The 140,021-nt window shown below is 39.5% G+C and overlaps 1 protein-coding gene across 2 annotated transcripts; it reads left to right on the top strand.

Moving 5' to 3' along the window:
• The first annotated feature begins 69,491 nt into the window (after positions 1-69,491).
• Positions 69,492-137,540, top strand: Gpr156 (G protein-coupled receptor 156). Of its 2 annotated transcripts, none has more exons than XM_026396219.2 (9): positions 69,492-69,587; positions 69,764-69,900; positions 116,220-116,349; positions 116,608-116,718; positions 121,468-121,581; positions 122,431-122,526; positions 125,702-125,938; positions 131,890-132,048; positions 136,209-137,540. In XM_026396219.2, exons 1-9 carry the CDS (start codon positions 69,492-69,494, stop codon positions 137,538-137,540), a joined length of 2,412 nt encoding a protein of 803 aa, XP_026252004.2. The 2 variants fall into 2 exon arrangements, with proteins under 2 accessions (XP_026252004.2, XP_026251993.2); XM_026396208.2 differs by having other exon boundaries at positions 121,468-121,593.
• Positions 137,541-140,021: the final 2,481 nt, after the last annotated feature.

The following is a 140,021-nucleotide window of genomic DNA, read 5'->3' as shown; positions in this document are numbered from 1 at the left end:
TTAGGGTATAGGAAGGCTTCTTGGCAAAAAACGATCCAGAAATTGGAGAGATGAGAATAAACACAGAATGAACTCTGATCTCTTAGCTTTCCTGAGCATAAAGCTATTATCTAACCCACCCAGTTCTTAGAACTAATATTAGAAGGAAATTTTATTCTTTAATGACTTAATATAACTTTCTAGATACCAAATAGAAATCAACACTTTTCAGAAAGTGTGTTTGACTTGGATGTATCCATCCATCCTACCACTTGCTTCTAGTTTCATGAGCAATACATCAGCATTTCCCGGATCAGAGCTAGAAGACTTAGAAGTCTGAAATTAGTTGAGAGATGTGGCCAAGTCTCAATCCAAGCTTCTGGACTTCTACTTCAATACTTTGCACTATAGAATGCTGCTGCTTTTATTTAATATGCCCTGACTGGAAATCAGAAACAGTATTAGTATTGCACTATAACTGGTCTGCCAGCATTGAAATGATGTTGTCAGCAGTGTATCTCCTCGGTGTAATCAGTTTTAGATCTGATGGGGGGCTTCAGATAAGAGTAAACGTCTGGGTAGTTATCTACATTTATGAAGCATATTTAATAATTTACATTATTTAATCCTGTGACACTGAGGTAGGAACAGATTTGGTGAAATTTGTTGGTGTGCTTAATCAAAGACTTCTCTCTTTTTCCCCTCACTCCCTGAATCTGAAATCAGATAAGAAATTAACATTGAGGTAGGGATCAAGGTATCCACTTATCAAATCAGAATTGAGCTCATATTCTTCCTCTTAAACTGAATGTAACCAAACTCACATGTTTCTGCACAGACTGAGCTAACCCATAGATCATATTCCCAAGGCTGATTGGAACATACCACTTTAGATAGGCCAATCCAAAGGAAAACAGGTCACTACTTAAACCCCTTAGTGCTGCACAGTGGAGAAACCTTGGACCAGTTCACACTTTTGGCTACCTAGACAGGTGGATTGATCTTTTCTCCCACAGGGAAGAAAACGATTTCCTCTGGACAGTTCTCAAACTTGATGCAATCAACTTGCTTAGAATTAACCAAGGAACTTTCAAAATATGCAGGTTCATGGGTCCTATCCCTGGACAAATTTAAACCTCATCTCTAACGGTGAATTCTTGGCATCCCTAGTTGAAGGCACTCTCCTGGGTGACTTAGTTGCCCAGAGAGAGTGATAATCAGTGCTTTAGTGAAATGCCCCTTAAAGAAACTTGAAGTTGGTGGACTAAGATACTTCTTATATATTCAGAAATGATGGAAGTGACTTGCTAAAATTTTCTTAGATTAATACTGACAGCTGGGGCTAGGGTCCATTCATCTATCTTTTTTTTTTTTTTTTTTTTAATTTAATGCCTACTTTAGACCAGGCACTTATTACTAATCCAATATCCTGGGATTCCCTGTTAGTCACTTTTTTCTGAACAAAGTGTTTTGAAAGTGTAAGGTAGTACATTTCAAGTGGGTTGGCCATATTGAAGCCACAGCAACTAAGGCAAAGTGAAAAAACAAAAGTAGCAAACAGATCAGTCTGGCCAGAAACATTCATGAAAAGACATCTTGGTCAAGTATTTCAGGATACAGCCACAAGCCAGGAAACTTGCCATGGATGAGGAAAATCTTGTCAAGTCATGCACTAGTTATTTTGACTGCAGGTGAACACAGGCTAACATAAGCAAAAGTGACGAACACTGACATTCCCAGGGGAAAAAAATAGATATCTGCTTTGAGGATGACAATTCCCATGAAAAGAGACAGTAAGAAAACTTCAACTGCAAATTTTTTAAAGTACTATGCCTAATTTCTACCTTAGTTTTTTTTTTTGTTGTTGTTGTTGTTCTGTTTTGTTTTAGATCTAGCTATGTGTGTTAGTCAGCTTTCCATTGCTGTGAACAAATACCTGAGAAGAACAAAATAGGGGAGGAAGAGTTTAGTATGGACTCTTAGTTTCAGAGGTTTAGTCCATAAACTACTAATTCCATTGTTCTGGGCCCAAGGTGAGGCAAAACATCATGGGGGAAGGGCATAGTTGGGGAGCCCCACTCTGTTCATGGAAGCCAGGAAGTGGGGTAGGGAGGAGCTGCAGGACAGATAAACTCTTCCAGGGCAAACCCCAGTGACCTACCTGTTTCAGCCATACTCTTGTCTCTCTACAGTTAACACTTAATTATTTCATCAAACTAGGATTTGTCCTGATTAGGTTACAACTACCAACCTAATCATTTCACTTTTGAAGATTCCTGCATTAACACAGGAGCTTTTGGGGATACCTCATATATAAACCATAGCATTCTTCCTTTGGCCCCCAAAAGCTCATGTCCATCTCACAATGAAAACTGCATTTAGTTCATTTCCAAGGGTCCCCATGGTATTAACAGTTTCAGCATTGCCCCAAAGTCCAAGTTCAAAGTCTCCTTTGAGACTCAAGGCAAACTCTGATTTGTGAACCCATATACAAATCAAAAGCAAGTTACATGTATCCAATATACAATAGCACAGAATATAGAGAGTCCCATTCCAAAAGGAAGGAATAGGAACATAAAAAGGAGGGAATGGACCAAAACTCAGCTGGGCAAACAGGTCTGTAACTCCGTGTTCAGTATCTGGGGCACAATGCAGCAAAATGTTCTTTTCAAGGGCCTTGGGGAGCCCCACCACTTTGGCCTTGTTGGTTGCAGTGCACACCTTGACAGTCCATGTTACTGGCATCTCTTAATTCCTGAGGTCTCCATTCCAGCTTTAGCTTCACCTTCATAGCTTCAAGCATTGCACTCTCAGGGGCACCCTGAAGGAATTCCAACCCTGCTACCCTTTATTTAGCCCCCAGGCCTTCCTTTGGAATCTCAGTGGAAGCCTCCATGACCCTGTAACTCCAACATCCTGCATTCCTGCAGAATCAACACCATGTGGATGATGACTGTGTGTGTGTACACACACACACACACACACACACACACACACACAAACACACATACATACACATGTATACACACACACACACACACACACACATATATGGTTGTATGCAGTCCCACCAACATTGTATGTACCTTATCCCCTCATCCTCACCAGCATTTATTATTTGTATTCTTGATGATTGCAATTCTAAGTTGAATCAGGTGAAATCTACATGTAGTTTTGATTTGCATTTCCCTGATTTTTAAAAATGTTGCATATTTTTTTCACACATTTGTTGGTCATTTTTATTTCTTCTTTGGAAAAATGTGGGAAGCCATTTTAACACGTGATTGGGTGACTCCCGTTAAGGGTCTGAGGCACTTTGGCTCTGTTGAAGTTTTCCCGGCCCTTTCCTGATGAGAGAGCCCATCTGTGTGGGGGTGTGCCTGACCACTGACCCGGGGACCCAATCACTGACCCTGACCTTGGAGTGCAGCCCCCCCCAACCTTCATTGGATGGAATACTCCCCTGAATCTCTTGTTCCCCAATAAAAGGCTAGTCCCAGGCGTGTTCACTCTCTCTCTCCTGCTAGCCCTGAGTAATCCTTGCTGCCCTGCTGGGCGGTTAGAAGAGCGAACCAGAGAGGGGAGCCGTCTCGGACCTAGCAATAGAAATAAAGTAACTGAGTCTGTGTATTTTATTTCGATCTCTTCTAACTAACTTTATGCCTAGAACCTCATTAATGAAACCATTGAGCAGGCCGCGTGGTAGAATTGGTGCCCAAGAGGGGGGCATTTTAGATTAGTTAGATTGAGTGGGAGTGCGCTATAAAGATAAGGAAAAGAATAAAGATAAAGGAAGAGGTGACATTTGAGTCACAAAAGTACCTGGAGTTATTAAAGGAAAGAGACGTTAAATTAATTAAAATGGGAAATTCAACTTCTACGGATAAGGAAATGTACCTGACTATTTTAGACAGTATAATTAATCAGAATGGAAAACAGATAAAGAAAACTCAGTTATTACAATTTTTAAAGATTGTAGGTGAATATTGTCCTTGGTTTTGTGACCAAGAGTCTCCAAATTTACTTACTTGGGAGAAATTAGGAAGAAAGTTACAGAGAGTTTGTCTTTCTAATAAACTACCTGGAGGCATAGAAAATATACAGAAAACATGGACGGCTCTAGAAGTTTGTCTTTTTAAATATATGGGCCAGAGTGCGTGGCCCCCTGAGGACCTTTTAAAAGGCATTCAAGGAGCTGTTAAGTCTATTCAAATGGAGAATCAGCCTGAGGCTAAGTTAATTCCCTTTCCCTTAAGCCGTTTAAAAACAAAGGCACTAAGGGCCAAGCCAAAGGTTAGAAATGTGAACTTAAACTCGCAGCCCCATGCGGAGGATTCAGATGGTGAGGATCAGCCCGCCTTCTCGCCGCCATCATTTCCTCCTAGCGGGAGCCAAACAACAATATGGGGAATTCCAAGGGAGGTCGCAGAATGTGACGTCACTGGCGCCGACCAGGACAGTCCTCGATTTTTACCGGGACAGGGACAGAGATCACAGACAGTTTTCTTAGGACCTTCAAAGACAGTTGAGTTAGATCCTGAAACGGGGCCAGAACAAATCCCTACTGGGATTTTCGGGCCGCTTCCTGATAATACTGTAGGTTTAATTTTGGGACGTAATAATTTATTTATTTTTTATTTTTTATTTTTTTTGAATTTTTTAATATTTATTTTTTAGTTCTCGGTGGACACAACATCTTTGTTGGTATGTGGTGCTGAGGATCGAACCCGGGCCGCACGCATGCCAGGCGAGCGCGCTACCACTTGAGCCACATGGGACGTAATAATTTAAAGGGAGCCATCGAGGTGATACCTGGTGTGATAGATTCAGAATTTAAAGGACAGTTATATGTTACTGTAAAATCAAATTATGCCCTAAGGCTCACCCCAAAGGATACTTTTGCCCAATTAATATTATTGCCTTGTGTCTCAGAAAGGCACCTGCCGGTAGATTCAGTTTCTAAACAGCTGGACAGAGTATACTGGTCACAGTTAGTACGGCAAGAACGCCCTTTATTAAAACTTAGAATTAATAATAAAATTTTTCTAGGTATAATAGACACAGGAGCTGATATCTCTGTATTGTCTAGTAGGTTTTGGCCTAGGAACTGGCCTTTGCATGTAGCACCAGCTAACCTAGAGGGAATAGGACAGGTTTCACAGCCTGCTCAAAGTGCCAACTATCTCCGTTGGGAAGATTCCGATGGGAACAGTGGAGTATTTAAGCCTTATGTGTTAGAGTCTTTACCAGCTAACCTATGGGGAAGAGATATTTTAGCCAAAATGGGATTGTTATTAGTTCCAAATTCTATAAGGTCAATTGAGGAAGTTAACCAGAGGTATTTTCCTGGAGATGATAAGGAGACCTTTCAGGAAGAGTATCTGTTTACAAGCCAGTCTCCACGACAAAGATTAGTAAATGCTCCAAGCCAAAATTTTTACTAGGGGCCCTGAGTACTTCCCCGATCCTTAAGACAGCTGAAAGAATAAAATGGCTCACAAAGGAGCCTATATGGATTTCTCAGTGGCCGATCTCAGGGGAAAAGCTTAAAATAATTCATAGATTAGTTGAGGAACAACTTCAGGCTGGTCATATTGAACCAACGCTTAGTCCTTGGAACACACCTATTTTTGTTATTAAGAAAAAGTCAGAAAATTGGAGATTACTACAGGATTTAAGGGCGAAAAATCATGCAATTCAGCCTATGGGATCATTACAGCCAGGACTTCCCTCCCCCACAGCCATTCCTTTAGATTATAGCTTGATGGTAATAGATTTAAAAGACTGCTTTTTCTCTATAAGGTTACATCCTGAAGATTGTGAAAGATTTGCTTTCACTGTCCCAGCCATTAATTTTAAGGAACCTGTTAAAAGATATTGCTGGAAGGTACTCCCTCAGGGAATGCGTAATAGTCCTACACTGTGCCAAAAATACGTTGACCAGGCCATAGATCCCATAAGAAATAGTTTTCCTGATGCATATATTATTCATTTTATGGATGATATATTATTGGCTCATGCTAATCCAGAGGTACTTTCAGAAATTTTTACTCAGTTAGAGACTTCACTTACAGCAATGGGTTTATGTATAGCTCCTCAAAAAATTCAAAAGGTGTCTCCTTTTCAATATCTAGGTCAGATAATTCAAGGATGTACAATCCGTCCTCAAAATCTTCAGATAAGAGTTAAAGAGTTACGTACCCTTAATGATTTTCAAGGTTTTTAAGAGAGATTAATTGGCGGAAGCCATCCTTAAAACTAACTACTTTTAAATTAAGTCCTTTATTTCAGACATTACAAGGGAATCCTTCTCCAACCTCTCCACGTCAGCTAACCTTGGAACAGCTTTTAGGAGAGTGGAAAATGCAATTAAAAATGCACAGCTTACTAGAATAGATCCTAAAAAAAATAATAATACATTTATTAATATTTCCAACTGAGCATACCCCAACAGGAGCCATATGGCAAAGATTAGGAGTTATTGAGTGGATTTATTTATCCCACTCCCCTCAAAAAACATTAATTCCTTTTTATGATTCTATTGCTCAATTAGTAATTAAAGGTAGAACTAGGATTTTACAATTAATTGGATCTGAGCCTGATATCATAATTATTCCATTTTCTGTCCAACAGACTAATTGGCTTTTTCAAACTTCTAGCTCATGGCAGATAGCTTTTGCTGATTTTCCTGGACAGATAGATAGCCATTATCCTCGTGGTAAGATTGTACAATTTGCATCATTAACATCACTTATCTTTCCAAAAATTGTATGAGCTCATTCCATAGAGAAAGCTTTATTGGTGTTCACAGATGGTTCCAACTCAGGTAATGCAGGCTTTTTCAGTTGTGTTCACACAGAGGTGTTACAAACTTCTTATACTTCTGCCCAAAGAGCAGAGCTTCAAGCTCTGATCTGTGCCTTAGATTACTTTTCAAATGAGCCTATTAATATTTATTCTGACAGCTTATATGCAGTCGGAGTTACCAAAAATATTGAAACCTCAATGATTGGGTTTACTTCATCACAGGAGTTATTTGAATTATTTCATAATTTTCAAAAGACAGTGCTAATGCGAAAGTACCCATGTTTCATAGGACACATACGTGCCCATACTAATCTTCCTGGACCTCTAGTTTCAGGTAATGACAAAATTGATAAGTTAGTAGCTCTTTGTCAACAGATGTCTTTGTATGACTGTGTACTAGCTTCCCATTCCTTGCATCATCAAAATGCTTCTAGCTTACGTAAAAAATTTAGTATTACCAGAGATCAAGTGCTGAGGGCCATTGCCAAGTAGGTATGACGCATCGATATTTCCTTGCCAGCGTACCCCATGAAATGGATTTCGCTGTTGACATTGCATGTAAGATGACCCTGCTCAAGGTAATTGAGGGTGGATCCAGGTTTGAGGAAGTATCCTGCAGGTTTGAGGAAGTATCCCGGTCCTTGGGTTTAGGGTGTTCCCGGTTTAAGGCATTTCCCGGTTTAAGACAATACGGGTTTTAGGGAAGTTGGAGGTTGAAGATTATTGCTGCAGGGATTAGGGTGTTCCTGCTGCTTGTTCCCGTTGAGTTCTCGTGAGATTAAAATGGGATTTGGAAAAAGCCTCGTGGAGTAGGTGATTTTGGGGCGGCGGCATATTGGAGATTTCACCAGAACGTGTTTGTTGGAGGCCGGTGTGAGTTCGGGAATAAAGAATTGCTGTTTGAATCTACAAAGTGTGAGTGCCTCCTGATTCATTGCCAGCCGAGACACTGGCAAACAAGCTCGTCAAATTGTAAGCCAATGCCCTAAGTGTGTTATTCACACTCCGTCTCTGCCATCAGGGGTAAATCCCCGTGGATTAAAACCAAATCAGATATGGCAAATGGATGTAACTCATATTCCTCAATTTGGTAAACAATGTTATGTGCATGTCATAGTGGACACTTATTCTAGATTTATTTTTGCCACAGCATGTACTAAAGAAAATACTCAACATGTAATTTCTCATTGCTTAGCAGCTTTTTCCTTTTTAGGGTGCCCTATGCAGATTAAAACAGATAATGCTCCAGCTTACGTAAGCTCTTCTTTTCAACAATTCTGCCAAGAGTTTAAAATTAATCATAAAACAGGAATTCCTTATAACCCCCAAGGTCAAGCCATTGTGGAATGAGCTCATTTATCTATTAAGCTTCAATTACAAAAATTAAAAGGGGGGAATAGGATTGTGACTCCCCAAAATAGCCTTAATCATGCCTTGTTTGTTTTAAATTTTTTAAACTGTGATGCAGAAGGTCACACTGCTGCTGAGAGACAAATGTCTCCCTCAGTAACAGGCCCTTTAGGCAGAGTTCTGTGGAAAGATTTACAGACTGGTCAGTGGAAGGGTCCAGACCTGGTGATAACATGGGGCCGAGGTCATGCTTGTGTCTTCCCAGAAGGTGCCTTCCGTCCTATTTTGGTGCCTGAACGTGCTATCAGACTTGGAGGAGATAGAACCCAGATTCAAGCGACTGAGGATCAACCCGGAGGAGCCACTACCCAGAAGGAGGAGATTTCGGAAAAAGATGAAGAAAGACCAGATTGAACCAGCCGAAAAGCTGATTTCATGGAAAGACATGAAGAAGTTAACAACCCAGGCTTCCCAAATCCTTCAACGCCTAGGAAAGAACAGGACCCCAGTCTTGATGGTAGCGACAGTAATTGCCCTACTGGGCTGTCAGGTAAAAGGGAATCAAGTAGACACTTATTGGACATATTTCCCAGATCCACCCCTGGTACACCCAGCTGTGTGGACTGGAGAATCTATTCCAGTATTTACTAATGACTCATTCATGATGGGAGGATTTACAGATACTCATATTACTCCCAATCATGTGACTAGATTTAATTATTCTGGCAACAGTGCATAATTACCTTTGTGTTGGTCACATGATAAACATGCTGGCTGTCTGAAAGTATCATTCGAAGAAAAGACAGCGATTGGTAAACCTAGACTGACAAATAATTCTAATTATGGGGACTTAAAACCTAATACTAGATCAGTAATTAAGATGGGACTTTCCCATAACAAGCCAGTCATTTCTGCAAAACCTCCACAGATACCCCACTGTCCAAATAGTTCTATAATTGAGATCGGCACCTTTCCTAAATGGATGGATTGTGTAAATGCCTTTCCTGTACAACATAAGGTGTCTAAAGATAGTGGGTATATTTTAGACTGGTCTCCAAAGATTGATAAAAGACAATTACGAAGAAATTCTGCTATGACACCTGCAGGATTTGTTAGTAATATTTTGACTTATAGTGAAGGAGGTGTTCAAAAGGATATTTGGCGTTTAATCGCTGCCTCAGAATATTTACATTTTACAGATAAACCTTTACCAAAATTTGTAGGCAAGAACTGTAAAGAGGGATCTTGCTATGGCTTAAGAGCTTGTGTCCAATCTCCTTATGTTTTAATTATTGGAAATGTAAAAGTTAAATGGATAGATGATAGATATATTGTTACTTGTAATAAGTGCAACCTAACCAATTGTATTACTAGGTATAGTGGAGGAAAAGGAGTGCTGATACTTCATCAGCCCTCTTTGTTTTATTACCTGCTAATATTTCAGAGCCATGGTATGCTGATGCTGGTTTACAAGTCTTGCAGCAAATTCATGCCCAGCTAACAAGACCTAAACGTGCTATTGGAGTCATAATTGTTGGTGTATTAGCACTGGTCTCATTTATTGCCTCAACTGTCTCTGCGTCTCTGACGTTGTCTCAAAATATTCAGCATGCAAAATTTCTTAATAATTTAGCTCAAAATACTTCTAAGGCTCTGCGTAATCAAGTAAATATTGATGAAAGGATTGAAACTAAACTAAACGCCTTAGAGGCGACTGTTATAGACATAGGTAATAAACTTTCAGCCTTAAAATTTAAAGAAAGGCTTAAATGCCTTGCTAATTATAATTATGTATGTGTTACAGCTGCCAAGTACAATGCCTCTCTCTGGGATTGGGAGAAGGTTAAAAACCATTTATTAGGTATTTGGCAAAATAGTAATAATAGCTTGGATATTCTGGAACTTCATCACCATATCCAAGACATTCAAAATAATAGAGCTGATTTTTCAAATCCTTCTTCTTTGGCTAACCAAATATTGAAGGAGTTAAATGGATTCAACCCTGGAAATATTCTTAAACACTCCGCTTGGTACATTATTGGATTATTCTCCTTGCTGTTAATTCTCTTTTGTATTGTAACTATAGGATGGTGAGTCTTCCGATCAAGAATCCAGAAACTCCAGAGATTGAACCGCTGCCTCATTGTTAAGAAAACAAAGGGGCGATATGTGGGAAGCCATTCTAACACGTGATTGGGTGACTCCCGTTAAGGGTCTGAGGCACTTTGGCTCTGTCGAAGTTTTCCCCGCCCTTTCCTGATGAGAGAGCCCATCCGTGTGGGGGTGTGCCTGACCACTGACCCCAGGGACCCAATCACTGACCCTGACCTTGGAGTGCAGCCCCCCCCCAACCTTCATTGGATGGAATTCTCCCCTGAATCTCTTGTTCCCCAATAAAAGGCTAGTCCCAGGCGTGTTCACTCTCTCTCTCCTGCTAGCCCTGAGTAATCCTTGCTGCCCTGCTGGGCGGTTAGAGGAGCGAACCAGAGAGGGGAGCCGTCTTGGACCTAGCAATAGAAATAAGGTAACTGAGTCTGTGTATTTTATTTCGATCTCTTCTAACTAACTTTATGCCTAGAACCTCATTAATGAAACCATTGCGCAGGCTGAGTGGTAGAGAAAAATGTGTGTTTAGTTCTTTTGGCCCATTTATTGATTGGGCTATTTGGTTTTGGTGTTAATATTTTTCAGTAATTTATTTTTATTTTTTGGTACTAGGGATTGAACTCAGGGGCACTCAACCACTGAGTCACATCTCCAGTCCTATTTTATATTTTACTTAGAGACAGGGTCTCATGAGTTGCTTAGTACCTCACTATTGCTGAGGCTGGCTTTGAACTCATGATCTTCCTGCCTCAGTCTCCCAAGCTGCTGGGATTATAGGCAGACATGCACCACCACACCCAGCATCACCTTTTTGTTATGATTTGGATATGAAGTGTTCCCACAAAGCTCCTGCATTAATGAAAATATATTCAGAGGTGAAATAATTTCTGTAACAGAATTGGTCTCTCCTCATGTGAATGAGTAACTGGGTGGTAACTGTAGGCAGGTGAGGTATGGCTAGAGAAGGTGGGTCACTGGAGCATGCCTTGGAAGAGTTTTTCTGCCTTGCAGTTCCTTTTCTCTTTCCCTCCTTCTCCCTTCCATCTCTCTGCTTCCTAGCTGCTGTGAGTTGAGTGGTTTTCCTCCACTGTGCCCTTCGGCTCTGATGTTCTCCCTCACCTTGGGACCAAAGCAGTGGAGTTAGCTCTGAAACTCTGAAAGCTTGAGCCTCCCAATAAAATTTTCCTCCTCTAAGTTGTTCTTGTCAAGTATTTTGTTCATAGCAATAAAAAGCTGACTAGAATATTTCTAGATATTCATATGTTCTAGATATTCATTCCCTATCAGAGGAGTAGCTGGCAAAGATTTTCTCCCCTTCTGTAGGTTCTCCCTTCACACCCTTAATTATTTCCTTCTAGCAGTTGTAAAGTATCTGGTCTAATTCCTAGGTCTTTGATCCACTTTGAGTTGGCTTTTGTGCAGGGTAAGAGATAGGGATCTAGTTTAATTATTCTACATAAGTATATCCAGTTTTTCTAGCACCATTTGTTTAAATAAGCCTTTCTTTGGCACTTTTGTTGAGTATCAGATGATTGTACCTATGTGGGTTTGCCTCTGTTTTCTATTCTATTCAGTTGGTCTTCACATCTATTTTGGTGCCAGTACCGTGCTGCTTCTGGTACCATAGCTCTGTAGTATTATTTGAGATCAGGTATTGTGATGCCTCCAGCATCATTCTTCTTGATCAGTATGGCTTTGTCTATTCTAGGTCTTTCATTTTTTCAAAAGGAATTTTAGAACTGTTTTTACTTGTTCTGTGGAGAATGCATTGAATTTTTGTAGTGTTTTTGGTGGTATGGCCATTTTGATCATATTAATTCTGCATATCCATGAACATGGGAGTTTTTTCCCATCTTCTGAGGTTTTCATATTCTTTCTTCAGTATTCTATAGTTTTCCTTTCACCTTGGCTATATTTATTCCCATTTTTGTTGTTGCCATTGTGGTTTTTGGAGGCTATTGTGAATGGAGTTGTTTTCCTGATTTCTTTCTCAGCACATATAGGAAAGCTGTTGATTTTTGCATATTGATCTTGTATCCTGATACTTTGCTGAATTTGTTTATCAGCTCTAGAAGTTCTTTTTTTTTTTAAAGAGAGAGTGAGAGAGGAGTGAGAGAGAGAGAGAGAGAGAGAGAAAATTTTTAATATTTATTTTTCAGTTCTCGGCTGACACAACATCTTTGTTGGTATGTGGTGCTGAAGATCGAACCCGGGTCGCACGCATACCAGGCGAGCACGCTACCGCTTGAGCCACATCCCCAGCCCTCTAGAAGTTCTTTAGTGGAGCTGTTTTATGGTTTTTCTTTGTTGTTGTTGTTGTTTCCTTTGGTGTGTGTGTGTGTATGTTTTTTTTTCCTGTCTCCTATGTATAGAATCATGTCATCAGCAAACAAATAATTTGACTTCTCCTTTTCCTGTTTATACCTATTTAATTTCCTTCTGTTATCTGATTGTTCTGGCTAGAGTTTTAAGAACAATATTGAGTAGTAATGGTGAGAGTGAATATCCTTGTCTTGTTCCTGATTTTAGAGAAAATGCTTTCGGGTTTTCTCCATTCAGTATGATGTTGGCTTTTGGTTTGCTATATAATTCCTTTATAATGTTGAGATAAGTTCCTTCTATCCCTGGTTTCTTCAGTGTTTTTAGCACAAATTGGTGCTAGATTGTATCAAAGGCTTTTTTTGCATCTGTTGAGATCATAATGTGATTTTTGTTCTTAAATCTATGTGACGTATTACATTTGTTGACTTGTGTATGTCAAACCAAACTTGCATCCCTGGAATGAAACCTGCTTGATCAGGTATACAATCTTTTTAATGTGCTACTGAATATGAATTGCTAATATTAAGAATTTTTGTGTCTGTGTTCATCAGGGATGTTGGATCTGTAGTTTTCCATTCTTGATATCTTAGTCTGGATGAGGTCTCATAGAATGAATTTAGCAGTATTCCCTTTCTATTTCATTGACTACTTTAAGGAAGATTGGCATTACTTGTTCTTTAACAGTGTGCTATAACTCGAAGAGACCATCTGGTCCTAAAATTTTCTTTGTTGGAAGGTTTTTAATTGCTGCTTCAATCACATTGCTTGACACCGGTCTATTTAGGTTTTCTATATCCTTTTGGATCAATTTGGGTAGATCAGTGTGTCTAAAAATTTGTCAATATCTTGTAGATTTTCCAGTTTATTGGTGTACACATTTTCAAAATAATTCCTGTTAATCTTCTATATCTCAGAAATGTCTGTGGTGATATTTCTTTTTTCAGCTCTAATTTGTTTATTTGGATCTTCTCTTTCTTTTGAGAAAGGGTTTATCAATCCTGTTTATCTTTTTAAAGAATCAGATCTTTGTTGCATTGATCCATTTTGGTGCTTTATAATTTCATTAATTTTGCCTCTGACCTGAATTATTTCCTGTCGTCTGGTTTTAGAATGAGTTTGTTCTTGCTTTTCTAGGGTTTTGAGGTATAACAATGTATCATTTATTTTGTATCTATTTTTTTAAATATAGGCATTCAATGCTATAAACTTTTCTCTTTGTTTCCTGCCTTCATGGGGTTCCAGAGGTCTTAATATGTTCTATCTCTGTTCTCATTTGCTTTTAAGCATTTTATTTACTTTTCCCCTGATTTGTTCTATGACCCTTTCCATGCTCAAACATCTATTATTCAATCTTCATGTGTTAAAATGGCTTTTTAAAAATCTTGTTATTGGGCTGAGGATGTGGCTCAAGTGGTAGCGTGCTCGCCTGGCATGCGTGTGGCCTGGATTTGATCCTCAGCACCACATACATATAAAGATGTGTCCGCCAAAAACTAAAATAAATAAATAAATAAATAAATAAATAAATAATATTTAAAAATTTTTCTCTCTCTCTCTCTAAAAAAAATCTTGTTATTGATTTCTAATTTCATTCCATTATGATCTAATAGGAAGCAAACGATTATGTTGTCTTGTTTTGACTTCTAAAATATGGTCTATTTTAGAAAAGTTTTCATGTGTAGCTGAGAAGGAAGTGAATTTGGTTGTTGAAATGTTCTATAGATATCTTCAGGTCCATTTGATTAATAGTTCTTTTTAGTTCTTAAGGGTCTTTACTTATGTCTAGATGACCTATCTATTGGTGAGAAAGATGTGTTGAAATCACATGGTACTATTGTATTGGGGCCTATTAGAGTCTTTTTATTGAGGAAGGTTTGTTTATGTACATAGGTGCACCAACATTTGGGGAATAAATATTTATAGTCATTATATCTTATTGTTGGATGATTACCTTAACCAGTATGAAGTGACATTCCTTGTCTCTTCTAGTTAATCTTGTCTTGAAGTCTACTTTGTCAGACATGAGAATAGCTACTCTCCAATTGCATAGTATATCTTTTTCGACTTCAACCCGTGTATGCTTTTGCCTATAAGGTGAGTCTCTTGAAAACAACAGGATTGGGTCTTTTTAAATCCACTCTGCAAATCTATGTCTTCTTATTGAAGAGTTGAGATCATTTATATTCAGTATTATTATGGAGAGTTTATCTTTGTTTCCTGCCATTTTGATTTATTTCTAATGTTTACTTAGACTTGATTTCCTCTTTTCTTCTAGTAAGATTCATACATTTCCTGGTTCTGATGTTTGTTTTTCATTTCTTCTGCATGTAATATGCCTTATATTCTGTAGTGCTGGCTTAGTGGTTATAAATTCTTCTATCATGGAAGATGATTTTCTGCTTATCATGGAAGGTCAACTCATGTTCAGTTTGAAAGGATAGCTTTGTTGGATATAGCAATATTGTTTGGCATCTGTTATCTTTCAGGTCTTGATAAATATTATTCCAAGTCCTCCTAGCCTTTAGAGTCTGGGATGAGAGATCAGAGAAATTCTAATTGCTTACCTGTAAATGTGACCTGCTGTTTTTCTCTTACAGCTTTTAAAATTCTATCCTCATTCTGTATCTTAGAGATTTTAGTTATGATGTATTTTGGTAAGGATTTTTTTTATTTTTCCTATTTGGAGGTCTAAATGCAAATTTATTTATATTTCTGTCTTGTTCCTAAGGTATTCTCCTACCTTATTTCATCAAAAAGTTTGAGCATTCCTTTAAGCATTTCAATGCCTTCTTTTATGCCTATGATTCTTATATTTGGTCTCTTACTGTTATCCGAAATTCTTGTATATTCTGGTCATGGTCTCTTATCATCTTTCCTTTAAAGTTAACTTTCTTTTAAAGATTATATACTTTGTCTTTTAAACAAAACATCTCTTCTATGTGTTCTAATCTATTAATGATACTTTCAACTGAATTTTTAATTTAGTTTATTGTGTCTTTCATTTGTAGTGTTTCTATTTGGTTCTTTTTCAGAATCTCTCTTTATTGAAATGTTTTTTCATTTCCTATATCTTTTCTCTTAATTCTTTCCTTAGGTCTTCTTTTAGTTTTATTAAAATTTAAACAAACTAAAATTGAAAATCTTTCTCTTTTCTGCTCCACAGAAAACCTAGCTAAATGCTGATAACAATATCCATGCTACCTCCTGAATGCTGTGCTGTCTTGAAATTTCTTCCTCCAGATAAATTAGTATATCACTTTTAAATTCAGCTTCACACAAAGTCTCAGGGCATGGGCAAATGTAGACAAGTTTTTTGTTGTTGTTGTTGTTTTGTTTTGTTTTGTTTTGTTTTTTGCAATGTGTAACACATGTGTTCTCTGTTCAATCCCCAATAGAGTCCTCATTTCCCTCTGAAACATCATGAGTCTTTACTCTCCACATTCCTGTGGGCATTCTGATTCTCTGAGCTCCCACCAGAATTACATATTAAACTCTGCTTACAACATTCTAAGTCTTCACCTTGAATCTTCAAACTTTTACAAAACTCCTCTTGGAATCTAGTTCCAAAGGCTTCTGAAGCACATGGTCAGATTAGTCACAGCAACAAACCTACTCTCAGTACCAATTTCTGTGTTAGTTAGCTTTTCATCACTGTGACCAAATTATCTAACAGGAACAACTTAGAGAAGGAAAATTTTATTTGGCTATGTTTTCAGAGGTTTAGTTCACTGTTGGAAGACTCCATTATTCAAGGGCTATGATGGGGAAAGAACATGATAGAGGTGTGCCACCCTGTTCATGAAGGCCAGGAAATAGAGACAGAGAAGAGGGGGCCCCAGGATAGTTAAACCCTTCCAGAGAATTCCCCCAGTGACCTACCTCCTCCAGCCTCACCCCACCTGCCTGCAGTTACCACCATTTTAGTCCACTCAAGCTAGGATGGACTGATTAGGTTATAGCTCTCACAATCTAATCATTTTTATTCTGAATATTCCTTCATTAGCACAGGAATTTTTGGAAGACATCTCATATCCAATCCATAACACTATGAGACTATAATTCTTTTTCTATTGAAAACTGAATAATAATGCAATCTTGAGATCTTTATAAATATGTGAAAGGTTAAGTGGAAAAGAAAATTTGTTCTGCCATCAAGGGGACTCTATGGAAAATAAAATATTCTTAAAATGTGATTATGGACATATTTTCCCTTCAAATAAAGACTGAGTTTAAACTGTTGCTTTGGAAGTTTTAAACTAAATAAAGGTATGTGAAATAAGTTTAACTTTTAGGAACTTAAACTTATTTTACAGTTGGATAGCTTTTGCAATGTTAGGATTTGTTGTTAATTTTAACCTCTTTGCAACCTTGAAAAATGATCTCCAAAGTTCTTTCAAATTTTACTAGTCTACAATTGTCTATGCTCAGTATCTCCTTTCTATTTTTGTAACTCTCAAATATCTGTAAACTCTTGTATCACTCATCACACCCTTTTTAGTCATCTCTTTTTAGGTCTTTTAATCTTTCCTGCTAAACCAATACACACACAGCCGGGGCAGTTAGTGGGATAATGAGAACTTTCCCCCTGATCTGCAATTAAAATTCTACCCTTTATATCACTTCCAAGGGGTTGGTATAATGGATGACAGATGTCAATGAGCAGCTTTGAAACAAATAATCTTAGTTTTTCATTTCTGCTGAGGGCAGCGTCTCATAAAAGAAAGGCATGTGAGTAGTTGACCAATGGATAAGAATGAATCAGATGATTACTAGATGCCTATGGCTTAAAGATGTGGCATAATTATAATTACATTTTTGACCCTGGGATGTTATAGTAATTTCTCTAGTTTCAAGTAATCACAAAATCAAAGGTTTAGCTGTGAAATTTTGGGAAGACATCATCACACCACTTCATGAAACCCACCCATCAGAGTTTGCATCTGTATTTAAATACTCCAGAGAAGATTTTATTTCTCTTGCAAATCTGAAGTTGTCACTGGAGGAAGCATTCCCCAGTGTTCTTGTCATTTATGCCAGCCAGATAAGATGGGCTGGCAACTTTTAAATTATTTATGCCAGCAGTGAGGCACAAAGGAACTAATAAGAGAAAGTATATTGTCCTGTGAGTATGTATGTAAATGTCCATTTGCACACATGTATATATATATATTTTTTTTTTTAAGAGAGAGTGAGAGAGGAGAGAGAGAGAGAGAGAGAGAGAGAGAGAGAGAGAATTTTTTTTTTAATATTTATTTTTTAGTTCTCGGCGGACACAACATCTTTGTTGGTATGTGGTGCTGAGGATCGAACCCGGGCCGCACGCATGCCAGGCGAGCGCGCTACCGCTGAGCCACATCTCCAGCCCCAACACACATGTATATTTGTGCCACCTATTATATTGTTTTTCTACCTTTGTCTGGCTCCAGAATGTTTATTCTCCCTTCCTTTCCTTATTTCTTCCCAATCCAAAACTCTTCCCCATCTACAAAATTAATGCGCCCAGGAGTCACACTTCCCATCTTGTGTTTGTGCAACACCTATGAGGGAGGGAAAACAGAATCATAGCTCTATGCCATTGAGTCACATATCCAATAATACAAGGATTGGACATCAAACTGTGAAAAATTGAAAAAAGAGAGTTCTTGACTGAAGCTTTAAACCTTGACACTAAGAAGCAGCCAGACTATTGTAGACAAAGAACTTCACATATTCAGGAGGAAGGAAGAAGGATAAACTACTTTTCAGGCACTGTTGGCTAAATTCTTTCTAATTGCCTCAGTGAGGAAGATTGCTGATTAATACCTGAGCCACAGTGAGGTTTTTGTATGCATCTGACATGTCAATTGCCATATAAATGTATACATTAATTATAAATGTATTCCAAAGAGAAGATTCAACTCTCTTACTCATCTTCTCAAATATAGGAACTCTCAATATAATATCTTCAAGGTTATATTAAAGAGAGGAATTGATTAGGGCAAATCAATACTTACATTCAAATAAACAAAAACCCTTATGTGGTCTCACATATGCTTGTAAATAAATATACACATATGCACAACTAAGACTGAAGTTCAGTCATTGGACACAGAAAGCAGAATGCACTTTCATCTGACCACATGACTCATAAAAGAGTAAATGGTGACACTGGGCCCTCTGTGTTGTAGGATTGCTTTAAAAGCCATCTCAGAACAAAAGCCATGTCGTTGATCTGACATAAGCAGATGTCTCTTACATCAAGGTTTGAAGGTATCTGTCATTAATGAGCTTATCACCCTGATAAGAGTGATTTTCCTGTATGTACCCTTTAGTTCCAGGTAGCCAAGCATCTAAAAGCATTTCCCTCCCTCCTTCTCCCTCTCCCCCTCTCTTTCTCTCCCTCCCTCCCTCCCCCTCTCTCTCCCTCTCTCCGGAGACAGGATTAGGCAATCATTCATGTACCAACAGATCCAGAAGTACAGGCCTCATAAGTAACACCCTCATAAAATTGAGCTGGGAAGAAGGTGAGAAGGTCATGCTAGATGAAGATGCTGATTTCAGGAAATCCCTTGATACTGAAACCCATCCTCAAAAGACAGCAACATCTCTAGATAGGGCAGAGGGGTGGGAAGGGAAGGGAGGGCACAGGGGGTTAGCAATGATGGTGGAATGTGATAGACATTATTACCCAAGTACATGTATGAAGACATAAATTGGTTTGAACATACTTTGTATACAACCAGAGATATGAAAAATTGTGCTCTATATGTGTAATAAGAATTGTAATGCATTCCGCCGTCATGTATTTTAAAACTAATCAATTATTAAAAAATAAATAAAACACACAAAAAAAGATCAAATCCACTGATTTGGGTCTCAACAGTGATTATCCTCTTCTTTCATTCATATACAAAATTAAGTGGCAAAATCTTTTCCTTTCCTTTTCTCTTTCTCTCCCTTAAGAAATATTGTTATTTCCTTTGTCAGCTTGGTAGATTTTTAGCACTGTTATCTTGCTTGCCTTCTTTTCTTTCTCATTCTATTCTCCCACCTCTTCCACTTCTTCTCTTCCTTCTTCGTTATGATAAAGATGTATGGGTCACAGAATTGGATATGGAGGGCACAGAGGTAGTCCTGTCTTCCAATGGTTAGCAAGTAGTTGAGAACTTAAATACCAAGATGACAATTTGAGTAAAATTGGTTTCCCTACAAATAGTGACTCCAATCTGTAGTCAAATGGTACCTCAGGCCTATGGATGTGTGGAAGCAAATGAGTCTGTGGGCTCTCTATGAGTCACAGAGGAGAGAAAGGATGACAGGGTATCCCCTGCACCCTCCCCCCACCACACCCCTACAAAGCAAGAACAAGCCACTAAACCCAGGAAAAACTGGGCTCTCAGAGATCTTGTGAATCCTAAGGGTAAAAGTCAATTTCAGTCCCCACATGAATATGTGGCTTCTCTGTGGGTCACAAAAGGACAAGAAGGAACTGAATGGGGCAAGGTGTCCTCCCTTCCTCTGAAGCTGAGAAATTAAAAAGACCAGTGAGCAGGTGGCTTCCTCGCTGCTTCAGAAGACTTGTGGGCAGCTTGTCTCCACACAATGGACTGAGGAGCCGAGATTATGCTGCCCACCTCCACATGCATGAGTGCTGGGATCCACAACCAGCCCCCAGCCCTACCAAGCCGACAAAGGAAATAACAATATTTCTTAAGGGAGAGCAAGAGAAAAGGAAAGGAAAAGATTTTGCCACTTAATTTTGTATATGAATGAAAGGAGAGGATAATCACTGTTGAAACCCAAATCAGTAGGCTAAAAGATCAAATGGAGAAAATATTTCAAAGCACAAAAGCAAAGATAATAAGAGAAAAGACAGGAGACTCAAGGGTAGATGCAATAGGCTTAGCATACTATATATAAGACATTTGGGTGGAGAGAAAGCATATATGAAGGAAAGGCAAAAATTAAACATGTAAAAGGAGAAATTTTCTTGTACGAAGAAATACATGAGTCTACACTGAAAAGGGCTTGCCAAGTTGTGAGGCCAGATCAATGAACACTCAGACCCCTAGCAATATCCTGATAAGATTCTGAAACTCTAAGGGAAAAAGCACGAGTAAATACAAAAGCCCTTTGCAAAAGAGTATGAGATCTGGCAGGATGAAGGAAAAAAAAATAAGAAAAAATAGATAAAAATGAAGAATTCTTTAGAAGACTACAACAGAGGAGTGATTAAAAGTATAAGAGAAACCTGTCAACAAACTGGAATCCTAAAGAAAAATGGTAATTTCCTAGTAAAAATACAAACTAATTAAAATGGACCCTGGAGTAAAGAAAATAAAAATAAATCTATTGCCATAGAAAAAATGTGGAATGGTTCTTTAAAATCTTGCATTGGAAAAGATCCCAGAACTACATGGGTTCACAGATGAATGTTAGGTGACCTTTAATAAACTCTTGATGTTATTTCAAATGGTCAAGGACAAGAAAAAAAGTGGGACTCTCTGTAATCTCCCCTTTGTGATTTAACATGAAAACTTTATTTTATTTTTTAAAATGTACTATTACTAAAGTAACTTTCTAGCAGTTACATTTTTTTTTTTTTTTTTTTTTTTGGTACGGGGTATTGAACCAAGGGCGCTTGACCACTAAGCCATATCCTTGACCCTTTTTATATGTTATTTACAGACAGGGTCTTGCCAAGTTGCTTAGGGCCTTGCTGAATTGCTGAGGCTGGCTTGGATCTCACAATCCTCTTGCCTCAGCCTCCCAAACTGCTGGGATTACAGGTGTGTGCCACTGTACCCAGCTAGCAGTTAGATTTTATTTTTATTCTAAATTTATTGAAGGCACTGTTTTGGGCCTATTTTTAAAAATTTGTTCCAATCATCTATCATTCTCATGCATTCCTTTTTTAAAATAATGAAAGAAAATATCTTTATACTCAGAGACAAGCTCTCCTGAATCACTTTTCGGGTCAAAGCCGGTAATGTCAGTGTTTTTCCATACAATATTGCTCTCTGTACCATCAAAAGTACTGGTAATATGACCATTTCTAAAAGAAAGTTTCATTATTGTCTCTGAGATTTTTTTTTTCCAAAACTGCTGATATCACCCTGGCAAGTTTTGATACCGTACTTTCTTGCTGTTGCCAGCAGGTGTCAACGGACAGTTTCAGATGGGTTCACATAGGTATAGGCACTGACGAGTGTGCTGTGACCTCAGCCAGGCCAGCAGCAACTGTCAGCTACACCCTGTGTTTAGAGATGTTGAAACATGAAAAAATATGTGTCATGGAGTTGGTGAAATATTGTAGTACAAAATCTTACTTAGGTTAATCTCACAAATGCAATACAGGCGTGAATATTCTAGATACCATATCACCAATCAAAATTGTACAATGTTTAAAAAATACTGACCCATAACCAGACCCTCACTTCTGAAGAACAGGCAGGCCACTAACATAGAGGAAAAAAATGCATGAAGATAGTTAAGCTATGAGTGCTTAACATCTGTTTTTAAAAGAAAAATAGTGTTTTTTCCAAGGGCCTGGATACCTCAATTGTAATCCTGGTTTAGTCACTTAGCATTCATGTGATGTGGATCAATCCAAGTAATTCCCTGGTTCTAGTATCTCCAAGTAAAAGAAGGACATACTCCAGGTCATTTTCAGCGCTTGTATTCTAGAAGTTCATGAGTCTGGGACAGTTTCTCAACCACCAATAATCCAGCCCAGGTTTTACCTAGGATCTTGTACAAATCAAATCCTTGGTTACTCAGGAAGAAAACTGGTCACACTGCCCAATAAATCTTCCTGCTCTTTAATTTCAAAAACAGTGCAGAGTCTAATCCCAACTCAGATGGAAATAAATAATTGTCAGCTTTCCCTTCCCAACTTATTCCAGACAAATATGCATGTCCTGGCTCCTTTCTGGATCCCCCATAAAAGCCTAGGTAGTCCTCCTCTGCAGGAGCCTTTGGTGAGAGTCACAGGACAACGTGATGAACATGTTTTTACTGCCATTGAGGAGCTGAGCCACTCACTCTTCCTGCAAGTCCTTCTCCTTTTGACATTTCTTCTATTTAAAATACATGTACAGGGCCTGGGGCTGTAGCTCAGTGATAGAGCATTTGCCTAGCATGTGTGAGGCATTGGATTGGATCCTCAGCACCACATAAAAATAAATAAATAAAATAAAGGTCCATCTACAACTAAAAAAAAAATCTTTTTAATATTTATTTTTTAGTTTTAGGTGGACACAATGTCTTTTTTTATATTTATGTGGTGCTAAGGATCGAACCCAGTGCCTCATGCATGCCAGACCAGTGCTGTATGTCTGAGCCACAATCCCAGCCCTTAAAAAAAATCTTTAAAAAAATAAAATATGTGTGCATATATTTATTTACTTTCTTATTATGGGTAGGTACACATAACACTTACCATTTTAATCATTTTTAAACAGAGGATTCAGTAACATTAATTGATATATGCAACCTATTTACTTTCTTTTTATTTTTATAAAAACCCCACTTTCCGGTGTTGGAGTTATAGCTCAGCAGTAGAGGGCTCACCTACCACATGCGAAACCCTGAGTTGGATCCTCAGCACCACATAAAAATAAGTAAATAAAATAAAGGCATTGTGTCCAACTACACCTAAAAAAATAAATATTAAAAAAAACACCTTCCCTTAGTAACAAATTTAAACAGCACCTAAGGTGTAAGTGCAAAGTGAAAGTCTTACTGTCATGCTTTCTAATGAAAACTACTCTCAAGTTTCTTAGGGATCCTTCCAGCAATGTTCTAAATTTATATATTAATATATATGTGTACTCTTTAATATTTATGTTGTATGAGCAGTTTCTATTTTTAAAGATTTGTGTGCATTGTGTTACCCCGTACCTTTTTTCATTTAATAAAAAATCTTGGAGCTGTCAACACACACAGTTTTACCTCATTATCTTTATTGTTTTTAAATATGTGATTATGAAACAATTGATTTAACCACTATCCTCGTGATGTAATTACATTGTTTCCAGTTTTTTTTTTTTTATTTCTTACTGTTTTTACTTAGGCTTTTGTTATTACAAATCCCATTCTTTTCCATCTAATGTGTCACACATTAGCTACTCTACCTGTAGTCTCAATTCCTAACTGCGGAACTGCAGAATTAAAGGGTATGTGCACATAACTGGTTTATTTTAAAGACTCTCTTCTTGGTGGAGCATGAATGTGATGTGGTTTTGCTTTTGTAATCATTGCTTTCAACTATGTTATAGTGAACACCCTTCAGGCTCTTAAGGGAATCTTGAGCAAATTCCATAACTTTCGAGTGCATTAAAAACTTCAAAGCAGCCTTAAAGCTATTCCCTTCCCTTAGAGATGACAAAAACAGGGAATGGAGGTGGAGGGAAAGCAAACACCTCTTGAACTTAAATACCTTTTGTTGGCTATGCTGCTTCTCAGGCCAACGCAAAGAGGTGATGAAGTGATTTGTGTGGCAGGCACCAAGATTTTGAATTCTTTGGAAGGGTCTGGTTAGGGATACTCTGTATTGCATAGTCACCTGATCTGGCTCCAGCTCAGTCCCTTTTACCCTATCTTTTCCCCCACTGGATCACTGGGGGCCACTTGACAACTATTGCTGCACACATGGGTGACCTTCTTGAATAGAGAGTGCAAGTAAATCCAGCCCAGAGGCCACCTGCAGAATCCTCTCCACTCTTTCAACAGTCGACTGTCCTCAACTTGACTAATGTTTTCCCTTTTCCCAACTCTTTTTCCCATTTTAGGTGGCACAGGGGAAGATAGGCCTGTCTATGCCTGACCAGACCTCTGTTAGGAAATGACACATCTATCTCCCTTTCTGGTTGGCACCCCTGCTCTTTATTAATGGTTCTCTGTTCACTTAGATTCAAGGAGGGTAAATCATTCTTCCTTGTCTCTCCCTAAAAATTAAGAAAAAGTCTTTTACCATGGTAACTAGTCTCTTCTTGTAAGACCCCCACTGGTCAATCCTCCCATTCCTCCCATTCTTTCTTTTCTTTTCTTTTTTTTTTTTTTTTTTGGTACTAGGGATTTAACCCAGGAGTGTTTTACCACCGAGTTACATCCCCAGCCCTATTTATTTATTTATTTATTTTAATTTTGAGATAGCATCTCACTGAGTTGCTTAGAGCCTTACTAAATTGCTGAGGCTAGCCTCAAACTTGTGATCCTCCTGTCTCAGCCTCCTGGGCTGCTGGGATTACAGGCATGCAGTCTTCTTAAATGGACTCATCATGTTGATGGGTGATGTCAGTGACAGTAGTGCCAATTTGCTTCCTTCTAGAGACCCTTGGGAGTTGTTCAACCCCATCTCTAGATCAATTCAAGCTCTCCTTAAAATGTATACCCTCAGTTTTTAAAAAATCTATTGTTCTGTGGCATCAGATTTGGATTTAAAATGCAAATGAGGAACAGAAGAAACTCCTCTTAATTTCTTTTTACATGCATTTATCGATTTACAAATTGCTCTCCAAAGAGTTGTACCAATGTACATTACCATCAGCACATTTGGGAATGCCTGTTTGCCCAAACCCTTTCTAACATTCTCCTCCACATTTCTGAAGACTAAATTTTCTGGAAGAACCAAACTTCTCAGTTTTCTTAGTCTTCTAGAAGAAGAAGAAACTAGACTAGGAACACAAAGTATTAATTCCCCAGCTATCATATGAGTATTTCCCTTGTAGATGTTGGACTATGTGTGGGTATGCTTGACCCCTTATAATTATTTACAGAGTAGTATCTTGCCTCTGCCAGTCAAGAATAGCTACTACAAAGGCAATAGATGTATTGTGAATGCTAGATCCATAGTGGTTTAAGGGAAACCAGCACTCCTTGAAACCAACGGTGAATTACCTAGAGAGAAAACTCAGGGAGGGCGAGTAATAAAAATTTGTCTGGTTTTTGTGCCTGTTTCCTGGGAGATAACCTCCAAGTCCAGAGTGATAGGAGTGTCTTTGTTATTCATGGTGGATTCCCAACTTCCATCTGATGGTTTACACTAATAAGGTGAGTTATAGGGGGACCCTAGATAGGTGTGCTAATGAAATGATAAGCCATGCCAGAAAGATTACTATATGCTTAGGGGTTGAGGTTTAAAACAATGTGATGTCAGCCCCATTTTCAGAACAGGGAAGGAGGTTAGACTGAGTTCAACCACATGGACAATGATTCAATCATGCCTATGGATATAGCCCAAATAAGAACTCTGGACTCCACACTTGGGTGTGATTCCATGGTTGGATTGGCAATACTCTACATATTGTCACACATCAATGTGCTGGGTAGATAATGCATCTTTCAGGATAATAGGAGATTTACATTTGGGATCCTCTCTAACCTTGCTCTGTGCGTCTCCCTTTTGCTGGTTCTGATTTGTATTCTTTTGCCATAATAAAACTGTAAATCTAGTGTTTTCCTTTGAGTTCTATGAGTTGTTCTAGTAAACAGTTGAACTAGAGAGGACAGTGGGGACCCCTAAGTTTATAGCCACCTGGTCAGAGTAAGTGTGGTCTGAGAACCACTTGAACTTGGTATATCAGTGAGGACAGTCTTACAGAGGTCTGTGCCCTTAACCTGTGAAGTTTTGGCCAAACTCTAGGTAGTTGGTGTCAGAACTTGTTATAGAGAGTTAGACTTTCTAGGCTGAAGTTATAACTGTGAAGTGCAGCTGTCCCTACCCTCATGGAGAGTCTACTTCCATAACACAAAGAGTTAAGAAAATTAATTTCCAGCTAGGCTTATTATTGAAGAGTTGAATAACCTTGTGGCTTAACAAATATTCTTATCCACCTGGAATATCCTTACCTGTCTCTATTCTAAAACTTGGGTCCAACAGACTACTTCTACAGCCTAAGAGAAGATACAAGTAGATTCATCAGGGGCTAAAATATATTCAAATTTGTGTCCTTCTCTGTGAACCTATAGCAATGCTTCCCTATGATAGATATTCAAAATAATAAATACTATAATACTAATTCAATAGAACTCAGGAAGGTCCACATATCGTAGCCATTCAGCTTAAAAATTATCTATCTTTTGGTTTGAAAAAGAATATAGAACAAGCGAAAGCAATGAAGAACCAAAAGGAGATATAATAAAAAGTTATGAAATCGGGAAGATGTGGATGAGGTAACCAGAGAGCACTTACTCTCCATTAAATTTTAAAGTATTTAAATCTTACAGCAGGAAAATTTAACATAAGCAATATATACAATGAGAAAAACCATTTCTCAATGAAAGAGTGCAAGCTGAAAATATAAAAAAGCTTTAGAAATGTTTGAGTCAGCTTTTGCATCTCTGTCACCAAAATATCAAAGAAGAACAATTTAGAGAAAGAAAAGTTTATTTGGGCTCACAGTTTCAGAGGTCTCAGTCCACAGATTGACTCCTTTGCTCTGGGCTCAAGGTGAAGAAGTCCATAATAGAGAAGGGACCCAGGAAAGGAAGCTGCTCAGCTCATGGTGGGTCAGGAAGCCGGAAGTGGGGGTGGGGAGGAAAGAAGATGCACTCTTCCAGGGCAGGCCCCCAGTGACCAATCTCCCCCAGCCATGCCCTACTGCCTGCAGTTATCTCCCAGTAAGTCCATTCAAACTAGAATAGACTGATTAGGTTACAGCTCTAATATCATTTTACCTCTGTATTCCTGCATTAACAGGAGCTTTGGGGGGCTACCTCATAGCCAAATGATGACAAGAGGAAACTCAAGAGAGACACACCAAAATAAAATTATTTCTTAAGGAAAAATAAAATTCAGGTAATTTATGATAACTTTAGAAAGCCACGGAGCAGAGCCAAGCGTTCATCTACTATGTGCTTAGGATTCTCTCCAGAAGTAGAGCCCCTCACCGAGATGAATGACGCCTCAGTCTCAACTCCTAAAAAGAGTGGACTTAATTTCATCAGACCTGGATCTGCCTGCTTAAAGTTCTATGACGCTCATTCAGTTGCTCAATCGTGCTTCAACTCTTTGATCTGCCCTGAAATGTCAGTTTACACACCCCAAAGGAAATCATTTGAGTCCCTGAGGTCCTGAACCTGACAAACTTTGATTTCTACTGGCACCTTTGCTTACTTTGGTAGGACAGGATACCTACAAGTCTTGACAATCTATAATTATTGATTGAAGAGCTCCAGGCCAAAATCTTAAGTGTGATCCTCTAGCCCGACCATAGGCAATTACAAGGCTTTTCCTGGCAGGCCTCATGGAGGGGATGCTAACTTGGCTACACCACATTTATGCACTACCAGTGCGCTGCAGCTTTCTGGAAGTTGTTTCAGTCAAGGACCTTCTTCTCCCTACCCTAACCAGCCATATTCACATAGTCACATTCCTAGCACAGGTGCCTCCACTCAGAGGTCTCTGTATTGGCTGGTGCATTTCTAAGACTCTTCCTCTAAGGCATCCTTACTGTAAGTGCTGAAACACTTTATGTACTTTTGTTCTAGGCATCTTGCCGGTAACAGATTCCCTCTACTTGCACTACACTCACCTAAAAATTTTTCAAAATACATGCATTAACAACATAAATGGCTAGCAATAAGGACTATGCAACTAAAATTTGGTGCATGTCTGAGATAAAATATTCTGCAGATATTAAAAATGATAATGGACATAAATGAAAAAATGTTTATTATAAGTGGTTCAAAGTAGCATGTACTCTATATTTGCACACATGCAAAAAAAATGCAAACAGAATAGTTACCAGTGCTTACCTCTATAATATTACCAAGGATTACCTCTGGATGCTAAGGTTATGCACCTTTCATTTTCTTACCTATCTGTATTTCCTAATTTAGGATGACTATATATTATTTCTATAAGGAGAAAAACCATAGCCATTCATATTTTTAATATGCATCCTATTTGAGCAAGCAATTACATATATAGGAATCTTCTTAAAGATATACTTTTGAGCATGCAGGCAAAGATTTATCTATAGTAATGTTTATTACAAAGCTGTTTATAATAGTGAAATTTTATACATAATTTGTAGTGTTAAGAGATTGGGAAAATAAATTTTGATGTATACATAGATTATAATAATAAGCAGTTAAACTAAATATTTAGTGATCTGGAAAACATTTTGTAATATAGTAATAGGTTAAGAAAAATCAAGTTACACAACATACTCTTTGACCTGCAATTCCACTTCTAGGAAATGCTAGCACAAAGAAACAAGTGTAAACATTGATTGTGCCCATTTTAGTGAAAAATTAGGAACTACCCAAATTTTATCAATGGAGAAGGCTAAAACAAATAGTGGCACATTTTTTTAATGGGCTACTAACAACTGTTAAAAAGAATGAAATGGTTTGGCATGGTGATGCAAGACTATAATCCCAGCTCTCAGGACACTGAGGCAGGAGGACTGCAAATTTGAGGGTTGGCAATTCATTGAGACCCCGTCTCAAAATAAAAATAAAAGGGCTAGGGATGTGGCATGTGCTAGGTTCAGATTCAATCCCCAGTACCTCAAGGAGAAAAAAAAAGAGAGAGGTAGAATGAAACGAATTTGTGTGAGCAAACATATAAAAGGTCATAATGTTCTTTTCTTCTTTTCTTACTTGGTTAATCCAGTGCTGGGGATTGAACCCAGGACTTCCAGAATGCTAGGTAAGTGCTTTACCGCCCCCCATGCCATGTTATATAATATTGAATGTGTGTGTGTGTGTGTGTGTGTGTGTGTGTGTGTGTGTAATATGTGGGGTTTTGTTTTGTTTTTGTGGGTGGACTGCGGATTGAGTGCAGGGATGCTTTACCACTAAGCTACATCCCAGTCTTTTTTATTGTGAGACAGGGTTTCACTAAATTGCTTAGGGCTTCACTAAATTGCTAAGATTGGCTTTGAACTTGCCATCCTCTTGCCTCAGACTCCTGAGTTACTGGGATTAGGGGTATGTGCCACTTCCCTCAGCTCATAATATATTTTTAAGTAAACGTATACTGTGTGAAAGAATTATGAAGCACATTTTAAATCTAAATCTTACATTGCTATAGCTTTTCAGTTGCTTTACCACAAATGTGTATAAGTTTTGTAATCAGAAAAAAAATCATAAATGTTATATAATATGACATTTGTACATATATTGTGCCTGTATGTGCCTGTGTATATACTATGCATAGCAAATACTCTCAAATCAAAATGTTGGGATTGGTTATTCCTGGGTGATGGAATTAGAACTGATTCTTTAAAATTTTTAGATCATTTATTTATTTATTTGGTACTGGGGATTGAACCCATGGTTTTACCACTAAGCTATATACCAACGTTCTCCTTTGTGTTTTCATGACTGACTACTCTAGGCACCTCAGAGTAGTGGAATCATACAGTATTTATCTTTTTTGAGCCTACTGCCTCAGTCTCCTAAATTACTAGGATTAGAGGCATGTGCCACCACGCCCTACTTGATTTTTTCTTATTATTTGCTATTCTATATTTGTTGAGATTTTCATAGTAAGTAAATTATTTCTAAAATAAAAATTTAAACAGCTTTCTATTGTAAATTTGTCACTTTGTTTTCATTCCTAATGATCTCAAATGCCCTCCCTGGATAGACCTTGTCCACAGGTCCTGGGAAAGGCAGAAAGAAGCAACTGACTTAAAAGTTAAAAAAGAGAGACAGAGAGACACAGTGACAAAAGACCACATATTTTGTGATTTCATTCATATGGAAGCCCTAAATAGGGAAATCTATAGAGACAGAATGTAGATTGATGACTATTTAGTTCTAGGGCCAGCTGGGGCTGGGGCTGGGAAAGAGACTAGAAGACGATAGCTAAAGGGTATGAGATTTGCTCTTCTCCTCACTTATTTTCTTTTATGTTTTATGGCATTTTATGTTGGAGAGTAAATGCTATAAAGGTGTAACAGAATTTTAGGTTTCAGGAAAGCTCCACACATTCAGAAATCTGCTGCTTTATGATTCTCATTTTCTGGATGAGGAAACAGAAAGAAATCAAAGAGAACAAGTAGACAGCCTGTTGGTCACATGACTTGCAAGTAGAGGCAAGAAAACTGTCTGCCTCTGCTCTCCACACCCATTTTGCACTGCTCCTGGGACCTTTGATGATGCTGGAGACAGTCACAGTCTTTCTTCTCAACAGCCTATGATGGCTTTTAAAAAAATTATGATAAATATATAAATAATAAAACTAGTCATTTCAAGTGTATACTTCAGTGCCATGAAGTACACAAGTGCCATACACTTGTTTATCCATTATGACCATCTTCCAGCAGAATGTTTTCATCTCCCCTCACTGAAGCTCTGTGCCCATTTTCTTCTCCTTCTAGCCTCTGGTAACCAACATTCTCCTTTTTGTGTTCATGACTTGACTACTCTAGGAACCTCACAAAAGTGAATTAATATAGTATTTAATTTTTTGTGACTGGCTTATTTTACCTAGCATACTGTCTTCAAAGTTTGCCCAAGGTGTAATATATGTTAGAATGTTCCTTCTTTTAAAGGCTGAATAATATTTCTTTGTACACATATATCTCCTTTCATTTATCTGTTTATCCATTAATGGACAGCTGGGTTACTTCCAATTTTCACTGTTGTAAATAATGGTACTGTGAATACCAGCATGCAGCCTCTCATCAATTCTCTGCTTTCAAATTGACACTGATAGACTGATATGGCAACACTATGTTCTTTTTGGAGGAACCATACTATTTTCCACAGAGGACTATCATTTTTACATTGTCACCAACTTAGGCTTCTTTTTGAGGAAATAAAATAGTATTCTGAGATTGACTATGGTGATGATTACTCATGTCCATGAACATAATAAAAATCATAGAATTGTAAACCTTAAGGAGGTAAATTGTATGCTATATGAATGAATAAATACAGCTATTCTTTTTAAAAAAACAAAAAGATACATGCTCAAGAGCACTAAGGCTGAATCCTTCTTTGATTTCCATCCCTAAAGAGGGCTTCCTAGCCTCAAAGAACTGTCAGTTTGCATCAGCTGTGTTGGATTCTGGATGTCTAGTTTTGGGAATTCTGGTGCTCTTGTTAAAACTCTCCCTCTGGCTGCATGGGGCCACAGTGCTTAAAGTACTTGGTGACGAAAGTGGGTTGGATAATGTTCATTTTATTAATTTAATTATTCTTAATATAGTGTTTACTTCTGTTTCCCACAGGTGTTCTCCTCTGTATCTTGTTCCTGCCTGCCCCATGGTGCTCAAAGTCTGACAGGTGAGGCCTGGGAGACAGGGCCCTGCTAAGACTCATAATGGCAACCCTTTCTTATGGCTTCCCATGCATGCAAGCAAGCACCTACAAAAAATGTCTCTTCCTTTTTTAAAAGGCTTTCTAGGGGTTGAAAAGTTAACCTAAGAGTCATTTAGGTGCATTACTGTAACATGAAAAAACAACCTAACAATAATCTGCTAATTACTGTGACTCAGTTCCTTTCACACAAGACTGGCACTCACACATGTAAGGACCAGAATCTTCCCACTCACTTTATAGGAAATTATTTAACTTGTGCTTGAAACAGTTCTCACCGATTATGTTATTGGAATCCTAGAGGGTATCTCCCTTCTTTTTTAAAGGTGATATTGTTGATGCTTTTGTTTTGGGACATAGATTTCTCATATAGACAACATCTCTTATTTTTTAGGTATGTTACTAGAGTTCATATGCATATTCACTTCATCTTTCTGAGCTTCTTCTTCATTTTTAAAATGAGGTTGAACTAGAATATCTCTAGGATCTTCGTCAGTTTTAATATTCTGTGACTGAATATTGGGTAAATTGTAGAGGAAGTCCTTTATTTTGGAGACGCTTTTCCTTCTCTAAACTGTTTAGCCTCTGTTGGAACAACTCCTTTTTTTCTACTCAGAGTCACTGACACTTAGCCATTAGGCTTGACTGCCTCTACTTAAGACAGCAGGCAAGAAATTTCACACTGGTTCCAAGGTACCTGTCCAGTTATCTCCTCTTACTTCCCTACAAAGTCCCTTCAGTTCCATTAAAATAGGTTCTTACTTTGGGCATTCCTACCTCTGTGCCCTTGCTCTTGTTCTTTCATGGGGTCAATTTCAAAGTAAAAATTCTGGAAACTTGCTTTCAATTTCAAGTGGAACAAAATGGAAAGGAAATCAGGATAAGAATCCAAGAGGGTGGATGATGAGAAGGGATATCATGGGTGACAATAAGCGAGACCTGTAAGACTGACCCTGGTCAGGGTATAACTGCTAATGGTCTAATCTTGTCTATTGATTCAGTGTTCTGGGCCTCAGGTAATAGCATGTAAGAAGTCTAAATTAAAAAAAAAATGCTCTGTCTATACCAAAACATCTCTTCTGCCAGTCTGACACCGAAGTGCCTTTCCTTCTGATCTACCTTGAATTCTCCCAGTCCACTTAAATAAAGCCTCTAATGGCACAAAAACTCAGGCAAGAATTTTATCTTTGGTAAATTTCTGTTAAAATGTGGACAGGTGTATTCTCCAGTTTTCTTACAGCTCCCATTTTAGATCTCACAATTCATAATTCTGCTGTCTGTGTGAGTAATTCCAGGTTATGAAACACTTTATAAGTTAGCATCAAGCAATGGTCCAAAGAGTGTGTTAAGACCTAAATTTAAAAACTCTCCCAACCTCTGTGAATAAAGATCTAAATTAAATTCAACATTCATTATTGGAAAAAAATTTTAATGCAAACAAATTATTCAATAAAAAGCAATAACAATCATTCTAAGCATGGAAACTATTACACTATTTCCATTAAAATCAGGCATGAGGGCTGGAGTAATGGCTCAGTGGTGGAACACTCACCTAGCATATGCAAGGCCCTGTGTTCGATCCTCAGCACTACATAAAAATAAATAAAATAAAGGTATTAAAAAAATCAGGCATGAAGCAAAGAAGTCCTTACAATTTTGTTGTTCACTATGGCTTTATATATTCTTGCAATACAATGAGAAAAATATTTTAATTATTTTAGGTACCAGGAATATATTAACATTTATTTTCTGTAGATATGTCATTTATCTAGAATTTTCAAAATATTTCTTTAAAAATTATACAGTTAACAACAAATTGCAGAAGGTGACTATATATAAAATAAACTTTAAAATCTGATTGCAAATATGTATGTGTATATGTATATATGTATCCTCAAAAAGAGGGACAGAACCCATAAAATATTTAGTAACAATTTAACTAGAGAGGTAGAAGCACTTCCAAAAGAGCAGAATAAGAATCAACAAAAACTACATCTTCATAAATAAAATAAGCATACTGACAAAAAAAGTCAAAATTAACTTTTTTTGTCATGTAGAAATTAATCAAAGACCTGTGACAATCTTAAGGAGTTCTTCTTCAAATATAATACCTAAATCTTGATCAGAAGAGCAGACTCCATGTCAAAGTTAAGTTATAACTAGTACTATTCCCATTTCCCTCTCCCTAGTTCTCTAGGACCCTTAAAAACCAAGCCTTGGGGCTGGAGTTGTGGCACAATGTAGAGCACTTGCTTAGCGTGTGTGAGGCACTGAGCACTGGGTTCAATCCTTAGCATCACATAAAAACAAATAAAGAAAATGAAGGTACTGTGTCCATCTACAACTAAAAAGAGAAAAAGACAAAACAACAACAACAACAACAAAACAAACTCAAGTCTCAAAATCATGATAGCTGCAGATAAGCAGCCTTGCAGCCACTAGAGAGAGCATAATGGATTTGGAGCTCCTCTAAAAGCAACATCCACAGAGAACTGTCACCATTTGACCTGTTTGGCAGCTTCCTGGAAAAGCTCCATTCATAGGGCTTGTCTTTATCTGGCATGATTCAGTGGTTGTCTACTGAGAAAAGTTCTATCCCTGGGTAATTGTCAAAAATCATCTGTGACAATTGTTTAACATCACAGCTCCCTGAGGCAACATACCAGTTGGGACAAATAAAGTGCTGGCCAAAAACTTTAAAAGAAAAATCTAGAGGATGAGATGTCGTTAGGAGAATATGAAAAGCTATGTCATGTTCCTGGGAATGCAGAAGGGCAAGTGCAAGTGCAAGACTGTGTTCATAAGCAGAAAAGACCCAAGGAGGGCCTGATTCTCACAATAGCTGATGTGGAAGCTTTGAATAGCAGGAGGCAAAGACTAATAAGACAAAGTTGTAAATTGCTGGAGCACCAAATGTGTGCCCCACTGAGTGCCTGCGTGTGTGTGTGTGTGTGTGTGTGTGTGTGTGTGTGTGTATGTGTGTGTGTGTACGCGCATGCTGCACTGGTGCAGGGGCGCACACATACACACATCTTTAGTAAAGGGTGGAGACGTTATTGGCTAAATCATTAGCTAACTACTAAGCTAATGAAGCAGAAGCTTTAGTGGCTATAGGGGACAAAGACATCACAAAATTAGTTCAAGGTCACTAAACAAACTTACAAACAACAACAGGAATTACAACAAAATAACAAAAAAGAAATAATAGCAAACACTGGGGCTGGTGGAGAGGAATCGAATTTTCACAGTTGACACATTACATAATTTAAAATGTCCTATTTTTCAACAAAGCATGGTGAAACACACAAAGAAACAGAAAAATATGTCCCATATATGGCGTAAAGAGGGGAGAAGGAGTCAAAAAGAAACCATTTCTCAAGGAAGTCAGATTTTTTATTTATTAGGCAAAGCTTTTTTTTTTTTTTAAGAGAGAGAGACACAGAGAGAATTTTAACATTTATTTTTTTTTTAGTTGTTTCGGCAGACACAACATCTTTGTTTGTATGTGGTGCTGAGGATCGAACCCCGGCCGCACACATGCCAGGCGAGCAAGCTACCGCTTGAGCCACATCCCCAGCCCTAGGCAAAGCTTTTAAGTCAGCTATTAAAAACTATGTTCAAAGAACTAAAGGAAACTATGTGTAAAAATTTAAAAAAATAATGAGAATAGTATCTCACAAAATAAAAAAAAATTAATAGTTTTAAATCATTTTTTTAAAGGACCAAACAGAAATTCTGGAATTGAAAACTACAGTAACTGAAATGACAAATTCATCAGAGGGGCTTAACATCAGATTTAAAAGATTGAAGAAATAATCAGCAAAATTTGAAGGTAAGTCAACTGAGATAATTCAGTCTTAAAAAAAACAGAAAGAAATAATACAGAAAGATGAAAACTCAAAGGCTTGTATGACACCATTATAATAGAGATCTAATAATAGAAACAGGAGAGGGAGGTGGGGAGGAAGGGAGGAAAGGATGAAACAATATTTCAAGAAATAATAGCTTATCAAATTTTGTTTTTAAAAAATCCAAGAAACTCAATAAACTCTAAGTATAATAAATACAAAAAGAGCCAAACTTTAGTCTGTTCGTGCTGCTATAACAAATACCAGAGACTAGATAATTTACAAGTAATAGAAATTTATTGCTCACAGTTCTGGAGGCTGGAAGTCCAAGGTTCAGTGTCTGCTAAGAACCCAGTCTTCTCTGTTGCTGCCTCCTCCAGGGGCAATGAACACTGTATGCTTACATGGTAGAAAGAGAAAGGGCAAGAAGGCTTTTCATTCAACCTTGAGTTCTTTTATAAGGAGGTTAATCTCATTCTTGATGGCGGAGCCTGCTTGGTTTAATCACTTCCCAAAGGCCACATCTTTTAATATTGTTGCATTGATATCAAAAGTTTGGTCCTTGTCTTCATGCTGATCTAACAATGGGAATGAGGTTCTGAGAAAAAGGAAAAATGTTTTATTGATTTGCTAGAAAATGAGATAACACAATGAACTCAGGTCTCATAGGCTACAACTCTACCTTCCAGAATTGAAAAAAGGAATATAAGTGCTATTCTCCAGGTGTGCTGATCAGAAGACATACTTCAAATCCAGATGGTAGCCCTGTGGTTAAGGGGGTATATTTATTATGGTATTCCACAGGTATAGATGTAGATACAAGAAAGAAATTGACATGAAAATATTAAGGAAAACCACATAATTAGTTGGGAGTAAAGGGCAGAGCACTGAGTGATAAAGTCATAGAAGAAAGGACTAGAACAGAAGGCACCTAAAAGAAAACAGCATGAGGATGGATTTGTGGCCCAGTGATAGAACTCTTGCCTGGCATGTGTGAGGCCCTGGGTTCAATCCTCAACACTGCATATAAATAAATACATAAATACATAAAAATAAAAATTAAAAAAGATCCATTGACAACTAAATAATAAAAAAAGAAAACAGCATGTGTGAAATAATTCCATATATGCATGCATGTGTACATAATGAAATGCATGAAATGCCATCATCAAAACATTAACAGTCGCCCTTTCAATATAGGGAGGTTTATTCCCTTTCTTATTATTTTATGTATTTTTGTGATAAGCACTCAGTTTATGTACAAAGAATGGTTATTTATCTATAAAATCTGTGTGGCCTAATTGCCTTGGGCGATGAAGATGAGTCAGAAACATAAACTGCTTGCGGGCCCTTCGAGTTATTTGGAAGACAGGAAGATATAGCAGCCTGTAACATACAGCTGCATGTAGCAGGGGCTATAAAAGGTACAGAATGCTAGGAAAGAGACAATAATTGATTTCACAGACTGGACAAATCTGAAAGAACACTATTAAAGGAGAAGGCATGTATTTGAACCTTGAAGGCTGGGATGAGATATGGGTATGAGAAATCCAGGATAAGGTAACAGAATGAGCAAAATAAAGAGATATTAAAAGCCCAGGTAATACTCAAATAATGACAATTGGCTCAGTTTGGAATAACCAGACCAAAGATATCTATCGAGTAGACAAAAGATCACAAAGATGGGCTGGTTCCCAACTGTGAAAGTTTAGACTTGTTATGGTTTAGATGTGTTGTCCCCCAAAAGCTCACATGTGAGACAATGCAAGAAAGTTCAGAGAAGAAATGTTTGGGTTTTGAGAGCTTTCACTCAATCAGTGATTTAATCCCCTGATAGGGGTTAACTGAGTGGTAGGGTGTGGCCAGAGGAGGTGGGAATTGTGGTGTGGCTTTGGTCTATATATTTGTATCCGTCCAGTGGAGTCTTTCTCTGCTTCTTGATCACCATGATATGAGGGGCTTCCCTCTGCCACACACCCCACTATGATGTTCACCATGATGTTCATGATGTTATATTCTCCAGCTCCATCTATTTACCTCTTTTAAGGATGAGTAATGTTCCATTGTGTATATATACCAATGTTTCCTATCCATTCATCTATTGAAGGGCATCTAGGTTGGTTCCACAGTTTAGCTATTGTGAATTGTGCTACTATAAACATTGATATGACTGTGTCCCTGTAGGATGCTGCTTTTAAGTCCTTTGGGTATAAAGGAGGAGTGGGATAGCTGGGTCAAGTGGTGGTTCCATTCCCAGTTTTCCAAGGAATCACCATACTGCTTTCCATAATGACTGCACCAATTTGCAGTCCTACCAGCAATGTATGAGTGTGCATTTTTCCCCACATCCTCGCCAACATTTATTGTTTGTATTTTTGATAGCTGCCGTTCTGACTGGAATGAGATAAAATTTTAGAGTAGTTTTGATTTGCATTTCTCTAACTGCTAGAGATGTTGGACATTTTTCATACATTTGTTGATTGATTGTATTTCCTCTTCTGAGAAGTGTCTGTTTAGTTCCTTGACCCATTTATTGGTTGGGTTATTTGGTTTTTGGTGTTAAGGTTTTTGAGTGCTTTATAATCCTAGAGATTAGTGCTCTATCTGATGTGCTGTGGTAAAGATTTGCTCCCATTCTGTAGCCTCTCTGTTCACCTCACTGATTGTTTCTTTGCTGAGAAGAAGCTTTTTAGTTTGAATCCATCCAATTTATTGATTCTTGTTTTAATTCTTGTGATATAGGAGTCTTATTAAGGAAGTTGGGGCCTAATCTGACATGATGGAGATTTGGGTTTACTTTTTCTTCCATTAGGCGCAAGATCTCTGGTTTAATTCCTAGATCCTTGATCAACTTTGAGTTGAGTTTTGTGCATGGTGAGAGAGAGGTTTAATTTCATTTTGTTATATGTGGATTTCCAGTTTTGCAAGCACCATTTGTTGAAGAGGCTATCTTTTCTCCAATGTACATTTTTGGCGCCTTTGTCTAATATAAGATAACTGTAGTTATGTGGGTTAGTCTCTGTGTCCTCTATTCTGTACCATTAGTCTACAGGTCTATTTTGGTGTCAATACCATGCTGTTTTTGTTACTGTTGCTCTGTAATATAATATAAGTCTGGAATATAATGCCACAAGCTTCACTCTTCTTACTAAGGATTGCTTTGGCTATTCTGGGCCTCTTATTTTTCCAGATGAATTTCATGATTGCTTTTTCTATTTCTATGAGGAATGTCATTGGAATTTTGATTGAGATTGCATTGAATCTGTATAATGCTTTTGGTAGTATGGTCCTTTTTATAATATTAATATTGCCTATCCAAGAACAAGGTAGATCTTTCCATATTCTGAGGTCTTCTTTAAGTAGTTTTCATTGTAGAGGTCTTTCATCTCTTTCATTTATTCCCAAGTGTGTGTGTGTGTGTGTGTGTGTGTGTGTGTTTGAGGCTATTGTAAATGGGGTGTTTTTTCTAGTTTCTCATTCCAGACACATTTTTGAGGTATATATAGGTGGAAGATGAAAATATTCAGTGCCTGACAACAGAGCTGTTGGGGAATACTGCAATCTGGAATGAGAAGATTCTAATATCTTACAGAACACAGAGGGTGCAATGAGAGTACCAGGCTAAGAGCCTGGAGGAATTCTGAGATAAATCAAAGCTCTACAGACATCAGAAAAGCAAATTCTTAATCTTGAACCACAGAACCAAAGCTCTGGTTCTGAACTCTGAAGTGACCCCTGGCTGAGAAAGAAGAACCCAGAAGCCTTCTCAATTGGACCAACCCCCAAGGCGGAGGCTTCTAGAGACCTTAAGTGAAAGGATCTGGCCCGGTACAATGTGAGATCTGGAAACCACCCAAGGTAAAATCTCAGACATAATTCATGTACCTGGGAAACCATCCCCCATTTCCTGCCCTTTCCCTTCTGTGCTGGGGATTGAACCCAGGGGTGCTCTACATTGAACTACATCCCCTGCCTTTTTTATTTTGAGACAAGGTATTGCACAATTGCAGCAATTGGCCGGGAAATTGTGATCCTACTGCTTCAGTCTCCCAAGTAGCTGGGATTACAGGCCTTTGCCAGATCTAGCTTGGGAACCAGTGTTGTTGCTTTGTTTGTTTGCAGTGCTGAACCTGGGGCCTTGGGGGTGCGAGGCAAACTCTCTCCCTCTAAGTTACATCTCCTGCCTAAAAAACGGTATTGTTTTACTCACTGTCATGATGAAAACCTTGGCCATCCTTTCTTCTTCATGTTTTCCTCCTCAGTATAGCCTTTTCTGTAAAAAGAAGCCTTTGAGTAACAGTGTGTACAAACATCTAAGAATGTCGCTATAGTGTGGTGGAAGTCTGGAGGCCTTAACTCCCCCTGCCCAGGCTGTGGTCCCCTCAGGTTAGTCATTAAAATGCAGTATTTCTCAACTAGCACACATAACCTAAGATTTTTAAATAAAATAAACGAGAATATAGAAACAAAATGGATCCCCAGGACCCTTTTCAGCTGTCTCACGCTACGACTTCTCCTTAAGGGTGTCCTAACTGAACACAGTCACACACACATTTTTAAGGGGTGGACAGTGACTTGCGTGTGAATCTTATTTGTGGCCTCCTTTCTACACAACTGGAAAAAGTAAAGGTCTTGCCTTTCTGATTCTAAAATAAACACAAACTCAATGTAAAGAATCCAGAACCCTCAGAACATGTATGTCATACGCACGTGCCCATACACACACACACACACTCAGACACACAATATATATACTTACATATACTTTTATGTGTGTATATAATTTATATATATATACATATATACTTGTGTGTATATTTATTTAATTCATGTATTTTCATTCACATATATACATTTATGTATAGATTTATATTTAATTCATATACATATTTGTGTGCGCGCACGTGTATACACATATACACACAAAACCAAAAAATGGGTAACTCCAGAAATAAAAATGAATATTGGGGTGGGATCCCTCTAGCCTCATTACTGGGGCACCTGTGGGACCGGAGCTTAAGGCACCGCGGCCCAGGGCCAGCTCCTAGGCAGCGGCTGGCGCAAAGCCTGGGCATGGGGTGCGGAAGGGAAGACGCCCACCGAGAGGTGCTTGGTGCAAGGGGGCCGAAGGCGGGGCTGCCCCGGGGGACTCAGGGCAGTCGGAATAGCTGCGCTGGGTCCCGTCGGCAGAGCCCAGCGCCGAGTTGGGACGCCGGGCGCGGGGCGGCGCCAGGGAGCACGGGCGGGGCGGCCCAGCCAGGACCCGGCCAGGGGCGCCCCCGCAGGGCAGCGCGCGCCGAGCACCCCGCAGAGGCGGGCGTCGCGGTCCCGCCACCTCCACGCCGTCTCCCGGTGGGGCGATGGGCGCGTGTTCCTGTCCGCCCTGTCCCTCCGGGTCCCTCCGAGCGCTGCGAACACACGAGAGACCGGAGGACCTCGGGCGGCCCGCGGACAACCGCGCTGGGCGCTTCTCGGCGGTCCGGGACCCGGTGAGGTGAGCTCGGAGCCCTTGAGGATCCCATTTTCGGGATTTGGTAGGACCTCTCTGTGGACACTATACTTCCACAAAACGTCGTATAGTTACAAAATAAAAAGTGGGAAGTGGGGAGGGGTTTTGTCTCCTCTCTAGATTCAGGGCAATTTCTTTTGAAACAGTTAAGAAACTTTCTTAGAAATTTGATGGGAGCGCGGGGTCGCTCCTCCGGGATGCGAGGGGACATCGGGAGGAGAGGGGAAGAGCGCTGGAATTTGGTGTGAAGAGGGTTTGGGCTGGTCTGATGTGTTGAATGGACGACTGACTGTTGAAAACGAGAGATCCCAAACCACTTTCCCACCGCCCCAAGATTTCCCAGCGCCTCCTCGCAGAACGTATCCCCAAATCTATCTCGTAGAGGTGCGTTCACTCCCAGAGGACAGGATGGGACGCATCTGAGTTCCCCCACGTAGACTGTGAAGTCTGAAAAGAGAAATTTTTATTGCGCTATGGGCAGTCATACTGCCTTGCTTCTGGGCACAGAGGAGATGTCTGAACACAGCAGCATCCTTGTACTCGGATAAGCGGCCTTTCCAAGTTAGCTCAATCATAAACCGCAGGTTTCTTGTTAGAAGTCTCTCGGTATACAGGTGCTGCTGCAGAACAGGATCCTTAAGGTTGTCTTTAAAATCGAGTTATGTTCTTAATATTTCAAAATAGAAATCTGGGGAGGGAAGTCATGGTGTGGTTACTCTTACCCTTTTGTTGGTTTTCTAGGTACAAGCATGCATGAGTAATAGGCAAATTATGTTCTACCCTATAATAAAATGTCTTTCCTAGTGTAGACTTTAAACAAGGATATATTGGATAACAATACAGTTTTGCATCCCTAGGTGAAAGGGAAAGATTTTTAAATAGAGGTTAAAAACTGGAAAAAAAAAATTGATGTAGTAGGCAGCAAGGCCTGCAAAGAAAAATTCATTTTTCTCTACTAACAGTGGCTAAGTTCTGTACAGGGAGTCTCCCAGCAGTCTGGACAGCAGTCGCTTGTAAAAAACACTAGATTCTTTCATCCTAGGTAGAGTAAATGGGTGTGCAGATAAGTGACTAAGAAAGCTCTTGTCTACAGTTAAGGCAATTTGCTTCTGAAGAATAAAGTACTTGGATAAACTTTGCTTGAGTTAGGGATCTCTCAGGAGAGAGTGGAGGTGGCTCCCTGGTCCCCATATTTTGCCAGCTTAATTGCACTTCAGGGCCGCCACAGTCTCTGGGGTCTGCCCTTTGTTTCCCTCTTCTCTTACCTCCAGCTTTTAGCTCCTCTCTGTTTCCCAAGTCTAGAGTTGGCCCCATCAGAGGTAGAATAATGGCAGGCTGGAGACAGAGGACCTTAAAGCTAGAGAAGGCAAAAAGGAGACCCCTGGGGAGGGTGGGATTAAGCAACTTCCAGCCTAGAAGGTTCTCCAGAGAGGGAAAGAGTAATGATTGAAGGAAAGAGCATTTGGAAAAGAGGCACGTAACAGTTTGTTTCCTGTTGAGGATTCCAATATTTACCTTTTTTATTTTTATTTTTTTCCTGTTTGGCCATAAGGGCATTTCAGATGGGATTGGAAGAAGATGAAGTCTTCTCTGAGAACAACCTCCTCTATCCACAAATTTTATCCCATCCTTTCTAGGTTTTTAGTCGTTTAGGGCCCTGGAGAGGGAAAGAGGGTCCAGACTCTGTTATGCCATAGAAATGATGAAGCATGGACTTATTTAGGCAGAAAAGTTTGATTTGAGAGTTCAAATTGATGACCTACATTCAGTAAAAATTCAGAGCCTGTATTTTACAGAAAGAGTTGAGAACCAAAATATTCATGTTTTAGTTGCTGATGGATTTGCTTGATAAAGGATGCAAAGCCCTAAGTCTCCTTTTTCCTCCAATGTTTTATAATGACAGTTTTTAGATATACAGAAAAGTTACCTGCCTCTCTTTTTATAAATTTATAATTATCTTTAAACATAAACTTGTTTATAAAACTCAGAGTTAAAACTCCAAAAATAGGTGATATGGCCTTGGACAGAGTTTGAATCAGAAGGTGATTAAGAAATAGATGTATGAAGGATGTTAGCATTTTGAGAAAAAAAAAATAGATCTTATTCTTCTGACTTTTCTACAAAAATTCTGGGCAAATCTCTTAAGTGCTTTTTTTTTTTTTCCTCCTTAAAATATCAGTTGAAGCCAGACACTGTGGCTTCAACTGATATTTTATATTACACCTGTAATTTCACCTAATCGGGAGGTTGAGGCAGGAGGATGAATGAAGCAGGAGAATGGTGTGTTCAAGGACAGCCTGGGTAATTTAGTGAGACCATGTCTCAAAATAAGAAGGGCAGGGGCTGAAGAGGTAGCTCAGTCAGTGGTAGACCACTCAGGGTTCAATCCCCAGCACTGGGGAAAAAAACCAAAAAACAAAAAACCCCAAAATCTGTTGGATTATATCACTTTGCTTTGTAACACTCTCCAAGGGCCTCCTCTCACACTTCAAATAAATTCCAGCTCTCCTGGCTAAGGCCCTATGTGATCTGGCCCATGTGGCCTCATTGTATCATGTCCTCTTACTCACTGTCCTCCTTTCTGTTCCCAGTGTCTGAACACTCTTCTTTCAGATACTTCACTAATTCAATTTCTCAGCTCTTTCAGGTCTTTTCAAAATGTGGCCTCCTCAGTGAGACTTCCTAAGCCACCTGATCTAAAACAGTCTTTTGTCACTATCATCTGACCCTGCTTTTACTTTCTACACAGCACTTATTACTACCTGATATTATATATTTGTTTCATTGTTAATTGAGCATATCCCCACTCAAATGTGAACTCCATAACGACAAAAGAGTTTTTAATTTTGTTTATGGTTGTGCCCCTATTTAGCATATTATAAACAATAAATATTATTGAATAATTTAAATAATTAAATGACACAGACATGGCATTGTGTGAAACCCTTGATAAAATACTAGAAGTTCTTTTAGATGACTCAGTTAATCAATATTTTATAGGTAAATGATCTTGGAGATCAGTGGCCTCTTTTATCCTCACAAAGCTTCTAAGCTAAATCCTGTGTTAGAGGTTGGGCCAGTTTGAACAACTCATTCCAAACAAGATATAACAAATTTCAATCCCAGAAATTTCCCTCATGCCTCTTTCTAGCCCCCTGCACCACCTAGAAGTCGGAATGAAATCTTTGTTCTGATTTCTTTAAATAGAATTTTGTGGCTTCCTAAACTTGGTACATGTGCAATTACATGCATGCGCTCTTGTGTCTGACTTCTTTTGGCTCTGCATAATATTTGTAAGATCCATCTATGTTGTTGAGTATTTTAGTAGTTTTTTTTCTTTTCTTTTTATACCAAGGTACTACTCATTGTCTGAGTATCTACCATGTGGTTCTTTGTGCTCTTATTGATGGACACTTGGGTTGTTTACTGTTTTGGCTGATTTTGAATAAAACTGCCATGAACATCCTTCAATTTGAATGCTAAATACTTTATTTGAAAATCTTCCTTGTGCCACCGGTGCTGATAGAAGTATGGCAAGTTGACGGGGTCTGTGACTGATGTGGCAGCCTGCTGGCAGCCCGACCAGTAACCTATTCAGCCCCACTGGGAGCTGCCTGACCTCTATTCCAAGGAATAGCAATTGGAAAATGAGAGCCTATGCAAATTGCAGGAGCTTTCAGGTGCACATGAAATGTTCCTAGGTCCTTAGGAGAGACACAATGCCTCCTGCCACTGCTGTAGCATTCCCCTCCTCTCTCAGCTTCCCCATCCCATTACAAGTTAGCTCTAATCAGCCTCTGAGCATTATGCTACCCAGTGTTTAAACATTTATAAGCAAGAGTCTTATTCAGAGCCTGATAAAATATTTATGTGTTTCCATGGGGCATTGGTTTACATGTAGATTTCTCAAGGCGTTTTTCTGAGACGTTTGTCATAAACGTGAGGTTCTCAGAGACAGATGATACAGCCTGAGAACATCCATGTTATTGAAAACCCCACATTGCAAAGCACCCTGCTTTCTGGGGATAGGGGAGAATGAGCACCTGGAAAAAAATGAGCATTAATCGTGTCTAGATCAAGCAATGTAATATTAAAAATGGCTTGACAAAAGAAGGATCTGTTAATGTAGTACCCTCAAAGGTGCAAATCCAGAGGGGATAGTGAAAAGAACTTGTTCAAATAAGGAAGAATTAATTATGGTGGAATGCCTTCATCCAAAGGAAAGAATGGAGGAGTCAGCCTTGTAAAAGCACAGTTCCTTTGACATTGACATGGAAAAGCCTATACAAAACAACTATGCAAAGTGATGTAATTAAGTTATTACATCCTGCCACGAGAGACTGGGGCTGGGTGGAGGCTGGCCAGTATTTCCAGGTGGAGAACGGCTCCAGGAGTAGACATTTTCCTCCCTGGAAGAAGCTGAATTTGAGCTGAGTTCTGAAGGAAGTGTGCCTCTTTGGTAGTTGTGGTGTGGAAGAACATTTCCAGAGGAACAGCATAACTTCAGCAGAAATTTGAATTAGGACCAAAGTACCATTGTGGTTTGAATACGGTGGGAAGGGGGTGAGGGGAAGGTCAAAGCAAGGTTATAGTAAGAGAGAAAGCCAGAGAGCCAAAGGCCACCTTATGGATGGCTCAGAAGTACAGATCTGCTTGTCCTAGGGAGCCATATAAATTTTGACCAGAGATTGTGTCAAATCTTGAGCCCTTCTTAGGAAGTACATCCAGCCTAGGCAAGGCCTTGAGGTATGTTTGTATCCAAGGCACTTCCAGAATATTTTACTATGTGCAGTCCAGTCTAGAGACTCTGTGCAGTCTAGTCTATGTGAGGTAAGCAGGACAAGTTTATATTCATTCAGTATAGCTCCAGGACTGACCAGACTGACCAGGTTGGTGATCTCATTAACCACCTTCCTGCCCAACAAACATACTCAGAATGCTGAGTCACACAGAATCCATTAGCTGCATGTTGCACCCTCCAGTGTCCATCACGACCTCTTTGCCTCAGTGAGGAAAATTGAAGTCTGAGTACAGCATTATCAATTGAACCCAAATCTGTGTCAGTATACTTCAGATGTGAGTTGCCAGGCAGCAGAAGATTTAACAAGGAGGTTGGCAGAGAGTATCTACAAAACCCAGACCTGCTTTGCCTAGCCACTGGGCTGGGATTAGAGAGGCAACTGGCAGTAGAGGGCTGAGGTCATGCACTTTGATAGACAGTCACCTTCCATGTGTGTTCTCCCTTGAGGCTGCCAGTTCCTATTCAAAAGGACTCACATTTTTTTTTCATAAACCAGAGTGTTTATTTATTTATTTATTTTGGTACCAGAGATTGAACCCAGAGGTGCTCAACCACTGGGCCACATCTTTTTTTATTTTTTATTTTGAGACAGAATCTTGCTAATTTGCTTAGGGTCTTGCTAAGTTGCTGAGGCTGGCCTTGAACTTGCAATCCTCCTGCCTCAGCCTCCTGAGCAGCTGGGATTACAGGCATATTCCACCACATCTGGCCAGGATGTTTATTTTTAACCCCAGAAAATAAGTAGAAGGGTGTTAAATCTATCATTCGTTTATACCTGATGCCTATGACCAGGAAGAGATAATTTCACAAGTAATGGTCTTGGGGAAGTCAGTCTGAAGTGCTGTAATGAGGAGCTTTGCCTATAAGTCTGTCATTCAGTATCCCTGGGGGATTGATCCCAGCAACCCCTACAGGTCCCTGAATCTGCAGATGCTTAAATCCCTCACATAAAATTGTGTAGTATTTGCTTATAACATACACATAGCCTCTCATATACTTTGAATCATCTCTAGATTACTTATAATATCTAATACAATGCAAACATTATATAAATGCTTGTTATACTGTGTTGTTTCAGGAAGCATGACAAGAAAACTCATCTATTCAGCAGAGCTTTTCTTTCTTCTGTATTTTCAATCTATAGTTGGTTGAATCCACAGATGCAGAACCTGCAGATATGACTGGATATAGATTAGCTAGAAAGCTCTGGGGTTCTGATGGGGAGAAGGGATTTCTGGTGGCCAGGAGAGAAAATAGCATGGGAAAGCCTCAAAGAGAAGCTTCACAACTCCCCCAGAGTCTTGCTGGTTGGAATTGCTCTCTTGCTACTGTGGGCAGTATGGATTCCAGTGTTCCTTTGGGAACACCCAGGTAAGTATGCTCTGGGCCTTCCCACTGCCATCTGTCCCTGCTGGAATATCAGACCATCAGTGGGCACTGCCAGTACTAATCTTGATTTTGCAAGAGTCATTGGGAAGATCTTGAGAGAGAAGGCAGAGAATCTTAACTAGGGAAATTCAAAGGCCCTGACAGTGTGGCCTGGGCTGAAGGTGTGCTAAGGAACTGGAAGTACTAGTCTGGCAAAACCCCAGGTCAACAAAAGTTTTCTTGGCCCTGATCTTGACTATTCCTTATTCTCTTTATGAGGTGGCATCTCATTGTTAGGGCCGCTTTAACTGTGCTGGTGAACAGGGTGCATGCCTTGCTGTGTGCCTTTTCTGAACAGACATTTTGATGGTCCTGTGATTGTACCTGAGTCTGTGATGGCTGCCAGATGCTTTTAGATGCTGTAGGATAAACCCAGAAGATCACAATAAAGAGAGAGAGAGGAAAAGCTAATAGCAGGAGATAGGAAAAGGAAGAGAAGAGTGGGGTTGTAGATACACAATTATCTGCAAGTGAGAAACTGGAATGAAAGAAGATCAAATAACCACGCATGGGACTCTTCACATGCAAATATTGCTGACTTCCAAAGCAGCTATGAGGAGAAAGGAGGGGAGGAGACACAAAGGCTGCTGTCACAGTCATTCTGAGGAATATTAATACAGGCTCCATGCACAAAAGCACGTGACCATATCACAGCAGTTCAGGTCCCAGCAGCAGTGCTCATCCAGACCCCTCTTTCACTCTTCCATTCTCTTATATTTCTTCATAATATTAGTTACATATGTGAGACATTCATCTATACTTGCAAACACACACACACACACACACACACACACACACACGCACACACACATGCAGGCTACTTAAAAGGGTAAATTATTCCAAAATATTAGTAGTGAGATTATACATGATCATTTTTTTTCTTTTCAGCTTATCTGTATTTTCCATATTTGCTATAATAAGCATGGATTTTTTAATGATAGCTAAGGAAAACTTATTAAGAGGTTAAGTAGAGAAATAGAATAAGAGGTCTGGGTGAGGGAGAGTACCATCATAGGAAAAAAAAGATATGGGAAGGTGAGTGAATAATTTAAAAGTTAAGTCTTCAAGACTGCTAACTTTTGCATATTTTTCTTTATTTTTGAATGTTCCATGTCTGTGGTCCCCCCAGAAGATTTGAAAGTGTCTCTTAGTATGAAACCAAATTGTTAAAACTAAACAAAGTATCACACCCCCGTGGCCATTGCCTTGGCCAATGCCATTCTGTGGGTGACAGTTGGAAAGCCCACAGGTGGCTTCCAGTGGTGCTCAAAGTATCTTCTGCCAAAGTGCTAACACAGACCACTTCAAACCTGGCCAGCAGCAGCTCTCCCACAGTTTTATATTTATTCCTGGGGAGGCCAGGCCAGCTTTGTGCTCCTTGCCTCTGAAGTATGGAATAGGAGCCAACAAAGGCTGTCAGTAGTTGGGAGTAGTGGGATTTTTTTCTCAAACAAAAGCCTGTGCTATTCTCGTCGACGCCTTTGCTGGCTGCTCTCTGGCTCAATCAGCCCTCTGGGAAGCTCTGTGGCTGAGGCTTTGGAGAAGTAGACGTGGTTTTCATTTCATAACCACTGGCTTTTTCCAAGGGCACTGTCGATTTTGTGCTTTAATTGGCTTCTGTTGAGTGACACAGGTGAGCCCTCTCTCCAGGACCAGAAGTTGTTGTCTTTGTCCACCAGGATCAATTAAAACCAAATACCAGAGAACCACACACTGCACTGAACTCTAGGGCCTGGCATTACTTGCAATTATAAAGTCTCAAAAAGTCCTTTTAAACTTTTAACTGCATTTTTAAATCATTTATGTAATGCCCACCCATTTAAGTCTTAAGAAAGCAGTATATAAGAAAAAATTTCTAAATCTTTACTTTCTTTCCCCACCCCTATGTTTCTGAGAAAACCACTGTCAGAAGTTCACTGTCAATTCCTTTCTATATTCAAACAAGCAAATGTAGAACTATTTTCTGTTTTGTGTGTGAATGGGATTATATACTACTAGTTTTTTTAAATGATTTTTATTTTTTTAAGAGAGAGAGACAGAGAGAGATAATTTTTTAATATTTATTTTTTAGTTCTCGGTGGACACAACATCTTTGTTGGTATGTGCTGCTGAGGATCGAACCCGGGCTGCACGCATACCAGGCGAGCGCGCTACCGCTTGAGCCACATCCCCAGCCCCATATATACTACTAGTTAATCTGTTGTTTTTTTGTGCTAGGAAGATAAAAATTGGAGTGTGGGACCTACTAGGATGGAGGTGCCTGAAAAATATCCTGAAGGATTATACCTAAGTAGTTAGGGGAAAACAAAAATAGACCTAGTTTTATACAGTATTGAAATCCAATTCCCAATCAGTGCAGTCATAATTTATTATATTATGTGTTATTTATTAGATTATGTACATTATTCTAGATAATAAAGGATCCAATTTATTGTTTTTAACAGTTACCTAGTATTTCATTGTAGAAAGTTTCATGTTTTTCCCATTATTTCCCCATTGATAAAAATTCATGTTTTCCCCTTGCTTTGTTTTTCTTTTTTGGAGAGAGAGAGAGAGAGAGAGAGAGAGAGAGAGAGAGAGAGAACTTTTTTAATATTTATTTTTTTTTAGTTTTCGGTGGACACAACATCTGTCTTTTATTTTTATGTGGTGCTGAGGATTGAACCCAGCACCCCACACATGCCAGGCGAGCGTGCTACCGCTTGAGCCACATCCCCAGCCCTTGCTTTGTTTTTTAGCAGAGCAAATTATTCCACAATAAACATTCTCCATTTATTCATGCACTTTGGGGTTTTGTTGTTGTTTTGAAGTGCTAAGGATTGAACCCAGGGCTTTACGCATGCTAGGCAAGCACTCTACCACTGAGCAACATCTCTACCCACTATACGCTTTGGTTTTTATTTCATGGGAGAGATTCCCAAACTGGCATTTCTGGGCCAAAGGGAATACACAAATTTTAATCTTCACCATGGGTCTCCTCTACAGCCGTTGTTTCCCTCCCTCATTTGGTCTTTCTCCCCTTCTCCTGCCACCTTCCTGTGAGAGGGCCAGTGTGCATAGGCAGGAGGGCCTGCAGAGAGAGCTCCTCTGTGCCAAGTGTGGATTATATCAGCCCAGTGGGGATGGGGCCTGCAGTATCTTGCTTGCATTGTGTCTCCCTTGCTTTTGGTTGGCCAGACTGTTTACAACTCCCCTTGCTCATTTATTCCATGCTGTGGAATTATACATGGTCTTCATCTGTGGCAACCGCATCTGAGGGGTAGCGTGTTGGGGAGGGATGTGCTTTCAGAGAGAACGGGCTCGGTTACAGAATTTTCTCATAGAGCTGTGTCTGGTATGTGGTTTTTGTCATGCCCCTTTTTTTTTTTTAACAGTTGGATTGAGGAAGGTCATTTGATTCCCGTCTCAGTGTACTCCCTCCATTTTGAGGATCTGGGATTTGTGAAGTTTTATAAGCATATAGTTAATCAGCTGTAACTGATTATTTGACATGAGGATAATTAGTTAAGATGGTAGGGGTCTTGGAGCTTAAGGATCAGTGCCAAGCAACAGATGTGAAGCTTTTAAACAAATGATTTTAAACAACTTGGTAGTAGGAATGAGTGTCCCAGGAGTCCTTGGCTTTCATTTTTAGTTTTGCTCTTGTTGGGCTGTAAAACTTTAGTCCCCCAGACTAATGAGGAATGGGACTCCCCCACCACACCAGAGCTGGAGGAAATATCAGAGAAGCATTAAGGGAAATTGGTGAGTACGATCAAGTGAGGTACAATTAATGGACAAATAGCCACAAGTAGATAATTTTAAAATCCTTAGTGAAGACTGTGGTGTGATGAGTGGGTCTCTGAGCTAGTGGATACTTTATGGAAATCTGTGGTCTCTATTACATATCCAAAACACCAGGGTGAGTCTTGTTTAGAATGCAAATATTAACTAAGCAGGGGAAAGAAATTATCAAGTTCTCTTAGCAAATAGTTTGCTATTGACTTCTGCATGTTGCAGCTTTTGCTTAGTAGCTTTCAAAAGTAAGAGAATGTAAGAGAAACACAGAATAGAAGTTATTGCAATTGAATTCTAAGCATAAGAGTTTAATTTGCACACGTTGCAGAGTAAGCATCACCCTTTGTTAATATATACTTTGTTATGAACTTTCAATTTTCATGTATGTACTAATAAAGACAATAAAGCTAGTTCCTATAATAGATTTGTCTTTCATAACTTAGGGATTCTATAATGTATCTTAATTGATCTTGTAGTTAAAAGTAAGGATAGTCGCATCTTGTACTGTTTGCACTGCCATTTGTGTTTGTAGATTAAGTATATTTTTAAAAAATTGAACTTGTCAATAAAAAAATAAGATTAAAGATACTTCAGGACATTGGACGTCTGCTTCTAGCAGTAATGGACTAGTTGGTAGTGGACTTGCTTCCATAGAGAACACATAGAAAAGCTGGATTTAAAGCATTTATTTTAAGGTATGGAAGACATACTAAGGCAATTAGGATTTGAGTGCTCAGAACTCAGAAAGAAGAGAAACACATTGAGTACACCACATTCTAGACTGCTTTTCCCCTTGAGATATTTATTATTTATTAAGTAGCATGTGAGGAGAATCTAAGAATCCAAACAATAAGCAACTGCTAAGAGTTGGAGAAACTGACCAGAATATTCTCCAGTTTGGTAGAGCTGGGGAGAAAATAAATAATTGGAATTCAAGGATACCAAATGAGCTATGACACAAGAATCATGATCATGGGAAGAACAGAGGCATAGTAGTCAGAGCAATTTTTCTTTTAAGTTACTCACTAATTTATAAGTAGCACAGACAAAGAGATAAAAATCTAAACAGGTGCTAAAAAGATGAAAGCTAATCAGAGCTACTTGAAGTCTTATTGTGCTGGGAAGATAAAAATTGGAGTGTAGGACCTTCCAGAATGGAGGGGCCTGAAAAATATCCTGAAGGATTATGCCTAAGTAGTTAGGGGAAAACAAAAATAGACCTAGTTTTATACAACACTGAAATCCAATTCCCAATCAGCACAGTCACTGCTTAGATTAAGGTAATCGGTTTTTATTTTGATACTGTAGCAGAAATGTTCTCCATATTCTTGGAGAAAAAGAAAATGGTCTGGACCCTCTATATTTTTCATACACGGTTTATGATTTTCAGTGAAACAAAACACAACAAAAATAGGCATACCAAAATACAATTTCCAGAAGATGATACAAGAGGGAGAACTCAGATTCTCTGAGCTGAGAAAACAGAGCTTCAAGTCTAGAGAGACCAGGGCCACTAGAATTCACAGGACAGAGTAATGGAGAAAAGAAAACAACAAAGAAAATTCCAGAGATTTTCACAGGACACAACTCAGGTTTAAAACTGGCTACTGATCGGCATATGCTTGTGAGAAAAATCACCTCGGGATGGAGAAAGGACCACACAGAAGGATTAAAAGGAGCAATACTCTTGCTCACACAGTACTAGGAATAACACCTGTTTCCACCAGCTAGAAAAGACCCTTCCTTAGAAGTGGGAAATACTGAACCCTGATTAAGCAGTGCTCTGATCCTGTCTAACGAATCAAAAAAGAAAAATAATTTGAGAGAACCAAGTTGTTCCCAATGCAGATTCTTAGGACAAAGCTCAAGAATACTTCGAGTTATTTGAGGTAGCAGTATTAGCACCAGATAAAGTATATTGCAGAGCAAAGAATATTACCAGGGAAAATCACTTTAAAAAAATAAAAAAGTTATTTCATCAGGAAGATATAACAATACTAAACATTTATGCTTCTAATAACAAAACCTCAAAATATGCAAAGTAGACATTGATAGAACTTCAAGAATAGAAAAATCTGTAAGCATAGCCCAGAATTTTATTAGTTTCCTCTCAGTAATTGATAAAAAGAAGACAGAAATAATTAAGGATATATAAGATAACATACCAACTTAATTAAGGATATACAATGAATCAACCTGACTTTGTTGATCTTTATAGGACACTACGCACAACAACAGGAAAACACACATTCCTTTCAAGAACACATGGAACATTTAACAAGGTAGACCATATTCTGGACCATCAAACAAGACTTGATAAATTTAAAAAGATTCAAGTCATGCAACATATGTTCTTAACCACAATGGAATTGAATCAATAACAGAATTCCTCAAATATTTGGTAATGACATCCTTCACAATAACTCATGCATCAAAGAAGAAATCAAAAGGGAAATGAGAAATCAGTTTGGACTGAGTGAAAGTGAAAAATTGTATATTAAAAGCAGTACTTAGGTGGAAATTTACAACTTACAGAAAAGTCTTTAATATGTTCAGCTTTCATTTTAAGTAATTAAATGCAGTGAGATTCAAAGTAAGAAGAAGAAAGATAATAATAAATGTCAGAGCAAAAATAAATAAAATAGATTTATGAAATAGAGAAAATCAAGGAGGGCAAATTCTGGCTCATTGGAACAAATCAATAAAATTGATAAACCTATAGACAGACTGATCAGGAAAAAAGAGAGCATATATAATTTGCCAATATCAGGAATGAGAAAAGTGACATTACTACAAATTCTATAGATATTTAAGGATAAGAGAACATCATAAATGCTTTATTCCAATAATTATTTATTGGAATTATTTATTTATAAATAAATAATTATTATTTATTCCAATAATTTCATCTACTTTGAGGAAATGGAAAATTTTCTTGAAAGACACAAATTACTAAAGTTCATTCAAGGAGTATTAGAGAATGTGAAAGGCTGATCTATTAGACACAAAGTCTCAACGAACTAGGAAATCTGTGCATAATCTGTACCCAACCTCATATTTAATGGTAAAAGACTCAATACTTTCCTCCCTAACATCAGGAATAAGACATGGATATTCACTCCTACACTTCTGTTCAACATAGTCCTGGAGATCCTAGTTACCACAATAAGATTAAGAAAAAGAAATGGAAGGTGTCAGGAAAGGAAGTAATAAAACTGCTTTTATTTTTCCAATACAGACCTGACTTTATAGAATATTGAACCAAATCTACAAAAGAGTTACTAGAGCTAATTATGTGAATTTAACTTGGTTTCAAAATACAGTATCAATATCATACATCAGTTGTATGTCTCGATTGCAAATGTTGAACAATTTTGTATTGAAGTAAAAAAAAAGGATAACATTGAAAGTAAAATATACAAAACAGAGATAAATCTAACAAAAATGTACAAAACCTATACATTAAAAGCAAAAAAAATTCTGAGAAATATTAAAGAAGACCTAAGTAATTGAGCAGATATATCTCGTTCATGGGTCAAAAACCTCAAGTGAATTTTAATCTATAAATTCAATACAGTCCCAATAAAATTCCAAATTGCTTATTATAGGAATTGATTACCTGAAAAATTGATATGAAAATGTCTAGTACCAAGAATAGCCAAAATAACTTTTAAAAAATAAAGAATATTATTGGAGAATTAGTACCTGGTCATTGTTTTGAAGGAAAGAATGATTTCACAAAGGTGTGTGTATGTGTCAAAACTTATAAAATTAACACTTTAAATGTGTGCAGTTTATGTCATTTATACCTCGTATTTTTAAAAGCTAATCAATGGAAAACTGAATGGTAAAAAATTACAAGGCAGGAAAATAGAATGGATTGCACTAATAACACAAATAGTCATATAATAGATTTTAAACACATAATTATCTTAAGTATAAATAGATTACTTCAATTAAAAGACATATTGAGAGACTAAATTATAAACATATTCCAAATTATTGCTAAATTGTTTTGATTGGTGAAAGTTTGTCACAGCCTTTGTCATCTCAGTGCATCATGCTTTATTTGTGGGTAGCCACAAAGAAATATTCACATTTATGAGAATACTATAAAGAAAATGTTAATTTAAAAATATTTTATCCCTGGTTTCAGCTGAATTGTAGTTTGAAATGAGGCTCTTTACTTGGGGTGATGGGATTGGTGGATGGCCTGTGATCCTTACTCATCTTGTATGTGCAATGTTGTGTTTTGTAGACTTTTTCAGGAGAGAGTCCGCACATTTCATCAGTATCTTTTGACCAAAAAAAATTAAGACTCATGGCTTCAAGAGTAGGAGAATTAAGTGCTGTTCTAAATATCTAATTTCACAACAGTACTTCCTTGAATTTAATTTCTAGAGAATTATTCAACTCACTTAATCTACATATGTGTGCATGACCCTCATCAAAGTAGCCTGGAGTAACAGCCAAATATTATTCCAAGGGTCTGTGTGATTCAAACTTCAATGAAATCTCTCTATTTCTTATGCTGGACTGAGTTTCTCAAGGTATGGTTTCCAGACCGGCAGCAGCTGCAGCCCTCCAGGATTTGTTAGAAATGTAAATTCTCAGGCTCCAGTCCAGACCCACTGGACACAAACTCTGAAAGTGGGGACCAACAATAAGTATTTTTAAAGTAGTTCTTTAGCTGATTTTAATGTGCACTGAAGTTTGATAATCACTGCATTAGACTACTTAGGAAATTCTGTTCTCCACCCTGCGTCCAGGCTAGAACACTTTGTAAAGGAAGTGCCTCAAAATGACTAGTCTAATGTTGATAGTCTATATTTTCCACCTCTTTCTCTTCAAAGGGCCCAAACCACTGTCACACAGGCTTCTTGGGTTGCACAGCAACGCTGAACAACAGTTTAGAGAAATCCAATGTCCTGCTGAAACTGGAATTTAGAGACCCAGCATGTGAGTTCACTTGTAAAAATTCCGACCAGAAGACTATTCAGGGGTGAACACTAGTAATTCTAAGGACTTGGTTCCCAGCTCTCAAGGTGGGATAGCACATTCAGTCTCATGAACAGATAGACCTTTAGGAATGAGGTCTTATTTTTTTCCAGCTCTGTGGCACCATCATAAACATAATTGAGTGCTCAGTATCACCCAGCTCAATTCACAAAGTACCTTAATGAATTCACTCTCCTATGTTCTGTGCACCCAGCAGAGTAGGATCTCAGCTACAGTAGTGGAAAACTTGAGCTGTCCATAACTAGCCTTTGAAACCGTCAAGTGATCCTTCTTTCTGGTCCTACTGTTGCCTGTAGCTTGATTTGTTAGGACACTTGATTTGTTGGGCTGATGAGAAATAGCATAGGGTACTTCACAGCAGTTCTCATTAAAAGAGGGCAGCCAAGTGGAATTCATTCTTGGCTCTTAATAGTTTTCAAATGAGAATTTTATTGCATATTAATGAGCACTAATTGACATTTGTGACTGGTTTTTATGGAAATCATGCATGTACAATTTGCATAATAGTACCTAAGTGCTTTTAGGTAACTCTGAAAAGTTAGTGGTGGTTTGTCTATGGTGCTGCTTTTCTTTTTTTTTCAATTCTCAAACCTAGTGTCCTGGAATAATGTAGAATATTAACAAGTCCCTGGGATGCAAATATAAGGCAGTAGGGACTCATGGCCCAGTTTATGTGGTTGTGCCAGTTTCTATCAGAGAGTCAGAAAAATGCATCAGGGCAAGTCTCTGAAAGCAGGAGATGTACCCACAAGTAGACAGGGAAATGTTCCAGCCCTCACTTTACCCTCATGAGTCAACTTTCCTTCTTCTCCTAGGTTAGAGTAGCATTCAGTTAGTCTTGAGGATTGTTCCTAGAACTTTATAATATATAATTTTTACTTAACATCTGGGTCATGTCAACAAAACATATTTATCACCTGCTATGCATGAGGCCTCATGCCAGGTGCTAGAGCAAGACCATGCCAACTTGTTGCTGGCTATAATCTTGGCTGTTAACTCTATTACTACCAGTTAACAGTTATCAATCAATGTTTTTTGGATTAATGAATAATCTATGACTTGTTATTCTTACAAAACTTGATTTTAAATGCAACATAAAGATGGTTGTACTTTATGTTAGAAGAAACATTAATTATTCAGAACTTGATATTATGTTAGGAATAACTTTGGTTATGTGTTCCAAATCTCCTGTGTAAATGAGCCCTGTATATTGTGGTAATGAGAGAAGCCACTATTTATTGACAATTCAATATGTATCAGTTATTTTTATATGCATCCTTTATATCATATGATTTAATCATTAACAAAACCTATAAGGTATAGAGAGTGTTATCCCTATTTTAATGAGCAGACAACTAAGACTTATGGAAGTGACTTACCTAAGGCACCACAGTTAGAAAATCATCAAGACTTAAATTTATCCTAGGCTTTGTCTACTAAGGTGTCTCTTATTATGTTAGGTGATTAAAGAATATATGAAGTAAAGCACTGGAGTTGGGGGGTAAATTGGCCCTGGGGCCCCCAAGGTGTGCCCTGTATTCAGTTGACCTACTATTTATAGAAAATCTGCTATTACAACACTTTCCTAGGTCCTGTGGGAACCCAATCTATAACCAACTGGATCACTTTAATTCTGACCAGAAGAGTTAAATAACGTAGAGCAAAGGGATAAGTCAAGATTTAGCAAAAGAAAAGTTACAAGTGGAGTGAAACTAAAAGGTTGAGTATAGCATTCTACAGTGTGGAGCAAAAACATCCTCCAGATTGTGACAAGATCGCTGTGAGCTGGGAAGGAGGAGTCCCTAAGCCCCAGAGTCCCCAAGCTTTCTCTGAGACCATAGCAGACTGAAAGAGTGAATCAGATCCACTCCCCTCACCCGCCCCTGCCTGGGGCCACACAGTGACTCCCTGCAGCTTGTAAAATCTTGAAGGGTGTGTGTTGGGAGCAGCCATTTCACCTCCCCTGATTCTTCCTCAGAAGATGAGTCAGAATTCCCTGTACAAACCCTGTTCCAGGGTTCTGGTTCATATGAGGCAAGCACTCTACCGACTGAGCTATATCCCCAGCCCCTTGGGATAACTATTCAGACATCAGGAAAGTATGTGTAGAACTGTTATGTTTCCCTCTTTCTTTTTTTTTTTTAATAATTTTTTAGTTATATATGGACACAGTGCCTTTATTTTGTTTATTTATTTGTATGTGATGCTGGGGATCAAACCCAGTGCCTCACAAGTACGAGGCAAGCACTCTGCCACTGAGCTACAGCCCCAGCCCATGTTACCCTCTTTGACGAGGCAGTCTGAGGTGGGGTTTTGTTTGTTTTGTTTTGTTGTCTTGGTTTTGTGGTACTCGGTGGGTTCTCTACCACCGAGCTACACCTCCAGCCCTTTTTATTTATTTTGATACAGGGTCTCACTGAGTTTCCCATGCCGACCACGAGCTTGCCATCCTCCTTTCTCAGCCTCCCAAGGAGCTGCCATTGCAGGTGTGACTGGTTAAATTTGAGTTTTTGAGGAACAGATTAATTCAGTTCACTTTATATTGTTGGGGGAAACATACAAGTTACAACATTTATATGCTCCTAAGAAATTTTGTTTTATTGTCCACTGTGTATCTTCTCCCTTGGGCCTGCTCCACAAACTTCTAAACACAGTCCTAGAATTGTTACCCCACTCACCTGCCTGCTTCAGTGGCCCCCATTGGTCCTAGACCCACTTTCCTTCCTTCTGGTTACCACCCTGACCCAGCTACCCTCTAAACACACACACACACACACACACACACACACACCCCCCACACACACACAGTTTCTATCTTCCCTTCCCCAAGTCCAGACCTCTAAACCCTGCTATCCCAAACATGCATCTTCTCCTTTAAAGGTCCTTTAAAATAGTGTAAAAAGAACACTGAACTTGGAAGATCTGGACTCTGTTCCTGCAATCATGTGACTCTGAGCCTCTCTCTTAACCTCTGTGGGACTCAGTTTCTTCACCAGCAAAATGAAGAGATTGGACTTTGTGATATCCAAAATCTCTTTGTGATGTCCAAAATCACCTCTAGCTCCAACATTCTGTGCTTCTTCATTTACTTTCCCTGAACAAACTTTTTGTTCTTATATATGCAAGACTTTCCCATCTTCATTTCATGCTCATTTCTTCTTAGAAAGCGTTTGCAACTGTGCTCTATGTTCTGTGTTGAGAATCTGTGTGGCAGATTCTGTGGCAGATTTTGGGGGGATGTTTAAACCCCCTCTACCCTACTCACACTTACTGGCTGTCCCCATAAAACGCAATATGTATGCTCAGGGAACAGAAATGAAATTTACTATTAGTATGATTGACCAATATTTAGGATTTTTATAAATCCACTACCAAAATATAACACAATGCATTCAAATGCAATTAAAATGCATTTTTACATTTCCCACTATTTATAGTTATCCATGTAATTGCTGCCTACACTAACATAGTGAATTAAGTGCTAATATTTCAGAAAATATTGGTGCCGGAATAAGAATTTGGAGAAAAAGGGAAACTTATACACTGATAGTGGAATGTAAGTTAGTACAACCACTATGGAAAATAGTATGGAGGTTCCTCAAATATTAAGAACAGAAATAGAGCTACTATATGATAGTAGTTCTTATTATGTTAGGTGATTCTAGAATATATGAAGTAAAGCACTGGAGTGGGGTGGGGGTGAATTGGCCCTGGGGCCCCTGAAATGCCAAAAATAGAACTACCATATGATCCAGCCACACCATTTGTGTGTACATATCTGAAATAGAAATGAAGTCAGCGTATGCTGCATGCCTATCCATGTTTATTGCAGAACTATTCACAATAGGTAAGACATGGAATCATCCAGTGCCTATCAACAGATGAATCTATAAAGAAAATATGATTTATATACACAGTGGAGTATTTTTCATGATAAAAAATGAAATCGTGTCATTTTCAGGAAAATGGATGGAATGGGACTACATCATGTTAAACAAAATAAGCCAAGTATGGCATTTTTTCTCTTATATGAAGAAATTGGATGAGGGAAATGACCTGAAAATAGAAGAAGAATTGTTTGAGTAGGGGAAGGGGGTTATGGGGAGATGGAGACAAAGGAGGGAAGGTGAGGGTAGAGGGAGTGTGGATAAGATCAAAGCAGGATATATGCATGTCCTAGGGAATTCTTTAATTTATAATCAATATGTGCTAATAACTACAATCTTAAAAATTACTGGTGCCAGAGAAAATTTATTGAACATCTAGTTTAATACCATCATTGTTGGTTTGAATGTATGCATTTTGGCATAAATTTGCATGGAGGTCTGTATTACCTCTCTTAAGAGTAACCTAAGATTGAGAGATTTCAAATAATATATCTAGCTGGGCGCCGTGGTACATGCCTGTGATTCCAGCAGCTTAGGAGCCTGAGGCAAGAGGATCTTGAGTTCAAAGCCAGGCTCAGCAACTTAGTAAGGCCCTAAGCAACTCAGGGAGACCCTGTCTCAAAAAGGGTTGGGGATGTGGCTAAGTGGTTAAGCACCCCTGGGTTCAACCCCAGTACCAAAAAAAAATCAAATAATATATCTATTTGTTCCCACTGGGCATAAAAATCCCTATTACTCCAATTGCCTCTTCTTCTGTTTTTAATATTAAACATTCAGTGCAGCTGAGCATGGTAACTCCTGTCTATAATCCCAGCTACCCCAAAGAAAGAGGCTGAAGGATTGCAAGTTCAAGACCAGCCTGATGTGGCTCAAGCGGTGGCGTGTTCACCTGGCATGCGTGCGGCCCGGGTTCGATCCTCAGCACCACATAAAAATGAATAAGTAAAATAAAGGTATTATGTCCAACTACAACTAAAAAAATAAATATTAAAAAAAGAACACAATCTGGGCAAGTTGGAATATTCATTGTTTCTGGGTTGTCATTACTTTCAAGATTCAGTGAACAGATTGAGAAATATTAATATCTTAGAGAAATATATATCTTAAGTTCATATTGATATTTAATATTTAAATAAAAGTTTTAAAGGCTTTTACTCAACTTATTTTTTTAGTTGTAGATGAACACAATAACTTTATTTTGTTTATTTATTTTTATGTGGTGCTGAGGATAGATCCCAGTGCCTCACATGTGTTAGGCGAATGCTCTACTACTGAGCCACAACCCCAGCCCCCCTCAAATAACTTTTTATGTATAACTCTTTTCTCTTACTTTGAAGTATTGTTTCCCAATGACATCAACATAATTATTTATTTGCTTTTCTCTAATAGATACATATATGTGTATATATGTGTGTATGTACATAAAACAGCAGAAAATACCTACTAAATGTAGTTTAAGACTTCTCTGTGGATATTTTTTTGCTCATAGAACATTTGATAAAATTACTGTTTCTTAAAATAATTCTTCTCTATGTGTTTATGCTATCAACTTTATATACAAATAGGCTAATTAATTTCTCATTTTGACTTTAAGAACTGCTTCTCTTCTTTTTGATTTAATTTTGTCTTTAAATTATGTAAAATATTTTGTTAACTTCAGAGTCAAAACCACAAACATTGAGAAGTCTATTTTGCCTCCCTGTGTGGCCTCCCTCTTGTTATTTTACTCCTCTTAGGGGAAATGCTCTTATCCTTCCATTATTTATTTTTGAAAACAAGTTGATGGCTTGTGTGTATCACATCTCCTCTTTTACACAACAGGTAGCATACTATGAACATTTTGCTGCATCTTACTTTTTTGTGTCATTTTATTAACAACATATCTTAGAAATCATAGTACTGTATAGATATCTCATTTTTTAAAAAAATTAAGGTATTTTTCTTTTTAAAAAAATCACAAATCATTTATATTTAAAAAGCGAATGAGGGTCTGGAGCAAAAGAGGGCTTGCCTGGCATGTGTGAGGCCCTGGGTTCAATCCTCAGCACTGCATATTAATAAATAAATAAATAAATAAATATCCATTGACAAATAAAAAATATTTTTTAAATTTTTTTTTAAAAATCAAAAGAATGATCTTTTTCAGGGATGGAGACAGGGCAGTAAGTGGGAGTGGGTGGCCTGGAATGCCTGCCAGGGTATTAATGATTAATTTTGAGTGCTTATTATTCTCTTCCCTATACTTTGCTGAGTTTTAAGGATATCTAAGAATTAAAAAAAATTCTAAACATAACTGCACACTAAGACAACAAAGGAGAACTCTTTGGGATCACTGAAATATGAATATCATATTTGATATGAGATGGGTTAAAGAGGGAAATTTCAGGTGAGGATGCGCAAGGGAAGGCTTTGTTGAAGGTGAAACTGGATATAAAGAGAGAACCCTAAATACTCCATGAAGAAAGGCTATCAGAAATTGCTGAAGAAAGGAAAAAAAAATCCTCCCCAAATTTGGTTGACTTAGCCAATAATTGTCATTTGACTCTGAGTACGGTTGCTTTTTTTTTTTTTTAATTTGGGGTGGTGTTGGAGATTGAACCAGGGCCTCATGCATGCTAGGCAAGCTCTTTACCACTGAGCCACATCCCCAGCCCTACTCTTTGTTATCATTGCCTTTCTTGTTCCCTGCAATAGCAAGACAGATTGTTGTGGAAGGCGATAACAATTTTCCTTATAGAATCAGCCTATAATATTTTAATTTTTGAGGTCAAATATGAAAACCTCACTTAATATCCTTTTGTATCTCCTCTAGAATTCTCAAATGCTCTTTCCTTTCTTCATTGTCTCAATACCTTTAAACAAATTATTTCATTTATTTATGTATTGTGCCCATGGATGATTGAATCCCACATTGTAACACAAATTCTAGAAAAGTAACAGTCTTAATTTTATTCAACACTACATTCCAGTTGCCAGGAACGGATTCTGTTGGTGCTTTAAAAAATTAATTGGGTGAATACTAGTGGCAATAGAGTGAATGTGTTACCATGGAGTTCTGCATTAATATACATACATGATTCCCTTATACATTCATCTCATCACTTTCTACACCAGAACTCTGTCAGGATTCAGTTTTATTGTTAGTAATGCAGGATCAAACTCAACTGACAATGAGACTATAAACCAGTGAAAGGATATAAATGATAGGGATGTAAAGGAAATTCAATATATGTATATTTTCCAAATAGGTACGTGCTTATGAGCATAGTTTTATAAAAGAGCAAAAACAGTTGTTTTACATTTACTTAACATTTACCATTTCCAGAACTCTTAATTCTTTTGCATTCATTCATATTTTCATCTGTTGTCATTTTACTTCTGCCTGAAAGTTTTCCTCTAACATTTTTTTGTAGTTTGTGACTCTCAGATATTGTCTGAAAATGCCCGCATTTTATCTTCTTTTGTTCCCCATCAATCAAATATGTTTGGAAGAATCAAGTGTATTATAAAGTTAACTCAGCTAATAATTGGGAGATTGAATTTTTAACTTTTTATTGTACAATCTTTATCTAATTACAGAATTATGATGCTCTATTAAAAATATCTAAACATTTACTTAATAATCATTTCTGAATTTTACCTTCATTTATGAAAGACATTTTCAGTGGGTATTGTATTCTGGATAGCCTTTTGGAGGTACAGCAGCACTTTAAAGATCATTCCATTCCTTTCTGGTTTGCATAGTTTTTCATGAAAAATCTGTTGTAAGCCTTAACAGTGTTCCTCTGTACATAATCTGGGCACTCCTAAAAATTTTATCTTCATCACTGATTTTTAGCAATTTTATTATGATATGCCTTGTTTTTCTGTTTTTGGCTTTGTTTGTTTGTTTAGTTTATTCTGCTTGGGGCTTGTTGAACTTAGAGTCTATATAGGTTTATACTCTTAATCAATTGTGAAAAAATTTGATCATCATTTTTTTATTTTTATTTTGGTACTGGGGATTGAACTCAGGGGCACTCAACCACTGAGCCACATTCCCAGCCAAATTTTGTATTTTAGAGATAGAGGGAGCACTTTGGAAATCTGCAGGGAAGCCTCACTTTTTTTTCTGAGTATTGGTCTCAGCATGACTGAGGAAAACTACATAAAGGTAAAGAAATCACCACTGGTGGGCAGTAGCTGAGCAATCCCTGGAACTGAGAATCCTCCATATACCTAGGAGCCAGAATAGAGAGACACCATAATGTATAGTAGTTTAGAAGAATCCTCAAAAAGTCATGCCTTTGTAGTAGAACTAAATTAACCCAGCAGGGTTAACCTTAGAGGCCATTTGGATCTGCCCTAATAATGCATTTTAAAAGCCTGAGAATAATCAAAGAACTCAACTTCCTCTTTTCTATTACACTGCCTGCCAAATTCTAGTCACCCCAGCATTCCCAAACTCTAATCTATTCTTAAATCAACAAGACTTTACTACTTTCGTTTGGTTTTCCCTCCATGTGCTATAGCCCAGAAACTGACTTCAGGCAGCATTAGTTGGAAACCATAGTCCTATCATCTCTATTGTCCAGTGCCTGAAAAGAGTTGTTTCATATGTTTTATCTAGTTTTCAAGTTGTTTATAGGAGGAAAGCAATTCATTTAGCAGTTAATTCTTCATAAGCAGAAGTCCTACCAACGGCAAAACAACTCGTTAAAGATAGTGGTAGTATGATTCATTTTTCAATGGTCAGAAGTAATGTGTAGAAGAACTGAGGGGATTTTGTGGAAAGATATGGGGCTGTTGAGAGCTGTGAACTTGTAAACTACCATCTTGCATTTGGAACAGTGTAGATGATGCAGCATCTACTTTTCTAATCCTAATCACTGGGAAGGAATCTATAATTTCCATGAAATAAATTGCAAGTACTACTATCTATGGGCTTGGATCTGCTACTGTCTGTAGAATGTTCACCCTAGAGGCTTTTTGTGTAGAGAAGTAGGGGGAAGGTTGCTTTAGAAGGAGGCTGGCAGATCTTTCTCCTTGAGCCTTGGATTCTGTATCTATCTTATGGTCTGATGTCTCACCTTTACTCCCTAACTCTGACTCTGATTATTCCCCACACACTTTCCCAATCACACACACTTTGTGAAACCATTTACTCTCTCTTTTTAATGACTGAGCCTTTCACTATTTCACCAGCTCCTTGTATGTAGACTTCTGTGTGTGCCAAATTTGGGATGGTATGTCTGCCCCATACAGGAAAGAGCCTAATATCATTGTATATAAAGTTCCTTCACTGGATACCCATAGGCTGAAGGGGGCCTCACATTTCAAAATTCTATTCTAATGAATTTAGTCTGTCCAAGGAGACATTAGGAACATATTTATAGAGGACCCTAAAGATCAGGAAGCCAACCAGTGCACATTCTGCAAAGAGGAGGGTCATTGGAGAAGGAAATGTCCCTGATATTTCCAAGAGAAGCCAAGTATGGTCAGGCAGACCCTGACCTATCCCGGCAGATGGCACCACTGGTAGAGGAAAGCTAAAGGAGCTTAGAGGCTTTACATATGTCCCTAAAAGTGATCTTTGAGGAATCTTGGCTGACTCTTACAAGTAGATAGGAACAGGGTCAGTTTTGATCAATGTGGTCCTAAATATCTGGCAGGAGACTACAGCCTAAGCATAGTCCTACATGGACATTTAAAAGGAAAAACAATGTTTTTTTAAAAAAATGTAACTTAAATGTACATTTGTGTCATCTCTACTTAAAGTAAGTAAAGCTGGAGGCTATAGAGGAAGGATTCTTGTGTGGGAGTGCACAATAATAATGATCATAAAGGACTCTAAGGTTGCAAGTTTGTCCTGAGTTAATTTGAGCCTGATCTCATAGACCTACAAATATTCCTAACCTCCTACATTGATAAACTTGATCTGTTTCCCACTGATATGATTATGGGTTACTGTTTCATGGTTTTCAGAGACTGGCTGAAATGCTAATTGCTTTTGTGCCAATTAGTTACAAAAAAGTAATGCTTTGCTATCTTGTTTATTATTGTCTTAGCATGATCCTTGCCCTATGTATGCTTTGCAAAGTTACCTGACATCTGCTTCTGTGGACCTCTGGACTTCTCTGATGCTGAATACCCTTAACTGTCCACCCCACATCTGATAGAGGACAAGGACTTTGGATCACTTCCCCAAACTTCACCTTCTTTCAGCAGGAGGCAGCTTGGAGATGTCATTGCCAATTTTTCCATAGAAATGGAATGTAGAAATTGATAGTGGGAGAATATAACAGTGGTCTACTTTATGCTTTGAATATATATAACCCTTGTTGCTCTGCCACTACAACTTATTTTTAAATGGATGTTTCTTTCTTTTCTTCTCTCCCTGCTCTCCTTAATCTCTCCCCCTCCCTAATCTCAGGGGAAGCAGGATTACCTTTCCTCCCCATTTTAGTCAGATTTATGTATCCTTGAGTATACACCCATCATAGGAACAAAGTAATCGAGACATTGGGTATGGTACCAGAAGATCTCAGAAATGACTATGTCCCAAATTAACAAGTGAATTACAACTCCAACAGAGAACATGTGCAATGTAGCCTTGAATCCCCTCTTAAAAGCCCCCTGTTCCTGCTGATGGGCAGAATCACAGCCTTCAGGACAGGAGTCTTCTGTGTTTCTCCTTGGCTAGCAAAAAAATTTTTTTTCCTAAAAAAAAATTACTCATAAATTTATCCCAAATAAGAATTGCATCTCTCAGAACTTAATGTCCAGATAGACAACCCCATCATGTTCTCAAAGTTTCTCAAAGACGATTTTGGCTCAAGATTATTATCTCTTCTGAGAGTCACAATGTCAATCAGGATTTCTCAGCCTTAGTACAGTTAGCATCTAGGGCTGGATAATTCTTTGTTGTTTGGACCATTCTACGAATGTTTAGCAGCATCCTTGGCCTCTGCCCACTGGATGTCAGTAGCACTCTCCTCCCAATTTTGACAACCACAGATGTCTACAGATACTGCCAGATGTCCCCTGGAGGTACAAAATTGCCCTAGTTGAGAGTCACTGGTATAGATGCACCATGGTGTGTCACACTCCAGGGCACCACAGAAGTGCAGATTGGGAACTAAAGCTGGAGAAACCCAGGTCAGTCTATAGTGTCTGCCCTGTGTACAGTGTGCGCTGGGAAGACATTGACCTTGGATTGCAAACTACTAGATACAAGTCTGCCTCTGTAGGTTTGGAATAAGGTTCTCCACTTCTCTGCTCAATTTACTTATTTGAAAATGAGGAATGGTGTTGTTTATGCCACACAACACTGCTGTAGTGAGAACAAAGTGAGATTTTATATATACAGGAATACCTATACACAAACACATACTTCTTCCATATAAGGATACAATATGCATGAATTTAATAATGATTCATAGATAAGTGTACTTAATTTGCCAGTATAATTAAAATGGCAGTATAGAAAAAATATATCTTCTAATTTGTAATGTAATGTGTAATCCCCCCTGTGGTTTGTGATATTGTTCTCTGCTAGAAGGCTTAATAGGGGATATCTAACTATAAAAAATAAAAAAAGAAAAAGAGTGCCCTTTTAGCAATTAAAGTCATAACTAAATTAGAATACAAAGAGTAAGATTTTTATATTTTATTGTTAATTTTGCATTTAGTAATCTCTCCAGGCTGCACAAGAACTTAAATGTCTTGACGAGAGATAGTGGATTTTCATTCTCCTGGGATGTCATTATAATGAACCTGGTAAATAATTCAGGAACATATTAGAGGCCAATGGATGGGCAGCACCTGGTGCCATATTGTTCATGCCTAAGCACACAGAATCTAAGATGGCATTCTACACCTGTCACTATTATTCTGGCTTAAACATGGGTCCTATGCTCAGTGACTATAGAAATAATAGTTGTTAATATTTTATCCCATTTTCCTCCACAAAGAATATGGTGCTATGTTGTTTCAAAAACACAAAGCAAAAGTGGCATCCTCTGAATTGCTTCAGTCAAATTTCAAATCTATTTTCTCTATTAAGGAATAGGTTGCTTTAAAAATTAGTAGAAAAGATTGCTTTTCTACTGAAAGATTTATTTGAGCCTTCTGGCCTTTTGGCCTTTCTGCCTTTGCTGTTCAAGGTTGAGCTTCTTTTTAGATCACACTATTTATATTGAAGGCATCTTCTGAGAAAAATTATACCATCCTCGGCTATTCATTTAGAAGGAATTTCTACTTCTAAGTTCTTCTTCCTATTATTACCTGAGTAGCCAACCTAAACTCTGTCAGTATATATTTTTAAAAACAAGCAAACAAACTGGGCATGGTAGCACATACCTATAATCCCGTGGCTCAGGAGGCCAAGGCAGGAGGATTGCAGGTTCAAGGCCAGCCTCAGTAATTTAGCAAGGCCCTAAGCAACTTGGTGAAACTCTGTCTTAAAATAAAAAATAAAAAGGGCTGGGGATGTGACCCAATAGTGCTTAACTACTAGATTCAATTCCTGGCACCAATGAACAAACAAACAAAAACAAGCAAACAAGATCTCTCAAAAACCCCCATTCACTGGACATAGAATGTTCTTCCACACTCTGAGAGAACAAGAGGTAGAGTGACAGATCATGTATGGAGACAGCATGGGCACCAAGCCCAGTACCACCGAGGATCAGACGGAGATTAAACCAGAAGTTACATGGGAAAATCTTAGAAGAGCAGGAGGTTTCCTAGGAGGGAAGGAAAAACAATGTGTCTTACACATCTAATATAAAGTTTTTACAGTAATGGGCCATGAAAGGAATCTGAAGACAAACTGCAGAACTTTTTACCTAGAAATTGCTAGATGTGCTTTATCTTTGTTTTTAAAGTATTATTTATAATAATGGTTTAAAATTATACCAAAGTACTGTATATCTTTAACCTTTGTAGTATATAAGTACATAATTATACAGTAAAATATAATTGCATATGATACAATAAAAAATATTTTAAAAATTTGTGTTTGTGCTTGTTAACACAGTTGCTTTCCTTTCTTCAAGGCCCAGCATGAGAGTATTTGGAACAGTGACCGCCCTCTGGTGGTGAGCCAGAATCATCACATTTTGTGACCTAATGGTTACCAAAATGTCCACTTTTGGCACACATAGTACACTCTAGCAGCAGGGGACCCATTGAAGGATGTCTGATGTTGGAGTATGTCTGATGAAGGAGCCTAATGAAGTAAGCCTTTGCTTCCATCCGAATTTGTTATTTATTCCGGATTTCAGCCAGAAGCCAGCTCCAAAATGGGGCTTCTGAAGAAAAGACTGGAGTTGCTTTTGTGTTTCAAAGGTCTGCCTCCCTTACCAGTGGATGACTAAGACTGTGAATAAGTACACACCAAGAGGGCATGTGGTGACATGGAGCCTGAAATAAACTGCTCTGAATTTTGTGACAGTTTTCCTGGCCAGGAGCTGGATCAGAGACCCCTTCATGATCTCTGCAGGACAACAATTGTAAGTGAGCAGTCAAGGGGCATCAGGGGTGCTCACATTATTGCTGTTGTTGGCAGTGAGGTGGGGGAGGAAGGAGAGAGGAGAAATGCCTAAGCAAGCACATGTATTTCCCAGCGTTGGTGCTGATCTGCAGAAGATCCTTCATTCCTAACAGCTTCTCTTTCCTCTGTCTTCAGACCTCTTCCCAGCATAGCAGTCAGACGGTCCCTTCATTGTCTCCTGCCCTCTTGGGTGTTATTTGGACTTTTCTCAGCTGTGGACTACTTTTGATACTCTTCTTCCTTGCCTTCACAATTCGCTGCAGGAAGAACAGGTAAGCAGCCCCTGGCCTTTGTTCATCGCCTATGGCCCAAACTGTGAAACCTAGAGTGCTAACATCATATTGGCACCACAAGCATCCAGCCAGTATCAGCAAAGCTTGTCTCCCACTGTGTGAGTCACATGAGAAGTTCCCTCTGAAATACTACTGTACCTGGTAGTACAATTCCCTGCTGAGCAGAGAAAGCTCCGCCCAGTATTGTACCAATTACTACAGTGAGTATCCAAAGAAGAGAATGAAAAATCTCTCTCCATATAGGAGGGATGGTCCTTCTAAGAAAATGAGGTATTTGTATGAAAAACAGAGACCCCCATAGATAAAATGTGCAAAACAATATAAAAGTGTATAGACTTCACAATGGAATCAATCTGGGTTAAGGTTTTCATAGAACAGTGGAGTTTTACCGCCTGGCTATTCTGCTAGACAGTTCTGGTGGGCTGAGACATCACTGGTGCATCAGGGTAAGCATCTCTGGTTCCCAAGCCTGGCAAAGGAGCAATTGGAGACTTGTCTGAAAGAACACACAGACTCTTGCCTTTACTAAGCTCTTTAATCCTTCCTTTGGGGCCCACCCCATCTCTCCTACCTCAACACTTACACCTTCATCTGGCCCCACTGTTCCAGTCTGTTTCTGGAGAAGCCCAGCTTCAGCCCTCTCTCCCTGCCATCCAGCTGACTTCTGGTTGGAGCCTATAATCAGAATTCAACCCCTCCCCAGAGGCCAAACTCATCCAGTCCCACTCGAGTCTCACATCTGGTAGTGATCAAGTGTATTGTACTCCATTGCCTATGATAGATTTGGCACTTAGATGAGGATCTGTCGGTTGTATTTATCTAGCAAGCATTTTGGGGTGCCACTTGCCATTTTAGGCACCACAGACAGGGAATTGCTAAGCAACATTGACCTGATTGGCTGGGTCAGCCTCAGCATGTGACATGTGGCACTCAAACTGGAATACACCCCCAAGCTTCCCCAGCCACTTTTCATTCTGTTTCTCAGACACACTAAGCTTACTCCCATCTCAAGGTCTTTGTGCTTTCTGTCCCTTTATTGTTCCCTCTGTCTGACAGTCTTCTCCAGATCTTCCTGTGGCCCATGCCTCCCCATCTTATAGGTCTTGGCTCTAGTGTCACCTCTTCAGAGAAAACTTCTCTGACCAGCTGTTGTAGTCAGCTTTTTCGCTTCTGTGACTGAAATATCTGACCAGAACAATTTTAGGGGAGAAAAGTTTATCACAGGGCTCTGAGTCCATAGAAGACCGGCTCCATTCCTTGGGGCTGAGTGGGGCAGAACATCATGGGGAAAGAGTGTGGCAGAACCTCATGGCAGAAGAGTGTGTCAGAGGGAACCCGCTCACACGATGATCAGGAAGCAGAGAGAGACTCCATTCACCAGATACAAATATGTACCGCAAATCTACACCCCTAGTGCCCCACCTCCTCCAGCCACACCCCACCAGCCTTCAGTTACCATTCACTTAATCCCATCACTGTCTGGGTTAAGGCTCTCGTAACCCAATCATTTCTTCTCTGAACCTTCTTGCATTATCTCACACATGAGCTTTTGGGGGATATCTCACATCCAAACCATAACACCATCTTATCTAAAGGAGCCTCTCTACCCAATGGCCACACCCAGCCCATCTCATTCCACATACCATCACCATGTTTTATTTTATGTAACTATCTGATATTACTGTGTTGATTGAATTGTCTGTTTTGTCAGTATCCCTTTCTAGAATGTAAAGCCTGTGAATACAGGGATCTTATCTATCATACTCACCACTTTTCCTCCAGCAATTAGAACAGATTCTGGAACATAATAGGTACTAAGTAAACAGTGTTCAGTAATCTTGAAAATAAGGATATTTAAATCCTAATATTGAGTGATACCAAGAAAGTGACTAGGAAAATCATTCATTTCAAGGTTAGAACAATAAAGGAACAGTCTCTTGAACTACAGCACATTTCATTAATGAAATTTAAACCTGACTGACAAATAAGAAAAAAATATTATCATTCCACCTATCATTTTTCTTCCAGCAAACTGGTAGTTTAAAGCACTCAGGGGCAAGCTCTCTCACAGTTAAAGAGAAAGACCTACACTGAGAATACCATGTCAATGCTTTCCAATTGTGCAAGTAATAGGTGGCTTAATGACTTCAGAAACTGAGTCTTTGCTGCACATGAAGTTGTATAGATGAATAAGCAGAAGAGACATTTGCCTTATATTTAAAAACTGCAACTGAATGTTGAAGAAAGCACGTATCAGAGCATATTTTTAATTTTAATGACAATATTATCTATTGGCAATAAATGCTCTAGGACCTATACTTGAGATTGATGGCTATAGAAGATAGGGGAGAGATTGAAGGCAGGGGTTGTAGCTCAGTGGTAGAGTACTTGCCTAGCACATGTGAGGCATTGGGATTGATCCTCAGCACCACATAAATAAATAAAAAAAGATATTGTGTCCATCTACAACTAAAGAATATATATATATAAAAAAAGAAAATCAGCTATCATTCTGGCTGTAAATAGTTGTGGATATTTACTGAGTGCTAATATTTTAATTGGGATATTTATTATTTTACTAATACTCACTAGAAAGTTAAATGTGTGTCAAGCATTAGAGCACCATCATATTTTTCTTCTAACCCATTATTTTTATACACAGTTTTACAGAATGCAAAGCTTGTCAAGCATTTGTATATCCTGTTAAAACAGAAAGCAGCTATAAATAGCATTAACATAAAAATATCTATTTTTCTTTCATTTTATTAAAATTTTGCTGCCTGTTGTCTTTGCAGTGGAAGCATGATTTGGCATAAAGAATAAAATAATAGGAGTCACTGTGAATAAGAATACATTTTGTAATTAAGGAACTTACAAGGTCAGACAGGAAATATAAAATAACTCATTTTCAAAAGTACTTTACTGAGCTACAAAATTTGTTCAAAGGTGCAGCATCACAGTTCAATGTTCAATGTCATTTAAGTTCTGTGGTCTCTAAATTTGTATGTGTGTGTGTACGTGTGTATGTATGTGTGTACTTTCTCAGGCATGCCTATGCTAGAGGAAAAAACCCTTTTGACAAAAAAAATGCAATAATATTTAAGTTCAGTTGCAGATCCTGCATTTTTGATAAAAATTTAAAAATGTAATCTACAACAGAAAATTAGTAAAAATATAAGAAATTTGAACAATCCTATCAATCAACTTGACCTAATTGGCATTTATGCAAGCCTTCACCCAACAACAGCAGACTATAAATTTCTTTTCAAGTACACATGGAACATTTACCAAGATAGAGCATATTCTGGGCCATAAAAAATGTTTCACTAAATTTAAAAGGATTCAAGTCATACGAAGTATGTTCTCTGAATACAATGGAATTAAATTAAAAAGCAATAACAGAAGAATCTCTGGAAAATTTTAAAATATTCAGGAGCTAAGTAGAACACTTAAAAAAAAAAAACTCATGGTCAAAGAAAAAACCAAAAAGGAAATTAGGAAGTATTTTGGACTGAATGAAAATGAAAAGGCAATATATCAAAATTTGTTGGGTGACTTTAAAAGGGGTACTATAGGGAAGATTTATAGCACTAAATTCTGAAGTATAGAAAGAAGAAAGGCCTCATGTCAATGACCTTACCTTCCATCATAGAAAAAGAAAAAAAATTAGAACAAATAAGTCCTAAACTAAATAGAAGAAAGGAAATGATAAAGATTAGTGGAAATTGATGAAATGGAATACAACATGAAAAAAAAAATCAGTGAAACCAGAAGTTGAATCTTTGTGAAGACCAATAACATCAACCACCTCTAGCCAAACTAATCAGGGAAAGAAACAGAGAGAAGGAGGAGAGAAGGAGATATAATTTCCCAAATAAGGAATGGGAGAAGTGACATCACTATAGATTCTACAGATATTAGAAGGGTAATAAGGTAATATTATGAACAACAATCTCTTTGAGTGGAGATTTTGCACTGGATTTATGGATTTGCTTATTAAGGGATGTCACTTCTAGTAGTAGGTTACAAAAGATTGTGGCTTCCACCTTGGATCTCTCTCACACCTCCACTTGCTCACAGCCATATGGTAAGCTGCCTGTGGAGAGGGCCGCATGACAAGGAACTGAAGTTTCCAGGCTGTAGCCTGTGAGTACCTGGGATTGCCAATATCCATATCAGTGAACTTGGAAATAGAGCTTCTAAAACCTGCTAACAGCAATGTGAATAAGTGTGGAGCAGCTTCTCCCCTAGTCAAGCCTTAAGAGGAGTTCAGCCATGGCTGCGATTATGACTGCATTCTGTGAGACCCTAAGCCAGAGGCACACAGCTAATGTGTGCCTGTAAAAATAATAATATGGAATTAAATTAAAAAGCAATAACAGAAAAATCTCTGGAGGAGCTAGACTCCCACCCTTTTAAAAAATGAAAATGAGGAAGAACTTCCTACTTCCTACCTCATTCCATGAGGATAGCAATATGCTGATATTAAAATCTAACAATAACATTAAAAGAAGAATGAGGAGGGGAAAAAACTCACAGGTGATATTCCTTGCGAACAAAGAGTCAAAATTCTAGCAAATTAAATATAGCTAAATATTAAAAAGATAATGCATTATGACCAAATGAAGTTTTATTCCAGGAATCCAAATTTTGTCTACCACCCAAATATTGATCAATATAATTTTACCATATTTACCACCTAAAAAAGAAAACTATATAGTTGTCTCAATACATGCAGAAAAAGCATTTGACAAATTTCAGCATCAATTCTGATAAGATCTCAACAAATTAGGAATAGGAGAGAGTTTCTTAAACCTCTCCCATAAAGATAAGGTGCGTCTGTGGAAAAATCTCCAACTATCATCATTTTTAATAGTAAAAGATGACTACTTTCCTGTTAAGATCAGAAAGACAAGATGTTCACTTTCAATGTTGCTATTAAACATTTTATTTCTTTTTATTACTTTAGAAGAGTAAGGCTCCTATTTTAATAAAGGAAGAACCAAAATATCTTTATCCTCAGGTGACCTGATTATCTACATTAAAAAAAAATCCAGCGGATTTAGTTACAGTGGCACTTGCCTGTAATCCCAGCGGTTTGGGAGGCTGAGGCAGGAGGCTTGCAAGTTCAAAGCTAGCCTCGGCAACTTAGGAAGGCCCTGGGTAACTTAGAGAGATCCTGTCTCAAAATAATAAATTAAAAGGGCTGGAGATAAGGCTCACTTGTGCCAGGGTTCAATCCCTGGTGCTCATACACACAAAACCCAATGGAATCTACTTACAACAAAACAAAACCAACCAAACAAACAACAAAAAACAACTGTTACAATGAACAATAACTTTAGCAAAGTTGTGGGATACAAGATCAATGTACAAAACTCAACTGTAATTCTATATACTAGGAACAGACCACTGAAAAATGAAATTAAAGGCAAGGCATTTATAATAGCATCTAAAATATGAAATATTTAGGGACAAATCAAAGAACTTTAGAACTTTGATGAGAGAATTAAAGGAAACCTAAGTGAATGGAGATAATGTGTCCATGGTTGGAAGCCTCCATACTGTTAAAACATCACTTCTCTCTTAATTGATGTGTGGACTCAACCCAATCACAGTCCCATTCCCCTCTTTGTACAAATTGACAAACTGATTCCCAAATTCACATGAATTTATGAGGGACCTAGAATATTAAAACACTTTTAAAAAAGAATAAAGGACTAGGACCACTTGATTGCAAGACTTATGCAAACCTAGAGTAATGAAGCAGTTTGGTGTTGGACAAAGGTAGACTTATACATTAACAAAAAAAAATAGACTACAGAAATAAACTCATGTATATATCAACTGATTTTCAGCCAAAGTGCAAAGGCAATCAATGCAAAAAAGGAAAATCTTCAACAAATTATGTTGGAACAATTGAATTTTCATATGCACAAATGAACTTTGATCTACATTTTGCATTATGTTCAGAAATTAATTCAAAATGGATCATAGACCTAACTACGAATCTTAAAACTGCAAAACTTATAAAGGTAAATATAGGAGGCAGATTTTGTGACCCTAGAATAATCAAAGATTTCTTAGATACACCACCAAAAGTATGATCCATAAAATAAAACATTAATAAATTAGACAATAAATATCAAAATCATGTTTTCCAAAGAATCTTAAGAGAATGAAAAGAAAGCCACAGACTGAAATAAAGTATTTGCAAATCATGTATCTGTTAAAATACTGATATCCATAATATTGTTAGCATATACTTCTGGTAAGAAAGTAAGATGGTGTAACTACTTTGGAAAGCAGTCTGAGAGTCTTTTAAAATCAACGAACATCTACCATAAAGAAATGGACTATGTGGGCTGTAGCTCAGTGGCAGAGCACTTGCCTAGCACGTGTAAGGCAATGGGTTCACTCCTCAGCAGCACCACATGAAAATAATAATAATTAAAATTAAAAAGTTAAAGAGTTATGAAGGTATGTCTGTACAAAGACTTGTACTCCAATGTTTTTTTTTTTTTTTTTTTTTTTTTTTTATTGGTCGTTCATAACATTACATAGTTCTTAATACATCATATTACACGGTTTGATTCAAGTGGATTATGAACTCCCGCTTTTACCCCGTATACAAATTGCTGTATCACATCAGTTACCCTTCCATTGATTGACATATTGCCTTTCTAGTGTCTGATGTATTCTGCTGTCTGTCCTATTGTCTACTATCCCCCCTCCCCTCCCCTCCCCTCCCCTCCCCTTTTCTCTCTCTACCCCTTCTACTGTAAATCATGTCTTCCATTTGTATTCTCTTGACTTACCCCTCCTTACCTCTTATATGACATTTTGTATAACCCTGAGGATCGCCTTCCATTTCCATGCAATTTCCCTTCTCACTCCCTTTCCCTCCCACCTCTCATCCCTGTTTACTGTAAATATTCTTCTCAAGCTCTTCGTCCCTACCCTGTCCTTGTTTACACCCCTTATATCAAAGGAGTCATTTGGTATTTGTTTTTTAAAGATTGACTAGCTTCACTTAGCATAATCTGCTCTAATGCCATCCATTTCCCTCCAAATTCTATAATTTTGTCATTTTTTAATGCAGAGTAATACTCCATAGTGTATAAATGCCACATTTTTTTTATCCATTCATCTATTGAAGGGCATCTAGGCTGGTTCCACAGTCTTGCTATCGTGAATTGAGCTGCTATGAACATCGATGTAGCAGTGTCCCTGTAGCATGCTCTTGTTAGGGCTTTAGGGAATAGACCGAGAAGGGGAATAGCTGGGTCAAATGGTGGTTCCATTCCCAGCTTTCCGAGAAATCTCCATACTGCTTTCCAAATTGGCTGCACCAATTTGCAGTCCCACCAGCAATGAACAAGAGTGCCCTTTTCCCCGCATCCTCTCCAGCACTTATTGTTGTTTGACTTCCTAATGGCTGCCAGTCTTACTGGAGTGAGATGGTATCTTAGGGTAGTTTTGATTTGCATTTCTCTGACTGCTAGCGATGGTGAGCATTTTTTCATGTACTTGTTGATTGATTGTATGTCCTCCTCTGAGAAGTGTCTGTTCAGGTCCTTGGCCCATTTATTGATTGGGTTATTTGTTATCTTATTGTCTAATTTTTTGAGTTCTTTGTATATTCTGGTTATTAGGGCTCTATCTGAAGTGTGTGGAGTAAAGATTTGTTCCCAGGATGTAGGCTCCCTATTTATCTCTCTTATTGTTTCTTTTGCTGAGAAAAAACTTTTTAGTTTGAGTAAGTCCCATTTGTTGATTCTATTTGTTAACTCTAGCGCTATGGGTGTCCTATTGAGGAATTTGGAGCCCGATCCCACAGCGTGTAGATCATAACCAACTTTTTCTTCTATCAGATGCCGTGTCTCTGATTTAATATCAAGCTCCTTGATCCATTTTGAGTTAACTTTTGTGCACGGCGAGAGATAGGGATTCAGATTCATTTTGGTGCAAATGGATTTCCAGTTTTCCCAGCACCATTTGTTGAAGATGCTATCCTTCCTCCATTGCATGCTTTTAGCCCCTTTATCAAAAATAAGATAGTTGTAGTTTTGTGGATTAGTTACTGTGTCCTCTATTCTGTACCATTGGTCCACCCGCCTGTTTTGGTACCAGTACCATGCTGTTTTTGTTACTATTGCTCTGTAGTATAGCTTGAAGTCTGGTATCGCTATACCGCCTGATTCACACTTCCTGCTTAGTATTGTTTTTGCTATTCTGGGTCTTTTATTATTCCATATGAATTTCATGATTCTTTTATCTATTTCTACAAGATATGCTGTTGGGATTTTGATTGGCATTGCATTGAACTTATAGAGAACTTTTGGTAATATCGCCATTTTGATGATGTTAGTTCTGCCTATCCATGAGCAGGGTATGTTTTTCCATCTTCTAAGGTCTTCTTCTATGTCTTTCTTTAGGGTTCTGTAATTTTCATTGTATAAATCTTTCACCTCTTTTGTTAGGTTGATTCCCAAGTATTTTATTTTTTGGGGGGATATTGTGAATGGAGTAGTTGTCCTCATTTCCGTTTCAGAGGATTTGTCGCTCATATACAGGAACGCCTTTGATTTATGCGTGTTGATCTTATATCCTGCCACTTTGCTGAATTCATTTATTAGCTCTAATAGCTTCTTTGTAGACCCTTTTGGGTCTGCTAGGTATAGAATCATATCATCTGCAAATAGTGATAATTTAAGTTCTTCTTTTCCTATTTTTATGCCTTTAATTTCTTTTGACTGTCTAATTGCTCTGGCCAGTGTTTCGAGGACTATGTTGAACAGAAGTGGTGAGAGAGGGCATCCCTGTCTTGTACCAGATCTTAGAGGGAATGCCTTCAATTTTTCTCCATTCAGAATGATGCTGGCCTGTGGCTTATCATAGATTGCTTTTACAATGTTGAGGTATGATCCTGTTATCCCTAATTTTTCTAGCGTTTTGAACATAAAGGGATGCTGTACTTTGTCGAATGCTTTTTCTGCATCTATTGAGATGATCATATGGTTCTTATTTTTAAGTCTATTGATGTGGTGAATAACATTTATTGATTTCCGTATATTAAACCAGCCTTGCATCCCAGGGATGAATCCTACTTGATCATGATGTATAATTTTTTTGATATGTATTTGAATCCGATTCGCCAGAATTTTATCGAGGATTTTTGCGTCAAGGTTCATTAGAGATATTGGTCTGTAGTTTTCCTTCTTTGATGTGTCTTTGTCTGGTTTCGGAATCAGGGTGATGTTGGCCTCGTAGAATGAATTTGGAAGTTCTCCCTCTTTTTCTATTTCCTGAAATAGCTTGAAAAGTATTGGTGTTAGTTCCTCTTTAAAGGTTTTGTAAAACTCTGCTGTATACCCATCCGGTCCTGGGCTTTTCTTAGTTGGTAGTCTTTTGATGGTTTCTTCTATTTCCTCTATTGTTATTGGTCTGTTTAGGTTGTCTATATCCTCCTGGCTCAATCTGGGCAGATCATAGGACTCAAGGAATTTATCTATGCCTTCACTATCTTCTATTTTATTGGAGTATAAGGATTCAAAGTAATTTCTGATTATCTTCTGTATTTCTGAAGTGTCTGTTGTGATATTGCCTTTTTCATCCCGTATGCTAGTAATTTGGGTTCTCTCTCTTCTTCTCTTCGTTAGCATGGCTAAGGGTCTGTCAATTTTATTTATTTTTTCAAAGAACCAGCTTTTAGTTTTGTCAATTTTTTCAATTGTTTCTTTTGTTTCAATTTCATTAATTTCAGCTCTGATTTTAATTATTTCTTGCCTTCTACTTCTTTTGCTGTTGTTTTGCTCTTCTTTTTCTAGGATTTTGAGATGAAGTATGAGATCATTTATTTGTTGGTTTTTTCTTTTTTTGAGGAATGAACTCCAAGCAATGAATTTTCCTCTTAGAACTGCTTTCAATGTGTCCCATAGATTCCGATATGTTGTGTCTGTGTTTTCATTTAACTCTAGGAATTTTTTAATTTCCTCCTTGATGTCTTCTAAAACCCATTGATCACTCAGCAACCTATTGTTCATTCTCCAGGTGATGCTTGCTTTTTCCTTTCTTCTTTTATCATTGATTTTCAGTTTCATTCCATTATGATCAGATAAGATGCATGGTATTATCTCTACCCCTTTGTATTGTCTAAGAGTTGCCCTGTGACATAGTATATGGTCTATTTTTGAGAAGGTTCCATGTGCTGCTGAGAAAAAAGTGTAGCTACTTGATGTTGGGTGGTATAGTCTATATATGTCAATTAAGTCTAGGTTGTTAATTGTGTTATTGAGTTCTATAGTTTCCTTATTTAACTTTTGTTTGGAAGATCTGTCCAGTGGTGAGAGAGGTGTGTTGAAGTCTCCCATGATTATTGTATGTTGGTCTATTAGACTCTTGAACTTGAGAAGAGTTTGCTTGATGAATACAGCTGCACCATTATTTGGGGCATATATATTTATGATTGTTATGTCTTGTTGGTGTATGGTTCCCTTGAGCAGTATGAAGTGTCCTTCTATATCCCTTTTGATTAGCTTTGGCTTGAAATCTATTTTATTAGATATGAGTATGGACACTCCTGCTTGTTTCCGCGGTCCATATGAGTGATATGATTTTTCCCAACCTTTCACCTTCAGTCTATGTATATCTTTTCCTATCAAATGCGTCTCCTGTAGACAGCATATTGTTGGGTCTTGTTTTTTGATCCATTCTACTAGCCTGTGTCTCTTAATTGGTGAGTTTAAGCCATTAACATTTAGGGTTATTATTGAGATATGGTTTGTTCTTCTATCCATATTTGTTTATTGATGTTACTAAACCTGATTTGTTATCCTCTATGACTACTTTCCCCCCTTTACTGTCCTACCTCCCATTGTTGGTTTTCAATTTTGTTTTCCATTTCCTCTTCCTGTAATGTTTTGCCAAGGATTTTTTGAAGAGATGGTTTTCTAGCTGCGAATTCTTTTAACTTTTGTTTATTGTGGAAGGTTTTAATTTCATCTTCTAACCTGAAGCTTAATTTCGCCGGATACACGATTCTTGGTTGGAGCCCATTGTCTTTCAGTGTTTGAAATATGTTATTCCAGAATCTTCTAGCTTTCAGAGTCTGTGTTGAGAGATCAGCTGTTATCCTGATTGGTTTACCCCTAAATGTAATCTGCTTTCTTTCTCTTGCAGCTTTTAAAATTCTCTCCTTATTCTGTATGTTGGACATCTTCATTATAATGTGTCTAGGTGTGGATCTCTTATGATTTTGCACATTCGGCGTCCTGTAGGCTTCTAGGATTTGGGATTCTGTCTCAATCTTCAATTCTGGGAAGTTTTCTCATATTATTTCACTGAATAGACTGTTTATTCCTTTGGAATGGAGCTCTGTGCCTTCCTGTATCCCAATGACTCTTAAATTTGGTCTTTTGATATTGTCCCATAATTCTTGGATGTTCTGCTCATGGTTTCTTAGCAGACTTGCTGAGCTGTCTATGTTCTTTTCCAGTTGAAATACTTTGTCTTCATTGTCTGATGTTCTCTCTTCTAAGTGATCTACTCTGCTGGTAGTATTCTCAATTGAGTTTTTAAGTTGGTTTATTGTTTCCTGCATTTCTAGAATTTCAATTTGTTTGTTTTTTATTACCTCTATCTCCCTGTGAAATTGATCTTTGACTTCCTGGATTTGTTTGTCAATGTGATCTTTCATTGTCTGATTTTGCTGTCTCATGTCTTCCTTGAGACTCCAGATCATCTGAAGCATATATATCCTGAACTCTTTATCTGATATTCCATCTGTTGCAGCTATTACCTCTTCTAAAGTTGAGTTGACCTGCATTGATTGTGGTCCTTTCTTTCCTTGTCTTTTCATACTGCCCGCGTTTCTTTCTGCTTGGTGCAACTGTTGTGTTTTGAAATTTACCCCCTATTTATTTATGTTGCTCTTGTATACTTGAAAAGTCTCCCTTGCAGGTGCGGGCGGCGGCTGTGCCCCTACTCCAATTGGGGTGACGTGTCTATCACGCTGGCGGCTCTCTGGGCCTGTTCCGGGAGTGGAAGGCGGCTCTGCTCTGTCCCTATTCCAATTGGGGTGTCGTGACTACAATGCTGGCAGATCGCTGGGCCTCTTCCGGGCGTGGGCGGTGGGCTTGGCTGGTGGGATTCCACCTAATGGCAGTCCCTAACCTCCCTGCTTGCTAATTAATGGCTTCTCTGAGGCGCCACGCCTTCTGTAGCTGCGGGGCAGGCCGCGCGAATCAGTTGGCCTGGATCTCCGGGGTCCTGCTGCTGGCTGTTTTGATGTTACAAGCTGTTGGAGAGTGGTGGTGTATTCTTCAGCTTTCCCGGATGGTGGCCACTGACTGCCTGGATGGAGTGTCCGCTGTTTTGATGTTGCACTCTGAAGGAGAGTGGTGGTGTATCCTTCAGCTTTCCCGGATGGTGGCCGCTGACTGCCTCGGTGGAGTGTCCGCTGTGGGGGATGGGACTGTACCGCTTTCTTCCCCTTCTGAGAACCCGAGCTCGGCCCAAGGGTCCGTGTGGGCTTGGCTGGTGGGATTCCACCTAATGGCCTTCCCTAACCTCCCTGCTTGCCAATTAATGGCTTCACTGAGGCACCACGCCTTCTGTAGCCGCAGGGCAGGCCACGCGAATCAGTTGGCCTGGCTCTCCGGGCCCTGTTGCAGGCTGCTGGGATCCCTGGCACTCTATCACTTTGATTCTTTCTGCTTGCCCCTCCCCCAGCGCTGGCTAGCCAGGTTTCCTTTTGGCTGCTACTGGGAGGAGGGGTTGGAGGTCAGGTGTCTCTGGTTTCCCCCTAGCCTGTATGGAGGCTCAGCTTGATACTCCCTCTCCCGGCAAGCCTAGGAGAGATTTTATGCGAATTCCCGCTGTCTGGGGGGTGAGCTGAATGACACCGACCTGTTTTGATGTCGCACTCTGAAGGAGAGTGGCGGTGTATCCTTCAGCTTTCCCGGATGGTGGCCGCTGACTGGCTCGGCGGAGTGTCCGCTGTGGGGGATGGGACTGTACCGCTTCCTTCCCCTTCTGAGAACCCGTGCTCGGCCCAAGGGTCCGTGTGGGCTTGGCTGGTGGGATTCCACCTAATGGCCTTCCCTAACCTCCCTGCTTGCCAATTAATGGCTTCACTGAGGCGCCACGCCTTCTGTAGCTGCAGGGCAGGCCACGCGAATCAGTTGGCCTGGCTCTCTGGGCCCTGCTGCAGGCTGCTGGGATCCCTGGCACTCTATCACTTTGATTTTTTCTGCTTGCCCCTCCCCCAGCGCTGGCTAGCCAGGTTTCCTTTTGGCTGCTACTGGGAGGAGGGGTTGGAGGTCAGGTGTCTCTGGTTTCCCCCTAGCCTGTATGGAGGCTCAGCTTGATATTCCCTCTCCCGGCAAGCCTAGGAGAGATTTTATGCGAATTCCCGCTGTCTGGGGGGTGAGCTGAATGACACCGACCTGTTTTGATGTCGCACTCTGAAGGAGAGTGGCGGTGTATCCTTCAGCTTTCCCGGATGGTGGCCGCTGACTGGCTCGGCGGAGTGTCTGCTGTGGGGGATGGGACTGTACCGCTTCCTTCCCCTTCTGAGAACCCGTGCTCGGCCCAAGGGTCCGTGTGGGCTTGGCTGGTGGGATTCCACCTAATCGTACTCCAATGTTTACAGTTCATATTTGCTATAACTAAAAAGTGGAAATAGCACAAATATTTGTCAATAGCTTAATGGATAAGCAAATTGCTGTATATTGCTGAGAATGCTACTCTGCAATAAAAGAATGAATTATTAGTACTTGGAATAACATGGATGAATTTCAAAATAATTCTGAGTGAAAGAAGCAAGGCAAAAAAAATTAACGTACTATGTAATTCCAAGTACATAAATTTCTAGAAAATTAAACTATTAAATTAAACTAAATTAATATGCAGTGAGAGAAAGCAGATCAGCAGTTGCCTGCAGGTAGGTGAAGCTGGCAAAGAGATTGGAAGGAGAGATTTCAAAGAGTCATGTGTAAACTTTTCAAGGTCATAAATATGTTTATGACTTGATTAATCACAAGTATATAAATTTCTTAAAACTTATTAGATCATGCATTTTAAATATGTATAATTTGTTGTATATTAGATATATTTCAATAAAGCTACTAAAATGTGTTTGAAATGTTCTTATTTTTCTGGGAAAGTTTTCAAGGGAAAAAATGTATACAACATCAGGTATCCTGAAACCCATCTAGTAACTTTGCTAGATATTAACAGTTGATATGAGAGAGTGTTTTCTTTTCCCTAGATTCTTCACGCAGGTGAATTAGGACCATAATGACTTAACTGTCATCCTTTTTTGTTAGGGGGGCATGTATACTGGGGTTGAACATGGGGTCTTTACCCCTGAGCTACATCCCTAGATATTTTTATTTTTATTTTGAGACACAGGGTCTTGCTAAATTGCCTAGGGCCTTTCTGAATTGCTGAGGCTGGCCTCCAACTCATGATCTTCCTGACGCTGGGATTACAGGACTTCACCACCATGCCCAGCTTAGGTCATCCTAACTGTGCAGATATTTCAGGAACAATGGGAAGCTCTCCTGGTGCCTCCTCTGAAATGCAGAGAGTAAGGGCAATGTAAGTCCTGCATTAACTAAACTTGTTCAGTAAGGTATTTTATTCTGAAACCTTATTTCACTATCACTTGTGATAATGATTGTTGATGGTCGTTGTTCCTGACATATAGTAACATCTCAGAATTAGAGATAAAATTTTGAAGTTCCTTAAATCTGGGATATTACTATCTGGGAAATTAAGAAGTCTGGTTAACAAAGAGTTGTGTAGGATATGAACTTTAGTTTTGCAAACTAACCTGTAACTGTCATGGTGTTAGCAAAAGACACAAGATCTCTGGGACAGAGACAAAGTACTTCATTTCTCATGACAGAAGCAGTATTCAGAGCTTCATGTTGGGTTTGTGCTGGTTCTCGGGTCCCCAAGTGTCAGGAGGACAATAGAGGATCCATGATGGATGCTAGCACACACAGTAGACTGCCATTCAAGGAGAGGAGCCCTGAGCCTGAAGGATTTACCACTTTATAATGAGTTATAACAAGCCTGCTTTTTTGTCTGCTGGAGATGTTACCTGATCCCTCAAGTTTGTGCCCTGCAAGCACAATCCTGAAAAAGTAGCCTAGCCTCTGGGCATACCAACTAGACTTTGCAGAGCTGCTCAGGGCTCATGATAGGTTGCCTCAACACTGGGAGTTCTGCACATAGGCATCTGCTACCTCTATCTGTACCCTGGCTGGAGGTGATAGACAAAGAACCAGATGCTGGTGAATGGCTAAAATGTGTCCAACCCTGCAGTCTCCTTGTCTACTACAACCTCTTCCTCAGGATCCTTTCACAGGCCTTTTATTGCATCAGGCAGAGATGAGTTTCACACTCTTGTGTACCCTGCTGTGTTTGCCTTCTCTGCCTTCGGAAAATCCAACATACTGCATGAGTCATGGTTCTCAAGCACGATATTATTGTACCCTTTTCAAATCTCTCTGGCTTCCTAGGTTTTGCATAATTGCCCTTTATTATCAGAATTCTCAAGATCTCCTCGATTTTCAAAAGAGTTAGATTCATCTTTATTCTTTCCATTCCTGAAAGCCTTATATTATTATTTGAGTGAGATTTATCTATCAATTTCAATAGTAAATATTTACTGAGCTCAATTCCTATGTGCTCAGGATCCTGTTTAAAATGTTATTTAGAGCTTTCTGAGAGTTTTAAATGCACCCCCTGGGTAGAAAAACATGAACAAATCAAAATGCATTTGGATTTTTTAAAAAATAGCTTTTTAAAAAAGAGTGCTTTGCTGCAGGGATAGGAGCTGTGCTCTTTTCATGTTGTTTCAGGTCTGTCGTCTTTGTGATTTTAGTAATTGGAGCTGAAAGAAATGTGACTGGGAAGAAAGGAGAGCAGTACTGATATATCTTAGCTAAGAGAAAATGTGCATTCTATTGTTCCCTACAAGGATTTCTGGGATCTTCTCTATTATCCCTGGTTTGATGGCTATTGACCAAGATGGAAGAAGAGGAACTACACAGTTCTAGAATAAATACCAGGCATATAGCTCAATTTGGGAACGGTTGCAGGGTCAAGGCCTTGATGAGATAGAGTAGCCAGAAGCAACTTCTGCAAGGCTTTCTCCAAAATGGTAGCTAGGGTCATAAAAGGAAAAAAAAAATGTACTCATCAATTTCAGAGAATTGAGCAGGGATCTAAGAACAGGTGGTGTATCATGAGGTCAGAAGCCATTGGTATGCAGGAATGGTGCAGGGAAAGAGGTGCAAAGCAGAAATGGGGTGGAAAGATGTAGCACTGTGAGCAGGAAGGAGGTCTTTCTTGGGTACTGGTTATGGGGTGGAATGTGGGTGAGTTGGCAGGAGTGAATGAGGCAGAGTCAGGGTTAATGTGTATGAGTGGTTTCAATATAGGGCTCTGAGGCTGTTTGTTCATCCTGCAGACAGACCTAGATGAATATCAGCTCTAGATGAAATGTCCACATCCTCTGTTACCTACCTAACATCATAGATAGACACAACAGTTACCCCATCACAGCTGATGGCACTTACTGAATTTGGAGGAGGGGGCTCTTATCTCCCTCACCAGATAATAAGCACCTTGAATTTATTCATCTTTGTGTCTCTATTGTGCCTGGATTTCAGTCTATTTCTTGAATGAACAAATTAACTGACCTAGAATATAATAGAGTATGATGATAAAGGTAGATCTTAGAAGACAGATGTGTTTATTCTTTAACTTGTTTAATATAGTAACATTCTACATGAAATCATGCCATAGTTAAGCAGTTGATTTCCACTGTTTTCTTTCTTCTGGTGGTTTCTACTTCCAGGAGCCCAAAGTATGACATCTAGAATTTCAGATTACCAGCCCTCTTGGTTGTGGCCCCTTATTTCAACTATCTTTTAATCTTGTCACACCATTGGAACCTGTCTGCTCTTGATACAAAACCACAGAGGTCTGTACTTTAAGATGGCCTTCTCATAATCTGGTTCTTACAAGTGTAACTGTTGTTTCAACAAACATTTATTGAATTGGTCAACAGTGTACCAGATAATGTTCTAGGTGCTGGGGTTATATTCAAGAACAAAATAGGAAAAAAAATCATTTCACTTCCATCGTAGACCTTGCTTTCCTAAAGAGTTAGCAGTCAATAAATAAAACATATGGGATGTTAGTGATCAAGACAGAAAAGAAAAATAAAATGGGGAAAGTGAATGAGGAAAATCAGGGTAGTAGTTAGATGCTTGACCAGGGAAGACCTTACTGAGAAGGTAACATTTGAGAATAGACCTGAAACATATAATAAATAGGTTATTAGATAAAGGCCATTCCAGGCAGAGGGCACATAAAATTCAAAGACCCTGAAGTAGGAACATACCTAGTGTTCAAAGAAATACAAGGAAGCCAGTGTGGTTGGTGCAGATTAAGTGAGGCAGAGGGTAGAAGGTGACATCAGAAAAATAAAGGTGGCCAGATCACAGGGCTCTCATAGGTCAATGTAAGGATTTGGGCTTTTACCCTGAGTGTTATGGGAAGCCATTATAGGGTCTGGAGCTAAGGACTGACATAACTTGACTTCCATTTAACAGGAAATCTAGGTGCTATTTTGTGAATTGAACTTTAACATCTTTATTTAACCTTAAATAAAGTCATCTCCTCGAGGTACCTTAATTCAAGTACTTGAATGGCTATAAGTGGAACCCAAGAAACCCTGGAAATGTTTGGAGGCGTCATCTTTGGTTCCCTACTGCTCATGTCTAATAGGTGAGCACCAGCTCCACCCCTTCCTAGGCTAAGGTTCCCTAACAGAGGAGAATGCACATGGACTCTTTCTGTGCTCTGTATTTGCTATAGGGATGCCATCAGGTTGGCAGCACACAGTAGAGGCTACCTCAAGGAGCAGCATCCTAATTTACCTAAGGAGATTCAGGAAGATTTAAGATTTATGATTATGCTGCCAGGTGTGGTGGCACATGCCCATAATCCCAGCATCTTGGGAATCTGGTTCTGGAAGTAATTGCTGGCAATGGCACTTCTTGTATATACTTGGAGAGAACATGAGCCACAGAGTAAAAACTGGAGCCAGAAAAATAAAGGGACTATCAGGTATTACTGAGTAAAGATTGGAAAGGAAGAAACAACGTTATTATCTGCAGATAATATTACTGAATGTATAGAGAATTCAAATGTATGTTCATATAAATTTTTAGAACAAATAAGTGACAAAGAATTTAGGGAAGGTGACAGAGACAGGGACATTATAGATTTTTGTTTGGATGGGTACCAGGGATTGAACTCAAGGGCACTCAAACACTGAGCCCCATACCCAGCTCTATTTTGTACTTTATTTAGAGACAAGGTCTCACTGACTTGCTTAGTGCCTCGCATTTTTTTAAGGCTGGCTTTGAACTTGAGATCCTCCTGTCCTAGCCTCCCAAGCTGCTGGGATTACCGGCATGTGCCACCATGCCTGGCGGCATAATCATAAATCTTAAATCTTCCTGAATCTCCACATGAAAACATACAGAGAAGGTACAGAGAAAACAAAAAACTTTGTAAGAAACAAAACAAAATCCACTTATAAGAAAACCAGATGACAGAATATTCCCGTGAACTTCAAAATAAAACCATCTGAGAACAGTCCACCAATAGCCACAAAGAGCTGTTATTCTTATCTATATAGGAGAAATAAGGGAGGGGCAGTAAACAGCTAACCATCCTAAGAAGAGAGAACCCCAAACAGTACAAAGCCTGGGGGTGGGGCACTTTGACATCCAGATCAGTTAGAAGACTCAATATTGTAAAGACAAATTTTCTTCCTAGATTGATATAAGAAGTTTTTAATGCAGTCACAACAGAATCACACTGTTTTCTTTTTTGGTGAAAATCAAAAAGCTGACTCTCAAATTTATATGGAAATTCAAAAGGCCAAGAATAGCCAGGAAAAAAGGACAAAGTGAAGGGATTTCCTTTTCTGGATATCAAGATTTATTATAAAACTAGCAATGAAGACATGTTAAGTATGCTGTTGGGGTAAAGAGAGAAAAATAGTCGGCTAGAACAGAATAGGAAGCACCCATAAGAAGTTGAGTGTAAAACATACTTTTCAATAGGTGGTGCAGAGTCAATTGACCATCCACCTGGGGGGGGGGGAAGGCATCCTGAATGCTGCCTCAACAGAATCCCTTCCAGGCGAAATGTAAAGCTTCAGGGAAACAATATAAGGGAATATCTTCACAAACTTGAAGCAGAAAGACGTGTCAAAAAAAAAAAAAACACAGAGTATTTTTCATGACAGAAAAGATTGTTATTTTGCTCTTCATTAAAATTGAGTACTTCTGTTTGTTAAAGCACTCCTAAGACAGGAAAAAGGCAGGTCGTAGATAGGGAATGTATTCACAAAGGAAGTATCATCAAAGGATTTTTATCCAGAATAAACACTACTATAAATCAATAAGAAAAACTCAGAGAACCAAGTTTTTTTAAAAAATGGACAAAAGATACAGCACTTCACAAAAAAAATACATCCAGATAGCCAATAAAGGGCTCGATTTCATCAGTCATAAGAGAAATACAAACTAAAACTACACTGAGATTGAATATCTACAATCAAAAAAAGAAAAAACAGACATAACCAAGTGTTGAGAAGAATGGGGAGCAATGGGAAATTCTTATGCATTGATGTGGAAGTACAATCACACACCATTTAATGACAGGGATTCTGTTCTAAGAAATGTATGGTGAGGTGATTTCATCATTGTGTTAACATCTTGGAGTAAACCCAAATGGTATGGTCTACTACAAATCTAAGCTATATGGTACCATCATTATGCAGGAAACATTCTAAAGACAAATTATATATAAACAGTGTATATAGTGCTTAACTACAAGATGTAATCACTTTGGAAAACTGTTTAGTTGTATCTATTAAACATGTTAATACTCTAGGTCCCAGAATTTCCAGCAAAATTGCATATAGATGTTCACCAAAATTCATGTACTGGAATATTCTTAGCAGCAGTGTTTGTAATAATCCTAATTGAGTCCATTTTGTCCTTCTATAACAATACCTGATGCTGGGTGATGCATAAAGAAAAGAGGCTTATTTGGCTCACAGTTCTAGTAGCTGTAAAAGCCAAATAGCATGGTGCTAGTATCTGGTGAAGGCCCCCTGGCTGCATCACAACATGGCAGAGAAACCGAAGTGGAAGTGGATGCATACAAAAGAGACCAAATATGTGAGGTGGCCTTGCTTTACAACAACATACTCATGGCAACTAAGCTAGCCCCATGAGACTGAACTCATTCACATGAGATGGACATTAATCCTTTCCTGTGGTGGTACTTGCATGACCCAAAACACCTCTGAAGATCCTCACTACCTCTCAACACTTTTATTTTGGGGATCACATGTCAGCATGAGTTCAGGTGGGGACAGATCGTATTCAAACCACAGCAAAACCCAACTGGATGCTACTCAAATGCCCATCACCAACTTAATGTCTAAATAGCTCATGATACACTCGATGATTAGGAACTGCTCAACAATGAGAATGAACTAATAAACAGTCTATAACTATATGGCACATTACGTACGACTCATAAAAATAATGTTGAGCAAAAGTCAGACACAATAATTATATCCAATATGATTCTGTTTACGTGAAACACAAAAATAGGCTAGCCTAATTTAAGGTGTCAGAAGACAAGATAGAACTTGTCCTAAGGTCAGGAAGGAAGGGAAAAAGAAGGAATAGTGACCAAAAGAATACAAGAGAAAACCTACTTGAGTATAGGTTATGTTTCGTGACCTACATGCTGCTTGCACAGGTGTGTTTGTTTATTAAAAGGCAGTGAATTTTATATTTATGTATTTTTTGTTTATATATAGTTTTCTTCAATAAAAGTTTAAAAAGTTATCTTTGGGTTTCCTGACAAGTCAAAAAGAAAACATCCAAAAGGATAAACACATTTTATGAGTAAATTCAGACTTTTAAAAGTAACTATTTTCCGAAAAAACTTCTTACAACTGTGTATTGTGGATATTGAATTATATAATAAGTAGTTTCACTATAAATACAGAAGTGAATTTTATAGGACCTGTTCATGGAACTATTGATAATAATAAAAAAATAAGAACTCGTATTTATTAAAACACAATTAAATGACACCAAAAGCACAGGAGCAAGAGAAAAGTAGATTCATTCAGCATCATCAAAATGAACAACTTCTCTGCTTCAGAAGTAAAACACCATCAAGAAACTGAAAAAAAGGCTGGAGGTATAGCTTAGCAGTAGAGCACTTGCCTCGCATGTACAAGGTCTGGGTCTGATCTCCAGCACTGCAAAAAATAAATAGAATATTCTCACTTTTTTAAAAAGTGAAAACCTACAGAATGAAAAAAGTTTTAAATCATTTATCTGATAAGAGACTTGTGTCTAGATATATCAATAATATTTATAGTTTAATAATTAAAAAAAACAATGTTTCAACAGGCAAAGAATCTGAATAGGTATATCTCCAAGAAAGATATGCAAATAGCCAATAGGCACATCGTTACCCAGGAGGGAAATGCAGATCATTACGAGGTAGAATTTTGAAATATTTGTAATGTTCCCTTTTGACATGGGTTATAGTCACATAGATGTTTTCTTTTTAATAATTCATTGAGGTATTTGTAATGAGATACCACTTTATACCCACTAGGATGCCTGTAATAAAAAAAAAAACAACATGTTTTTGTGAGGATGTAGAGAAATAAGGATACTCATATAGTGCTGGTGGGGATGGAAAATGGTGCTGCTGCTGTGGAAATACTTTGGCATTTCCCCAAAATGTTAAACACATGGTTACCATATAACCCAGCAATTCAGTTCTTAAGTATGAACCCAAGAAGATGAAAACATGTCCACATAAAAACTCATTAATTAATGTTCATAGCATTATTCATAATAGCCCCAAAGTAGAGAAAAACAAATGTCCATCAACTGATGAGTAGGTAAATGAAATGACACATACTACTCAATAAAGTAGGCTTCAACCATAAAAATGAGTTACTGATTCATGCTACAACATGGATGAAACTTAAAAACATGTTATGTGAAAAAAGTCATGAAAGACCACATATTGTATAATTTCGTTTATATGAAATACCTAGAATAGACATTTATAGAGACAGAAAGTAGTCTGCAGAACTGCAAATTAAAATAAAATTATAATGAGATACATACTAATGAATTAACTATAAGTTAGGTAGAGATGTGAAGCTAATAAACTCATCTCCTCTTGGTGAGAATATAAATTGGTTCAAACATTTGGAAAAATAATTTAACAAATCTGAAACTAGGAATCCATTTACCTTTCAATTTACAGGTAAATTATATCCAACAGAACTATGTTTAAAATATGAATAAAATATTCACGATAGTGTTATTTATAATTTTCAAATGTCCATCAGTAGTAGAAGGAATAAATAAGCTGTGGTATAATCCTGTGTGGAATACTATATAGCAGTAAAAGTGAACATGCTACAGTGATACCCAGCAACATGAACGAATCTCACAATGTCAGGTTAAAAGAACTAATCACAAAGCAGCATGGGCTTTAGGGTTCCCTTTTATTTAAAAAGTTCAGGCATAATTAAATTATAGTCAATAAAGTATTTTGTAGTCAATATAGTATTTTGCCTTTAGAGAAAAGGGAAAGGGTAATAATTATGAAGTAGAATTTTGAGATATTTGTAATATTCTCTTTTGACATGGGTTATAGTCACATAGATGTTTTCTTTTTAATAATTCATTGGGTATTTGTAATTTGTGTGTTTTAAAAAAATAACTTTCATTGGAATGTTTTCTCTGATGTGTGGAAGCTAATCCAAAATAAAGGGGGATAAAAAATAATTAATTTATTTATTTATAAAAAAATAGAAGAAGGATCAGTGGAGTAGACAAAGGGGAATGAAGGGAAGGAGGGAGGGATGGGGTAGGGAAAGACAGTGGAATGAATCTCACCTAACTTTTCTATGTACATATATGAACATACCACAGTGAATCTCACCATCCTGTACATCCATAAGACACTAACTTAAAAAAAACTGTAATAGAAAAATTGGTGGGCTGGGATTGTGGCTCAGCGGTAGAACGCTCGTCTAGCACGTGCGAGGCCCTGGGTTCCATCCTCAGCACCACCATCTACAACTAAAAAATAAAATATTAAAAAAAAGAAAGATTAGTAAAGTAGAAGGAAGGGAACAGTGGGAGAGTGGAGGAGAAGGGAAGGGGACATACTAGGGACTGAATTAAAACAAATTATATTCCATGCTTTTATAATTATGTCAAAATTAATTCTATTATCATGTATAATTAGAAAGAACCAATAAAAAATACTTTTTCTAGCTTAAGATTATCTTTTTAAAAGCAAACTATCAGGGAGCTATAATTGTAGGGGTCGTAAATAGGAGGGGGGCATGTCTTCAGGACAGAGTCAACTTCCAAACACCATCTTTACATAATTCTAAATATTATAGACAGAAAGTATCTCCCCAAAATTCATATATTGAATGACTTTTTTCACATAACCCCCAGTGTGACTGTATTTTAAGAAAGAGTATTTTGGATTCAATGACGTCATTAAGAGTTCCCTCCCTGTGCATGCACAGTGAAGAGACCTTTGAGGACGCAGTAAGAAGAGAAGCCTCCCTAGAAGCCAACCATGACGATACCTTGATCTTGGACTTCTAGCTCCCAAACTGCAGGAAAATAAATTTCTGTTGTTTAAGCCACACAGCCTATGGTATTTCCTTATGGCAGCCTGAGAAGATTAATATACCAAATATTTGTATTCACCACAATATCCTCTCTTCCTTTGATCAGATTGCTGTGTTAGGATTTATTCCTTAATTTCCTGTTCCCTTTGTTTTCATAAATATATCTGAGCATCCAAATTTTGCTCAAGATTGGACAGTAATCTGACATTAATCAGTGCCCAATCCTTCTCTATGCTTTTTTTCCCTCACCATCTTGTTAAAGATCTTGATCTTGTTTTTTTCTTTTCTTGTTTTCCATTTTTTCCTTTTTGGCAAGATAGTGAATGTTTTTCAGGCATTTTGAATGTTGCCATTGTCAGTGGTGAAAGGTGAAAGATTCTCTCTCTCTCTCTCTCTCTGCATGTATGTGTGCATTTGCGTGTGCTGGGAGGGGGTGGTGATCACGATGCTAATCTATGCATGGTGACCTTTGTTTCTGTTCGACTGAGCAGATGTAGGAATTAATCATTGTCACTCCTGGATGATGCGGCTGCAGCTGTCCCCCGCTGCCTTTCTGCCCCTGATAGATTTATTAGTGTGTTTTGTTTGTTGGAAAACATGGCTCAGCACAAAAGAACTGGCAAATTAAAAAAGCTTATCTGTAAGTATAGTTTTCTCAAAACATGGATTGTTTTCTACAAATCTGAGCCTTATCTACTTTGAACATTAAAAAAAGAAAACAGAAGAAAGGAAAGAGAAACGGCAAACAAATTGGTAATATTGTTTCTGCAACATCTGAACGGTTATTTCCAATCCTGAGAATTTTCACATTGGATTAGTGTCATGGCCATCCAGCCTAGGACTGCAAAGAACAAACCGCCTTCATGTCCTCCTTTATGCAGCTGGCCTTTTTAACTTCCAACTACCGCTTAGTCCCTCCCCAGACCTGGGCATACATACCTTGGCTCAGGGCACAAAAAAATCAGTAGTCTGGGTTTACTCAGTAAATTTATTTTATAGCAAGCCCATTATAAACTTGAGACTGTAACTACCACTTTCTGCACCCCAACATACCCTCTCCATAGATATCTGATGAAATCCAGCCCATGGTGACAGTGACACCGGCCTGGATGGCAATCAAAGCAGCTACGACCCTTTGGATGTTAGGATTCAGCCCTGAAACACAAAAGCTCCCTGGGCCTCGTCTCTTACAAAATTAGGTCAACATGCCCAAGGCAGAGGCTAAAGGGGAGCAGCCAGTGCCTGTTCCAAGTCTGTTCACACTCTTGTCTAGTGGCCCAGTGCCTGCCCACAATCCTAGACCTTGGCATAGATACCCATGCCAGCTTGGGCCTTTCTGGCACCATCTCTCACTGACTGGGAGCTCTGAGAATTTTCTGTCTTTCCTGGCCCTTGATTGATGGACTCATTCATAGTTTTCTCTTTTGTTGGCTCTTTCTGTATTTCTCTTCCTCACAGTGTCTCTTGGTCCTAGACATCATTGCGTATTCCACCACTGCTTGTTCTTACTTTCAGGTTCTCAGTGTCTGGCTTATGGGCCTTCCCAGTCTCCTGAATCTAAACTCTTCTGGACTAAATTCTTAGCCACCATTTGAGTCTCAATTCTGACCATTTTTCTATCTTTGATAGTGATACCAAGCACCTTCATGGGAGAAGGCAGGTAAATCCTCTGATTTACCTTCATGGTTAGGCCCATCTCCCCAAAAAGAAAAAACAATCTCTGACGAATAGCAACTCCTTTTGGCAAATAATCTATTATGGAACCATTTCCCTAAAACTGTATTTCATTGTCTGTACCATCTCTTGGAAGATAATAATCACCCTTAAATTACTATGTGTTTTGCAGGTTGGTACTTTATTTTTCATATCCCAAATTTGCATGTCTAAATGTAATCTTCTCTTTCAAATCTTCTAGGATTTCATTTTGCCACACTTGAGATTTTTGTGTTAGTTGGCTGTTTGTTGCTGTGACAAAATATCTAAGAAAAACAATGTACAGGGCTGGGGATGTGGCTCAAGCGGTAGTGCGTGCACCTGGCATGCGTGCGGCCCGGGTTCGATCCTCAGCACCACATACAAAGATGTTGTGTCCGCCAAAAACTAAAAAAATAAATAAATATTTAAAAATTTTTAAAAAACAATGTACAAGGAGAAAGATCTATTTCAGCTCACAGTTTCAGTCCACAGTTGACTGTTTCTGAGCCTTCCGTGAGCATCGTGGTGGAAGAGTGTGGCAGAGCAGAGCTGCTCATCTCAAGGTAGCCAGGATGGAGAGGGGGGAAGAGAGAGAGAGAGAGAGAGAGAGAGACAGACAGACAGACAGACAGACAGACAGACAGACCTGAAACAAGATATGTCCTTCCATAGCACTCCCCAGTAGCCTATTTCCTCCAACTTCCCTGGCTACCCTACAGTTCCCACCACCTTCCAATAATCAGTTCAACAGTGGATTAATCTGTTAATGAGACTCAGAGTCTTATGACATTCAGTCAGCTCCCAAAACTCCCACCTCTGAACATTGCTGCACTGGGAACCAAGCCTTCATCACATGAGCCTTTGGGTGGCATTCAGATCTACACTATCACAATCTCGTTGTAATATAATAGGTTTCGATCACAATGTCATTGGTCTTCTCCTTCCCAGGTTGCAGAATGGTCTGTTCCCATTTAATAGAGACCCTATTATTCTAGTTTTCTTTCTCTGGAATTTATTTCCCTCATATCTAAAGGTGACTGAAGCCAGATATTTCATTCTGCCACACTATGGAATTAATTTTATGCTGAGTTTTCGGCTCTCAGAGTAAAAGGGAGGAGGTGGCCTAATTTTGTATGAAATATACAACAAGAATAGTAAAATAGAAATGTTATTGACAATGGAGAATCTTGCTCAAATATCCATAAATAAGAATGTCTCCAACACAGAAGATGACCATAGGAATAGAGATACTATTTTTCCTTTTGAGATATTTTTCATATACTGTCAAAGTCACTTCTTTAAGGTCTGCAGTTCAGTGGTTTTTTAGTATGATTACAGGGTTGAGTAGCCATCATCACTAATTCCAGAACATTTTCATCACCCCCAAAAGAAACTCTGTACCTTTTAGCAGTCTCTCCTCATTCCTCCCTTCTCCCAGCCTCTGGCAACCATTAATCTGTCTCTGTTTGCCTATTCTGGACATTCCATATAAATATAACCATGCAAAATGAGACCCTTTGTGTCTGGCTTCTTTCACTTAGCATCATTTTAGTGTGTTTGCTAGGTGCATCCATGTTGTAGCATTAAACAGAACTTCACTTCTTTTCATGTCTGAATAATATACCATTGTATGGATGCTACACATTTTGTTTATCCAGTCATCACTTAATGGATTTATTTGGTTATTTCCACTTTTTGCTAACCTGAATAATATGATGCTTTGAACATTCATGTCCAAGGTTGTATGTGTAAGTTTTTACTTATCTTGGATGTACACTTACAAGTAGAATTGCTGGGTTACATGGTGACTGTGTTTAAGGTATGTTTAGGACTCTTTTTCAAAGTAGCTGCAGCATTTTACAGTCCAGCCAACAATGTATGAGGTTCTAATTTCTCTGCTTTGGAGCTCTTAAAAACCCTGATGCCCAGGTTTCACCAAGACCAGTTAAATCAAGACATCTAAGTGTAGGATACAAGCATCAGGTTTTTAAAAAAACTCTCCAAGTTGTTCTATTGTTTGAGAGTCATTGATATAGACTAGAGTGACCAAGCTGATGATATCTATATAGTAATATTAGAGATTTGGAATCTTAGAAATTGTGTCAGGCATTCAAAAGTGGGAAAGTTAGCCTACATGAAAATTATAAAATGCTTAATCAGATTAAGAAGTAGAGGTGAACTTTTTAATAAGAATTTGTAAAAATTGTAATGGAATGAACTTTCTTAAACAGGAAGTTTCGAACCCCCTAAAGCTATAGAAAATGTCCTGGCTGTGGCTCTCGCCTAGTGACTAAGAGTCGCTTTTATGAGATAATCGTGACTGATTCAACTGATGTAAGTGATCAAGACACAAGTAAATACATAAACCCAGAAAATGTAATTCAATTATTCAATTTTCATTAAGGAAGCTGAAAACATAAGATCATTTGCTAGGAGAAAATTGAAAGGCAGGTGTTTGAAAGTCATAAGAAGATGGAAACTATTTTAAGAGACTTCATTGGAGGCATAGGGAAAAAGTAACTGATTATTTTTAAAAATACAGATTATTTAAAAACACGGCAGTCATAGTAGTTATTGTTGAGGAAAAGTGACATCTCAAAAAATGTAAAAAGTTCTCTAGAGAGAAGCAGGAAGTATGGTAGGTTAATTACAAAATAGGAAAAAGAAGAAAAAAAGACTTCGAAAAGTTCTCTCTCTCTCTCTCTCTCTCTCTCTCTCTCTCTCTCTCTCTCTCTCTCTCTTAATGATAACTGGGCCCAATACCTTTACTTTATTTGTTTATTTTTATATGGTGCTAAGGATTGAACCCAGTACCTCACACATGCTAGGCAGTCGCTCCACCACTGAGCTACAACCCCAGCCCCTGGAGAAGCATTTTGAAGACAGTACAAAACATAAAAGGATTTCTTAAAATCTACAAAAAGGAAGACACTAGATGACACTGGATCTTCTGCTCTCACAGTGGAGCTCTGGGAGTGCTCAGGTACAAAAAGACAGTGGATAAACTAATTATGTGACTGAATTTGTTGAGAAAGACCACAGAGTGATTACCAAACTCAAATTGCCTCCTGAGCATAGATTGGTAGGAGTTGATCAAATAGCTTTCTGTGTTTTGCATGTTTCTAGTCAGGTAGACAGATAAAGACAGATGGAAACTGTTGGTGTTTCTCCTGAGACTTGAGAAGACTTCCAGAAGAAATTCTTCTCTTGTTTGTGCCTCTCTCTGAAGCTGCTGCCCCAATTCTTCCCATCTTATTGTCAAATCTCTTAAAGGAATAGATTTCACTAATCACCCCCACTTTCTAATCTCCAATTCACTCTCAACCAATTCTTCTTACTCTACTGAAAGATTACTGGTTCTGACTCCTTGCCAAGGTCCTTAAACCAACAGATTTCTTTTATATTCCATTCTTTTTAGCCTTCAAAACACATTGACATTGTTAACCATATCATCTATTCTTTCTTTCTGAAGCCTTTTCTTTTCTTAATTTCTGCCATAATGAATGTGCTGATTTTACCATTCTTCTTACTAGCTACTTTTATTGGCTCTAGAATCCTACCTACCTATTTGCATTTTTTAAAATTTTGTTTTTGGTGGTGCTGGGGTTCTGGGGATCAAACCCAGGACCTCACATAAGCCACACACTCTACCACTGGGCCACAACGCCAGCCCTACCCATTTAATTTGATATTGTTTTTTTCTCACTTATCACCTAACCAAGTCCCATCCATTATTTAAAATAAACTCCTATCTCTTTTTTTAAATATATTTTTTAGTTGTAGATGGACACAATACCTTTATTTTGTTTTATTTTTATGTGGTACCAGGGATTGAACCCAGTGCTTCATGCATGCTAGGCAAGCACTCTACTACTGAGCCACAACCCCAGCCCTAAACTCCTATCTCTTAAAATGAGGGTGCTGGGCCAGCACCAGCAGTACCACCTGAGAACTTATTAGAAGTGAAATTTCTTGGGACTACCCTAGACCCTGCTTAATCCAAACCTCTGTGGGATTAGGACCATCAATATATAGTTTAATAAACTCTCCAACTGATTCTGGTGCTAGAATTTAACAACCACTATTCCAAGGCATTATTTCTTTTTTTTTTTTTTAAATACTTATTTATTTTTTAAAATTGTAGTTGGACACAATACTTTTATGTATTTTATTTTATTTATTTTTATGTGGTGCTGAGGATCGAACCCAGTGCCTCTTGTGTACTAGGCCGGCACTGAGCCACAACCCCAGCCCCCAAGGCATGATTTCCATGGCATTTTGCATGTGCCTATTTTATTTACTGCATTATTTCATAATCATATTTACTTATTCCCTTACCCCTCTCCTGTGCTAAATTTTGAGTCCTTAAGGTAAAATACAATAGTTTGTATTCTAACCCCTACCACAGTGTCTGGCATATAGAAGGTACTTGATAAGAATTCAGCACATTAAAACACACTTTCTTCCCTCCAGGATTCACTCCAGTTAGAGTACATACAAATACAGGGCTGACCATCAAATGGTGTCCAATGATTCTATTCTTAAAGGCTGACATATATGAACCCAAAGCATATAGACTACTATACCAAATGTTAGCATGATGCAGAGAAACTTGAATCTCTCATACATTGCCATACACTACTATGGAAAATAATTTGATATTTTCTTAGAAAGTTAAACACTTACTATATGATTCAACCATTACAATCCTGTATAGTTACCCTAGAGAAAAGAAACTTTATGTTCACACAAAGCCTATGTACAAAGGTTTATTTGCAATAGTAAAAAAAAAAATTGGAAATACTGGGGCTGGAGTTGTAGCTTAGTGGTAGAGCACTTGCCTTGCACACATGAGGCCCTGGACTTGATCCTTAGCAACATATTAAAATAAATAAATAAATAAAAATAAAAATATTGTGTCTACTACAACTCAAATATATATATATATATATATATATATATATATATATATATATATATATCACACACACACACACATATATATATGTATATACATATATATGTGTATATATGTGTGTGTGTATACATATATTTTAAATTGGAAATACTAACAAATCCTATTTACAATAGCATCAAAAAATAAATGGAGTCAGGGGTAGTGGTGAATGCCTGTAATTCCAGTGATTCAGAAGGCTGAGGCAAGAGGATCACAAGTTCAGGTCAGCCTCAGCATTTAAGTGAGGCCTTAAGTAACTTTAGTGAGACCCTGTCTTAAACATATATGAATTAAAAGAGTTGGGGATGTAGCACAGTGGTTAAGTGCCCCTGAGTTCAATCCCTGGTACCATAAACAAATAAATAAATAATAAATAAATTTAACCAAAAAGATGAAAGATATCTTTCTGATAAAATAAATTGAAGAAGACACAAATAAATGGAAAGATATCCCACGTTCATGGACTGGAAGATAAATATTGTTTAAGTACCCATGTTACCCAAGGCAATATATAAATTCATTGTAACCCCTACTAATATTTCAATGGTGTTACTTTAATATGTGTGTATACATATATGTATATAATTTATTTATTTTTATGTGGTACTGAGATCAAACCCAGGGCCTCATACATGTTATTCGAGCACTCTACTGCTGAGCCACCGCCCCAGCCCATGGTGTTACTTTTTGTATAAATAAAAAAAACAATCTAAAAATTGCTATGAAACACAAAAAGCCCTAAAATAGCCAAAGCAACCTTGATTTAAAAAATGAATCAAGCTATTAGTATCACAATACCTGACTGCAAAATCTACCACAAAGCTCTAATAATCAAAACAGCATAATACTGACATAAAAACAGACATATCTGGGTGCTGTGGAGCAGGCCTGTAATCCCAGTTGCTCAGGAAGCTGAGACAGGAGGATTGCAAGTTCAAGGCCAGCCTAAGCAACTCAGTGAGACCCTGTCTCTAATAAAATACAAAATAGGGCTGGGGATGTGGCTCAGTGGTCGAGTGCCCCTGAGTTCAATCCCCAAAACAAAAACAAAAACAAAAACAAAAAACAAAAAAAAAAACGAGATATAAACTAGTCAGACAGACAAAGGGTCTGTTTGTTTATAATCAATTGATTTTTCAACAAAGGTGCCAAGAATACAGAAAAAAGAAAGAACATTGTATTTAGTAAATGGTGTTGGGAAAACTGAATGTTCACATGCAGAAGAATAAAATAAGATCCTTATCTCATACCATATAAAAATCAACTCAAAATATATTAAAGACATGGGCTGGGGTTCTAGCTCAGTGGTAGAGTGCTGGCCTAGCATGCACGAGACACTGGGTTCGATCCTCAGCACCACATAAATGTAAAATAAAGATATTGTGTCCACTTAAAACTTAGGAATAAATATTTTATATATATATATATATATATATATATATATATATATAAAAGACTTAAATATAAGACACTATGAAACTTCTAGAAGAAACAGGGAAGTTCCATGACATTGGTCTGGGCAATGATTTTTTTTTTTTTTGGATATGACCCCAAAAGCACAACAAAAGCAAAAAATGGACAAATGAGACTACATAAAAACAGAATCTAAATAACAAACTAAACAGCAAAGAAAACAAAAAAAGCAGAGTTTTCTTAGAGGTAATCTCTGAGAGAAAATATTTGGTAAATATCTAAAACATATAAAGAACTCAACTCAATAGCAAGAAAACAAATAAGTCAATTCTAAAAATGGACAGGGGACACAAATAGACATTCCTTTAAAGAAAACAACAACAACAACAAAATAGACAGTGGGTACATCATTAATCATTAAGGAAATGTGAATTTAAACCACAATAAGATAGACCTGTTAGAATGGTTTTATCAAAAAGATGCAAAATAAGTATTGGTAAGGATGTGGAGATTGTACAATGTTGGTGGAAATGTAAGTAAGCACATCAGGGAAAATAATACGGAGTTGCCTCAGAAAAATAAAAAGAGAACTACATATGATGCAGCAATCCCACTTCTGGTTATATAGTCTAAGGAAATTAAATCAGTATGTGGGAGAGATATCTTCACTCTCGTCTTCATTGTAGCATTATTCATAATAGCTAAGATACGGAATCAGTGTCTGCATAAAGAAAAGTGGCATATGGTACAAAGGAATATTATTCAGCCTTTAAAAAGAGCTTCCTATCATTTGGGACAAAATGGATAAATATAGAGGACATTATACTGAGTGAGATAAGCAAGACACAATAAAAACAAATGTTGCATTGCCTTATATGTGGAACTTTAAAAATTGAAACTCAGAAGCAGAGAGTAGAATTATGGTTGTCAAGAACTAAGGTTGAAGTGAAGATTGGAGATGGAGAGATGCTGGTCAGGGCAGAGGTTATAAAGTTTCAGCTAGGATGATTAAATTCCAGATAGCAATTGTATAGCATGGTGAGTGTAGTTAATAATAAGGTATTTTATGCTTTAAGATCGCTATAAAAGTGTATCTTTCATGTGCTCAGAACAAAAAAATTTGTGAGGTGATATGTTAATTTAACTTGATTCACTTTCTCAAAATATATGCATTTATTGAAATAGCATATTGTACACGGTAAATATATAATAGTTATTTGCCAATTATAAATGTAAAGCTAGGGGGAAAAACTGGGAGCAACTCCAACGTCCTTCAACAGGTGAATGGATATAAAATTGTGGGGCATCCTAAAATGGAAGACTACCAGGCTGGGGTTGTGGCTCAGTGGTAGAGTGCTTGCCTAGTATATGTGAGGCACTGGGTTTGATTCTCAGCACTGCATATACATAAAATAAAGTAAATGGTCCATTAACAACTAAAAAAAAAATTTTTTTAAATGGAAGACTACCTAGCAATAAAAATGGAACATCTTGATACCTGCAGCAACTTGGATAGATCTCAGGGGTGTTATGTTAAGTAAAACAAGCCAATTTCAAAGTTTTACACATTGCATGCTATTTACATAACATTCTCAAAAGAGAAATTTGTAGTTATGAGAGAACAAGTAAATGGTTGTCAGAATTAGGGTAGAAGAAAGGGTGTGACTATAAGGAATAACATGAGGGTTGTGTGTGTGTGTGTGTGTGTGTGTGTGTGCGTGATGGAACAGTTCAGTATCCTGACCTGATGATTGTTACATTAGTCTACACATAGAACTACACATGTGCACGTATGTGTGTGTGCGCGCACACACACACACACATCATGTAAATCCTGTGAAATTCAAATAGGGACTATATTTCAGATAAGAATATTGCACCAGTGTCAGTTTCCTGGTTTTGGTTACATATGCTGATTGTGTAACATGTTCCTGGGGAAAGCTGGGTAAAGGGTACATATGAACTCTCTGTACTGCTTTTGCAACTTCTTGTGTCCTAAATAATTTCAAAATTAAAAGATTTTTGAGAAAAAGAAAGCACAGGGATTTCTGGTGAAAGTTAAATGAGAAACTACTACTTTATGTAATGCTGAAACAGGGTCCAAGAAGTGAGAGAGAGCCCACTGCCTGTTGGAGGAGCAAAAGGAGGAAAGAGATGTGGAGATTCTTTCCCTAAAGACCATTTGGAAGAGAATAGCCCAGGGCTGTCCCACTGGCCACTCCTTGCTTTCAGGGAAGCAAATGCTGGGCTGTATAGGGGTATGTGTGAGACTTCTCCAGAAGCTTCACACATGGGCACAGAGGAAGGAAGTGTTGCTTCAGTGAACCTGGTTAGGAAAACAGAGACAAGAGGATGAGGGTTCTTCCTTAACAGTGTTCACGACCAGTTTTACGAGTGTGTGAACAGTGAAGGTTAAGTGGCATAAGAACTCAGCTATGGAATAAAATCCCATATCAAATCCCATCTCCTCACTTACAAGGCACGTGGATTGATCACTTTATTGAACGTTGTTAACCCTTTGCCATATTTACAAACAGAAGTATGATGCGTTTTATCTCAGAATGCTTTGAAGGTTGCATTAGCCTATGTAGAGCGAGCATTTAGCAACTCCCTAGTATACATTAAATAGATTACATTGCCAACTCTTTTTAATATTATTCTACCTCTATTTGTAGAAATAGAAATGACATGCTCAGATGATTTTGACTATAGTGTAATTTCTGATCATTCAAAGGTACCTCAGGACACTTTAGCACTTCAAACTCATAAAATCAGATCTTAGTTTCTATATGTGTAAACACAATTTAAGATTAATAGTTGCTACTTTCTATTACGTATCTTTTCTGTGCTTTGCACTTTAGATATATTATCTCCTAACCTTGATAGCACACAGGAGAAATACTATTTTCCCCATTTTCAGATGAAGAGTCTACCTCAGAGTAGTTAGGCACATCACTGAACATGCACAGCTAGTAAATTTAGTCAGTCTGATTTCCACTACACCAGGCTACCTCAGAATTAATCCATGATTGCATGCACACACACACACACACACACACACACACACACACACACACACATTATCTATTAGTTGTTCCTTTTACATCGATTCTAGCATTAATAAATATACAACTCCTGTCACTGCTGGGGACAACATTGAGAGACACCAGACAAATACAGAAACCAAGAACCCGAAATTCAGTAAGAATTCATTCTGAAGTTCTAGCCAGTGTGTGAATCCAGTAGGCAAAATGGAAAGTCTGCCAAGGCCCAAGATCCCAGCTAGCAGACAGAATAGGAAGAGGCAGACAAAAACCTCTCACAAACTATGGAGGCTCTGTGAACCCAGGTCACCCAAGACTCCCTCTCTATGTCCTCTTGGTGACACCAACAGCTGAATGGGGGCCTTTGTGGAGCCTCAGTTGAGGAGGCAGGTGAAAACCCTTGGCCTACTAACACTACTACAGCAGGTTAGAAATCTGGGTCAGGAAGGCCCCTGGCAGAGCTTCATTAATCATTAGTATGAGAACAGGGATGCCAGGCGGCCGGAGTTACCAGGAGGAAGCCAAAGAACCCTGGAGGAAGCAGTCAGGACATTTGGATCAGCTGTCCCAGTGTGGTCCCTGACTGGCTCTAAAACCACATGCAAGTCCCTTCATCTTACAGTGAGGGAGTCGAGGCAGATCACTGGTTTTCAAGTTGTGAGCCTCAGACTCCCAGGTCTCCTATTCTGCCCTACACACCTGGTGGTGGTGGAAGGGTGGGGAGGAGCCAGGTCCTGCCTAGCAGCACTCTTCCTTTTATCTCTTCTGAGCCTTGAACCTGGAAGACCCCTCAAATTCTAATAGTTTATGCAGTTTAACAAAAACTCTGTAAGCTACATCTAGGTTCAGAGTCATACAGAAGGTGCTGATGGGGACAAAGCTGTGTCAGACCCAGTCACAAAATTATGAATTCACGGCTTGTGGCCAGTGGGGAAGCACTCCAGCAGCTTACCGCTTCAGGATTCCCCTCAGGTTTCAAGATCCCCCAAGGCCCAATGTTCTCTGATGCAAAGTTGAGGAGGAGAAAGAGGAGGAGAGGGAGAGGAAGCTTCCCCATATGGCAGGTGGATCTTCCCTCCTGCCTCCAAGAGATTGACTTGTGAGTCACCTGGGAGCTAATGACACTCTGGTCCGGAAGCAGACTCCTGTGATTGGGTGTTTCCTGTGGCCAGGTGCTTTATGCCCTACTTAAAATCAGGGCATCTGGTGTGCCTTTTGGGAAGTGCTGCAAGTCGCCTGCTAGGACTTGCTCAAGGCCTTTTCCCACAGCAAAGGGGGAAAAGTTAAAATCACTGCCTCATAAATTACAGCACATGCCTGGATTGTTACTCTAGGGTCTAAGGTTTTCAAAGAAAAGAGGAAAATTTGTGTTTCTATTGTTTTCTCCCCTGGGATTTGAAATAGTTCACAGTTACATGTGGAAAAATGCATTTGGGAATGAATTTTTAAAAAATCAATGTGGCATATGGCCATAATATTTCTCAGTAAAGTCATACAAGCTTCCGTTCCAAGGGTACACTTCAGGGCTTTTATTTCCTTCTTCTCACCAGCTTATATCATGAACTTATCAATATGCTTTTTCTCTACTGCCCCCCAATTTGAGTCGTTATAATGAGGTAATGGGCATTTGGTCTTGTTTCTAAATTTCCACATTTCAGCTTTTAAAATAAGAGTTGAAGATTATATTTTTGTTTTGCTCCTTAGCACTGTTGATAGTCCAAGAGAGCTCTGAACTCTAAAATATGGGCACTGTAAATTTATATGTATGTTCATGTATTAATATCCATATATTCAAATACAAAGATCTTATTAAGTGACCCAATGGATATTGAAGAAATAACATTCATATTACATTGAAATTTTATTTTATTTTAAAAGAGGAAAAGAAAAATGAAAAAAAATTGTCTTTGCAGTGAAAAGGCTAGAAACCAAGGAGGTGGTAGCTTTTCTTTTTTAGCAAAGAGTGGAAAGGAACTTTATTTTATAAAGTATATCTAAATTTTTTATTTTAATTTGTTATATGTGACAGCAGAATGCATTGCAATTCATATTACACATATAGAGCACAATTTTTCATATCTCTGGTTGTACACAAAGTAGAGTCACACCATTCATGTCTTCATACATGTACTTAGGGTAATAATGACTATCTCATTCCATGTCCCCTCTCTTTCCCTCCCTTCCCTTTGCCCTATCTAGAGTTCATCTAATCCTCCCATCCCCACCCCCAGGAGTGGTATCTTAATGAGCTGAGGGCAGAGTTACATTTCCTTTTCCCTCCTATCTCCAGCTCTTAATATCTTTTTTTTAATTTTTTGTACTAGGAATTGAGCCACATCCCCAACTCTTTTTCTATATATTATTTTGAGACACGGTTTCACTAAGTTGCTTAGGGTCTTGCTAAGTTGCTGAGGTTTTGGTTTTGAACTTGTGATTCTCCTGACTCAGCTTCCCAAACCTCTGGGATTACAGGTGTGCAACACCATGTCTGGCTCCAGCTCTTACTATCTTGACAAGTTGATATTTAGGATTTTTCAAATTAATGACAAATGATGATCATCAACAAGATAGTAAATAGTAAACCACGGGCACACTGAAGTAATTAAAGGGGAAATTTGGGCAAAATATTTAGCAAGTTTTCTTTTGCACTTATATATTTTATTTGGATGATTGGTTGACTGGTTGACTGTTTACCGCATCTCTGCTAACCAGGCCAACCTATTGTCCTAGTCAAGGAAGAAAGGCAGAAATGCAGCATGACTGGCTTATTAATAAATCAGCAATAAGGGGAAGAACTTGGCTCTCTGGAATATCTTGAGAAGGGAGGAACCCGAAGGGACCTTATATATTTCATCGGGTTCAGCTGTGGCTAATCATTTAGCTGTCCTATGAGCAGGATGTCTCTGTTCTTCCAGGTTCTCTCCAGCTTTGGTATCTGTCCACCTGAACTGACAGACTGCTGGTTAGGAAGCTTGCTTTCTCAATGTAAAACAAAACTATGTAAGCATAATTTAGAGAAGCCAGGCCCACCTAGAGGCAGTGCTGACTATTTTAGCTCATATCAAATCATCATTTGCTAGCTTCAAGTACATAAAAAGAAGTCATGCTTCCTAGCCTAGCTACAAGCATCAAATCATTCCAGAATCAGCAGGTTTTTCAGACACTTGAGAGAGAGGTGCTTATTATTAACTTCTGATGTCAGCAAAGAGTTGGAAATCTGTGTGGTCATGAAGATGAGGTCTCATCCATCACCAGCTCAGCAAAGGCTATTATCATATCTCTGGGCCTGCAGAGCCCGTGGCACATGATGTAAAAGACACTATAAAAAGCATTTCCTAGGAGAATTCACCAGGAAGAATCTGGCCAATAGAAATGGATCTTGGAAGCAGGCTGATCTCATTGGAAACAAGAGAACATATATGTGCACGTGCCTTCATGGATAAATACTCCCTCAGATACTGCCCTTTCCTGGAAACAGAGACTGGGAGAGCAAAAAGCTTCACAAACATCCTTCTAGGATCCTTTCTCTCTTTCATTTTTAGACTCCTTTTAGCCCCAAGGGAAGCCAAAGAGGGGTTCACCCAGACAACAAGTTTTTCCAGTGAGAATCTGGAGTGTATCCGTTTTCTAAGTGGTATATCAGTTTTCTTAAAACTCAATGTTTGTGGAAGTCTATAGCAGTCAGAGTCTCAAAAATATTTCTGGCCTTTTTGTATTCAATAATGCCAGCTAGTTCTCAGCCATTCTGAGACCTCAGGTATCTCCTTGGAACTGCTATTGTTATCCAACATGTGCCAGGCCATGACTCTCAGAGATTTCTGGCACTTTAGAGCCACTGGACTCACCTGCCTATTTCCTATCCTAAAAGAAGATTAGTAAAAAAAGTGAGATTAGCAAAAAGGACAAAAATATGATTAGGAAGGAAGAAAAGATGGGCCTTCCACATCCATTAATACATTTATACATTCATACTACAAAGTTATAGAAACTTAGCATTTTCCAAAGACTGTGCTAGAGACTGAGATATAGATGAATTGGAAACAGCCTGACTTTTGAGAATGGAAACAGAATGGTGGTATTATTATTAACATGACAATTTATTAATGCATATGTACACCAGTGGGTTATAAGAACATGGGGAATGGCCCCAAACCTAGACTTGAGGACATCATCCATACAGATACTGCTTTTATTTCTTTGACTCCAATAATGTAAGTCACTCATAAAGCAAATGTAGAGGAATACTTCAGAGAACAAGTAAAAAGATAGGTGGGACAGTAAACTTGGTTGATTGATGTTGGAGATGATTGATTTTGGTGACAGTAATCTGCAAAGTTGTACAATTTTTCTCCTGCAGCCTCAGCTGCCTCGATGTAAAATCAGATAATGGGTCATAATTCTTATCTGAGTTTTATTGGGTAGATGCAATGTATTAGTCAGCTTTCCACCACTTTGACCAAAATACCTAACAAGAACAATTTCGAGGAGGAAAAGTTTAGTTTGGACTCTTGGTTTCAGAGGTTTAGTCCATGGTCAGCCAATTCCATTGCTCTAGGCCTGAGATGAAGCAGAACATCAAAAGCTGCTCAGTTCTTGGAAGCCAGGAAGAAGTAGGAGAAAAAAGAGAGAAGAGTCAGAGACAAAATAAAATCCCCAAGTGACCTTATTCCTCCTGCTATGCCCCACCTGCTACAGTTATCATCTATTAATCCATTCAAATTATTAATCCATCAAATGAATTAGCCACTGACGAGGATACAGCTCTCATAATTGAATCATTTTACCTCTGGATATTGCCACATGAACTTTTTAGAGGACATCACATATCTAAGCCTTAACATGCAGCAAAAGAGCTCGTTAGGATTTTATTGAAAGAAGAGTCCAGGTGACCAACTAGAGATTTGAAACTGGATAGATAAAGGAAGAGATAGATTTGGAGGAAGTAAAAGAACCAAGGAAATGGAGGTCTGTAGGCTGGCTGTCAATGAGGAAGGGGTATTAAGAGTAAGCATATAAGCCAGATGCTATGGTGTAGCCTATAATCCCAGCCGCTCAGAAGGCTGAGACAGGAAGATGGAGAGTTCAAAGCCAGCCTCAGCAAAAGCCACATGCTAAGCAAATCAGTGAGATCCTCCTGTCTCTAAAGAAAATACACACACACACACACACACACACAAAAAAAAATAGGACTAAGGATGAGTCTCAGTGGTTGAGTGCTCCTGAGTTCAATGCACGGTACCAAAAAGAAAAAAAAGAGTAAGCATATGAGAGGGCTAGAGGATAGGAGACTTTCATTCATTCATTCATCAAGTGTTTAGTGAGTGCTTTGAATATCTGGGTCTAATGCTGGGAGTTCATCATGAGCAATTCTAATTGGGACTCTTATAACAATTAAATAAATTAGGTACTGTATTAAAAGGTAGTAAGTACTGTGATAGTGTGGGAAGAAGGGAATAGAGAGGATAAAAAGGATTTGGATTCTGGAGCAAGAATGGTGATGCCATTATAGCTCTGGTTGAGAAGGTAACAAGATATGAGGGCAGAAAGGAGATGAACCAGGTAAATATATGGATGGAAACATCCAGGCAGGAGAATACCACTCAAAGCCTTGAAGTGTGTGAGTACCTGCTGTTTTCAAAAAGCAGCAAGGAGGGTGGGCTCTGTGGCTGGAGGGGAATAGGCACAGGGAAGATTTTGAAAATTGAGAGAGGGGCTTGGGATGTGGCTCAAGTGGTAGCGCGCTTGCCTGGCATGGGTGAGGCACTGGGTTCGATCCTCAGCACCACATAAAAATAAAATAAGGATATTGTGTCCACCTAAAACTAAAAAAAATAAATAAACATTAAAAAATTAAAATAAAAAAGAAAATTAGAGAGGTAATAGGAACCAACTGAGTAAGCTTTGGAGACCCTGATAGAGACTAACTTTTCCTCTGGGAAATAAAAAGCTATTGGGAGTTTTGTGCAGAGAAGTGGCATGATCCAATTTACCTTCAGTATGTCACTCAAGTTGCTGTGCATGCTGAAAATAGCCTTTGGGGAAGTTTCAGGGTAGAAGCAAGGAGACCAGTTAGGAGGCTATTGCAAGTAAGACTTTGATCAGGTGGTGGCAGCAGAGGTGGTGAGAAGAGGTTAGGTGCCAGATGTATTTTGAAAATAGAGCCAACAAGATATCATGACAGATTGGATGTGGGAAGTGAGCAAGAGTCAAGGAAGACTCCAAGGTTTTTGGTCCAAGCAAATGGAAAAATGGAACTCCTGTTGGACTGGGGAAGAATGTAGGAGGAGAAGGTTGAGAGAGAAAACTGGGAGTCAATTTTAGACAGATTGTAGTCAAAGAGCAGCACACTGTTGTTTAAAATTCCTTAAGTGGAACCATTTCCAATGATCATAAGATGCAGGCCATAACCCCACGAGTGGGTGTCAGGAGTGGAATAAAGTGAAGTCATTATAATAGAGAATTTACAAGACTGAAGGTTGAAAGGTTAATGAAATCTCCTGGGATGGCCTCCTAAGATGGTGGCCCAGGCAGGAGAGAAGGGAGCAGGCTAGCTTTTATGATACAGAGTTTAAATATAAATGGCTAGAGGTCACACTAATATTAGTTTGAGGTGCAAAGAATCTGAATTAGTATCACAATGAATCAGACATTAGAAATAGGCACAACAGCAAAAAGATCAGATTTGCAGGAACACATCAGATAACACATCAGATATGATAAGAGTGTTTGGAGTTCTATATGAGATGAATTTAGCATCCCATTGTAGCACAGAACAAAAACAGGGGGTTGAAAAAGAATCATAATTTAAATCTTAATTATTTCACTAAAAAGCCTTTTGGAAAGACATCCATATTTGGTTTTGGATATGTTAAAGCTCAGTGACACCACTTACATCAATTCATGTAGCATTTTAAAAAGCACATCCTATGACATCTTAGGAAAATTTTCTAATAGTCAGCACGTCAAGAAATACCTTCTGCCTCAATCTTAGGCCATGTTTCTAAACCCAATAACTCCCTATATAATGTCTTCAAATTCTGAAACCAATATTTGATAAAGATTTTTTAACATCATACCATGAGCTGGTGGATGCCAATTAAGCATCAGAATTCATTAAAGATTATTGAAATGATACTTCAGGATTATGCAAGTTCTGCAAGACATAGATATTTTTCTATAGACATCTAAAAGTATTTCTCTACATATACAGAAATCTTACTTAAAAGTGTAAAAATCAAGAAAGCTCTTGCCTTATACTTTGAGACAATAAATGAAAAGAAAAAGATAGTGAGATAGCTATAACATCTTTTTTTTTTAAAATAATTCCACCTTGTTTCAGACTGCCAGTCACCGAGTTCAGGCTTTTAACTCTTAATCAATGGAACACAGTAATGTAGATGGCACTATTTACAATTAAGTATATACTGTTTACATCTTATGACTTTGTGGAAATTGTATGTTTGTGACTGAAAAATATAAATGACATTGATGATTGAATTCCTATCAGTATGGCAAAGTCATTCCCCAGACATAATTATCCTGGTGAATTAGAGATGATTCACCTTTAAGTGGCTTCACAGGTGTTCACTAGGCCAAACAAAATAGGAAAATCATCTTCTATTCACTTTTTTCCCTTTCTGAGGCAAGTTTTTAGTAAAATTTCCTCAGAAAAAAAAATATGAAAGAATATATATGTAAGTCTAAACCATGTCATTTGAACAATGAATTTGCAACAGTGTCTGCGATATGAATACTGTGTAATATCTATTTCATCAAAACTAACTAAATGGAGTTCCTCTTAACTAGATCAGAAAAGGGAAGAATTCTAAATCAAGATTCCACGAAGGACTGAATCTCTCAGAGGAAACAGAATTATGGTATTCAGATAAACTGGGGGCAGAGAAGAATAAAGTGAGAAACCTATCTATTAGTGATCTAGACGCAACAGATGTGTGGCTGTGAGATCCAGGCAGGTGCTTGATAAGGAAGTCACCATCAGATATCCATGGCTTATGTGCAGGAGTATTTGAGCAACTAGGGGGTGGGGGACAGGGGGACATGGTCTTGAGTATTGGTCTTGCACAAGTCCCCCCACTGGTTAAAATCACTGCTCAAGCTTCCAAGTGGCCAACCCCATGGCATCATTGACCTCTGCTCTAAGTCAGTGTCAACGTGAGTCTTTCTAAAGTAGTACTTTTCTTAAAGAATGCTTTGTGAAAGTGCTGGTTAGCATCATTCCTATTTATGTAGCCAACATTTACCACATCTTCCCCCTTCTGTCTTAGAGAGACAAAGAAACTAGGGAAGATCACTCTACAGTAAGTCCACAATTGGAAAACATGGAGGCAGAGGAGGTAGACCTAAGAATGTGTCTAGGTAGGATAGGCTAGGTCTTAAATTTGGATAGAGGAGACTTAAGGTAAATGACAGAAGAATGAAAAAAAAATATTCTTTTAGATATCACAGTTTTGGGGGGGCAGTATTGGGGGTTAAACCCAGGGCCTCATCCATACTAGGATCATATAGATCAATGCTGTACTATTGAGCTAATCCCCAATTACATGTCATTCTTGCTAAGTGATAAAGGTGGTATTTTAGGAAAATAAGTCTGAAAGTAAGGTACAGCATGTGCCATAACAGGAAAAAAATGCTGTTGCAGAAAGTGAAAAGTTACACCAAAAATCTAAAACTTAATATTTTTATATCACCTTAGAATTAAGTTTTGGCTCATACTTCTTTTGGGCCCCACAATGACCTGGGGGGTATGAAAAATGGTGTTATCTTCATTTCATGGAAGAGGAAACAGAGGCCTAGAGCCATCATCCCCACCTGTCACACCTGACTTTATCTCCTGTCTCTCACATGACTGTGTCTTGGATAAATGTGGTAACAGGAATGAGATGAGAAGAAAGACTGTGACATAAGAAGGACGAGAACTTGGTGATTGAGCAAAGGTGATAAACAGAAGAAGAAAAAGATGATTCCTAGGTTACTGAAACATGGACAATGGTGAGATTATAATACTGGTCCCTAATGTTGGTGACATGCCTACTGTGTGCCAAGCTCTGTGCCAAGCACTTTGCAGTGGTGCCTCAAAACTCTCAGACAGAAAGTATTATCATTATTATTATCTCCATTTTACAAGGGAATACATGAAAGTTGTTCTCATTTTTAGAGAGAGAAAAAATCAACATTTTTACTATAAGACAAAAGTTAAGCTCAAATATATATATAGGCCTGTGGTGACCAAGCTGAATTTCAGGGTGATGGTACGGTGTTCTTGTGTATGGGGATGTATTAAGACACCAGCCATGTGGCACGTAGTGATTATGACACTGGCAAATGCAACATGCCAGACTGCTTGTTGAATGCTTCCTAAATATTGTCATCAAAATAGGCTGCACTGAATGGCTGTTATGAAAAAAAAATTAACAAATGTTGGTGAGGATGAGGGGGAATAAAAGGAATCCTTACACACTGTTGGTGGGAATGTAAAGGGAATGTAAATTAGTATAGCTACTGTAGAAAACAGTATGGAGTTTCAGGAAGGAAGGAAGGAAGGAAGGAAGGAAGGAAGGGAGGGAGGGAGGGAGGGAGGGAGGGAGGGAGGAAGGAAGGAAGGAAGGGAGGGAGGGAGGAAGAGAAAGAGAGAGAGAAAGAGAGAAAAAAGAAGAAAACTAACAATAGCACACTACCATATGATCCAGCTTTCCCACTCCTGTGTATACCCACAAAGGAAACGAAGTCAGCATACTAAAGTGATACCTGCATGCCCACGTTTATTGCTGAAGCACTATTCAAAGTAGCCACGTTATGGAATCAGCTAATGCATGAATGAATAAAGTAAATACGGGGTATGTGTGTGTGTGTTTGTGTGTGTGTGTGTGTGTGTGTGTGTGTAATGGAAAATTATTCAATGATAAAGAAGAATGAAATTATGTCATTGTTTGATTGCTGGATGGAACTGGGGATCATCATGTTAAAAAAAAAAAAAAAAAAACTAAGCCAGGCACGAAAAGACAAGTGTCACCTGTTTTCTCTTATATGTGGAAACTTAAAAAACAAAACAAAACAAAAACCTGAAAGTAGAAGAAAGTCTATTAAGGAAGGAAAAGAGGAAGGGGGTGTGGGATAAAGGAGGGTAATAGAGAGGTTAGATATGATCAAGGCATGATGTATGCATATGTAGAAATGTCACTGTCAACCCCATTAATTTGTACAATTAAAATATGTAAATAATTATAAAACAGAATAAAAAAATAAATAAAATAGGCTACCTTAAGTGGATAGTTTTACCTTGTCCTGGCCTTTAAGCCATTCAATCAGGTAACTTGGAGACAGGGAAGAATGCCTTTCTCCCCAGTTATTATATAAAATACAAGTATAAAGTGGGGTGTGGTGGCACATGCCTACAATTCCTGCTAATCAAGAGGCCGAGACAGAAGGATCACAAATTTGAGGACAGCAATTGCAATTTAGCAAGACACTATCTCAAAACAAAATATAAAGAGCTGGGAATATAGCTTAGTACCTGCCTAGCATGTGCAAAGTCCTGGGTTCAATCCCCAGTACCACACATAAAAAAATTATTTATATATATATATATATCTCCAGTGATTATCAAATGATTCTTAGTTGTAATATTGCATTTATATAGTATACACTATTTAGATTAAAATGCTTAAATACAATTACATTCCTTCTTGTTACTTGCTAATTGTATTTGTTTTCAGTCACTATTCAGGAAGCCTGGTTTCCCAGCCTGAATCTCTGCTGGTGCTCAGAGACTGAGACCCTGATTGTCCGCATCTCACTCTAATCATCTAACTGCTCTATACCCTCATTTAAAACTACTTGGAGAAAAGATCCTGCCCTAATTTCTTGCCTTTTTCATCCCTGCTTTTTCTTTCTTCCTCAGATAGAAAAAGAAAAATTTACATGTCAATTAAAGTACAGAGTGTATGCAAAAAATTCCAAACCTCTTTTCAGATAGAAATTTACCTTACAGCTCATTTCTAAAAGCTCCAAACTGTCTCTCTGGGTATCTACCTGCTAGTTATTTATTCACTCAGCTGTATATGCAGTCCCTTAGCAACCCTAAACTTCATGGATACCATCCTAACTCCTGTCTGCTGCCTCCTGAGTGTAGGTAGTCAGCCTTCTTTGCAAGAAGTGCCAGAATTTAGTTCTCTTTGAAAATAAATTTGAATAAGCCATAAGTTTTCACAGGGCAGTGAAGTGGTTTCTTCCCAGCAGGAGCCTTCACTCTGGGGCTGCATTGAAGATTATGCTGGAGAGGAAGCTTGGATCTTGGAGATCTTTAACCCCAGTGCAAAGGATCATAGTTTTAAGTATCTTTCTTCCTAATTCCATCTAGGATTGTGAAGATGTCCAGTCCCAATCTGAACATTGTGACCTTACTGGGCAGTTGTCTGACTTACAGTAGTGCTTATCTCTTTGGGATTCAAGATGTTTTTACAGGGAGTTCAATGGAAACTCTCATTCAGGTAGGTGACATTTTGAAATTTTGTTTTGAATATAATGCTAAAGCTTGGATAAATTTTTCCATTAGCTGCTCCCGAGAGTAGCAGTTCCTCATATCCCTGGCATGGGCACTTTCACAGGTGATCCCTGACACACTCAGCTACTTAGGTCCATCTTCTATTTGATGCCCTCTATGGACCTGAAGCTTTGCAGATCAGAATGCATGGAGACCGATGAAGATTCCTGTCCTGACTCTTGCTTCTGTCCCCTTCCACCTATAGATAAGACTGTCTCTGCTGTGCATTGGGACCTCCCTTGTGATTGGCCCTGTTCTGGGGAAGAGCTGGCGACTCTACAAGGTGTTTACCCAGAGAGTCCCGGACAAGAGAGTGGTGAGTTGACAGCAAATACACAACACTGGATTGCAGGCAGCAGCTCCACGTGGATTAAAAGCTAGAGAAACATGTGTGGGTCAGTGGACCTCGACCCTCTTAGGATGATTTGAAGTTCTTGTTCCTCACTTAAAAACTTTGAGTCAGGTGGTCTCAAAAAGCCCCAGGTCTGCTGAGGGCCATTGCCAAGTAGGAATGACGCATCGAAATTTCCTGGCAAGCGTACCCCATGTTGCTTAGAGGAAGGACTCGTGGAAATGGATTTGCCTTGGACATTCGCTGTGACATTGCATGTATGTTTGAGAAAGGTGACCCTGCTCAAGGACCAGGGTGGATCCAGGTTTAGGGAGGATTCTACTGGATTAGGGCGGATCCATGTTTAGGGTGTATCCTGCAGGTTTTAGGGAGTATCCGCTCCTTGGGTTTAGGGTGTTCCGGTTTAGGACAATCTGGGTTTAGGGCAGTTCCAGGTTTAAGGTTATTCCTGCTGGGAATAGGGCGTATCCTGCTGCCTGAGTTCCCGTTGAGTTCTCATGGGATTCAGAAAGTATTTGGGATTCAAAGCCTGGTGGAGTACGTGAATTTTGGTGGCAGAACTTGGATTTCCCCAGAACGTGTTTGTAGAGGGCCGGTGTGAGTTCGGGAATAAAGAATTGCTGTTTGAATCTACAAAGCTGTGAGTGGCTTGTGATCTTGTGCCCAGCCAGACTGCGGCACAGGTCTGGAAGGCTGTGAGCTAATACTATTGGGAGATAGGTCTTTAAACACAGGCTCTGCTTCATGCACACCCATTCCAGGCCCTATGGAGATTCCAGGCACAGGTGTGAGGGAGAACAAGATGCCCAGAGAGACTATTTCTTGGCACAGGTGTGAGTTAGAAGTGGAGGGAAGATATGATTACAGAGAAGCTATAGCAAATGAGCAGAACTATTGCTCTCCCTGGTTCCCAGTTCTTTTCAATGAAGAAGGCAGTTCTTTGTACTGAGAAAGATGTGACTAGAGCTGTGAGCAAGCAAGACGATACCCATGCAGCCGATAGAAGCAACCCCAGAACTATGTTAAATTAGATCACCTATGTGTCCCTGGTGTCCAGCATCAATCTAACCAACATTCCTCCATTTTCCCCTAAGCACCAGACCTCAAAGCCTGACCATCAGCCTCTTTGGCTAGAGGCTCTTTCCAGACCTAATATATAATTCAGCTGGATTCTACTTCTCTGGAATGAGATTTTTTTTTTGCAAACATTATCAAATCATGATGAATATTTATCAAAAGCTCAGCTGTGAGTAACTACACAGATGAAGAAGATTGCCCAAAAGGACAGAAAATGTGTCTATCCCTCCAGAACACTGACTCCTTTTTCAAAAATAGGTTTTGTTTTTTTTGTGGGGTTTTTTTTTTGAGGCAAGAAAAATTATGATTTTCAAAGATTTTCTCATACTTTGTGCCCTTTATTTTATTTGACATTCAAACAGAAGACATTGCTAATTTTGATGAATTCCAATTTACTTATTTGTTCTTTATGGATCAGTTTTCAGTATCATATTAAGAAATGTTTGCCTAACTTAAAGGACTAAAAGATTACTTTTCCTGTGTTTACTTTTAGAAATTTTAGCGTTTTAGTTTTTACATCTAGAACTATGATCCATTTTGAGTAAATTTTGTAATATGGTGTGATATATTAATCAAAGTTCACCTTTTTGCACAGGAATATACTATTGTTCCTATACAGTTTGTTGAAAAGGCTGTTTTTCTTCACTGATTTACCTTTGCATTTCTCTCAAAAATCAGTTGCTCAGAGATGTATCGATCTGTTACTAGACTCTTTCTTTTGTCTCATTGTTGTATGTGGTTTTTTTTTTTTTTTTTATCTTGACAACAGTACCAAACTACCTTTATTTCTGTGGCTTCCTATTAAATCTTAAAAGCAGGGAATGTTTACTCTCCAACTGTGTTCTTCTCTTTCAATGTTGTTTTTGTTACTCTAGGTTCTTTGAATTTCATATGAATTTTTTAATCAGTTTTTCAACCTCTACAAAATCCTAAGGGAATCTTGATTTATGTTGAACCTATAGATCAAATTGTAGAGAATTGATTGCTTAACAGTGTTGGGTCTTCTGACCCCTGAATGCAGTATATTTCTCCATTTATTTAGGCTTTCTTTCATTTCAACTCTGCAATTTTTTTGTACTTTTCAAAATAAATCTTTCATATATTTTAACATATTTATTCCTAAGTATTCATATTCGTATGCTATTATACATGTTGTTGTTTTTTAAATTTTACTTTCAGATTGTTTATTTTTATTTTTATTTTTTTGTAGTTGTAGATAGACAAAATGCCTTTATTTTATTTGTTCGTTTTTATATGGTGCTGAGGATCAAACCCAGTGCCTCACACACGCTAGGCAAGCTCTCTGCCACTGAGGTACAGCCCCAGCCCTCAGATTGGATTTTGCTATAAGGTATAGCATACAAATAGAATTTATTTTGCTGCAACTTCACTAAACTACATATTATTTGTAGCAGCTTTTTTATGGATTCCATCAGATTTTCTACATAGATGATTAAATTATCTGTGAATAAACATCTCTTCTCTGCTGGCACTGGATAGAAACAACAGTACATTCTTGAACAGAGGTGGTGAGGGCAGATTTTCTTGAGTTATTCTTATGGGGAAAGCATTCAGCTTTTCAAAACTAAGCATCAATGTTTCATTGTAGATGCTGTTTATCCAGTTGAAAAATTCTTTTCTATTCTTATTTTTCTGAGAATTTTTACCAAGAATTAATGTTGGGTTTTGTCATATGGTTTTTCTTTTTTAGATTGTTCAGATGGTAGGTTATACTAAATGATTTGGGATGTTAAATCAACCTTACATTCCTGAGAAACTCCAATTGGTCATGATGTATTATCCTCTTTTTTTTTTTTTTTTTAGAAATTGAGAAAACAATTTATTTTTTTCTAATATGTATTATCCCTTTTGTTTATTTGTATTCATTTTTGTAAAAATATTGTTTATAGTTTGTATACTTGTGCTTTTAGTAGATGTTGCCCATCAGTTTGTTTTCTTGTAGTATCATTTTCTAGCTTTGATATCAAGGAAATGCTGACCTTATAGAATGAGTTGGGAACTGTTCCCTCCTCTTTGGCTTCTATAAGTGTTTGTACATATGCATGTAATTTGCACTCGTGTGTTGTGTAGGCACCTTACAACAGTATGCATCCACTCCCCATCCTCACCTTTGTGTCATTGTTTTTACTTTAATATATGTTATAAGGCCCATACAATTGTTGTTACTTTTGTTTATACAATCAATTATCTTTTGAGGTATATAAATTATAAATATGAATCATATATTTTTCCACATAGTTATCATTCCAGTGGTCTTAATTTCCTGTATAGATCCACCATCTGGAATCATTTTCATTTTCCTTTCCTTTTAGTGTGTGTATACTAGTTTTGAATTCTTTCAGTTTTTGTATATCTAAAGAAGTCTTTATTTTGCCTTTTTTCCTGAAACATACATACATGCATATATATATATATATATATATATATATATATATATATATATATATATACACACTTATACTTTTCCCCAGTTCTGGGAGTTGGACCCAGGGCCTTGTGCATGCTAGGCAAGTTCTCCCCCATTGAGCTATATCCCCAGATCCTGCAAAATGTATTTCTGGGTACAGATTCTAGACCAGGGTTTTCTTTTTCTCTTTCATTTTGAAGATGCCCTTCCATTATATGCTCACTTGGCTTTATATATCTAATGTGGAGTCTGATATCTTCCTTTTCTTTGTTCCTCTACACATAATAGCCTCCCCCAATCCCTACACACACACCGGTTGCTTTGGAGAGTTTCTATTTATTGCTGATTTGAACAGTTTGATTAGCCAACTGGCTTATTTTATCTCACCTTAAATCATGTACCTGGTTGTGCCTCTTTCTTTCCATTGGCTATCAAAAGCTTAGATCCACTCAGTGGCTTGGGAGACTGAGGCAAGAGAATCATGAGTTCAAAGCCAGCCTCAGTAACTCAGCAAGACCCTCAGCAACTTAGCAAGAACCTGCCTCAAAATACAGAAATAAAAAGGGGTAGAGATGTTGCTCAGTGGGTTCAATCCCTGGTACAAAAAAATATAATAATAATAATAAGCTTAGGTCTCTGATGCTGCCTGTGCTTCCCACCTAGGCCTTCATCAGGCTTCTCTGTTCCCTCATATTTTTCAATATTTTATGATGTTAGAATGCATATGTATTTTTTCTTAATTTTATTTTTTGGTCACAAAAGTAACATTTTTTTCATATTAGGTCACATAATTCATATGTATATGAAGAAAATGTTAGTAATTCCTCCTGTACCCACGACCATCTCTCAATTCCACCCTGAATTAATAGTTACTAACAGTTTAATATAAAAAACCTCCAGATCTCTCTGTGCTTATATAAACATATCTAGAAACAACAGTGTATTTATTTTATAAGACCCTTTGAATTCTTTGTCAGAAGAAATAGGGTGTGAAAAAGTTAAACAAATGGAAATGTTTGATGTAACAATTTTGACAACGATGCTAAAGTCATTGCAAATGTTTGATGCCTGTTTCATGTTTGATGTCTGCATTTGAAGTTCCTTGAGAGGCCTGTCCCTGGAGCTTACTGCTCAGAGCATGTAGGACATTCTAGCCCCTGTGTCAGGTAGCCAACAAACAGAGAACATTTCAATCTTGACTCTTGCAGATTATCAAAGACCTGCAGTTGCTGGGGTTGGTGGCAGCCCTGGTGATGGCCGATGTGATCCTGCTCATGACATGGGTGCTGACTGATCCCATTCAGTGCCTCCAGATCCTCGGTGTCAGCATGACGGTGAGGGACCCAAACTCCTGAGATTCTAATTCCTGACTGGGCTGTCCTCTGTGGTCACAGGGGTCATTTTCCCAGAAGCATTCATTGTGTGGCCATAGTTGAAACAAGTAGAGGAAGGAGAGTGTTGGGGCTGCCATGAGTGTCCTGCCCCTTTTCCATAGGCTTCAGTGTCACTTCCACTGTGCCTCCTGCCCCTGATGCCTTCTCCTGGCATCTGTGAGATGTCAGCACACTGGAATCTGCCTGGCAGTCATCTCTGCTTCCACATTGCCCATAATGAGAACTTTCAGCTAAGGGGTAGTTACCTTCCCCTAACTGTTGAGAGGACATGGTGGTTTTGGAGGTAGTCTTTGGAGTTTCCCTGGTTCAAATCCCAGTTCTACCAAGCTCACCAGCCATGTGACTTTGGGGAAGTTATTTAACCACTCTAAGTCTCTTTTCCTCCAGCCTCACAAGAGGCTGAGAAATACAACAGAATCATGACATTACAAGACCTAACGTAAGAATCCAACATTTGCAAGTAAAGGTCCATGATGTGAAATAATCTGTAATATCAATGAGACAGCATATTAAATAATTGGGTAGCAAAGCATATGATTGAAGGGTAAACCCTGCTACCACCAAGCACCTAGTATCCACCCAACTTTATCATCTTTCCTTCCACCTCATAGTCACTCTCATTTAGGTTCTAATGGAATCACTTAATTTTTCCATTTTACTTACTGAGGGGGAGTTATGTGCTCTGGGGGAGTCCATTCTCCAGGATGTTCACAAAGATCTGTTGTGTGATGCTGGTAATTGTGAGTACCCTCAGTACTGACCCTGTGTCCCTCCTAGGTGACAGGGAGAGATGTGTCCTGCTCTTTCACCAACACACACTTCTGTGCTTCACGGTACTCTGATGTCTGGATTGCTCTCGTTTTGGGATGCAAGGTTGGTAACTATGTCTCAATGAAAGTCTGTCACCAACAAAATGGATATGAAGATGGGATTACAGGAATTAATGAGGTCCATTAACTAATGATGTCTATAGAGAGTTTGAACTCAGAGAAGATCTCTGTTGGTGCAAACATCTCAAAGCCATGAGCCTTTTATTTCTCTGTTTTTTCAGGAGTCACTTTTTTAACTCTTTGGATTTCCTCATTCAGTCTTCTCTACATCATCTGGAATTTATCCGCTGTTTCTCTCATTTTGTGGTCTGGTTTTTAAGTTAATTGGACAAGACCCATTTTCTCCATAGCTCCCCTGTAAGAAAAATACGAGACATTCCACTCAACTTAGTTTGCTCTCCTAATGGCTTCTACTGTGTGTCTTGTGTCTTTCTTCACATCTGTGTCTTGGTCTCCCACTGCCTTTCACCCACCTGACTTTCTTGCTCTGGTTGGGTGCAGGTGTGGCTCTAAGACAGCAGCATCCACAGTGTCCATTGAGGGATCTAGCTGCCTCAAAGTATCTCCCATACTGCCCCAATCTCCCATTCTGAGACTCATGTGTCTCTGTTAGATGAGGAAATGTTGGAAACTCTTTCCAGAGGGTACAGGAAACCTATACAGGGCAGTTAAGGACAGTCCTCAGAACAGATTAGACCCTTAGTTGCTTTTCAATTTTGAGGGCCAAGGGCAGACCTGCTTCCCATGAACTGGGCAGCCTTACCGGACATGAGCCTGCTATTAACTATCCAGGCAAGGAGGCCTGGGAGACTGGAGGGGGAGTTTTTATAGCAATAGATGGATTTTAAAGGTGAACTTGACCCATTCTACCACTAAGAACAGGCCTTGGCATGGTGGACTAGGGTAGGGAAATGTTGCTTTTTAACTATGTGCATATACTACTCTGATAGAAATATTTGATAAAAGAAGATGATATTATTGTTTTTGTTCTTCCACTGTTCACCAACAGTTCTGAGAAACACAGGCCCTCTACTACTTCCTCAAGCCCCTGTAACAGAGCCTACCCTCTCCAGCAGGGAAACCCAGCACTTCCCCATAGCAACACTATGTGACCCACTTTGACTTTTTTTTCCTCCATTGCCCTTTATATATTCTCATTTCCATTTAATTTCACTGTGCTATTGTTCTGTATGACAAAGAAAGAAAGGAGGAAAGAGTGCTGAGCATCGGGAAACTGACTGAGCCAGACCCCCAGAGGCCAGTCAGTGAAGAGCCAATCCCCACATTAGGTTCCAGGATCCCCCATCTGAGCCTGTCAGCTACCCCTACTCCATCCTTAGCAGTGAAGGCAAATGACTTAAAGGATCAGTTCTGACACACTCAACAGGAAGCATGGATGTATAGATGCTTTATTCATGCCTAATTCCCTTTTAGCAAGAATTTTAACCAAAATAAATGTTTTATTAAAAATGTATATTTGAAAAAATAATTTAAAAATAAATTTTAAAAAGAAATATATATTTGAACATTTATTCCTATTTTTTTTTCTGGGGCTTGAACTCAGGGCTTTTGCACATGCTACATAAGCACTCATTTTTTGTTTTGAGACAGGGTCTCGTCAAATTGCCAAGGCTGCCTGGAATATGCGATCCTCCTGCCTCAGCCTCCCCAGTCGCTGGGATTACTGGTGTGCCCCACCATGCCTGGCTGTATTTGAATATTTCACATCACAGAATTAATTCCATTCACCTCTGATACCCAATGCTGACAGATATCACCTAACTGGTATCAGTAAACCCAAAGCCAGGCCCCACTGGCCCCCTAACTTTTGTGTCCCCTAGTCATTGAAGAGCTCAGGGTGGCCACGTTTAGCCTTCAGCCCCATTTGGCATGCTGGGCATTAGAGCTCCGAAGGCTTCTCTGCCATGCTGATCCTGTCCCTCCTGGCATAGCCAGTGCTCCAGAAATTATCATAGGGCTGTCCCTGCAGGTGGGGTTGCCCAGATGATTGATTTCTGGGTCACGGGAGTGTCCTGCAGATAACTAACCTTACTATCATTCTTCTCCTTTTGACTCCCCATGTTCCCAGCCCCACCTTGTCCCCTATGGCATCCTCACATCTGTGTTAAAAACAGGGACATCTTGATGCTTCCTTTAAATGTCTCTACCATACTGATTGCTCTGAAAGCTAGGACCATGACCTTTTCTGTAGAGCACTAATTTCCACCAAATACATAGTATCATACTTTATATATAGTCAGAAAGGCAAGCATATGTTGAATCTATGTGCTGTGGATTATGGATTGAAGCTTTGATTTCTGTATATATAAAGTTCCTTCTGGGAAAAGCAGCAGTTTAAGATGCTGTGAGTTATTTTGTCTTTAGTACAAGTGAGCACTCTGAAAGCAGGTTCATATTCACGGAAAGAGGGGAAAAAAATAGTTCCTTGCGGTGGAGACAGGGAATGTCACAAAGCAGCAAAAAGTATAGGGGGAGCATCTGTTGCCTGTTCCTGCCCCACAGTCCTGCCTAAGTCCCAGCCCGCCTTTGTTCTTCTCTTTCCACCCTTCATCTCCCATAAACCCCCCCTGGCACAGAGCCACCGCTAGCCTATAGAGATCTTTTGTGTAAGTTAGAAAACGCCATCTCTTCTAGGCAGATGCAATCTTGCAGGTGCAGAGCTTGGCAAGCAGATGGTGTCTTTGGGAAAATTACAAGAAGAAAAAAAGCCCCTCCCTCCGGGCAGTGCCCTGCTGTGGCACAGGACTTGAGAAGCAAACCACTGGTCGATTTCAGCTTCCACATGTCCCCTCAGCTTCATGCAGTGCAAAAACCACACAATGGATGCAGTAGCCCTCACCACCAGCAGCCCTTCTAGTGCCCATCACCCCTTCTGCAGCGCCCCAATCCACCCACATAAGCCTGTCCTTTGCCTTATCCCAGAAGATTCTTGTCTAATGGCTGACTTGCTGGTCTCTGATAAACTAATTCTCAGAAAAAGAGAGGAAAATAACATTTATTAAGCACCTACTGAGTAGAAAGGATGCCACAAGCTTTTCCTATGTGTTTTCTTAACAAATTCTCATATCAACCCTTTGAGGTAGCTATTATTTACCCAGTTTTATAGATGGTGACATTAATGGGGACATCCCAACCCTACTGCTCTTTAACATGTCATTCCACTTCTCTGTGTCTCTGGTTTCCCTCTCCTCCTCCAGGGACTGTTCTTGCTGTATGGTGCCTACCTGGCTGGCCTGACAGACCACGTCAGCTCTCCTCCTGTGAATCAGTCCCTAACAATCATGGTTGGGGTCAACCTCCTGGTACTGGCTGCAGGGCTGCTGTTTGTAGTCACCAGATACTTGCACTCCTGGCCCAACCTCGTCTTTGGACTCACATCTGGAGGCATCTTTGTTTGCACAACCACAATCAACTGCTTCATCTTCATTCCTCAGGTATGCTCTAGGGAGGACTTTGCAGGGCCTGTTCTCTTAGTCACTCAGAGTTTTCTCTGGGCGTGACAGATTGTTTATTTTGTTTTCTGCTGATACCTTTCCATGCCATTTGTTGGAGAGTCAAAAAGAAGGCAAGGGCCCCCTATGACCTTTCTTACTGACCTGGGGGTGGACAGCTGTGCTTCTGGTCAGCTAGAAGGGCAGGCCAGAGGGGACTGAGCAATCGCATGGTCTGTTCCTTGGTGGTTGCCTGGTTCCTGCTTTTACACCCACTCTGATTCACTCATTCCTAATTCCCCCTTCATCTTGATAACACTAGTTTTTTTTTTTTTTTAATAGTCCTGGAGGGAGAAAAAAATTCTTTCTTTCTACTTGAGAGTACAGATTCACTGGGAAAATTTGATTTGGAACTTTGTGATTTGAAATGTTTTTTTCTTTCTTTTTATTAGAGGAAAATCTAGAATGTTCCTCTTCGTTTTACAACAGGGAAAAATCAAAATATGATTTATATTATAGGGATTAAGAAGCAGAATTATTCAGACAGCAAAGAGGAAGAAAGGGGATCAGAGGACAGGAGAAGGCATACAGAGGCTAGAAAGGAAAGTGATGGTTGCACTAGCAATCCCGAACACATCTATCCAGGCTCACAAACGCAGCAGCAGGCACTTTGCTATTTCCCTCCTGGTCCTCCTTTCCTTTTCCTGAGGCCTCCCTCATCCCTCTCTTCCCTCAAGTCCCCATTCTGGTTCCACTGCAGCTTCCAGGTGACTGAACTACTTCCTCATGAGAGAGCTAACCCATCATTGCAGCATCAGCTAATGGCAAATTTCAGTGTATTTATCTAAGAAAAGAGTATACTTTGGGGCATGATGACATGACACAAGCATGAGCCAGTTACTGTTCTTCCTGTTCACAAATTCTCATTAAAATATTCAACAAAATCAACAAATAAGAAAAAATTAAAAGGATGAGAATCCAAGGATGGGTGTTACATCTATGTCAGAAATTGGAGGAATTTTTGCTGAATCTTCATGTTGAAGACGCCGTTGAGAGCAGATACTTAATTGTCCAGGATGTAGCAGAAATGGGCTATGAAAAGCAAAGACTGTTCCTCCCTGGAACATGGGGTAAAGGCAACAAGGAGGGGCCTTTTTGGAAGCCTCCCCTTGGGCCCTGTGGCCAACTTTATTGATTGGTAACCTCTTTGCCAACACCTTTCTTCCTTGCTTATCTCCACTTCTTAGGCTGGAAGAGCTAAATATTTGTTTGCTAGGCTCCTAAACAGGCAGAGGTATTTCTGTGATACTGTTTGGAACACTAGAGGCTTTCTGGGAGACTTCTGAGAAAGCTTTTGTTTTCCTAAAAAAAAAAAAAAAAAAAAAAGGCAATAAGCATGGTTAACATACCCCTTTTCTCTTCTTCCTGTTTTGAATATATGTGATACCTGAAGCCATGGCAGCTGTATTGTAAACATTATGGAAATACCAGGAAAATATATTTATTTTACTGGAAAAATATAGTTCTTTCCAAGTAACACAAGAAATTCAAGGGGAAGGACCTATGAAGGAAACCTGCAATTCACAAAAAGAGAATCACAAAAAGGGATGGGGTTGTAGCTCAGTTGGTAGAACATTTGCCTAGCATGTGTGAAGCACTGTGTTCAATCCTCAGCACCACATAAAAATAAATAAATAAAATAGAGGTATTGTGTCTGTCTACAACTTAAAAAAAATATTTTTTAAAAAAAGAGAACCACAAAAGCTGAAGATTTGTAGAAGGTGCCTTTCTCTGAAGTAGAACTAAAGTTTTTAGAAGCTATATTATTTTTCTCATCAATAGGATTCAAAGGATATTGATCATCTTCAACAAAAGCAAACCATCATGCAAAGAACATAGTCTTAAGTAATGAAATATTAAATAGGGATGAAAATATGGTGTTAAAATTTTAAATCCCAATCAAAGTACTGAATAAGCAATTGGACAGTGCAAAATATTGAATTAGTAAATGAGAGAAACAGAAAACAAGAAGACAGATAAAAGTGAGAGACCAGATAAGAAAATATAATGATCAGGTCTGAGGATACAAAGTAGAGGTAATGGGAATCTTTGAAAGAGAACGACATAATTTGGGGGCAGAAGTAATTATCCAGGAACTATCAAAGGAAAACCTTCCTGATCTCAACAAGACCCCCATCTGTGCAAACCAGCAACCTCAGGTATGCGGCTCTCACCTACATCTTTCCTCCCCCGCCCTCTCACCACCACACTCTAGCACCCTAAGCCTTAGCCAAGCGGCTTCAGCTTCCTCTGGTTGAATCCTCAGCACCTAGGACAGTAGTGACTCCAGGTGCACTCCCCCTACCATGAACACATAAAGCAGGATGACAAACAGCACACGTCTGACTTCCACGTCTTAATTAAGCCCTTGGTTTGTTGAAGAGGGAGTGCGGATCCTGGGGCACAGGAACTGTGTGGATGGACCGAGGCCCGTGGCCTTTCTCTTTCCTTCGGCCTCACTACCCCCTTTCCTCCTAGCTGGCTTGAGCTTCTTTACTCTGTATCTCTCTTCTGATTTCTTTCTCACGTTCTTCTCTTGAGCTGACCATGATGTGAGGCTAAAAAAAAAATATTTTTATTTGAGTCTGTCGTATTTGAGGTTCAGGAGATACATTCTTTTTCGAAATGTAAAAATGACTGTCCTCAAACTGATTTCCCTCCCTGTCCTTTGGTAGAAAAACGACTCCCCCTCTGAGATTTGGACTGTGTTTCCCCAGGATAGTAGGACAGCTGAGTAAACTGGGAAAAGTGTGCGAGGGGAGCTCTACCGAGGGCGGGGCGGCGGTCGGGTCGCAGTGCGGTGCGTCCTCCTGGCTGACAGCCTCCAGGCTCCCCTGGGATGGGTGGGGCTTGTGACAGCGAAGGCACAGATGCCCCCAGTGGCCTCTAGGCGGCGCTAGAGAGCGGTGAAATGGATGACAAGGAGGCGAGGGGACCCAGCAGCCTTCTACAAGGGCACTCAGGAAATGCCTAAGTGTTTGTGCCAAGCACTGAGGTCATCACCAGCAATCAGCCAACCTTTGCTTTTGTGACCCGAACATGAACCATCCCCCACCCTCCATTTCCTGTGTGAGGCAGTCGGTCAGAGACAGGACACTGTGTTCTCCTCTAACCCCCAAAGCGTTTCACCTGCTCCTCCGTGAGCATACTTAGGACTTTCTACTCTGCCTTATGGTTATGTCTGTGTCCCAGCACTCCTGTTAGACTGGAGAGCTTCTTAAAGGGAAGCTTCTTTCTCTTATTCTTGTATCCATCCAACCCATTTCTTAGCTGCTGGGAACCTGCGTGAAATGCATGGCCCCACCTCCAAGGTAATGGGGAGCAAACAAGAAAGGAATTAAAATCTTGAGGAAAGCTTTACACAGAGTTGGGGAAGGAGAACTCAGTGATGACATCTCAGCAAATGAGGTGTTTGCAGTCAGTCTTGAAGGAACAGTAAGAGTTCTCTGAGCAGATGGGGGAGGGACAGTAGATGACCTTTCAGATGGGATAACACTGATCCGAGGTGTGAGTCAGAGGATGTAATGTATGTATGTTTGGAATACCCTAAGTCTTTGCTGGTTTTGCAGCACAAATGGTAACAATAGGAGAGTGGCAGGAAGTGAGAGAGGTGCATTTGGTGAGCTTCTGAAAGCTGCGCAGTAACCTGCTGGAGACTACACATTTAACACACACCCCGCCCCCATAGTAGTTTCCTGTTAAGGCTGCAACAAATTACCACAGGCTTAGCAGCTTAAAACAACACAAATATATTATTGTACAGTTCTGGAGGTCAGAAATCTGAAGTGGATCTTATTTAGCTAAAATCAAGGTGTCAGTAGGTCTGACTCCTTCTGGAGACTCTTAGGGATGATCTGTTTCCTTGTCTTTTCCAGCTTCTGAGGGCCACACACATTCTTTGGCTCAAGTCCCTGCTTCTACTTCCTGATCCAGCAGTGTGACATCTTCAGATCTCTCTCTCTGCCCACCCCATCTCCCTGTTTCCATCTCTTTCTCCAACTCTAATCCCTCTGCCTCCCTCTTAAAAGGACTCCTGTGATTACATTGAACCAACCTGGATAATCCAGGATAATCTCCCTATCCCCAAATCCTTAATCACATTTACAAAGTTCATTTTGCCATATAAGGCAACATATGCACAGGTTCCATGGATTCAGAGACAAATGAGCATCTTTTGAGGGGCTATTACTCAGCTCCCACACCCACATAGCCTAGAGGATGAGAAAACAAGAATGGGCCTGTCCTGAAGGAAGCGCTTTACAACCTGAAAATTATTTATAGCTATAATCCAGAAACCCTGAAGGGTCAAGTTTTAAGTGCCAGGACCTTCACAAGTGAGGAATTAAGCTTGGCTGCACCCATCCCACTTAGGGAGACACCAACCCAAAGCCCAGAAGTGCCCTGATGCCCATATTTACCTATTTTGGCAGCCCTGCAGAAAGGGCTCAGGCTCAGAGTGCTGGGGGCAAAGGGAAGAGCTGTACTACCAAGGAAAGGGGGATGCTGAGAGGAACAGACAGCTTGTGGCACTGCCAGGGCATTGTTTAGAGAATGACTTTAGGAGGTCTGCTCCATCCACATAGGATCAAAGAGGGACATGGGCTCCTGTAGCTGCTGAGTGCAGCAGTGAACCCCCCACTTGGCCCTTTGGGAAGGGCTCCGAGAGGGAGGTTCCTGGCCTGTCCCAGGCCACACAAACTCCTGATACCATGAAGACATGTGCTGAGTCAACACAGGACCAAGAGGACTTGGGTGAGGAGGTAGTACTGAAATTAGGAGTGAAATTCAGGATCCTATCTGAGATTTATGGAATTTAGGTTATGCTCCACATTCAAGAGTTTAGTAAATGTTTGTTGAGTGACCGAGGAAATCCAAGGTCTCCTTTTGAGGCTATCCATAGACACTTCAGCAGCATTCCTCAAAATAATAGGCCAGAGTCCTCAATGTCCATCACTAGGACACTTAGTTTTGGGATTCCTTAAGGAAAGAGAAAAGCCTCCACTACTGTGCCCCATCAATCCACATTATGGGCTTTCACAGGTAGGCACATGTCCCAGAAGCTCCAGAGCAAACCCCTATTTGTGAATGTGCACCAGCTCCATCCCTATTAAAGGGAACCAGCCCATGCTTCTACAGATTGTTCCTCAAGGTCAGTCTCTGCCAAAGAATTTCCCCTAGGACCTCACAGCTAACAGTCTTCTCTTCATCACTTGTGGAGGGATAGGCAGTGTGGCTTATTGACCTGGTTACAGCTGTGGGTCTGCCACTGACTTCCTGTGTGAGCTTAGACAAGTCACACTCCTACTGGAATCTTTCCTCATCTGTCAAGGGAAAGATAGGGCCATGTGTCAGACCTAATGTCCATCATTTTTGTTGACTTCTGTGGGTTCCTATCTATTGGAGCCTTGCTCATTTATTAGGATTAGAAGACCACTCACAAGAACTGGGTTCCCCACATCAGGAAGCACATTATTACTCAGCAAATAAAAACTGATGAACAGCAGCTACACACAACTAGAAACAGTTTCATTTGAAACATACACTGTTTAGAAAGCTTAACCTCCTAAACTCTGGTTTTAAAATATGGTTCTAGGAGTATACATCAACTCTGGTTCTCTTTGATCAGTTTGGCAATCAGTAGAAGAGCTAAAGTTATTCATTCCTTGTCATCTTCTTCCTTGGGCATTTTTAAACTGTTATTATAGGTTTAACATTATACTTTCTATCACTCCTGTCTACAAGCCCTCCAGAGCAAAGGACATTTTGAGGAGAGAATGGTCTGTGCCTATGTGTATCTGTGACAGTGTCATTCCTTGGTGTTTCTGAGAAGTGAGGGAATGTGTCTCCGGGTGTGTAATTAAATAAATAACACGTGTTCTTTTTTTTCCTAACAGCTGAAGCAATGGAAGGCATTTGAAGGGGAAAACCAAACAATCAGACACATGGCCAAATATTTCAGTACTCCCAGCAAAAGCTTGCATACCCAGTTTGGTGACGAACAGACCTGCCACCTGAGAGGAGAGAAGAGCTCCATGGAGAGGCTCCTCACAGAAGTAAGCTGCACCCTGCCTGGCAGATTGCTGTAAAGAACTCCAGTCATGCACTGGTGGGCCTCATGTGCTTTCATGGCCAACGTTCCCCCACTTTCCCAAACAGCAAGCAAAACCTCTACATTGCCCCAGTGACTTTGTACAGGCAATGAACAGGTGTATATTTAGTCATTTTTATGTGTCGGGCATTGTGCTAAGCTCTGAAGAACAAAACAAACACAGTTCCTACCCTCATGGAGCTTACAGTCTAGTAGAGGAAATGGATATTGATTAAATGAACGTGTAGTCATGAATTGTGGTAAGAATTATGAAGGAAAAATTGGGGTAGTAAGTCAGAATAATGGGTGGTGGGGACAAAGAGACCTATCACTGAAAGTGAACAGAAGTACAAACTGACCAGGCAAAGAGTACAGGAAAAGCATTCCACGGAGAGGGAACAGCATTGTAAAGGCCCCAAGTGATAGTGGACCTCAGCAACAGTGTGATACATTCTTTCTTTATATAGACTATTACCCTCATAGCCAAGATCCCACAGGACCCTCACTGTCCCTGCCAGGTACTAATGGGAGAACTCAATCATCCCGTGACTCTAGAAAACCCGACCTGTCTACAGATAGGAAAGGGCACTGAAAAAAGGGCCTCTGAATGTCACTACAGCACCAAGGGGGGTTGGACAGCCCCAGCCCTTCTTTCTTCTATTCTTGAGCCAGAGTTGGCCCCTCTCCCAGACAAACACAGTGTGGGCTTGAGGCAAGCACGTGGAAAAGCTTGAGGACTGCATTCCTCAGGAAGAAGGCACGGGGCCCAGGGGAATTAGTATTTTGAAACTAGCTAAATTACAATCCATATTTCTTTTCTGTATAGATCATACCTGGATAGGTGCTATTTGGCTATTTTTTGTAATAGGACTGCCCCTTGTTATTAACAGTCCTGGTGAGAGGATGGTATGTTGGAGACCTAAGAAGCCCCAGAGAAGGAGGGCTGAACTGCCCAGGCACCCACAGAGCCTGCCCCTCTGGTCTCCCACATCATACCCTTAGCCCTGGGCCTTTTCTATCCATCACAGTACATTTACTTACTATTTATTAAACACTCAGGACATTATTTCAAAACTAGACTTCCCCCGCCTGGAAAGGGAGTGACATTGCCTTTGATGCTCTGTGAATTCTTCAAAGAAGCATTTTTCCCCCCTCTGGCTAAACAGAAGGCCAGAAACTTGGCTAGAACAATCTGGATAGTTTTCATTTATGATCAGCCAATGCTGGGATGGCCGCATGGACTGACTCTTTAGCCTTATGGTAACTTGTAACGTGCTTTTTGTCCCTCTGCCGTGCTGCCATTTCCCACACAGTGACTGAATCTGCTCTTCCAAAAGGTTGCCTTGAGTCCGTGGAGGAAGGGCTGGAATGGATGCAGATGCATAGGCAGTAAAAAGCTGGCCTCCCCAGCACCTGCTAAGTCTTTCCAAGAACAGGCCTGAGCACCAGCAGTCTGCCTTGGGCCCGTGGCAAGTGAGAGAGAGAGAGGGTCTCACGTGGGCCTCCCGGAAGCTAGCAGTGCATGATGAATATGTACAAATACCTCTGGAAGCACAACGTGGGCACAAGCCCTGACTCCAGCAGTTTTCTCCTTACACAGCTTTCTGTCCAGCCCTCGTACCTTTCTCGTTCTTTCCCATGATCTAGGCAGTCCATCTTCTCCTTCCTGCATCCTCTTGTTCCGATGGCCAGGGATCCCCCAGCTGTTAGGGTTAACATCAGTCACTGACCACCCAGCCTGTGTGAAGGCAGCAGAGAGAACCTTCCCAGAGGCTGAGGCGCCTCCCCTCCATACTCTGTCACAGAGGATACCTGCCTAACCTTTTTCTTCCTAGACCCAGAGATATGAGAGGTTGATTCTATTGCTCCTTATGACCTTCACCCTATGAGAAAACACCTGTTGGCCTTTTGCTCCCTCAGTGCACCAAAAGTAATAATTAATACACTCATTTAAAAACAGCTGTCACTGGAGGTCAGATTTTGGCGTCACGATAGCCTCTAATTAGAATGCAGCCATGGTGGAAAAAAGAGTCCCATTTCCTTTTCTGGAAGAAGGGAAATATACTGTTTACCCTGATGTTTCTAAATCTGTCGCCAGCCAGCTTCAGATGTTTGCTTAACTGGGAGGAGAGTATTCTTCCCGACTCAAGGTTTAGACTATTTTCCTACACTTGGAGAAGTTTTCGCATAAGGCACAAAAAGGCAGTGCTCAGCTTTCACGCTGGAGTGATGGTCATCAACCGATGACTTTTTCCTGACTCCGTGAGGCAGTGAAGGCCTCCTGAAGCCCAGGAGTGCTGGCAGGTGACAGCAGGACAATGTACAGGGTGAGCTTTAGGAGGAGGGGTTGGTGGAGGAGGGAGAGGGTTGGGGTCTCCTGTGCAGCCATCCCAGCCTCCCAGGAGATCCTCAGGGAGATCTGGCACATCCCAGACATCAGGAAGAGCCTGAACGTTCTCCTGTTACTCATTTGCTCTGCTCCTGCTGAGCCTTGAGTCATCCACACTCCCCAGCTACGCCCAGACCTTCCCAGCTGCCGGGAGGGAGAGAGAACTGTCAGGCAGGTGCTCAGCTGAAGTCCCTTCCGCCTGATTCACCAGTCACTCACTGGGCCTAGCTTCTCTCCTGATGGTAACGAAATAGACTAAACCAGAATGAAACTGGGAGTACAAAAACTGTCAAAAAAAAAAAAAACCTCTTTCCTATTTATGCACAGGGGGTTGCAATGGGTCTGCCTGGGGGGGTTGCTACCAGATTATTTATCTATTTTATTTCAGTTACTACCCTGAAAAGATCATTTCTAAGCAACTCTTTCATGTAAATTCAAGAAATGACCACAGGCTGGGTCCATGAGAAACTTGTTAGTTATCCTAAAAAAAAAGGGAATACCCTTTATTTCTAGCACTTGATAAACGGATGTCCAAATGCTCAGCTTTAGCCTCTAAAGAGACAGCAACAAAGAGGAGCATTTGGGCCTTCAGACAAGCCCTTCCTAGAACACAGCACTTCCGTTACTGCCTTCCCCAAACCCTTGACCTTGTATCATCTGCCCTAAGACCATTCATTAGGATCTCATCCCTACTTCTCTGCCTTGGAGCATCAGAATTTTCCAAACATGGAAAGACAATCCCCTGTTGCCCCACAGGCAGATGTCCAGAGTGCAGTCACACCTGGTACACCCACTGCTGATCCTCCTCCTCCTTCCTGCCCCACAAATTTACAGACAGAATGGGTACACCTCTGCAGCTGTCACCTGCCAGCACTCCTGGGCAAAGCCTGTTTATCCACTACCATTCACGCAATGGGCAGGCAGCTCAGTTGCAGAACTTCCTTTCCCCAATTTCATTCATCTTCTGCCCTCCATCTATAGTTACTGAATGGAGTACCAGAGGCTTAGGCCCAATAATCATTTTTTGTTTATTTATTTATTTGTTTAAAGCTTCTGCAATAATTGTGATGCACATATTCCTTTAGGAGATATTGATGGTTGACCTTTCCACATGGTAGCTTTGGCCTCTCACCCCCAGAGGTCCAGCCTGGGAAGATGGTCGTGACACAAACCCAAGATTCTTCCCATCAGCTCCTCCTGGATCCAGTCAGATTTGGCTCAGGAATCTCCTCTCTTCTCCCTGTTCTTCCCATTTTCCAAGCTGCTTAGCAAGAGGCATCTCCCCAGGAGATGTGTTTCAGATTCATCTGTGGTTGGCAAAATTGTGAGAAATCCAGAGTGAGACCCTCCCAAACTCCTTGAGACCAGTGTCCTGCAGAGTAAGCTGAGCCTCTTGGTTCTGGGCAAGAGTGAGAAGATGCTGCAGCAGCCAGCAACAGACAGATGGGGCTCCTCTCTCCTCACAGTGCCATAGCCTGGGGGATGGAACGGGAGATGAAGATCATAGCAACAATAAATCACAGCAGCCTTGATTGAACACCTTCTGTCAGTTATTGTGCTAGGCACTTAGCTCACTTTGATTCATTTCTCCTGGTGGAGGCACTTTCTTGGAACTAGTACATTGGAAAAACTGGGATTTAAACCAAGGTCTTCAGATGCCACACTTTTTCCATCGTAGGAGGCAGTGTAGAACCTGTAGCATCATCTTTGGTTGATGATTTGCTTTTATTTTACAGAAAAATGCTGTGATTGAAAGCCTGCAGGAACAAGTAAACAATGCCAAAGAGAAGCTGGTGCGGCTGATGTCTGCTGAGTGCACCTATGACACCCCAGAGTGGGCTGTCCCACCCACCTCTTTCCAGGGCCAGGATGCCCCAGCTGCAGCCTCTGCTCATGACCTGGCAGCTCAGGGACCTTCAGAATGCCCCTCTGCCTCTCAGGATGATGTGGGCAAAGCTACCCAAGACTCCCAGTGCACCTCAGCATCCTCCCCACACATGCAGAGCCTCAGGACACCTGCAAGGGACACCAGCTCCTCCCCAGGCCAGAAAATGCCTGACTTGAAAGACTTTTCCGATCATCCAGACTTGGGTTGTAGCCAGAAGCCGCAGGCTGAGCAAAGACAAAGTCCAGAAAGAGAAGACCAGGGACCTGAGGCCCCCAGCCAGAGTGTCGTACTAAGTGGAGGGGCCTCTGGTCTCCAGAGACAAAGGCAGGGCTCAGAGGCTTCCCCAGAGAGAGTACCTGGGGTCAGTTCAGCAGTCAGGGAAAAGCTTCAGGAAGTCTTACAAGAGCTGGACCTGGGCCCTGAGGCTCCCCTCTCTGCCTCCCCATCTCGTCCTCTGCAGCTCTGGAAAAGCAGTGCTGCCCATAGTCCCCAAAAGATGCCCCTTTCCAGGGAGCTGGGCTTCAGCCCATACATAGTGAGGAGGAGGCGGGCAGCTCAGCGGGCCCGCTCACACTTTTCTGGCTCCGTACCCTCCTATGTGTGGCATCAGGCAGACAGGACTGTTTATGGGGCACACAGTGGGCTGAATGTGCAGAGTGGGGACAACCGCAGGCTGTACCTCCAAACTGCTGATTCTAAGGTACTGAGGCTTTCTTCCAGGAAGCCTTTACTACTCCCAGATCCTCAAGGGAGGTCAGGGTCCCTGGAGGGCAGCAAACACCGGACAGAGCCCCAGGGGGCTGAAGAGAGCCAAGCAGCCTTTCCTCACCAGCCTTCTGCCTCTGCTCAGGCACAGAGTCCCACTGCCCCACGCCTTCCCCGCTCACCAGACCTGCCTGAGCAGCAGCGGCTTCGGCCCCCAGGTTACCCTGGCTGTCCCTTCCTGTCTTCTCAGTGCAACTACCTTGACACTGAGTCCAGCAGCTCAGATGAGTTCTTCTGCCACTGCCACCGACCCTACTGTGAGATCTGTTTCCAGAGCTCTTCTGACTCCAGTGACAGTGGCACATCAGACACTGATCCTGAACCTGCTGGGGGGCTGGTCTCCTGGGAAAAACTGTGGGCCCGCTCCAAGCCCATTGTGAACTTCAAAGATGACTTGAAACCCACGCTGGTATAAACATCAGCAGGGGTTGGTCTGGATATAAAGGTCAGACCAGCTGGAGCCTACAGGAGGAAAGCCAGATCCTGGTTTGGGGAACAGACCTGAGCAGCTCTGTGTTTGAGCTGTGCTCTCTGTTACCTTAAGAACTTCTTGATCATACAAAGAGATATCACCTGTCTTGCTACTACCTCACAGCATGACTGTCCATGACTCCAGTTGAGTGACTAGAAGATACCAACTCCTTGACTAAAAAGAGCTAAATGAGCACATGGAGTTTTCTGTCCAGGTCAGCCTGCATTCTACAAAATTCTTAATATACCACCAGGTGGATGACCGGATGGACAGGAAAATGGAGAGATTTCTGCAAAATTTAAGTTGTAGACTGTGACCCATCAAACTGACCTTTTGATGAACACATCTTCCAGGAGAATAAATCTATGCCAGGCATCCCAGCTATTTAGGAGGCTAAGGCAGAAGGATTGCGAGTTCAGGCCCAACCTGGGCAACTTAGTGAAGACTTCAGCAACTTAGTAAGATCCTGTCTCAAAATAAAAATAAAAAGGGATATGGCTTGATTGTGGAGCACCCCTGGGTTCAATGCCCAGTATCAACAAACAAACAAAAAACAGATGAATCTTCTACATCCTTGGTCCTTTCAAACCTGGAGGGTGGGTTTTTTTCCTACGGAAGGTTGTAAACATCACCACCCATGGATTCCAGCTTCTAATCAGATGCACCTCAGAGGCCCCACCTAGCCCCACTGTTCCTTTTCCTTTCCATCCACCATCAATGGCGTCTCACCTGCCATCATCCCCAAGACAGTCCTGTCTCCATGTGCCCACAGGTGACCCAGTTCTCTTTCCTGGACTAAAGTAGTACCAGAGACCAGGAGTGTCTTCTGATCCCGAAGCCCACCCCCTGACTCTCCCAGTGCTGCAGTGACGTGCTGGAAAGCACATGCAATTTCTGTTGGGATAGGGAGGCCTTGCTGGTCGAGAGGTACTTGAGTCTTATTGGGTCTACATGACCATCAAAGATATATAAACCTGAAAACAAAATGGGGATGGAGAGAGAAAGAAATGGATGACAAGAAGGCTTGAAAGAAAACAGGTTGTGAAAATTTCACTTGCGTCTGACTCAAATTTCAGTAATTCCCATGATCATCCCGTGAAGTAGACACTCTTATTTTTACAAATGGGGGACTATGAGGCTTAGATAAATGAGATGATTTCCCCAGTATCACGCGCTGTTGGAGAACTGACACACAGCTCCTGAGACTCCACGTTGGTGGATTTCCCTAGGGAACAACGTCCTTCACTCAGTCTTCTGGGAGTGGCAGGTGAGCGGCTCCTCAGGCAGACAATCAAGCCAGGGTGGTGTGAGAAGCTGAGATGGGCTCACCCCACAGTCCAGGATAACAAAACTGGGTCTCTCACCTCCCTCCGGAAGCAGGCCTCCACTTCCTCCCTGCTGCAGGGCACACCTGCACCTCTGAGGGACTCAGAGAATTGGTAAAGGACAAGTGCCAGGAGCTCATCCACCACCAAAGCCACAGGGAGAACACAGCTGGGTCCACTTTGCTTGATGCCGAACTGGTTGATGTTTACAGGCTGTCCCCTGCTCCCGCGCCCACGCAGGCATCTGTGGGTGTGCACAGGTTTTCATGAAGGAGTTTGGGCCTCAGAAAGGAATGTTGGGCACTAAATTTCTCACACATTTATCACAGACTCTAGTGGCCTGCAGATACCTCATGACCCCTCTGATGCTGGACTTCCTGCAGGCCCTCCTGGTAGCACAGCTTCTTTTATTGCCTACTTTTAAATACAGATTTCATAATTTATTCTGTGTGTGGGTTTGTAGTTTCTGTGTGTGTTGTTTGTGTGCTGTCAAGTGGTACCTTAATAAAAACAAACAAAAAGGAATGACTCCCAAGGCAAGTCTCCTCTGAAATTGCAGTCTTGGGCCAGGGAGGAGGGACCTGAGTAAGACTCAGCCACCCAAGGAAGAGGAAATGGAGAAGCCATCAGAGTTGCTGCTAGGTCCCCGTGGTCCAGGAATGCTACTTCTGCCAAACGTCCAGTGTAGCAGGTTCTGTGTGGTATCCCTGTGTAGCTCCCTCTCCCAGAAGTGCCCCCCACCCCTCCCAATAGAGGAAATGTTGGAGACCCTAGACTCCTCCCAACCACTGGGGGGCCTGTGGCTGGCTTCACCTCCTTCAGCTCCCCTCCTCCCAGTATGCCGCCACTCGAGGCCTATTGGGGGTTAATGTGGAACCTGCAGTCTCAGCCTGGCCATCTTTTTAGCCCCTTACTCTGCTTCTAGACCCTCGGTCCACCGTCACCGCCTTTCTACATCTCCATCTTTCTTCCATCTAGAATTTTTTTCCTCACTTTGTGTACCTTGTGAATTAGTTCCCCTTTAAGACCTAAATGGAGCATACGTCTCTCTTTGGTCTTTCCTGAGTATCCCCTAATAAAATTGACTGATCCCCTGGTG

This window comes from Urocitellus parryii, chromosome 2 (genome assembly GCF_045843805.1).
Source record: "Urocitellus parryii isolate mUroPar1 chromosome 2, mUroPar1.hap1, whole genome shotgun sequence".
Lineage (NCBI taxonomy): Eukaryota > Metazoa > Chordata > Mammalia > Rodentia > Sciuridae > Urocitellus > Urocitellus parryii.
The sequence above is the reverse complement of the archived record's forward strand: the minus strand, read 5'-3'. Positions and strand labels throughout refer to the sequence as shown.

Excerpts from the sequence above, each read along its gene's own strand:
- Gpr156 (XM_026396208.2), top strand. The coding sequence starts at position 69,492 with ATGGAGCCTGAAATAAACTGCTCTGAATTTTGTGACAGTTTTCCTGGC. Across the intron at positions 69,901-116,219 it reads ATTCGCTGCAGGAAGAACAG|GATTGTGAAGATGTCCAGTC; the intron begins GTAAGCAGCCCC and ends AATTCCATCTAG. Across the intron at positions 122,527-125,701 it reads CTCTCGTTTTGGGATGCAAG|GGACTGTTCTTGCTGTATGG; the intron begins GTTGGTAACTAT and ends CTCCTCCTCCAG.